Source organism: Phragmites australis, chromosome 15, assembly GCF_958298935.1.
Source record: "Phragmites australis chromosome 15, lpPhrAust1.1, whole genome shotgun sequence".
In the NCBI taxonomy this organism is placed as follows: Eukaryota; Viridiplantae; Streptophyta; class Magnoliopsida; order Poales; family Poaceae; genus Phragmites; species Phragmites australis.
This window is the reverse complement of record NC_084935.1, coordinates 5326561-5467303: the sequence shown is the minus strand read 5'-3', so window position 1 is coordinate 5467303 and position 140743 is coordinate 5326561. Positions and strand designations below refer to the sequence as shown.

The following is a 140743-nucleotide window of genomic DNA, read 5'->3' as shown; positions in this document are numbered from 1 at the left end:
AGTGGATAGCCAAATAGAAATATGACCAGTCATATTTGACTAGTATGCTGGAATTGCTCTAAGGGTGGTAGGTGACATGCTTTTGGAGGGCAACTAGAAAGCTTGTGGCATGACTAAGCCCCTATTTATTTAGGCTTCTACAAATGTGGCTTCTTCAGAAGCTTAAGTCTGCTTCTCGTACAAGCATATATAGATTTGCTTTTGACTTTTTAGACTTCTGTAGTAGTAAAGATTGTTTTTGCTTCTCAAAAATCATATACATAAGCCAGCAGAAGCATGCTATTTATTTAGGCTTTTAGCTTTTGAGAAGTAGAAGCTAGCTAATAGAAACCCAAACAAATAAGGTCTTATTCTGATAAACTATTGGATTGCTCGGGGGCAGCTGGTCTGATAATCTTGGAGCATATATACCAGGTTTTTGCAACTATGATGAAACAATACATTTTTTCTTTGATTGCAATTTTGCTAGATTCATTTGGCATATGATTCAAGTTATTTTGGGTATACAACCTTCTAGTAGTGTTTCTAATTTATTTGGAACTTGGCTACAAGATGTGAAACCAAAACTTAAGAATTATTTTAGATGAGACAAGTGCCATGTATTAGGTGATATGTTTAAGTCGCAATGATATTATTTTTGACAAAGCAATAGTTCACTATCTTACCACCTATGATGCAGCACACAATGGATACGCTTATGGTCCTTGATGTAGAAGGAGGAACAACACCACATAAAGGCTGTGTGTCGCATCTTGAGACAACAGTAATGAAAAATTTCGCAAAACATAGATGAATGTTTAGTGATAGAATTTATTCTAGAAGTTAGAGTTTCCATGTTGTCTTTTGCAAAGATTTTTTTTTTCCTTTGTGGTGTGTGTATGTGGTAATAACTGTGTAATAGTGAACAACTATATGCATATTCTGATGTAGAGACTGGGATAATTCCATTCCGTTATTTTAAAAAAATGGACTAGTTAGAGACTAGGATAATTCCATTATGCAGAGACTGGGATAATTCCGTTCCATTATCTTGAAAAAAAACTGGACTAATCAAGGTAAATTGACAAACTGAAGAACTACTTGGGCTGGGCCAATTGAATGACTTATATTGTGGGCTGAGATTGTGCTGGGCCCAGATAGATATGCACATTGGTCATCCAAGTTAGGATTATTTTCAAAAAGAAAATGCAAGCCAAGTCAGGATTACTGGTTTTACAAGGATGCGATCGTCGGACCATTGCACGATATTTGTTATTCTACCAGGTTTAGACCGTGCAAGATATATGGCTCAAAATGGTTGTACATGACTCAAATGGTGGAGGGAACTAAGGTGCGGGTGATAGCTGCCAACCTAACTAATGAGCGACCTCGGCTCTAGGGATAAGTATGGAGCATCAATAGATATTTATGGATCTACGCTAGTATAACTTTAATAATTAATTAGTTATTTTGATTTAATTAAAATAATTAATTAGTTGATTAAATTGAACTAACATGAATCTACGCATCGCTCCTCACCTATCTCTACTCCTCACTCTGTCCCATCTCTTCTATTAGGGCTCCACTAGATGAAACGAAATCATGAACTCATTCTAAATTTTTTTCAAATGGGTTCATGGGGGACTTTCAACTCTACTTAAAATGATTACATCCAGTTTTGGAAATTTTCAACTCGGATCAAAAGTTTTCAACTCAATTTCCAAGAGTTTCGACTTGAATCAAAAGAAATTCTACTTGAAGGGGAACTGGGGGTAGGGAGAAAATGTGAGCCCAGACATAGAACAGTGTATTCCATGACTTTATTCGGTTCACAAGCGTCCTCAAACTAGTTCTTTTCGCATGAGGCCGTGTATAGTTGATACTTTGTTATGCTAAGTCAAATTTTAGACATGCATCCTCATATAATTTATAATCTGCTCTTCACTTGGTTTGATGCCAATTTTTTTTTGGCCAGATTTAACTAAGCCAAAACGCGGCAGACAACCGCCGTAGAGTCACAAATTGAAAACCATTCGTTTTACCAATGATTGGCGTTGCCTGAGTTTTGACCTCGATAAAAGTTCAGAATGGTTACTTAGGAGCGCAAGCCTAACAACTTATAAGGCTACATATTTATATGGGAAAATATAAAAATCCCGTTAAAAGTCACTTAGATTTTGATTTTCCCTAAAAAATTGTTTTTTTTTTTGCAAAACAACCCAAAGATTCGGCTTTATTGTAAAAACACCTCCAAAAATTAAAAAAATTAAAAAATCACAAAACTAGAGATAATTCTAAGACCTTTTGTGAATTTTTCTTTCAAAATTAATATCATTTGCATCATATTTTATGGAGAGTAAGTTTGAAAAAAAGAAAAACGTGCAGCTCATTTATTAATTCGAGTTAAATGCATAGTTAATTATTTACTAATCCAAAAATCATGAAACCAATTTTTTTAGTCTTCTTATATGATCCTATATCTTCAAAAAATACATAAAATCTTGAAATAGTTATTGTAATGTGCAGGATTGAGTAAATGTGTTGCAGATAGATTAATTCATAACTAATTCATAACACCCCAAAATTAGTGAAACCACTTTTATTAGTTTACTTAATTAATTATTTGTGTAGGAAAAATAATGGTAGACATGATAAAGTTAAAATAACATGAGTTAATAGATGGGCTGCACGTTTTTCTTTTTTTCAAACTTCCTCTCATGAAATATGATGCAAATGATATTATTATTATTATTTAAAAAATTCACAGAATGTCTTAGAATTGTCTCTAGTTTTTTTTAGAGGTTTTTTTTATTTTATTTTATTTATTTTTTGTGGAGTTTTTTTGCAACAAAGCCAAATTTTTAGGGTTTTTTTGGCAACAAAACAATTTTGGAGGGAAAGTCAAAATCCGGGGGGATTTTTGCATTTTCCCTATTTATATCCTATCATTATGCAATGTGCTTATAAGGCTATGCTAGTTTCGTTCCACGCTCGCAATTAGGGAAGAAGAAACACAAAAATTCGAAGCTATCACCGTTTGATCGAAAAATCCATTTCACTATTGATAGCCTTTTATCTTGGAAGTTGGAACCCGACGCCTTACTGTATGTCCTGGAAGTGCTCAAATGTGAATCACGGGCGTTGCAGCCCTTGCAGACCCGGCGTCTCGGTCAGTCGTTTTCCACCGAACTGAATCCCAAGTCCTGTAAAAAATTTCTCAGCGATCGCGATACGCCATGACCACGAGCCACGGCCCACGGCACGGACGGGACCCCGAGAAATCTCGACGGGTGGGTGGCGGGTGACCACGCGCAGCATCGGGGAGGAGCAGGGGCACGGGAATTCGTCACCCGAATCCACAGAGAAATACTCTACTCCTAGTACAGTACAGTACTCAAACTCCCCAACTCTCCGTGCTACCGCGCTGCGGCGTCCGATGCACGTAAACCAATTGATTAATGCCGACGTTCTCCGTTACCCATGGCGATCGTGGTGCCGTGGCGCGCAGCGCTAACCGTGCCAAATCGCGCGATCAGGTGACAAACTATGGCGCCGATCACGTCCTCCTCTGGACACATGGAGGCGGCAACCGGGCCATGGCAAATTGCCAGTGCCGTTCCAATGAGAGGCAAGGTGTCAAGCGGCCATGCCGTCGTGCGAGCAAGGTCCCATGCATCAGAGCTTAAACAGAACGATTCCACAGTTCCGAGTTCAAGCGAGAGTTTCTGGCGTGCGTGCCTGGTGAATGATGGATGAAACCAAGCGTTGAATGAGCGACAGGGACTTGAGCTCTCCTATGGTATTCAGGGCTCCGTTCGTCAATGTGCACGCTCGCTTTATAAAAAAGCGGTACGGAAACACAGCTGTCCAGATTATGCCACTGGGCTGGTACGATTTCGTCTTGAGTTTCTGCGGAGGTTCATCAGGGGATTAGAATAGTAGGAGACGCCGAGTCCTGGAGCAGTTTTAAAGTGAAGAAGGCTGGTTGTTCCCTCCAAGCAACCTCCAAGTCATAATGCTGTGCCAATTGCTTGTTTAGCTTGGACTTTTGTGGCATGTATTCGTAGGATCTATTGGTAATGCAATGACCGTCTTGTCTACACTTCAGAAAGTTAAGCTTTTGGTATGACCAGATGAGCATATGGTCGAGTTTTCTGTGTTTGTTGAGAATGTTGAGCTACTGAACACACCTCGATGTACAGTGGAAACAGCACAAGAACATCCAAGCATTCAGACAGGGTGCAAATCAACATTTTCCAGAAGAGTACTTCTCTCACCCACAAGTGTTTCTCAGGGAAGACTGCACTAGCTCTTTCACTGCTGACTGCTGAGTACAGGCATCCATTTGAGTTCGATCAAAGGCACCCAGTTTCATCGCTGGTCAGTTACTCTAGAGCTTAAAACGATGGAGTCATCGGCGGGGCTGAGCTTAAACAAGTGGTGACCCCCTCGGATCCTTACAAGCCTGCCCCCGTGGGGGCGAGCACCGGCGCGAGGGGCAGCAAATCTACCAGGAAAACGCCGCTGCTTCTACTTTCCTCCCCCGCTGCCGCACGCGCACCCAGGAGATAAGAAAACTTGCACGAGGGGGCGATCCGATTTCCTAGCCTGAAAACTGGGGGTTTTCAACCCCCATTCGTGCGCCCTCAGCATTGTTCCCTTCTGCACGCCTCCCTAGGTTACTTCCTTCAACACTCAACACACTGTATAATACTACATAGCTGCTGCTTATATGTACTGGCAGTACCGCTACCTAACCGGCGGAAGCTTGCAGTTTGCCGGGCCGAGCTGCTCCTCCTGATGAAGCTTGTGATGGAGATGGATATGGAGACGGAGGTGGAGCTGTCGCCGGTTGCGAAAGCCGAGACGGCCGTGTTCAGCCCTTACTCCAGCCCGAGCATGGCCTTGTTGCTGCAGAGGAGAGTTGTGGCATGGTACGGCTGCTTAAGCTTTAGCTTCACCCGTGTGGCCGTGTCCATGGAAGATACTTTGTTTGTCGAGTCACCCCACTGATCAGCTCCTCTTTTGATGCAGGGCGAAGGAGACCGGGTCTCCGGCGACGGTCCGCGTCCGCGTCGGCGACAGAAGCTTCGATCTGCACAAGGTAAGAGCTTACCAGAGCCGGCTGCTCCAGAGAGAAGCTTGCAGACAGCAAAATTTGTGATCTTGTTTGAAATGAGGGGCAAGCTAGCAGGTTTGTGATGCTTAATTTTCGATGCAGGATCCACTGGTGTCCGGGTGCAGGTATTTCAGCCAGGCGTTGCTCCAGTCCGGCGATCTCGAGCTGCCGGCAAGCTTCCCGGGAGGCTGCGAGGCCTTCGAGGTGATCGCGCTGTTCTGCTACGGCGACGCCGTGGCGCTCGACCCGTTCAACGTCGCGGTGGTGCGGTGCGCGGCGGAGTTCCTAGACGTGGGCGGCCTGGGCGCGCGCTGCGACCTCTACATCAACCAGGTGGTGCTGCAGAACTGGGACGACGCCCTCATCGTCCTGCAGCGGTGCCAGCCCCTGCTCCCCGTCGCTGAGGAGCTCCTCATCGTCAGCCGCTGCGTCGAGTCGCTGGCGTTCATGGCCTGCATGGAGATATTTGACCCGGAGCAGCGGCGGGACCAGCCCGGCGCCGCCGCCACGCGCGCGGTGGTCGGGCGCCGGTGGGACGCCGAGCTCGTCAAGGAGCTCGCGGCGCGCGACCTCTGGATCAAGGACCTGATCGCGCTCCCGTTCGAGTTCTTTAAGCGGATCGTGCAGGCGCTTCGGCGGCAGGGCATGAAGGAGAAGTACGTGAGCCCCGTCGTGCTCTTCTACGCGAACAAGTGGGTGCTCTCCAAGAAGACGCACAAGTTCTGGGCGAGCACGGACGAGGCCGTTGACGGCGAGACGGACGCGAACAGGAGGGCCACCGCGATCCTGGAGGGCGTGATCGCGCTGCTCCCGGTCGAGGCAGCGGCGAGCAACGCGATCCCTGTGGCTTTCTACTTTGCTCTGCTGTCGCGGTCCCTCACCCTCGAGCTGAGCGTCGAAAGTCAGACAAGACTGCGGGAACTGGTGGCGTCCAATCTGCAGTTCGCCCGCGTGGACGACCTGCCGCTGCCGGAGCAAGAAACCGACTGGTCCGTCGCCGACAGCCTGGAGGTGAGGACAGTTGAGAGCATCGTCTCAAACCATGTCGCCATGCAAAGAAGAGGTGTGGAGGCCATCGCCGAGCTGTGGGATCGGTACCTCGTGCAAATCGCTGGTGATCCGAAGCTCCGATCGGAGAGGCTAGCAGAGCTGATCGGCGTCATTCCGGCCGGCGACCGGAATACCCACAACCATTTATACGAAGCAATCAACGCATACTTAATGGTAAGACAAGCACCCATACACATGATTATTAGTCTGTTGTAGGTTTGAAGTGTTGCTAACAATGAGAGGGTGCTAATTCTGTCATGTCAGGAGCATCGAGGTTTGTCGGGGGAGGAGAAGGAGACGCTGTGCGGGCACCTCGACTGCCGGAAACTGTCGCACGAGGCGTGCATCCAGGCGGTGCAGAACGATCGGATGCCGCTCCGACTGATCGTGCAGGCGCTGTTGGTGCAGCAGCTGCACACGCACCGCGCCTTCACGGAGTGCTCCGACTCGTTCCGGTGCATGCACTCCGGGGAGCTGGCACCGGGCGCCGCCGCGTACACGCCGAGCCCCGGGTGCCCCGCCATCCCCACCAGCCAGCCCCTCAGCGGCGGCAGCCCGTACGCGGACGCTCACGACAGCCACCACGCCCCGCGCGACGCGAAGCTCCGCGCCCGCGACGACGCGTCGGACTACGAGACGGCCAGCTTCAGGATCCAGGCGCTGGAGCAGGAGATCCTCTCGCTGAAGCAGACCCTGCAGCGGCACAACACCCTGAAGGGCTCGGCGCGCAGGGACGGTACTAAGGAGCCGAGATTCAGGGTCGCATCGGACGCAGGCACGCCAGCTGCGGCGGTCAGGCGGCGAGCCGCGGTGTCCGGCAGCTGCATTGGGTCCATGCGCTGGGTCTCGCAGCGGCGGTGCGCCAGTAGGATCCTGAGCGTTTTCGCGAGACTGGCCTTGTTCGGGAGGGGTCGGTCGAGGGGGAAGCAGAGCAAGCGCAGGGCAGCAACGGAGCAGCTCAGGAGGAAAGGAAACTGAACTTTTACTTGTGGAAAAGGGTGTACAGATGTTACGCTCGACTCGGTGACAGTGGTGAATTTAAAATAAAAATAATTAGATATCTTACTTGTTAAGTTAGAGTTTCGGTATCTTATTTATTAGATTAAAGGGTATTTTATAAGCTTGGTAGACATGATGGATAGAAAATGAAAAATTATCTAGTGTACTGTGCCTCTAGCCTAAAACGTGAGTCCACCCCTGCTGGGTGACCATGTAAGCAGTGTTTTGTTGTGTACATATTGCTAGCGGTATTCAAGATTTGAAGGGTAGTTACTGTTAGCGATTTCAATTTTATTTTATAGTTTTTTGGGTTCACCGACAAAATGACTGAATTCTTGAAAATTCATCAAAATTTTGATAATTTTTTGTCATCTCCTCTGTGGGTCTTATATGTAAGTGAAAGAAAAATTCTAGAATTAGATATTCCATTCATCTATGAAATTCCAAAAAATTGCAAAGTTTTGCTGAAATTTTAATCTCAAGTTGGACATTCAGTAGAGGCAGTCCAATGTGAAGGTACTTGTAGGACTGAGAGTGGCTACTAGAGAGGATGAATAGGTGTCTCATTAATTTCTTACGAAATAGACGATCTTCTCTTATTTTTAATCATCCAACGCACCTCAAACTTTGAGCAGAAGTAAAATACTCAGAGAGACAAAGTAAGATGGAAAGTTTCAAGGTAATATGACTCTACCGATGGAATATGAACCATATGTTCCATTCAAAACCATTTTACGTGTCTTTATACCTAAAAGCTCGTAACTTTGAAAATGGATGAAACAAAGATAAAATCACTGGGCAAGTAAACTCTCCAAGATGATAGTTTAGAGGTAAAAGAATTCAAGACCCCATCACATATGCATGTCTATGTGAATTCTATGCCTCTAGCATCAAGAAAAATAACTTTTTAATGTGTTAAAATTTCAGCTTAAAAAAGAAAAACGAAAATCAACAACAAAACACCAAGAACTTGCAAACTTGCATGGTAACCAATAGAAAGAAACTAAAAGAAGTGGAATTCAAGCATATGCACAAACTTAAACTTCATTACTCAAATAAGTCAACTTTATTTTAGGCGGATTACAAATATTTATCTCTCAAAACTCTCACATATTACATAGGCTAAGCATTCTTCTCCCTCTCATCTAAAACTCTACCACAAGGCTCTCATATGGATGGCTCGAAGGAGACTCTTCCCAACTAGCCATACCCATCTATTTATAACCTAGAAAACTTAACATCTAAGTTTTCTTGACTGTTTATAAAATACCCGTATCTTATAGTACACTCCCACCTACCACTGGGGATATTTTGGTCTATTTTCTCCTCCATCCATTGGACGACCGTGGCGTCTTCACGACTTAGTTTTACCTCGATGAAAGCTTCTTGATGATGACAGTGGACCTCCAGTACTCCCATGGTTTTGAGGTCAAACCACGAAACCCTAGCACGCTTCTCAAAGTGTGACTAGCCGCCACTTGCTTCCACCTGAAGCAAGCGCTCCAATGATGACGTGTGTCCTCCGTCTTACGATCTTGACCGCCGGTAAGTCTCTCCCGCTCTCGATCCCTTGGGCTGCCTTATCACTTGCATCAGCATCCCCTTCGCTTGACTTTATCAACATATCGCCTTCTTCTCTTGCCTTACTTGACCTTCACGTGTACCGCTAGGATCATCCTTGACTTCACCCGTCCTCTTCGATCATCCGGCACCAAGCACCCTGTTTAGCCCTGATCACCCACTATCAACCGCCAAGTTGCATCCATCATCAGCACACCATGAGACCAGTAAACATATATCTCCAGAACCATATAATATCATCACATGTTAGTCCAAATTGAAATCAAGTTAAAAAAGATCATATGTAACAAAAATGTGAACACCAGATGATCTAGCGTTCACACCAGTGCAACACTGTAACATCCGGTGAATACAACTCCACTGGAACCTAGTTTGCATTCCTCTTTGGAAAAATTAGTCCGGCGATCACAAAATCCCAACACCGGACAATCCGGTGAATACCTCAACATTTGCCTCAGAACTGAAAAGCTCTGGTGATACTCTCTGGTGTTCACATGCCCGTCACCGGACCATCAGACGCCTTGAACTTTTTCTCTACGCTAAAAAGGTTCCGGTGCTCAATATTGCACACATCGGACCATCCGGTGATGCCATTTTACCAGACATCACATTTTCAATCTTCTCTAAAAAAAAATAGTCTGGTGCTTACTCTCACCCACACCGAACCTTCCAGTGAATAATTTTTCTCTGCCTCTACGCTGATAAGCTCTGGTGCTTACATCTGTCACACACCAGACTATCCGATAAAGTCAAAAACCTCATACCGGACTATCCGATGAGTGTAAGCTTCATGCATCGAGACAACGATACAAACTCTAATTCTTTCAACTTTGATTAGACAAAATCAACTTTGCAGTATATAACTATGCATATACTAACCAACACAAGCTACACAACATCAATCACTCATCCCACAAGATAAATCAAGACATATCTTAACTTAATTTTTCAATACTTCTGTTAGGTTAACCACTCTGAATACCTGCATATTTTATGGGATGCAAAAGTTTAGGTGCTGTTTGCATCTTGGAATATGGTATTTCTCGTAGACTTGTGCAACTTTGGTTTCTAAAAGTCTATATTGCCCCTAAACTTTAGCTCATGGAACTCAGAGCAATTTGCACCATAGCTATGACTGAAAATTTGCGAGGTTTGCAACTTTGGCCGACAACTTGAGATTTGCTCAAACCGGGTCATAATATGTGTTTAGGTGGTGCATGTCTAGTCAAAATCACATAGCGTGCCATGACACTTTACACTCGGTGCTGACTGTAACATCCTAGTCAGCTCGACATGCGTCTTCCTTTGGCATGATGTGCAATTTTTACCCATCATGAACCAGCCATTTGAATGCGTAGCTAAGTTCTATGTTTTAGTTGTACTTATGTTGCAGGTTGTTGTACTTTTGCTGAAATTTACTATACCTAGAACATTTGAATGATCTTTTTATCTGCTCAGCCTTCCAAACCAACGACCAGGCTTATATCCACGACAGTCCACAAACTATACCCTATGTAATCGTAAACTCTATCTTATTGTTGCGTCATCAGGTTTACAAATTTATTTTATAGTTGAAAATCGGGACCTACCGAATTTTTAAAATTTGTGAATATAAAAAAACCGCATAAAATTCGATGAGATTTTGGTCAAAGTTGTAAAATTCGGTGAGAATTCGACTGAATCGACCATTTGGTAACCGCTCGAATTCAATCGAAGATACACTGAAAACCGACCGCATTATTTGAATTTTCTGCATTGAACACAATTCGAACAAATTCTTCGAAAACCGTTTGATTTTCCTGATTTATTGAGCGCATTCCCTGAATTGCAGTGAAGTTCAATAAAAAAAAAATTCAAAAAATGGCTCAATCTTTTAAAATCAATAACTAATTCATCTGAGCTTCAAATCAAATGAAACAAATTATGTTGGTTTTCTTGTAACATGATATACATGATAAAAGAATTTATACTCATAAAAAGGTTGAATATTTTCTATGATAAAATGTATTTGCTAAACCTAGTTAAATGCATAATTATTTCTTTGATAATAGAAAAAATCATGAAACCAATTTTGTTAGTATTCTTGCATGATTCTATGTCTTTTAAAAATACATAAACTCATTAAATAGTTATTGTAACATGTATGATTATGTAAATGTGTTGCAACTAGATTAATTCGTAACTCACCCATCACACCTCCAAAATTAGTAAAACCATTTTTATTAGTTTTATACTATTCTTTATGTAGGAAAAATAATGGTAGACATGAAAAAGTTGATTAAATGTTGTTTCTTAACATGTTCACTTTATGCTTATGAACTTTAAAAAAATTATGGAGAAATTAATAAAACTCTAAATGAAGTAAAACTAATTTTAAAGATCCTCTTAAGATACGCTCTACGCAAAAAAATATATGTGTTTCCAAGTTAAGATTTTCCATAACATTTGGGCCAAATCATCCTATTCAGACGGTCCATTTCAGTATTTTTTTTCAAACACCCTCTCCATGAAATATGATGTAAACATATTATTTTTGAAAACAATTTCATAGAAGGTCTTATAATTGTCTCTAGTATTTTTAGAATTTTTGTGATTTTTTTATTTTTTGAACTCAATTTCAAAAACCGATCGAATTCAGAATGCAGTGCACACCGAATTAGCCGAATATCATGAATACTGAGCGGTTTTCAACGAATTTTCAAACCCTGGGCGTCACCCTAATCCTAGCTTCCTCGAATAGACCACTCCTCACTTGCTCGATGTAACATACTGAATTTAGTATATTAATTAAATAGCAAAATCTAGTGCAAATTTAAATTTTTTATAGTAAATTAAAACCAAATAAAATCAAAGAAGTATATGTGTGAGTATTGGTACTGGTATTAATTGGCTAAGTATTCTAAAAAGCTCCAAATTTTATACTAAGGTAATCCCTACCTTAAGTTGATTCATTCGCGTTTTAAACTAATTTGTTAGCCCCCAGATAAAGCTTGTTAGCCGGTTTTAAACTAATTAATATCAATAATATGTGATACAATAGAATACCTGCATAAACCGCTTTACACATAAAACTAAATCGTAAAGTCTTATCCTTGAATTACCCATTTATGCATCTATCAACACCTTGAAATAGTATGAGGCTTGCTGAGTGCTTTCCGTGCTCACTCTTGCTGTCATTCAGATAAAGAGACGGATCCCGCTAACGCCAGAGGCGAAGACAGAACTGAGGAGTAGTCTCTAGAGTTGCGTTCGCACCCTAGCTGCCTCTGGTTTGGATTCTGTTTTGCCTAGAGGGGGGGGGGGTGAATAGGCTTTTTGGAAAATTAAAACTAAACAGCGGATTAAAAGCTGCCGGATACTCCGGCGAAGGTCGAATATTCCGGTCAGTACGGAGTATCCGGTCTAGTCCGAAGTCTCCGGTCTATACAGGACATCAAGAATAACTATGAATTAAAGTGAGCAGCTAGAATCTAAAGGTGATACTAAGTCTACTAGATATCACAAAGCTTAAACAATAATAAATACTAGTAAGATGATAACTAAGATAATTTATATGTAAATTCTCAAATCCACACGATTAAGTAAATTGCACAAATAATAACACAAGAGATTATCCCGGAGTTCGGCCACCTCACAAAGAAGTGCCTACGTCTCCGTTGAGGAGCTCACAAAGAGCCGGATCTTTTCCAACCCTATCCTCTTCTAGCGACCACAAAGATCAAGCTAGAATTTCCTTACTCAATTTGAAGTCGATTACAAACTTCCCGTGGCACTCCACAAAGGTTGGGTGCTCTACAGGCGACGTCTTGCCGTTTAGAAGCACAAAGCTTCAAGAGAAAAGATCACAGCGAATGCTCGATGAAGAACTCAATGCTCAAGTGCCTTAATCTCACTTCAAACCCAAACTCACTAAATTTTTGCAAAACTTAGCACTAGAGGTGGTTGGAGGGATTTTGAATGCTCTTGGAATGCTCAAGGAGTGTAGAGTTCAGCAGCAACAACAAGCATTGAATGCCATGAGGTGTGAACGTATATATAGCCCTCTCTCAAAAACTAGCTGTTACTGTTCTGACAGACCTAACCCGGAGTATCCGGTGAACACCGGAGTATCCGGTCTTAATTCCAAAAACGGCATCAGAACGGTCACAGAACTAGCCGTTACAATTCTGTTAAGTTACCAGAGTCTCCGGTGAACACCGGAATCTCCGGTTCTGACAGGACTATCACTCAGACTAAGTCCGGAGACTTGCTGGACTATCCGGCTTCTCCAGGTACCGGAGTATTCGGTGTACACCGGAGACTCCGGTCTTTTATCAAAAGAATAAATATTAACCGAGCCACCTTTGCCGGAGTCTCCCTCGGAGACTCCGGTAAAAACATTTTCTCCTACCGGAGTAAACTTCTGTCTAACATCCCGGTGTCCGTGGGTGAGTGTGTCTCTTAACTTATTGGTTCTAAAGGATATCTGAGCATTGAGACACTAAACAAGCAATCAAATGAAACCCTCTTAATAGAGCAGCTATCCTAGACTCAATTTCAAAAATAGAGAAATTTAAATTCTATTGAGTACTCGTCGTTGCTTCTCCTTTCTTTTCGAAGGGCATCAAACGTCATATGTCTTCTCAATTTAGACTTAGACATGTTCATGACTTAGATAAACATATTAGATCCTTAATCGTTTTGTCATGAATAAATCAAAACCTACTTAGGGGGCCTAGATGCACTTTCAACTCTGTAATCCTAATACTTATGTTCGAGTTTGACTGTGATATTACAACTGTTATACTGTGCGTATCAGCTACTTGATCCAGGGACTGATACAGATGGCACATGAGATCCTGAGATTCAGGTCTTACACTCGAAGTCACATCTCTCTTTTGCGTCTCTCTCTATCTAGACTAAAAAACACTACCGACTACACTTGGCCAACTGGGCCAGACGGGCTGACCGGCACAAGCACGACGAGGAATGGTCCGGTTAGGGCATGGCTCGTCAACCGTCAGACCCGGCTAGTCTTCCGGGACGTGTTGTGCCGGTCCATGTGCTAGAGGCTCAGCTCATGTGTAACACCCTAATTTTTTTTAATTTTAAAAAATAGTAATAAATATTCTTTCTTTAGATTTAGGGTGTTATTTCTTCACCTTAAAACCCTAGGTGGAAATTTACTTTCTAAATCAAATAATTAAATTAGGTTAATATTTATTTTATCTGTTTCACTCATGCTGGTGTAGTAGCATTAGGGTGTTTTGTGTGAAAATTAAGTTTTGGAAACAACGAGGCGCACCATTTAGAATTTGGGAAAAGCCAAAAATTGATTTCATAAAAGAAAAATCTTCTTTACCCTTCAGGCCAAAATCCCTCCATTTCCCTTTTCTTTTTCCTTTTTCTCTCCCGAGTTGAGCCCATTTCTCCCCCGCCATCCGTTTGAGCCACGCGTGCCTCAGCCTAGCTCCACTCGCTCTGCCCGAAGATGCTTGAGCATCTTCCGCTTTCCTCCGCTGCTGGCGCCCGTGCCACACCTTCATCTCCTCGAGTCGCGCTAGCCGTCTCCGCTTCAAACTCGCTCCGTCGCCGCCTCTCTGATTTGAACCCCAACCAAAGAAACGAACTTGATATCCATGCATTTTTTTCTATGCATTTTTTTCCACCCCTATATAAAGCCACACCCTTCTCCCACACCCTTCTCTGCTTTCCCCTAAAATCGAGCGATGTTTCAATCTAAACCGTGCCACTGTCACCATTATTGGCGTTGTACCCGAGCTCACCGCCTGCCACTCATGTCGCCTCCCTGCTGCATCTGAGTGTAGCTCCGACACCGCGTGCTCACGAGGAGTCGATCCCTCTGCCTCTCATCGACTCTCCATGTGAGATAATTTAATGGAAAATTGGTTTGAATGATGAAATTGGCAGAGCAAGGTGATTTAGCATAATGACATTAGGATAATGCTCATGAGTTGCTAAGATATTATTTAGATATGCTTCAATAGCATAGATTGTTTGATGCGCTATCAGTAGTTGGGATTGCTTATGTTAGCGTGTTAGTTTTGCTTGAAGTTTGCGTGGTGTTGTGTGAACGGATCTTGAGTCAAGTCGGAAAGGACTTGTGCTCATACTTATTTGTTGATTCATGTGCAAGTGTTGTTCAAAGGCAAATGTGGTCGATGATGGATCGGTGAACTAAGCTTAGGGAGGAACTGAGGTTTGATGACTAGGTTCAGGAGTAACTAAGGTCGTAGTGATCAAGGATGTCATACGAGATGTTCAGGCTAGAGAACAGTGTACGTGAAGATAAGATTATATGTGTGCGACTAGGTGCGTTGCGGAGAAGAGCAGACATACACAAGGTCGTGGGCAACCAGATTATGTGTTCGGATGATGGAGTCATTCAAGTACATAGCAAGGTCAGGCTGCGGTCTGATTAGTAAAAGAGTCCAGTTCTATAAGGAATCAAGTGCTAGTCTGAGTTAGACTCGAGCATGAATTGGATTCGGTTATGGGTGGATGTGTTTTGGTATGGTTTGTGTACAGGTAGGATATGACCAGGTTGTTTCCAAACCAAGGTCGGTTTGGGAGGCTATATATTGAGAGGGTTTTGGTCAGTGCGATGTGTGTTAGTGCTAAGAACGAGATCAGATTTAGACATTTGATCTAGAGAGTATATCTATCTAGGTTTTGGGTCTAGGTTTTGGGATTTCATTAAATCCTTATTAGATGCTTTGGAGAGGCATCTTGTAAACTCATATATGCAATGAAAATCAAGTTTCATAATTTGATGATTTGTTGATTCAAAATTATCTCTATGTTCTATATTCTGCGTACTTGGTTTTAGTTTTTGATTAATTTTATGTTTCTATCAAGTTTTATCTTGGTTTAATTCATCCAAAACCTTCTTAGAATATTTAATTTTTTGATCTGTGAAAATTTTGAGTGGATTTGGTTTGTTCTCGAGTAGCTTTTTGATCAACTCAACTAGGTTTTTTGTTCTAGTCGACTCTGATTGACACAGTCAGCTTCAACTAGGTATAATTTTTGATCCACATATCCGATTGACTCAATTCTTATTTGGTTAGTTTCGTGTTTCAATCTAGTTTCAGCTATCCAAATTTAAGAGCAATCGGACATGCAGATCTTTCTCTATATTATTTTTACTAGAGCATGAATAATCTGTTTCGAGTGAATACCGAGTTTAAATCAATTTTTGATTTGGTTGAATTAATCTTCTCCCTGTCTTTGAGTGTACCCCTTTGCAACTAACCTGGCTTTGAACTTGTCTATAGTTCCATCAGGTTTCAATTTCTTTTTAAAACTTCACTTGCTGCCTATAGCTTTGGAACCTTGAGGCAAGTGTGTGATTTTCCAAGTGCCATTGGAGAGGATAGAATCCATATCACTTTGTACAACTTCCTTCCAGTATGCAGCTTTAGAAGATGCAAAAGCTTCTGATAGAGTATTGGGCACATCATCAATGAGATATATGATAAAATTTTGAATGTTTTTTCAGTTTGTGATCTCTTGCTCCTCCTTAAAACAAGGGAATCATATGACGAAATGCTAATTCTAGGTTCAATAGAAATAGGTACAGAACTAGAAGAGCTTACCTTCAGCGGAAACATGTCTTTGAAAAAAGGTTGCATCACGAGATTCCATCATCATATTTTCACGAACTTCTGCAATTTCAGATTTAACTACCAGAAAATGATAAGTTGGACTATTCTGGGCATATCCTAAGAATACACAATCAACGGTCTTAGGTCCAAGCTTCCTCTTCTTGACTACATGTATATTTACCTTAGCAAGGCACCCTTGCACTTTCAGAAAATTCAGATTTGGTTTTCAACCTTTCCAAAGTTCATATGGAGTAACTTCTATTCCTTTTACAGGAACACGATTCATCACGTAGCATGTTGTGTACAGCGCTTCACCCCACATATTATTTGGAAGACCATAATTGCTAAGCATTGCATTCACTAAATCAGTGAGAGGACGATTCTTTCGTTCAGCTACCCCGTTTAATTGGGGTGAATGCGGAGGAGTGGTCTCATGGATAATTCCATATTCCTTATAAAATTCAGCAAATTCATTTGATAAGTATTCTCCTCCTCTGTTAGACCTCAAAATTTTAATTTTTAGATCAAGTTGATTTTCAGCTTCTTCTTTGAAGATTTTAAAATGCTCAAAAGCTTCATCTTTAGATCTCAAGAGATAAACACAACAGTATTTAGAGCAATCATTAATAAAGGTAATAAAGTATTGTCTACCTCCTCTAGTCAAAATTCCATTCATCTCACAAATATCAGAGTGCACCAGTTCAAGCATAGAGATGTCTCTATCAACAGATTTAAAGGGTTTATGTAGATGTTTAGCTTGCACACAAATGTCACATTTTACACCTCATGTATCATGCTTAGGAATTAAATCTAGTGACATTGATATAAACTTGAAATTAACATGACATAGATGATTATGCCACAGAAAATTATCACAAGATGAATATTGATACGAAACAGAGAAAGCTTTATTACTAAGACTTGAATAAGGAATCAACAAGGATAATCTAAATAGACCGTGATCTAGATAGCCTTTCCCAACAAAAGAACCTCTAAGAGTTATTACAACTTTATTACTTTCAAAGACAAACTTATGGCTTGACTTTATTAACAAACTTTCACTAATTAGATTTGCTTTTGTTGCTGGTACGTAGAGCACATTATGTAGAGTCAGAATATTTCTTGAAGAAAGCTTCAGATCCACTCTACCACTACCCAGCACCTGGGACTTGCTCTCAAGACCAGTCACAGAATGACCTCCTTGTTGTTCCTGAAAAGTGGAGAATAAAGATCAATCAGAACACACATGAATAGATGCTCCAGCATCAACCCACCAATCTGCAGATTGACACTTCTCAAAACTTTGAGAGAGATGTTCGAAATGCACCTTACAACCTCAGCTTCATCAATCACCATATTGACTTTGACATCGATCTGATCTTCAGGTTTGTCTTTTTGGACCTTCTCATTTATTTTCTTGTAACAACAATTCCCAGTAAAGTGGCCAGGCTTGCCGCACTCAAAGAAACTATTTATACCTTTGCTATTTCTTTTGCTATTGCCTTTGTCGATCTTTCCTCTTGGCTTAAAGCAACTGCTGTATTCTTTTGGGTTCTTCTTGTTCCTTCTCTGATGAGTATCAATGAGATTCACTCTAGAGTTATCATCTTCATTAACCAATGGAACATCCTTTGCACGTGCTTTCTGTTCAACATGGAGGGAAGAAACCATGTCATCCATAGTCATTTCCTCTCTACAATGTTTAAGAGCAGTAGCAAAATTCCTCAACAAGGGTGGGAGCTTTGCAATCACCATTCCCATCTGATACTTGCCAGGGAGAGTAATCTTGATGTGGTTGAGCTCCCCCACTAGATCTGAAGTTCGTGGGTTTGCTCCACCACAGACCTTCCATTGGTCATCAACAAGAAAATCTTATCTCTAAGCCAGAAATCAAACAACCAAAAGGTTAATTCGATGACGTAAAAATCTACAAAGGTAGAGGCTTTATCTTCCACGTAAAGCTCAAACCAAATCAAACATAACAAAGAACCGAAGTCAGAGATAAAGCAAAGTTCAGAGATATCCTAACTGAACAAAACAGAGAAAACTAAGAACAAAGAAATTATCAAAAGAGATAAAACTGAACATATATGAAGCATCGTTTGTAACTTCCATTTAGAAATAAGCACCAGGAAACCACTTGAACTTCAGCAGTTGGTACTTGGTGTTAAGTCATACCCCTCTGGTCATAAATACATATAGTTTTAGATAAGACATAGTCTCTAATGCATATCTTTGATCACTATTTTTTTTATTAGAATATATTTATAAATTAATTAAATTGATGATATTATGAAAGCATTTTTCAAGACATTTACACACATAATTTTAAGATTCCCAAACTAAATATTTTTAAAGCTATTGTTAATAAAAAATTTAAAATTTAATTAAATATTTTTTAAACAACATATATTTTTAATAGGAGGAGCAGAGAGCATATGCTTAATTTCCAGCTGGTTCAACGCAACAACCAGGGAAAAATTCTTACGTGCCTCCACATTCTCACACTGTAACACCCGCTTGCTGCCGGGTGGCCCCCGCACGCCGCCCACTGACTACTTACCCCTCCAGCTGCGCGAAAATTGGGCCCGCCCCGCCCGCCTCGTCGGCTCCACCTCGCTCGCTCGGTCGGGGACTCCTCCTTCCCTTCGCCGCGCGCGCACGCACGCACGCATCAATTCTCCCGGCTTCACAGCCCACCTGCTCCGCTGCGTCGTCTCCTTCCCCGCGCACCGCACACGCAGCAGCCCACCATCTCATCTCACGCTCGAGTCGCCTCCAGCGCGGCAGGCCGACCTGCCCCTTCTATTATTATTTCTGCATTTCCGCCTCCCCCAGCCTCCGCTTTCCCGATCCAGCCGAGCACCGCAATCGCAGGGCAACGGAAGCGATTAAAAAAGGTAGCCTCCCCTCCGCAACCTAAAGGTAAAAACAAACAACCACCGCATCGCGGCAGGCATCGCCAGCCACCGAGCGGAGGGGGGTGAGGGGGGAAGGGAAGGCAGCAAAAGTTCGATAAAAAGGAGAGGAGAAGACGAGGCGTGCCGTCCGACCCCAAGCAACTTCCTCCCCCCACCTCCCTCCTCCTCTTCCTCCCATGCCCGCATCGAGATCTTAGCGGGAGAGCGAGAGGTGAGGCGACGCGGGCCCCCCGATCCCTCCTCGTCGCTGCTGCCGCCGCCGACCGACCGACCGGTAAGTGCTCCGATCCGACCGCTGCGTGTTGTGGGCTGCTCGCCGCGCCGATCGGTGCCGGATCGCGCCGGGGGCGGCCGGATCTGGTACGGATCTCTCGGCGGGCGCGTAATTCCGTGGCCCTGTGAGGGAGTGTTGGCGTTTTGTGTGTGGGCGCGGCCCGATCGCGGCGTTGCTTTCAGCTCGGATCTAGCTGATGCCCCGCGAGCGCAAGCGTTTTTGTGGTGAACGTTGTGGATAAGTCGGGGTTTTGTCTGCATTTGGCGTGGCTGGCTGGTATGAAATTGGGCCTGCGTTGTGGATTGCAGGGGGAGGAGGGGAGGGGAGGACGAGATGGAGGCGGACTCCGGGAAGCTCTTCGTCGGTGGCATCTCCTGGGAGACGGATGAGGAGCGCCTCCGCGAGTACTTCGGCCGCTTCGGGGAGGTCACCGAGGCCGTCATCATGCGGGACCGAAACACCGGCCGCGCCCGCGGGTTTGGCTTCGTCGTATTCTCCGACTCCGGGGTCGCGGAGCGTGTCACCATGGACAAACACATGATCGACGGCCGCATGGTACTTACGTTATGCTCTCGCCTTCTTCTCAGCTAACGCATTAACGTGCATTTTGGTGAGAATTCTGTTGTGAAGCTGTTTCTCACTGTACGTGCTGAATTGCCCATTTGTGATTCAGGTGGAAGCGAAGAAAGCCGTTCCCAGGGACGACCAGAGTATTGCGAGCAAGAACAATGGCAGCAGCATAGGTTCACCCGGACCAGGACGTACTAGAAAGATCTTTGTTGGAGGTCTGGCTTCTAATGTTACCGAGGTCGAGTTCAGAAGGTATTTTGAGCAATTCGGTGTGATAACCGATGTGGTGGTGATGTACGACCACAACACGCAGAGGCCTAGGGGCTTCGGCTTCATCACCTATGATTCAGAAGACGCAGTGGATAAGGCTCTTCATAAGAACTTCCATGAGCTGAATGGTAAAATGGTTGAGGTCAAGAGGGCTGTTCCAAAGGAGCAGTCTCCTGGACCTGTTGCACGTTCACCTGCTGGAGGACAGAACTATGCTATGAACAGGGTTCATAGCTTCCTGAATGGATTCAACCAGGGTTACAACCCGAACCCCATAGGAGGTTATGGCATGAGGGTGGATGGAAGGTTTGGTCTTCTTACTGGTGCACGAAATGGGTTCTCTTCATTTGGTCCAGGCTATGGAATGGGCATGAATATTGAAGGTGGGATGAGTGGAAATTTTGGTGCAAGCTCTGGTTTCATCAATAGCTCCAATGGGCGGCAAATAGGTTCTTACTACAATGGTAGTTCAAACAGATTAGGTAGTCCTATAGGGTATGTTGGCCTTAATGATGATTCAGGATCGGTATTGAGTTCAATGGCTAGAAATGTTTGGGGTGATGGAAGTCTAAACTACACAGGTAGCCCTACAAACACGAATTCTTTTGCTCCACCTGGAGGTAGTGGCGGCATTCCTGGTGACAGTATTAGTTGGGGAGGCCTTACTTCTGCTCATGGGATGGGCAACATTTCAAGCCTTGGGCCGGGAAACCTTGGCCGTGGAACTGGAGATAATAACTTTGGTTTGCCTTCTGGCAGCTATGGGAGGAGCAATTCAACTGGTACCATTGGCGAGCCATTTTCTGCATCAGCCAATGCATATGAGTTGAACAACCCAGGTGCATATGGCAGCAGCTCTATTTATGGTGACTCAACCTGGAGGTTCTCGTCATCTGAGATTGACATGCCTCCTTTTGGTCATGATCTTGGAAATGTTGATGCAGATATCAAATCAGAAATATCAGCAGGTTATATGGGCAACTATACTGTTAATAATAATCAGACAAGCAGAGGTCAGTTGCTATCTCAACATTTTGCTATGATCTACACATAGTTTTTCCTTTCATTAAAAAAAGAAATATACTGCGTAAATAAGTTAGTTATTTCAGGGTTCAGTTCCCTTTACCCAGTTTAGGAAAACAATGTACCTAGTCATTCTGAAAAAGAAAGTTCCATGCCATTTGCTTAAGCTGATTGACATAATAGCATAAGCAATAGGCCTTTCTTGTAAGACTTTTTAAATTCCATAAGCAATGCAACTATTAGTTTGTGTTAATCAAAGCTTGTGTTTCGTCACCCATGATTACAAGTTATGTCAACTACTCGATTATCACTCTCTATACTCTATAATCGCTACCAAATATAAGCAATAAATCATGTAGTTTTGGATTATTAGAACATATCCTATTTCCTATAACCTGGTTTTGTGTGACCATGAAAGGCTGACAACTCATATTCAAAGCTAAGATTTTATCCTGTAGCACAGTGGATTAGTCACTCAACTGTATGCACATTCAAATATGATTAGTTGATTGTAGTCACATGCTGTAGTTTTCTCGATATGATAGGATGCAAATTCTTTGAGCTTTCTCTTTCTTGATTAGTTGAATAAGAACTTACATATAGATGACTGATAGAAGTAGGACATATATCGTATTATATTGCGGGAGTCGCAGGTCACCTAGCCCTCTTATTTAGCATTGAGTTGTGTGCACTGCTTGTGCAGTTCAAATGTACTAGAAGCACTATCAACTTGCAGAAACTTCTAGAGCTGTGAATGATGATGAATACCACATTGGCATTTCCCTCCTACAGATGTGGGGTTTGCCTCAATACAGTTCTTGTGTCTTGCGATTTCAGAGAAAACTGTGCCAAGTAAATCAAGGAAGCGATTTATGCATAATGTTTTTCAACAATCTGGTTTGTTTGTAATCAACGATGTTTGACATACAGTTTGGAGAATTTTCGTGATAAGCTCTTTTCTGCCTAACCACAGCATCGCAAATGCCAATATTTATTTGTGACAAACAGTTTGGAACTTCAGATGTGTTCGATATAATTGTTTACCATTACTCCTGGATTGCATGAGATATAGTTGAATATCAATCAAAACCACAACATCATCATGCTAATAATTTTCTTGCACTTGTAAATTATTACCGTTATTAGTTTAAATAAGCTGTAGGAACCAACCAGATAACAGTCAGATCGATCAATAGCTGAGCTTTGGTGGATCCTTACTGATTCTCATTAGTTTATACTGATTCTGGCAAAGTTACATAGGTATCCAAGCTGAATATGTATATTTTCGGACAACTATCTATCCCTATCAAAAATATGAAAGGGCCGATTAAAAAACAGACCACTAGGCCATAAGACAACGTGCCAACCGTTATGCTTCTTGTTCTTCTAATTTTGTGGACAGCTCCTCTTCTTTTCTGTTTGTTATTTTTTCACATGAGGCAAGCAAGGGGAAACATGTTAGATTTACTTGAGTATATCTCAAGATCCTTTCTTATCTTTTGGATTTGAATTAGACACCTTAATTACGTCCAGTGGTCTGCTGGATGTTTTTTCCCATGTTTGTGAGATATAATTAAGGTTCACTATCTGAGGGTAGGATTATTGTGAGATTTGCTAGCATATTTATCGTTTTGCTTAGCAGCCGTAAAACACCCCTATCCAGTTATTATTATATAACAGAGGTGATTTATTTCTCTATTTTGCATCTTCAAGATGCAGATATTTAGTGCAAGAAGCATCCATTTTTTGACATTTCAAAGGTTACAAATATTGATGGAAAAATAATGTTTAGACAAGTTGGTGTTGCTATTGCTAACCTATGCATTGAAGCTACAGCACAATTTTGGATCATTTGTCTTGAGAAACTTCCACGAAATTCTGATAGCATCTTCATTTCCTATAGTTACTTGATTGATTAAAGTTTTTGACAGTTTGCTTTGTGGTCCCATGTGTTTAACATTCTGACAACAGGTTGATCCTGTTTATAAAATAATAATCTAATATATAAAGTTTGGTAGAAATTCCAAATGTCTTGCATTCACCAAAAAAGAATCAATTAAAATTACTAAAGAACCAATCAATCCATGTCTGAGATACATGCTTCCCTCTTATTCTTGAAACATATAGTGAGGACAGCTATAAATTTTTATCTGACTATGATTTGTTGAATCCTTTTGCAGGTATCACTTCCTAGGGAGAATATTATTATATTCTTATATAACTTGGGATAGGTGAAACACCCACTATATCAGGCTTTCAGGTGCATGACTGTGAATTGGTGATGTCAGATTAATATAGGTTAGTTGCTTGTTTCTAGGTAACCAGAAGTGTGGTTTACGAACACCAAAATGCTAGAGGAGCAGATACAAACATTTTGTGAAGCTTTCAGATTTTAGTTTAATTTCTACGTGTATTAGATCTCTGGTTTTTGAATGAGATGTGCAGTGTTGATTGCGGCACATACTTAGAAGTGTTCCAACATAAGCTGGAATTCTGTCATACGGACAAACTTGTATACCAAATGAATGCTGTATTATCTTGCCCATTTATGGCTACATTAGCTCGCTTGTTTTCATTCTCCATTTGACCATTCCATTTGTATACTAGAGATTTGCTTGGCTTACCATGAAACTATTGGGGTGCCATCTTGATCCCCACTAATAAAGCCACCAAAAGTACATACATGTAATGTTCTCCTTGTTTTTGCCTTATGTATACTTTTGTTTTTTTTGGCAGATTTTTGGACCTGATTATGCATATTTACACATTAGTATCTTTTTTCCATGCTCTTTTGTGAAGTTCAAGGCTGAGTTGAATGTAGTTTTTCATAGTTTTGGAGTCCCATGTGAATGTGGACGAATGCTCTTTTTAAGTAGTTAATGGACAATATCTATATGTAGTTGCTCTGAAAAATAGCAGTTTGTAGATTTCAATCTACATATCCTGTTTTGCTTCCTGAGCACGACCTTCACTAAAGATTTTACATCATGACTTCCCTGCACGTGTTATTTAACCCACCTTACCCAATTGTTTTCTCATTCTCAATTTGCCTTCACAACCATTTGGGAAGGAGTTTCGGTAGGAACATTGGCTCAATTATACTGTTTCTGCCAACATAAATTCCTGGGTTTTAAGCGCTTTCGTATTTTCAATAGTTTAGAAGCTTACGTTGAGTTCACTGCAAAGGTGTACTCCTGATTTGCAATTTTGGACTAGTTTCAGTAATCAACACAATGTGATTCCTCAGTTTACATGCCTTAGTTAAGAAGCGCAGTTTCTGCTCCCATGTTTCTGAAGTTAGAAAAATGGACATCATCTTGTGTTCTCCTAGAGGCATTCTTACGTTCGGTGTTGAAAATTCAAGCTTTAAGTGTTTTTTCTTTCCGTCTGACACAAGCGAAGTGTTGAGTCCGTGAGACTGTTTTGCATGCCAAAGTGGCAAGCCATAGCTTTTGTGTACACAAATTGGTCGCCATACTTGTAGCAAACTTTGCCAAAGATTGAGTTCATGTCATACACAGTAGGCGTCTAAGAAAGTGTGGCGAGCTTGCCATAACTATATCCGTGAACAAAATGCTAGACACAGATTGCCAAACTTGATTAACTTCGATGTAGCAAAGTTTAACGGCCAACCAAACTTACCCTATTTTTTTTATAAAAAAACTGTCATCATTCCTACACATAGGGCTGGAATAAAAATTCAAAGCTCACGAGTTAGCTTAGCTCGTGTCTAGATCGGCTTGGCTCGTTTCAAAAGCTAACGAGCCGAGTTAGAGTTTTAGCTCGTTTAGCTAACAAGCCGATAATGAGCCAATTCACGAGTCGATAACGAGCCAATTCGCGAGCCAAATGAGCTAGGACCATCGTCTATATCATATCACTCCTTTTTTACTGTAGTCATCAGTTTGCTCATTGATCATTTTTATCTTCGATGGAGAGGCTCCTTGTCAGGCTCCTTGGCTTTCTATTGGTCAGCTCCTTGTTACGATGTAGCTATTATCTTTTTTCTTCTCTCATCCATCATTCCTTCAGGCTTTACATATATAGACGGATGTGTAGAGAATGTTGTTTCATATATTTTTCTGATGAATGTTTTGTTCCAGTAGCAGAACATATATAGGTGGATCTGTCTGCTGCTATGCTGCATGTGGGTTTGAAAAACTTTAAGAAGAGATTCAGAGCAATTATACCTCAGATTAAACCATGCAAAGAAGTATTATACTTGTAGATATCATTACTATTATTATATGATTTTATTGCTGTATTTTTTAGTGGATGTTTATATTCTTTTTATCCTAGTAACGAGTTGTTCCCTTAAAAAAATATAGCAAGCCGAGCCGAGCTGGCTTTTCTGCTCGTTATATTAAACGAGCCCAACGAGCCAAGCCCAAACGAGCCGAGCTGGCTCGTTATCTAGCCCTACCTACACTGGAGAGAGCAAGTACAACAAACATGTCAAGAAGCAGCATAACCAAGAATGGCAAAACTTGCTTCGTTTAAATATGGCAAAGTTTAGCAACCACCTGTAATGAAAATGGTCTTATTAGGTCATCCGATTTTGGTGATTAATGACAGTATAGTCATTGGGACTAATATATTTATCAAGAATATATGTTAGTAGGTCTCATGGATACAATATATGAACAAGCTACCGATGTTGAGACAACGTTTGATTGAATTGGAGAAGTCCTAGAGAAATTTTTCTCACCGGATAGTCGAGTGCAAAAGAATTTGTGCTCACTGGAGCATTTTAATATTCTGTGCAGGAGTAAATTAACCTCACCGGATAGTCTGTGAAAGTGCATTTCGTTCTTATATGTGGTTTTAGTAATTAATGACAATACCTATATACTAACAATTGCATCTAGTCCTTATGTGTGGTTTTGGTAAATAATAACAATACCTATGGACTAACAATGTTGTTGAAGAATTGTTAGTAGGTTATTTCATAGGTGATGCATAGAAGAGAGATATGAATCAAGATGAATGAGCTCTAGGTGATGCTCGGAAGGAGAGGCTTAAAGAAGATTGATAATAAATATTAAAGCTAAGTCACTTGTGGAGACTAAGTGACTAAAGATTTCTGAAGAAGGCATGAGCTGAATTAAGATATTCTATATGCCAAAAGTGAAGAACAAGATTAGACTCCATATATGATAAAGTGAATTTATTGAAGATGTCGCATACAAGATAGTTTTATATGGCAAGATGGTGAAGGGCAAGCAAGACTGGGCTACGATGGACCATCCGGTGATGAAGGGCAAACAAATAGCTTGTTGCCGAAGGACCAAAGCAGTGGTGAAGAGTGAGAGAAGGATTTGTGCCAATATCGTGCGAGGTCATGAGAACCTATAGGTGATTTGCATAAATCACATGAAGAATAAAGAAGAGATGGAGTGAATATGATATAGAAGTTGGCAACCCTCAAGGTTTGAAAGAAAGAAGCGGTACTTGAAGATATTCAAAGGCTCAAATTGGTTCAAATGAGTTTTATATTTAAATTTGAGTATAGGTATGCTGCACTATTAATAGGGATGTAACATAGAACTATTTGTCGTATCTCAGTGCTCAAGAGTTTCTAATTAAGCCTAAGTGAGAGTTCACTTTAGGAATTTGGTGCAGAAAGTGTGGAAGGGTCTGAATTGGGTTTCGGAGTATTTCTAGTTTGATCTAATATATTTGGATTATGAATTCAGTTGGGATGTGTAGCCCTCGGAATAAGCTTTCCGTAGAGTCTAAAATCGTCGAAATTGAACTTCGGGATCAAAAGTTATCACTATTTTCAGAGGGTCAGTTGTGCTGAACTCGGACACTCTAGGCTGACCCAGATACTCCGGGTTGCCCGGAGTCTTCGGGTCAACCCGGAGTATCCAGGTGAAACACTTAGACCCTAATAGACCACCCAATTCAGAGCTAAACCCAGAGACTCAAGGTTCTGATAGTTGTCCGAACTCTCCGAGTTGTACTCCGGCCAAGGCTCTCGGTTATGCTTTCTAGTGCAACTCAGAGACTTCGGATTGACCCGGATACTTCGGGTCAATACAAAATGATATGTAACGACTAGTTTTTGAGAGGAAGGGTATAAATAACCCCTCACCCGACCCTTGTTTGTAGCTACTTGGACACGAAAGAAAAACCTTCTAGAGCCAAAAGGATTCCCTCCCACTCCAATCTAGTGTGTGATTTGAGAAAAAAAAAGTGAGTTAGGTTGAGAGATTGAAATATTGAGTGCAAGTGAGCTAAATCCTATCTTAAACACTCGAGTTCATTGCCAAGAAGTTCATCATCACATTTGTTACTCTTGGAGCTTTGAGCTCCTAGGCGGCTAGGCGTCGCCGACGAGCATCCAAGGTTGTGGTGTGTCGCAGGAAGTTTGTGAAGGCTTCGATTTCGCCTTCGGAAGGGAAGCAATCAAGAGTGAAAACTCAATCTCAAGTATGATCGAGCTTGGAGACGAAAAGAATTGAAAGAGACCCGGCTCAAATGTGACTGAGCCCCTCAACGGAGACGTAGGAACCTCTAGAGGAGGTGTCCGAACTTCAGAAAATTAATCTCGTGTCTCCTCTCTTGTTTCCTTGTTCTTGAATTATTGCTCAATATTTATGCATATTGCTCGATCTACTTGCTCGTGTGAAATTGATTGTAGGTTCTCCATGGATCTACATAGAATCATCATTTGGAACACACGACTTCATTCGGTTTGAGCTAGAACTCCTTAGGTATCCTTTAACTTCAGTTTCGAGTTCATTCTATACTGAACCAGGAGGTTTTGGATTTAACCTAGAAACTCCGGATACTGTATAATCATATCAGAATCCGGAGTATCTGGGTCAACCCGGAGCCTCTGGTGAACAGTATTTTTAGGATTTTCAAATAGCATTTTCTTGCATATTTTTTTGCTAGTTTTGAATAATCTTTGTTACCCTATGATTGTAAATTTCACACTTATTTAGGGTGATTGTGCACTAGTTGAGTCTAGCATATTTAGGATTTTTACTTGTGAAAAATCCATTAGTTTATTTTCCACTACAAGTATAGGCCAAGGATAAAAGGCGACGATTTTTTGTAAAAACGCATATCCCCACTCTAGGCAACATCATTGTCCTTTCAATGGTATAAGAGCTAAGTCTCTCTTTTTAGAGCTTTACTGCCTAGAGAGTAAAGATATCGACTAGTGGATTAGCGCACATAGAGCCACTCCTATTAGATAATTCTAATTACTTTGAGTGGAGTACTCGCATACTTAATATCTTTGGGGTCATAGGCCATCAAATAGAGCGAGTTGTAGATGTGAGTATTTCTCCTTCTAATGATAAACTCTTATCAGTTAAAGAGGAAGAGAAATGCGTACATCTCAATGCTCAAGCGACTAATACTTTATTTAATGCTTTAAGTATAGATGTGGTTGAATCCATCTTGCCGCTTGAAGACACTTATCTCATTTGGACTACTCTTAAAGAAAGATATGGCAAGTCCAAATGTGATGAAAAAGAATTTCTTTCAGAGACATTTGTGGAATACTCTACTTCATCATCACAACATGAAAAGTATCAAATGACTTCCTCGTTTGTCCAACAAGAGGATATCTGTCGGAAGATTAACTCTTGTCGCAGGGATCCCGAGAGACCCCTTTTTAGAGATTTGGCCGGGGGGATGATCCTGAATAAGTTCGTCGGAGAAATAAATGGAAGTGGATGTAAATGCAATGGCCGGTGGTGGGGGATGATGGCCTAGTGCGAAAAAGAAGTAAATGCACCGGGATTTAGACAGGTTCGGGCCGCACGGGGGCGTAATACCCTACTCCTGTATGAATGCAATAACTGTCCCGAGGAAGTCCCTTGAGGATGTTGCTGGTTACAAGAATGTTTGTCTAACTAAGAGCTTGATGCTCCTTGTTCTTCGGTAGGGGTTGTTCCTTGCGCCTTATATGTTGTGTTGTTCTGCGTATCCTCTACTATTTTTTCCTTCTCTCACCCCCTCTCCTTTGTGCCACCGGCTCTTTTAAGCACTCGCCGGCTGCGACATGCCCCGAACGGGAAGGAGGGGGGCACAAGTTCCAAGACGCCGCGACTGGGAAAGACGTCATCATTTCTTCTGGGTGAAGCGACCGGGGGGTGGAAAATGCGTCGCACGCCCGGTCACCTATCACCATAAACGCCCTGGCAGCGGGCGCCGTGGAGAGGGCCCACTGGGTAGCCGCAGAGCAACCCGGCGTGCCCGCTCTGTCTTGTTCCTCTGCCACAGCAGGGCGGCAGACGGAACGCGATCCTTGCGATGATACGGGTGACACGGGACGGGACCTGTGCAATTAATAGCCCCACGCGCCTCTGCCAAAGCATGGCAGGAACTGACGCTGCGGCGGGAGCAGTTGGATGTGTCAGGCCACGCACGCTCATTAAATGCGGCCTCGGACCTCTGACTGGCGGACACCTCATCGGTGGGCCCCTCGGGGGCCTTTCTGGGTCGTCGGGGCACCGAGTGCTCGGGGGTACTGTTCACGTCCCCGAACACTTTCTCCCGAGAATGCCTATCCTTGTCCTCGGGGGTACTGTTCACCTCCCCGATCACTCTTATACGAACCTTCGGGGAACCGAGTGCTCGGGGGCTGCCACGTGCAGCCCCGAGCACTCTCTCCCGAGCATTCTTTGCGTGAAACCTCGGGGAACCGAGTGTTCGGGGGCTACTGCCCACAGCCCCGGGCACTCTCTCCAGAACTTTAGCTCTTCTGATCATCGGGGGACTAGGGTGCTCAGGGGTGACCAGGCACCGGTCCGAGCACTTTCTTCCCGGTACTTAGACTCCGCGGATCATTGGGGAACTGGGGTGCTCGGGGACCAGTGATTGTGGCCCCGAGCACCTTCTCCCGGGACTTGAACTCTCCTCACCCCGCAGGAGGGACCTCGCGGGATGGCGCCATGTGGCGGATGGCTGGCTTGGCCTCGGGACTCAGGGACCCCCGGTTCTTGATACACCGACAATATCACTTTATCATCCACCTCACCAATTGATATATCCGAGCAAGGTAATAATATGGTGAGTGTGATTAGTAAGTATTCAATCCCTCCTTTGGACTTTAACAACACTTATGATGAAATTTCTAATCTACTTGTGTTGTTAACTCTTGTATATTATCTAAGTGCAAAAATGGCTATTCATCATGATGATATGGTTACTTGTTTTCGTAGCGATGCATCTATTTCCACTAGTACTTGTGAGGCTAATTTTTTTGAAGAAAATAGAAGTCTATGAGAGACAAAGCCTAGGTGGAGAAGCATCCACCTCTCTAAGATGCATCTCCTCATTCCGACACCCATATGAGCCTTATGGCTAAAGGTAAAAAGAAACCAGTAAGTGAGGATGGTAGTGATAGTGCTATTGACGAACTTGAGTTTGATCATTTGAGCAAAAAGGTTATGTCTAAAATGATAAAGCTCATGATGGCCATGTAAGGCTTAGAAGATAGTCTTGAGAGGCACGAGGAATTCCTCATCAAGAAAATTGAGGAACTTAAAGATTTAAATGTTAAATATGAAGAACTTTAAGAATCTCATAATTCTTTATCTAATATTTATGGAGATCTTAAAGTTAAGCATATTTCTTTGCTTGATAAATTAAATATTATGCCTCTAGTGGATTTAGAAAAATCATATCATAAATGCAATATTTTTATCTAAGGACAAATCCACTATTTCTTCTGTTGATGATGTCTGTATTACTAACTCTATTTCTCATATAGCATCCTTGGAGAAGGAAAATGTTAAGCTAAGGGCTCAAATTGAAAATCTAACTAGCAAGTATGTGAAACTACAAGACAATCATGATGAACTTTTGTGCATTTATGAAAATCTTGTAGCTTCTCATACCATACTAGAAATAGCTTATGAGGTAATGATCACAACGGTAAAATACTATAAACCTCATATAGATAATAGCACATATTCTTTGCATAATGTAGATTTAACTGGGTAGTCATAAAGGTAGTTTTTAGGTTTATCATAAAACATATCGTGGAGTATGAGCGATTAAGATGGAATTTGTCCCTTCTTGATAACGGGAGACCTTGATAACGGGAGAGATATCTCTGGGCTCCTCGAGATAGTTGGATTGAGAAAGTTTTTGGTCATGCCAATATGATTAAAGAGTTAATCATGATGAATCCACTACTTGATTGAGTGAATGGTCGATCTATCACATGGGTGGCACGTATCTCGCCTTGAGCTTGACTGGTATCATGAGGCGAAGGGATCAGTGTATGTGTATATCAAGGTTCAGCCAATATGATCTTTTATGTATACTCAGGAGTCAACATGTTCTGCTAGGGACCGCTATTGATTTTGGTTTGGAAAGGGTTTAGAGTCGTAGCCGTTTGTACATGAACCTAACGGGTCACACACTTGATGGGTTGGAACAAAACATGCGAATTGGATTCGTTATGGGTTTTGATTGGATTGTGATCCATGAGAAGTTAGAGTCCTAAAGGGTTTTCAACATGGGAGCCCATTGGCGAGCTCTATATAAGGAGAGGTGTGGGTAAGGCGTGCTGAGGTTGAGCTACTCTGAAACTCTACCCGCAGTCTTCCACATGATCTCCCAAAACTCTAGCTGCACGTGCGGTGCTAGCACATCAGCGCTCGTTATTTCTGCCCAGTACGTGTGGATACCATAGAGGCACTGTTGCTATTGTAGCGTTGATCTTCTCGGTCGATGAGCATGACCACCTGCTTGGAGTTGGTCGAGAAGCACGACTATCTACTCGGAATTGGTTGAGGAGCGTGACCACCTGCGCGGGGCTGTTCGCGGATCTAGTTGAGAAGCTGCTTGAGGAGTTTGATGCGCACGATGTTGGATCGGTCTACGCCAACTCTTCCTTTGCTGTACTGCACGTCGAGCAGTAACGATCTATGATCTCCTACTAGCATGATTTTCTGGGTGAATGCAGTAGAAATTTTTTGTTTTAGGCTAGCGTAGCCTGCCCGTTCCCAATAGTTAATGGTGGTCACATGACATCTAATTTTGATATGATCTAAGGTGTTGCCATTGGGCTGTTACGATGTGATATTGAGGATGGATTGTCTAGAGGATCACAGCCCGATAGCATAAGTTGTTGTCCTTTGAGCATTTGGGGAGATGGGTAACCTTGCGGGGTGATCAGGCAGAAGAAGTTAACCTCCAAGCTATCTCATCAGTAGAGTTGCAGTAGATGCTTGGTTGAGGGGTGGTCGCCAGTGTGGTGCATCTGTTTCTAAACGAAACGGAGCAAGAGGAGGACAGCTGCGACTAACTATGGTTGAATTGTTGTGGGAGTTTGAACACATGTTCTCTAAACCAAAGGGGTTGCCACCTCTGAGGTCATACGACCATGCTATTCCCTTGGTTCCTGGAGCTTGGTCTACCAACCTTTGTCTGTATTGTTACAGTCCTGCCCAGAAGAATGAGATTGGGAAGCAAGTGGCCTCTATGCTTGAATAAGGAGTGATTCAGCTTGGCCAAAGCCTTTTTGCATCTCTTGTTCTTTTGGTATAGAAAAAAGACGGACAGTGGAGGTTTTGTGTGGTCTATCAGAGACTAAACGAGATTACTATCTAGAACAGGTTCCCTCTTCCGGTGATTGATGAGTTGCTAGATGAGCTTGCGGGTGCCAAGGTATTCTTAAGTCTCGACATGCTTGCTGGGTATCACCAGTTTTGGATGGTACCTGATAATGAGCACAAGACTGCTTTCCGGACGCATCACAGGCATTACGAATTTAAGGTAATGGCCTACAGGCTTACTGGCTCTCCGACCACCTTTTAGAGTAGTATGAATCATATCTTGGCTCCTTTGCTACGTAAGGGTGTGCTGGTTTTCATTAACGACATATTGATCTATATTGCTTCATTGCATACACATGTGGGTTTCATGAGTCAGGTGTTTCAATTGTTGTCTGAGCATGAGCTGAAGCTTAAACGAACTAAGTGTTTCTTTGTCAAGAGTAGCATCTCTTACTTGGGTCATATCATCAATGAGAAGGGTGTGGGGACAAATGGTAAAAACATCCAGTCTGTTGTGAATTGGCCAACACCCAAGATAGTAAATGAATTAAGGGGATTTCTTGATTTGGCAGGCTATTATCAAAAATTCGTGAAGAATTTTGGAGTAATTTGTTGCCCACTCACTAAACTTCTAAGGAAGAACACCCCATTTGAATGGTCCAAAGATAGAGTAGCAACATTTCAAGAACTGAAAAAGGCATTGGTTCCTACCCAATCTTGGCCTTGTCGGATTTTAACAAGGCGTTCACAGTGGAAACGGATGCGTCCCCATGGAATTCCTGAGTAATGAACTGGGACCAAGAAACCATAGCCTGTCAACGTATGAAAAAGAAGGTTTAGCCATTCTGATGGTTGTGGAATAGTGGAGGCAATATCTGCAGGGAAGCGAATTTGTGAGAAAGATGGACCAAAGGAACTTAGTACACCTGGATGATCAACGGTTAGCTACTGCATGGCAATAGAAAATTATGATGAGGCTATTGGGTTTACAATTTAGGTTGATCTAAAAAAAGGGTCCGACAATAGTGACGTAGATGTTTTGTCCATACAATCTGAGCCGGAAGAGCCACAATTATTTGCAGTATCCAAAGCAGTGCAATGTTGATGGATGATATTTCCAAGGGCTATCATAAGACAAGGAAGCTCAAGAGTTAGTGGCTCAGCTTAGCGTATTAGGCACGTCCGGCAAAAACTTCACTCTTCAGAATGAGCTCTTGAGGTACAAAGGTAGGATATGGGTGGGTAACAATCCTAGCCTACAAACCACCATACTTACAGCTCTGCATAGCAGTCCCATAGGAGGTCATTCAGGTTATGAAGTCACTTATGCTCAGGTCAAGAAATTATTTGCTTGGTCGGGCCTAAAAAAGGGGGGTGAAGCAGTTTGTAACAGAATGTCATGTCTGTCTTCAGACAAAGACTAACATGCACAGTACCCCGGACTTCTCCAACCCCTGCCGGTGCCGAATCAAGCCTGGCAAATGGTGTCCCTAGACTTCATTGAAGGCCTTCCAGTTTCAAAGGGTTCAACTTTGTGCTAGTGGTGGTTGACAAATTTACAACATATGCTCATTTTTTGCCCCTTCGACATCCTTTCACTGCATTGCAGGTGGCTCAAGTATACCTTGACAACGTGTATAAGTTGTATGGTCTACCCACTGAGCTGATATTAGATCGACATAAATTCTTCACCGGTGCTTTGGGGAAGGAGATGTTTAGGTTGGTAGGCACCTAACTATGCATGAGCTTGGCCTATCATCCTCAGACGGACGGCCAGACGGAGAGGGTCAATCAATGCTTGGAAGGGTATCTTCGTTGCTTCGTGCACACATGTCTGAAGAAATGGACTGATTGGTTGGCGCTTGCTGAGTTTTGGTGATATGCCCCTTATATGAGGTTAGGTGTCCCGATCTTTTGATGATAAACACTCATCGGTTTGGTGAGATGACTTTGATGATCTGGTTACACTCATACAGCAATTGAGCACCTGGGAGATCACTAAACCAACTCCTGGAGGTTACTGGCCTTGCAGTAGACACGATCAGCTTGAACACGAATTTCTTACCCCTGCAAGCAACTGAAGAACAAGCAAGAATAAAGGCAATCTAAAATTGCAAATCTAGATGAAGAGCAATGTATTGATAAATGTAGAGTTCTGCAAAGTAGTCAATCTAGTTGGTCCTAAGACACAAGTAGAAACAATGTTGTTTGGCCCTAGGCGAAAACAATGCTTAAAAAAACTCAAACTATTTTGGTCACAGCTAGCCGCTTGTGCAAGCCCCTCTAGACGCTACAAAACAAACTAGGAAACAAAATTCAACTCTAATTCTATCTGTTACAATATTGACTCATTTTGAGGTTTCCAAATCGCTCACGAGGAATCTGTTGATGGGGTTGGATCTACTGGAAAGATCACAACGTAATCTTTCCAACCTGTGGCTAAACACTTTCATTGGATTCCGTATGACAGAGATATATATATTTTGTAGCACGGTTGTTTGTTGAATTCGAGACGAATTTAGAGTCCGAGTAGGAATTACCTTGGAACCCGACTAGCTTGTTCCTAGTCGGGATTCCATCCTTCCCACGAGTAGAAACTCGTCTTGAAGTCCGATAAGATCCAACATGCTCCCAACAAGCACCGACAATCCCCAACAAAGGATTAACTCAAGCTGTCTTCTCCTATATTTCTGCAGTGCATATATTCGCAGGTGTGATGTCCTCATCATTTGGTATAACACCACTCTCCACTCATGTTTGAAGTGTTCTCCATTTGAAGCTCTTTATGGGTATCCTCCTCAGCATTTTGGTTTGGATGAATCGAGCATGTGTGGGGTGCCGAAATTGGCATAATGGCTAAAGGACATAAACTTGCAAACCAATCTGTTAAAAATGCACCTGGACGTGCTAGGCAGAGGATGAAGAGTCAAGTTGACTAGCACCGCTCAGAGCGTTCTTTCCAAGTTGGAGATTGGGTGTATCTCAGAGTTCAGCCGTATGTGCAAACGTCGATCTCTAATTGAGCTAACAACAAACTGTCGTTCCGCTATTTTGGTCCGTTTCATGTGGAGGCACGCATCAGCGAGGTGGCTTACAAGCTTTCGTCTTTCTGACACTAGCAAGATACACCTGCTCGTGCACGTGTCCCAACTGAAGAATGGCGTGCCACCGTCTACATCAGTGCAGCCGATGTTGCCGGACTTCGCTGAAGATTCTGAAGAGGACCCGACAACACTGGAGTACATACTGCAACACCGGATGTATCAGAAGGGGGCCAATGCGTTGACTTAAGTCTTGGCGAAGTGGGTCGGCCTACCAGAAGCACTTGCTACGTGGAAAGATGAAGCCAAGATTCGCCATCGCTACCCGAAGCTGACGGCTTGGGGTCAAGCCATGGCGGGGAATGTCACCACCTCGGCGAGCCATGGCGGGAAGAAGGTCGGGAAGACAAGGAGCGGGCCTGGTGTGATGGATCGAGTAGCCTGAGATCGTCAGCCCAGCACACGTTACCCATCATCGATTTGGGCCCGTTGAGCCCATGTGTGTGGCGTTGAGTATTTAGCGTAGGTCTGCCTTGCTGGGGGGGGGGGGGGGGGTAAGAAACCTGCAGACAACTACTCTCTTCCTGTCCTAAGAAACTGAACTCGTCTTCCCTGCCACTATCTTTGTTCTCTGATCTTCCCATTCCTCTCCCCGATCGTCGATCCTCGCCGGGCCTGTGACACATACCACGGCGGCACGGCTCGGATATCGCCTGCCACCCCACGGCTCGCCTGCCGTCCGGCGTGAGAAAGTACTCAGGGAATAGGGAGTTGGCTGCACGTCCCTTGACGTCAATTTCACGTATATATAGCCGGCAACAACCGTGCCGGACTTCCATATTTGTTAACAGGGCGCACTTCCGTTACGCAACCCAGCCGAAGGTTTTCCCCCAGGCCTTCCACCAAACCCAGCCCACTCCCCGGCCGTGCGGAACTCTAAGCAAACCGTCCGTCCCATGGCACGAACGATGCCACCGGAGTCGCGCGCGCGCGGGTGCACCGCTGCAGCTGCGCCGTGGCAGCCTGGCAGGATCGTCGGTTTGCCTCCGTTTTGTTAACCTGGCACGGGCCAGAACGGAACAACGAACGAACGGAAAGCGATTCCTTCCTTGGCCGCTTCCCCTCAGCCCACGCGGCCACGCCTACCCATCATGTCATCATGGTCCGCCGGCCGGCCACCAAAAGTAAACTGGTGGTAGTGGTGGTGGCATTGATCAGTTCACTGAGCCACTGACCCTTTCCGCAGCTGAAAACTCTCGCGCACACAAGTTTCCCGCACCTCCACTCCGGCCACTGACATCTCGGCACAGAGCTTTCTTAGCCCCGCATGTCATGAGTCCGACTCTCAACCAAGGAGTGGGCTAGGCATCTACTCTAATTCGGAGTACCAGCAGGCATGGCTACAGAGACACCTGTCTGTCGTCAACCCGGATCACATTCCCGTCTCTCTCCACGGAGCAAAAGCGGCTACAAAGATCCACACCGCACTCGCATCTCATTCCGTTCGGTTGCGGAGCGTTTGCTGTGCACGGACATACTACACAGTAACAACGTATACGTGTACACACTAGTACAGCGCCCAACCACCCCCGCCTCCCCCGAACCCCTCATCCCATCATCACTCGCTCCCTCGCCCGCCCCCACCCTCCCTCCCGCCTCCGCCCGCCCGCCCGTCATGGTCTCGCTCGCCGGCTCCCAGATGCCCTCGCCCTCGCCCGGGCAGAGCCCCTGCTCGTCGGCGCGGCCGCAGCGCCGTCCGGGCCATTCCATGCGCACCATCCGCTCAGCGCTGCTGCTGCCGGATTCCTCCCCGGGGTCCCCGGGTGGCGCCGGCGACGCGGGGGGTGCCGACTCGGACATTGAGAACCTCACCGACTCCGTCATCGACTTCCACCTCAGCGAGCTGGCGGCCACCGCGGGGCCCGCGCACCCGGCTGCCGTCGCCAAGTCGTCCTCTGCCATCAACGCGGCGGCCACGGAGCTGCTCGAGCTGTCGCGGGACTTCTCCGACTACTCGAGCTTCAACTCGGACATATCAGGGGAGCTCGAGCGGCTCGCGGCGGCGGCGGTGGCGACGCCGGCCAGATCCGACGCCGCGCCGGATACGGGCGCCGCCGTGGATCTGAACGACCCGGAGCCGATGGATCTGTCGGTGGACGCGGCGCCGCTCGAGCGCGTGGAGCCGTTCGTGCTGGCGTGCGTGCAGGCGCTGGGCCCGGACGCCGCGCCGGACGCGCGGCGCACGGCGGCGGCGAGGATACGGCTTCTGGCGAAGCACCGGTCGGACATCCGCGAGCTGATCGGCGTGTCGGGCGCCATCCCGGCCCTGGTGCCGCTGCTGCGGAGCACTGACCCCGTGGCGCAGGAGAGCGCGGTCACGGCGCTGCTCAACCTCTCGCTGGAGGAGCGGAACCGGTCAGCCATCACGGTGGCGGGGGCCATCAAGCCGCTCGTGTACGCGCTGCGGACGGGCACCGCGGCGGCCAAGCAGAACGCCGCGTGCGCGTTGCTCAGCCTCTCGGGCATCGAGGAGAACCGCGCCACCATCGGGGCCTCCGGCGCCATCCCGCCGCTCGTCGCGCTGCTCTCCGCGGGCTCCACCCGGGGCAAGAAGGACGCGCTCACCACGCTCTACCGGCTCTGCTCCGCGCGCCGTAACAAGGAGCGCGCGGTGAGCGCCGGTGCCGTCGTGCCGCTCGTGCACCTCATCGGCGAGCGCGGCAGTGGGACGTCGGAGAAGGCAATGGTGGTCCTCGGGAGCCTTGCCGGCATCGCTGAGGGCCGTGACGCTGTGGTGGAGGCTGGCGGGATCCCTGCGTTGGTTGAGGCAATCGAGGACGGCCCTGCCAAGGAGAAGGAGTTCGCCGTGGTGGCGCTGCTGCAGCTGTGCTCCGACTGCCCCCATAACCGTGCGCTTCTTGTACGAGAGGGCGCCATCCCGCCGCTTGTCGCACTATCACAGTCCGGCTCTGCCCGTGCTAAGCACAAGGTACGCAACACCACATCACTTTCTTTAACTTTACTTACATTTTATGCACCGCCGTCATGTTGGAATCAGATTCGATTTGCTATTTTTTCAAATAACATAACAATGTGTAACTGGATCAATGTTGAATTGGTTTGAGGGTTTGATGTGACAAGTCATTTTGCCTGTCAGTTTACAAGTGATTGTACTAAAACATTATGCAACAAATTCATCAGTTAGAATTTAATTGAAGTATGTTTGACACCAAGTACTGAAAAGTACACTAAACCTAGACGAAGGAAAGTGAACTGTACATGTACTTGTGGTTTAGGTTTAGATTTCTACCTGTTCGTAGAAAATGCTCAGTGTTGCCCATGTATATATTAAAAGGCATATATATCAAGTCAGGTGACTCAGGTGTTGACCTCCAGGTTCTTTTCACATCGCGTAGATACGACTTGTTTATTTTTCACATTTCTCAAGTGCAGTCGAGGATCTGCTAAATCTTCTGAGTACAGCTGGTCAAAACTGCAGTACTTTTGATCCTAGTTTGGTCCTTCGACGAAACAACATATAAATTGAGGGATTCTTAATTTCTTGTCAAAACATTTGAGGTGTTCATTAAAATGAGAAGGCTCCAGATATCTTGTTGAAGGCCTAGCTTGGAACAAAACTCACCCTCGTGTGTCTGGATTACCATGCGCGTCCTGATTTGTTGAATCTGAAAAGTTCTTCCAAAATTGTGTAAATCGTTAATCACTAAGGTTTTGTTGTATGATTTGCAGGCTGAGACTTTGCTTGGTTACCTGCGCGAGCAGCGGCAAGGGGGTGGCTCTGGAGCTGGTCCATTGGCAGCTACTAGCTTGGCTAGGTAACGCAGGAGTTATGTGGTTGAAGCATGCTTCGCGTGTCTTGGACCTCGTTTGCTCCATTCTCTGGTTGAGTCTTGAGAATGGAGCAGCTCTGTAAGGAGGAGACGTGACGCGATGATCATCTGTAAATAACAGCTGGTTTTGGTTTGATGATGTGAATACAAATGTGGTTTGCGAGTGATGGATGGTTGGTAAGTTTGCTACTAACATCAGCTGAGAGGATGATTCAGGATTTCAAGGGATGTTAGCAGAGGATTAGGGTGGTAAGGTCGGTGATGTTGAATTGTAGCTGTGTACATGTTGTTATGGTGATAATTGGTGGTATGCTTGCTTGATCTGGTCAGGTATGAGGGGAATGTTGGAACGTCAACCATGTCTTTTTTGCTTGAGGTTTGGAGTCCGAATTCCCCTGTTCCCCTTTATCTATTGTGACTTATTTTTGCAAATATTTCGTGATTCCTTTTTGCTCTGCGTCGTTTCTTTCCAGTTGAATCTGAGGTGACGAACTGACGATGAATACCTCGAAGCTCATGTCGAGCATGCGGCAGCCGTGAATGTCATTTTTGTAACTTAGATGTCTGGACCTTCTAGGCCTTCTGCTCATGTATCTCGGGGATCCTCCTTAGTAACTGGGTCACTGACAGCTGAAAATATTCGAAGTTTGAGTACCATCTTGCACTGCTAAAATGGATGATGGAAATGATGTTCAGCAATGTGCTTGCCATGGTGGTAGCATACCATGAGAACTTCAATGCCTTACAGATTGACCTCACAGATTACAGATGGTGGTAGCATACCATGAGAACTTCAATACTCTTGACGGGATATGAATACCACCAGTGAGATATCCTGGTTAAGATATCAGCCGAAAATTTGTCTCGGCCGGCTGCCTTGAGCAGTGACTCCTTTTAACGACTGCTCTGGGCACGCTACTGGATCCTAGATGCAACACATGGACAAAAAATTAGTAAATTCTAGTTCAATCTCAAGAGCAAGGCTGAATCTTCTGCTGTTGATAGTTGCCAACTCCGTGTGAAAAGATAGGCACCTCCATTGCATTGCACAGTTCGGATAATCTCAAGTCACTGTCCTGGCTAGTTGGCCGAGACAGGAGCTGAGGACCCATGTCCCGATGCTCTGTTCCTTGGTCAATGATTGGTGCCGTTTAGGAGAGAAATTTGCTCCGTCATCTTGTTATAGCATCAGAATATGACCTGTCTGACGAAGCAGGAGGATATCAAATTAATTCGATGCTGATCCGTGGATGCAATCCAGTTGGACACTGCGTCATCAGGATATGACCTGTCTGACGAAGCAGGAGGCCTCTGCAGCTGACCTAGATGCCTCTGTTGTTGAGTACCAAGTGCTAGTACATGCCAGGGATGTGAAAACGGCGTCGATTCGGTCGATTTTCAACCATAGTGCAAAGATTTGACCAACCCGATCGAAATGACGAGAGGGACCAGGGGCGTTAACTGAACCCAGAAGCGAAATTTGCATATGATTTGTTCCTGTCTCTGTATATCGCGTATAACAAACAGCTCGCAACAGCGAGTCTGCAAATATTCAGCAATATCTTAAGGAGTGCAGTGTTGTATAACCGTTCCTGCTATAATCAAAACCAGATGCATGAACAGGCGCCGTCTGGACCGAGCAAACCATTTGGAGCTTGCTGCACCAACACTCAAATTAGACGGTCAGTGTTCTAAAAAATAAAAATGGATGGTCACCATATAGAAAATTTTCAAACTTGGTGAGCTATCCTACCGCCGACGGCGAAAAAAGATCGTACTCTACACACGAAGCCAAATGTGGGAGGCCGGGCCATTGATTCAACCAAGAAGCCAAATTTCCATCTGATTTGGCCCTGTCTCTGTATCTTGAGTGTGAAGTGTGAACAGCTTGCAACAGCAAGTCTTCAAATATTCAGCAATATCTTAAGAAGCGCAGTATCATGTTCATATACCACTCGTGCAAGAATAAAAAACGAGAGACGGGAACTAACTCCGTCTGAACAAAGACCATACTCGACGCAGCCGTTGTTGTCCGGCAACTTGCACTGTTCTTTTTCTACTGGATCCGTGCGTCCCCTTCGTTCGCTCGCTCGTGTCCCCATCCCGTTACAGACTGTACAGCACTCGTACGTGTGCGTGTGTGATTAGGCGAGGTCCGGGTGCAACACGAAACCTGAAGAACGACGTCCTGCCCTCAAGAACGAATTCTATTTCTGTACTTGAAAATCTCCGCAACCGTCGCCGTCGATCAACTGGGTCACCGGGACGTGCCAGCCTACTTTGTTCCGTGCAGTGAAGCCGAAAGCAAGCGAGGAGAGATGCAGCATGTGTTCCGGTGACGCAGGTGCCCATGCTGATTCTGGCCCGTAACGGCACGGCCATGTGCGCCGGCCGCGAGGAGAGATGCAGCCGTGCTGTACCATCACCGCACTGCGTGCGACAGCTTCTCTCTTCTTTGGAGCAAGCTACTGAAGCTAGTGCCTTGTGGAGTACTAGGGTGAGGGATATGTCGAAGGACCCGGTCGTGCAACCAAGAGATGGAACCACGAGTCCTCGCTTTTCAGGCAGAGGCAGATATGGTTCCGTAGAAGTGCCTTTCTCCTCCAGCAGTTGAACCCGTGACATAGATGTCTACACAGAGACAGCTTCAGAAAAGACATGCCTGTGCGTTCCAATTTCATGAACTACAATCCCGGTCCAATCAAGAATAAAGTGGCTACAAGCCAAACAAGCCCTTCTTCAGTTGCACTGTCAGCATTTGTTGTCACTCGACTATATCAAACTGTCAATCACGACGGCTCAAATCAAATGGTTGGGCATGGAGACTAGTACTACTAGCATATCACATAACGTATTTTACGATGACCACGGGAGAATTATCGTATTCGGTCACCCAGAGTTTTCTGTAATTTTAAAGGCTTATCTCTAAAAAAAAAATCTATGTATAAAAGAAAATACCCGCATCTAGGGTGTCTTATAAATAGAAAAGTTTATTTCTAAGAATGAGAAATAAGACTCACGAGTGAAAGAATATGAGGATTGATTAATATGATCGATGTATTGCATTACGTCTCTAAATATGGATGGTTTGGATATCAAGCAACTCGGAAGATAAGATAGAATCTAATCATATCTTATTATAATAATTAGATATTTGTGTATCACATTTCATATACTTTAATATTCTCACAGTCACGGCAGGAGCATCGCAAACAATGAGACTGCATAAGAAGACAAATGGCATCCCCTTACTCGAAACAGCATGATGCATATGCTATGACTAGAGAAACCGACGAGTTGCTCATGTAGATGGTAGCGTTTGTGCCTAATGTTGATGTAGCCGAGAGCGAGTGAGTAGTCGTAGTCGAGGATGTAGTGCGTGAGGTAGCTGTGATCGACGTAGCTGTAGTCGGGGTCGCCGTGGTCGAGGAAGTCACACATAAAGCCACGGACACAAGAAGGTGTCATGGTGATGGGCGCATGTAGGTCAAAGGGAAGAAGACGATGAAACAGATGAGCAATTGTCGAAGAAGAGGTTGATGCCGAAGTCGATGCAGTCGAGGCCGTTGAGAACGAGGCATGTACCAGGTTTGCCAGGCCTAGGAATGTATCGGGAATGAAGGCACATACCGGTGTTGCTAGGACCAGATGTGCGAAGGAAGGAAGGGTTCAATTTATCGACGATTACCGAACGAAATTTGCGGTTACCGACCATACCGGGTCGCACCGGTAATACAAACTATTCGGTAAACGAATTTGTATTAAAAAAATAAAAAAAATCAAAAACAATAAAAAAAATAAAATCTAAAAAATCTAGAGACAATTCTAATATCTTTTGTGAAAAAATTGAAAAATAATATCATTTGCATCATATTCTAAGGCATGAAGTTTGAAAAAAAAAGTTGAAACACGCAGCTCATTTATTAACTTATGTTAAGAAAAAATTTAACATATAAACACATATTTTTTATGTTTGACGTATCTTAAGAGGATCTTTAAAATTGGCTTCACTTCATTTAGAATTTTATTAATTTCTTCATAATTTTTACAAAGTTCACAAGCATAAAATAAATATGTTAATAAACAACATTGTAATTAAAATTTTCATATCTACCATTATTTTTCCTATATAAAGCATAGCATAAGTAAAGTAATAAAAGTAGTTTCACTAATTTTAAAGGTGTGATGTGTTAATTATGAATTAATCTAGTTACAACATATTTACATAATCCTGTATGTAACAATAACTATTTCATGAGTAAATCGGATCTAATCTAACCTAGGGCTAAAGTCGTCGAGTTCCTCCTACGCTAAGTTCCTGATGCATGCCTACAATAGCCTAGCAAAAAGAAAGAAGTCCTCCCGAGGGGTCTGGATCCCTGCCTTATATAGAGGTGATGTACCACCTCCTGTCTAACTGTAGTCGATAGAGAGTCACTTTCCTTATAGTCTAAGTAGATAGATATGTCCTGGGTACTAGTCTTCTCGAGTTGAGTAAACAATCGAGAATTTACTAGTGTACATCATCTGGATTCCGGGCATATCAGATATTGCGGATTCAGTTCCATAATATCCAGTGTTGTTAAGTATACACATGGTATATCCTATCCGTATATAGCATACTCTTTATATGTATATACCCTATAGTTAGATATTCGATACTTGCATTAATTATTCTTAGGATCACAAAGTATAAAGAGGTTTGTATATGAATCTAACCCTAAGAACTAGTGAATTGCTTCATGTTCCTACTGCTAAGATCTAGCCGAATGATGGATGATTCTGCCATGAATCTTCAATGGGTGCAAGTGTTCTATCCGACTAGACCCGCTTTAGGGTTCGCAACTTCAGAGATCTGAAGACATGAGTTACTTTTGTTGTATTGTTGTTGAAAAAGATTGTTTTGGACGTACCTCTCTTCCATCCTTTTATAGTAGAGAGTACTTGGACGTGACCTATTCAAACTACTCCGAACCTATTCTTTCTAGGTCGATAAACTCCGATCAAATATCAGGTAGCTTCTCTATTTGATATGATTATCTTGTCTATTATCTCTATACCTTAACTCTATGACAACCACAACTAGCACCCAAGATAAAAGTAGAATACGTACTATCGTCATATATTCTTTAAAGATATATATAATATTTATAAAATATATAATAATAATTATATATACTTGTCAGCATTCAAGCATTCACTGATCCAGATAACCCAATCCTTAGAAGAGTACGTGCCCGTGTTAAGTCATCGATCTCGCATCGTACGGTTGCACAGTGAGACAGATGCACAAGCTTTCCCTACACAGGATAAGAGAGATCGATGCTACATCGCCTTCACCCTACCTGCCAAACATGGCAGATTATTAGCCCTTAAAGTCACTGTAAAAGCATAGCGGCGGCTGAGCCGTATCTGCGTTGGACCTAACGGCGATTGCTTATCGAAGAAGAGTACTCGAAAGCTATGCAAGTCTCTTTTCCCTTCGTTGAGCAGAATATTTCCGGGCCATCAGACTCTTCTAAGTGGAAATTTAACAGGAGAGCAACAGCCGAGCGCGGCTTTCATTGGGCCAAGCCCAATTGATTGCTAATGCTTCTGCCTTCTATAAAGCTTGACCTTCGCTTCTGCCTTTTCTTTGAACACTATGCTGTAGATAACTTGTTTCACATTTCAGATTGTGATGTTTTTGAATAAACGATCGATACGCCAATGCCAGGTCGTAGCATCACATGGCCCACGGGTTAACATATGGATTACTGATTCACAACTTATATCATATTGTTGTCACGAGTGATTGTTACTTATCTGACATTCGAATTTTGAAACCTCAAAAATAAAAGAGTTACGAATTATTTTGGTTAGTTTTTCGAGCCTTGGTTGGGTTTTGGCTTCTAGATTCAGGAAATATTGCCAGTATCACTATAAATCTACAACCCGCTAAGCCATGCTAACCAGAATTTAAAGGTTTGTTTGTTTCAGCTGGTTTTTGGGTTTTTGCTGAAAGTTGCTTTTTAGCTTTTGACTTTCGGCTATTGGTTTTTACGAGAATTTTTTGGCTTCTCAGCACACCAAAAATCAAAAAAGCCTCTCTCGACCAGGTTCTTAGCTTTTAGTTAATTTCATCAGAAACTAGCTTTTCAGCTTTTTAAAAATTAGCTTTTTAGCTAAAAGCTAAAACAAACATGAGTAAAAATGGAGAATTCCATTTCCTATAGGAATGAGCATTGTTCATCCCTTTGGAATGGTGGATTTGAGCACAAGAAAATTGGAGGGAATTTTTCTTGATTGCCCATTTCATAGGAAAACCACAAGGAAAGAAACATTCACTTTGATCTCTTTTTTTCTTCCCTTTCGTAGGATGAGGCAAGGTGGAAGGAGATGCTGCGTTAGGTGGGGGGGGGGGATAATAAATGGGTTAGGGCTGTTGGGCCCACTGCAAGTGTAACATGTGATGGTTTTAATACTGTTATATGTTGCTAGTTAAATCTTTCTTCTCAAATTCACGTGTTTTTCTTGTGCTCCATCCAAACAGTTATTTCTATGATTTTTTTTTGTTTTACAATACTCTGTTTTGCAACTACATTTCTACCGAAATCATGTATTTTTCCTATTCATATGTTTTATCATTCCTATGTTCCAAAAGTGCACTAAGAATATCCTTTCCCTGCAACAGCTACCGGATGTAAATGCAAGATACTTACACTCAAGTACACATTTTTCTAAGTACAAGTTGGACTCATTTACACATGCACACTACACTTACACCCACACCCATACATATGGGTTTGTTTAAACAAACATTTAAATAAGATTGGAGAAATAACATCCGTAGTGTAGGCACACGCTTTGACTACTTAACACATTCATGCATATATGTATTATTCTTCGTAAGATTTAGTCTTAAAAAATACGAACACATATACCGAGTTATCATTCAAAATCAAGTGGACATATTTCAGCGTGATAATCCTAACCAGCTGAACTATGCTAAGCGCATACAATCAAGTACACGTTGATGGATGCACCATCGATTCACTTTCTTTCGGTCAATTTGTTACATCCATATGCATGTGTGACTTCAACACTATGATGGAAGTTACATAGGAGCTTTGCTCCGGTAGTTCAGAGAAAGAAAAAAGAATATTACTCAGGTATACCGCCGATTAAACAGTGCAGAAACACAGCTAACCTTGTATACTTCTAGTCTCTTACCCACTCGATGGCTCCTTTCATCCACCATGAACATGCTTTGCAACCGACGCCTGTCGACGGTTGCAGGATCATTTGCAAGGAAGAAACGGTCTAAAAAGCTCGGCTCATGGGCGCCACTACCACCTCCCCACCCCACGCCATGGGATCCATGCCATCTCGTGGAGGCGTCAACTGTCACATGGGTCAGATTCGGTTTTTCCTTCAGCTTCTAGCTAGCCCAGCGCCGCCGCCGCCGCACGCGTGCCAGCACGCCAGGCATCCGATGGCCACCACTACCGCTCCTGTCGCAGACAGCCGGGCGTCCGCCTCACCGCAGGCGCACGCTTCTCCTTTTCCCCGTCCCGCGACCGTGCAAACCGCAAGTGCAGCGATCCGGCCCCGCGAGCTAGTCCGCGCCGATCCTCTCGCCGCTAGTCCAAGATGATGGCGGCCGCGGAAAAGGGCCGAGATGATATCCGCTTTGAAAACTCTGCGCGAGCGTGCGAGCGGCCAGCGCGCGGGGCCCCGAACCCACGGGACATGCTATTCCACGCGCGCCTCAGGAAGCAAACCAGCAATTTTTCCGACAGCCCTTCAACTTTCTGTTTTTTTAAAAAATTCCTCCCGCGTCTTTTTATTTTTTAAAAAGTTTTCCGAATAATTTTCTAAATAATTTTTTGAAAAAAATAACAAGAAAAGTTTTTAAAAAATATCGAGAAAAAATATTGAGAAAAGTTTTTTAAAAAAATCCAAAATTAGAAAGTTTGGACCTGTTAGAGGGAGCGCGAGCAACGGAGCGAGCGAGCGCCTGCTAATCAAGATTTGCAGCCCCACGGGTGGACAACGACACTGCCCACAAGATTTTTTTATTTCAAAAATCATAAAATTGCAAACTAGACATCTAATTGAAAAAATTGCAAAAAATACACTACTACCACCAGTTGAAAAGGTGAAAACGAAAAATACAGTGCATTCCATTGTTCTTAAAATTCAAAACACTATCAAAATAGTCATGAATTTTTTTAAAAAAATTATAATATAGAGAATACAATGATCTAGCTCTTAAAAAAAATCAGACAAAAAAAATATGATTTGCACCCTATGTACAATGAAATTTATTTTTTTTGTTTCTTATTGTAAAAGTATTTATTTAAGTTAATTTTTTTGAGAGATAGATTATAACAACATCTACAACATACTTTTTTCAAGATTTTTTATGACTATTTCGATAGTATTTTAAATTTTGAAGCATTGAAACACAGTATTTTTTAAATTTTTAATCTGCCAACCGTTGGAAAGATGGCATCTTTATTTTTTTAAAAGATGTTGCTCATTGAAAAGGTCATAATAGCCTATTTTTTAATCTTTATTTTTTTTAAATGTCACTAGTTGGAAAGATGATAGTAATCTGTTTTTCCAAATTTTTTGGAACAAACGCCTAATTTTATAATTCTTTGCTTTCCGAAATATAAAAATAAAAAAAGCTCCCGCCGGCGGCACGCGCCCACCCACCCCCACCGGACGCAGGCCGCAGCACCGCCCAGCCGGTTCGTTCGTTCCCCTCCGATTAAAAAACGCGGCCGAAAGGACCAGCCCCCGCCCCCGCCCCCGCCCCCACCCCCACCCCCACCCCAAACGCCCCGCAGGTGGGCGCACGCCATTGGCTTTCCCCGTCACGCGCTGCCACCGCAAGCGCCAAGCCGAGCGCGGCCCGCGGCAGCGGCACGACGGAAGAAAAACCGCGCAAAGTGCCCCCCGACGGAGCTCACGGCCACGGACTTTCCGCGATCCTTTTCGCGTCCTTTCCGCGACGCTCCCTTCCGTATGTATGTGCGCCTCCTGCCCCTTTAAGCCTATTTTTAAAACCATTTCTTTACTTGTATAGTAGACTAATTGCTAGACCACTTTCAATAAGACATTACAAACTAATGTTTAAAAATTACCATATCATATAGATATAAGGTAGATATAAACTATTTAATACATTGTTTCTAAAATAGAATTTACATAATTAATACACATTCTCTTCTCTCATCTCATAGTATATAAGACATAAGCTACCCAGTGCATATTTATGTTACGTTCAATCTCTTAAATTTTGAGCTAAGCTAATATTTTATGAAAGACAATAGCTTATTCTTTTTTCATTTAATTCTTACCACATCAACTTTTATTCTAAGTGGTTATCTAATTAATGCTGATATGGTACACCATGAGCATTAGGAGTGGCCTAACTGCAGTCGCGATAGGATTGGGGGCTTCCTTTGGATACTGCTCTACTAAGCATGGGCTCCTACGGTACGGTCAGGCCAAACAAGGCAATAAAAGCAATTTTAGTTTGGTAACGGGGTGGAAAAAAAGGGTCAAAGGCAGCTTAAAAAATCTACCCCTGCGACCCTAATCCCCTTTGGCGTTATATCCTCAAGCGCCCCCCCCCCCCCCCCCACCAGGCTGCCGCTCGCTCTCCTCTGCTTGATTCCAGTGGCTCTGCTTCGTTCGTCCCTGGCTATCGAGCAGCACGGACAGCAGGGTAAGTGGCATCAAGAACTCTCCCCTGCTTTGAGTTTGAGATGAGATCTCCCTGCTTGCCTTTTTCTTGCTCTGCTTTGCTGGGATTTGAGCTCTCTTTGTTGTGCGGCGCTTTCCCTTAATTGGGATGGAAACCTACGCATCGCTGGTCGGCTTTCTCTGGCGCATGCAGCAACTAGTTGCAAGTCTCTTTGGCCGAAGGTGCTTCACTGGGTTCTGCTAGTATTTTAGTTCGTGTGGTTTGAGTAGTTGCGTGGTTGAAGCAAGTAGGAGTAGGAGGAATCAGTCCATCACCAGGTTGTTCAAGAACCTTGTGGAGCTGGTGTGCAGTTCCGGCTTGGCTCGGCGCACTGTAGTAAGCATCTGCCGACAGTTTCTCTTCACCTACCTCTCAGATTTTGACTATGCAGCTGCTGCTCCCACCGGTTCTGATTTCCGTGGAAGAGAATTGACTCGATCTTGTAATATGGATTTCGTCTGATTTGTTGCTTCCTCTCGGTTGCGTTGCAGTTGCAGAGTTGGGAGTAGAGGTGTGTTCTTGTCATGGAGCCGCAGCAGCAGCAGCAGGAGGGTGCGGTTTCTGCTCCGGCGGCGGCTGCGAACGGGAGCGGGAGCGGGGAGCTGATTGGGTACGTCGATGTGCACGTGGGGAGCGCGCGGGATATCCAGAACATCTGCATCTACCACAAGCAGGACGTGTACGCGCGGGTCTCGCTGCCGGGGGAGGGCGCGGCGGTGGCTTCCACGCAGGTCGTCAACGGCGGCGGCCGCAACCCGGTGTTCGACCAGTCGCTGCGCCTCGGCGTGCGCCCCGGGGACGTGGACGCCGCGCTCCGGTGCGAGGTGTGGATGTTGAGCCGGGTCAAGAACTACATGCAGGACCAGCTGCTTGGGTTCGCGCTCGTGCCGCTCCCGGAGGTCGTCGCCGCCGACGGCGGCACGCTCGCCCGCGAGTTCCCGCTCACCACCAGCGACCTCTTCCAAACCCCCTCGGGGTTCTTGCAACTCGAGCTCTCCTACATCGGGGTCGTGCCTGAGGTCGTGCCCATCTCGCCGACGCCGAAGCCGGCGCTGGCCGACCCGGAGGAGGAGCCGGAGAACGCCGGCGCTGGGAACGGGAAGGAGTACGAGAAGATCGAGTTCCCCGACCTGAATCTCGTGGAGGAGAACCAGATCATGGTCTCGGAATACACAGGGCTGCCGTGCACGGCCGTGGAGGCTCAGAGCTCCGAGAGCCTGCTGACCTCGGAGGACGGGGACGGCGCCACAACTGTGAACCACGACGCCGGCGTGCGCCTCGTGGAGAGCTTCTCGACGGACAACAGCACCGCCGACTCGGTGGGCGCCTTCCGGAGCGACACGCCGGTCAGCAGCGTCTCCACCACGGAGTCCCCTGCCGCGGCGGCGGTCCCGGCCACCCCTCAGTCCAACTCGGAGCCGTCCGGGAACGCCCACTCGTCAGCAGAGCACAAAGAGAAGGCGGCGTCGGAAGCCGCAGACACAGAGGTCGACTCGTCCCCCACCTTCCAGGAGAGCCTGGCGGTGAACTCCCCCGGCGTCGTGTCGGAGAACGCGGTGGACAAGCCGGTGATCAGCGTCAACATCGAGCAGGAGGTGAAGGTGGACCAGAACCAGATCATGGACATGTACATGAAGAGCATGCAGCAGTTCACGGAGTCGCTGGCCAAGATGAAGCTTCCCTTGGACATGGACAACGGCAGCGAGAAGAGCGGCGGCACCGCGGCCGCCTCCGACGCTGCTTCTAGTGGTGCCGACTCGAGCGCGGTGAAGAAACCGACGGCCGGGCAGCAGGAGAAACCGTCTCCCAAGGTGTTCTACGGCAGCCGGGCATTCTTCTAATCTTGATCGGCCGGATCACCAGAAGTACCAGCAACCGGAAATGAAGCAAAGAGATGGCATTTGCAGCCGTCTCAACTGAATCTTAGTAGTGCACTAGTAAAGAGGAATAACACGTTCTCATGCTCTTGTTCTAGGTTTCTCATCAGATCGGAAATTAGTTGCTCTGTATTAAGGTATCAGTCAGGACTTGTGAAAAATGGTTTGGTTTCTTTGTTTCAGTAACGAGTTCTAGCTTCTCGATCTTCTTAAAAATGTTCATCGGTAATCTATTTGCCTACCATGCGATACAGTGCCGGCAGGAAGATTGGTGGACTTCTGAATTCTGATTGGTGCAACACAGGTACAGTCTGCCAGATTCATGACTGCAACAGACTGATGGTGGGAGAATTGAATTCCTCTTGAACCATTAGATCCGGAATGTATGTACCGGGTTATCTGTTACAGTAACTTTTATGAACAGTAGAAACGCTACAGTAAATAATGGCATGGTACTGTTTACCAGCCTTAGATTACTGTATATTTCGGTGAATTTGCTTTATAACATCAGAGGATACGAATCCGATAGAAGTGTTATGACTAGGGGAATGAAACCAATCTACACTGCCAACAGGAACCAGTGCACGTGATTTGGTAGTCTTACTCGTGTGGTATGACTCAAGAGTCCTATTTAAAAAGTCGGCACTTGAAGAAAATATTTATACAGACGGTTCGAAAACTTCGTACGAGACACCTTTTTAACCGTCTGTGAAAAAGAGTATGTACAAATATTGGGTTTTGAACCGTCTGTATAAATGATTTGTACAGACGACTCGTTATTGGAGCCGTCTGTATTAGAAAGAGTACAGATGGTCTGTAACTTCGAGGCGTCTGTGAACTAGGAATAGTACAGACGTTTCGTAGTTTAGAACCATATGTACTAACTCAGAAATACCAAAAAATAAAATCAGCGCCCACCGTGACTGCTTGCTGCGTCGGTGGGTGCTCATCACCTCGACTCTGCTCAGGATAATTCTTACAAGACCACTACCTAAGAAACCAACGCCCAACACCATCCATAACATCCAAATCTCCAAACTACAACCAGAATAATATAGCACAGACGGCTCGCATACTATACACCAGAATGATATTAAAGGATATATTATTACATCAAGAAAGCTTACATCCATCGAAAGATATCATCATGACTCAGATGTAAGTGGATCCGAACCCTTCATCCCCGCGCACGGTGGCGTCATGGTCCTCCACATCTGCGACTTTGGGTGTCGCAATCACCTCGATGATCACCTGCGCGATGCGGTCACTGGGCTTAACGGCGAAGTCCACGTCCGAGTGGTTGAAGAGGATGGCCCCCACGGGGCCGCGGTAGTTCGCGTCTACCACGCCGATGCCCACGTCGACGGAGTGCTTCAGCACCAGCCTCGACCTCTTTGTTGCAACGACCAGATTGGATAGGCATTTTGACAAACATCTAAAGTGCAAAGCAAGAAAGGGCGCGAAAGAAGAAAAGAGAAACAGGTCGCTCACCGATGCATGAGTAGGTGCCCTCTGGGATGGCAATGCTAAGGTCCGTGGGCACCAACGCCTCCCCCTCGCCAGCACCACCATCTCCGCCGCACTAGCAAACAAGAAGAGCATCAGACAATCCGTGAAAGTGTATACCTTGAGAGGTCGTAGCCAGCGGTGAGGGCAGATCCGCGGGATGGCAGGATGACCCTCTTGGAGAGATTCTTGACCTTGAGCAGGGGCGAGATCTTGGAGATCTTCTAGGGAGGCTCATGGACGGAGTCAGCGGCGGCGGCGCCGTTGGAAGCGACCATGGCCATGGTGGAGAGGGTTCTTGCGCGGAGGCGGTGGGAGAGTGGGAGAAGGGTAGGAATCGATCAGCGGGAGGGTCCAACAGGAGCCCGACGTACAGGTGGAGGAAGGGGAGGGAGTGGGCTGGAGATATGAGGGGCTGTCGGTGAATCAGGAACCAGGGGTCCCTGAATCCCGAGGCCAGGCCAGCAGTCCGCCACGTGGCGCCCTCCCGCGGGGTCATCTCCGCGAGGTAAAAAAGACTAAGTCCCGGGAGAGGGCGCTCGGGGCCACAGTCAGTGGCCCCTGAGCACCCAGGTTCCCTGATGATCTGCAGAGACTAAGTGACCGGGAAGAAAGTGCTCGGGGAGGTAAACAGTGACCCCCGAGCACCCAAGTCCCCGGACGACCAGGAGAACCGAGTACCGAGAGGGGTGTGCCCGGGGCTGCGACCAGTGGCCCCCCGGGCACCCGAGTGCCCCGAGGACCCAAGGAAGGTAGTTCCGGGAGAGAGTGCTTGGGGCTACGAGCAGCGGCCTCCGAGCACTCGGTTCCCCGAGGATCCGTACAGCCAAGCCCGGGAGAGAGTGCTCGGCCATGAACAGTGGCCCCCGAGCACTCGGTTCCCCGAGGACCAAGAAAAGAGCGTTTTCGGGAGAGAGTGCCCGGGGAGGTGAACAATGACCCCGAAGCACTCAGTTTCCCGACGACCCAGGAAGCCCCCCGTCAGTGGCCCCCACAGGGGTCCAGCGATGAGGTGTCAGCCAGTGAAAGGCCCGATGCCGCATTTAAGAGCGCGCGTGGCCTATCACCTCCAACTGCTCCCGCCACGCTCGGTGTCAGTCCCTGTCATATTCTGGCAGAAGGGCGTGGGGACATTTAATGCACGGGTCCCATCCCGTGCCATCCAGCGCGCCTCGGGATAGCATCGCGAGGCTCGAGGCGTTCCGTCTGCCACGCTGCTGTGGCAGGCGAACAAGACCGGGTGGGCACGCCGGGCCGCTCTGCGGCTGCCCGGTGGGCCCTCTCCACAGCGCCCGTTGCCAGTGCCATCATGACGACTGAAGACCGGGCGCGTTTTCAACCCCCTTCACTTCGCGCAGAGGCCATGATGATGCTCTTTCCATTTATGGCGTCTTGGAAGTCGTGCCCTTCCTTTCGGGGCACGCTACCGCCGGCAAGTATTTAAGGAGCCGGCAGACACGGACAGAGGCAGATCGAACACAGTCTATGACAAATCCAAGCTCAGACAAGCGCACACAGAGCCAACTGAGTCCAACAGAGATCGAAGAACACCTTCGTACGAGCATAGAAACCGAACAACAAGGAACCTAAGGCTCTAGAATAGACATACATTCTTGTAACTAGCACATTCCTGAGAGACATTCTCATGGCATTTATAGCATTCACACAGGAGTAGGGTGTTACGCGCAGTGCGGCCCGAACCTATCTAAAAATCCCCCCAGCGCATTTACTCTTTTCTGCGTTAGATCATTCCACCCCACCTGTCATCGCATTTACATCCATTTATTTCTCCAGCAAACTTATTCAGAATCATCTCTCCGGCTGAATCTCTAAAAAGGGGTCCCTCAGGATCCCTGCAATAGGAGCTAACCCTCTGACAGGGGCGCTCTAGGAAGATGTGGGAGGATAATATTTCGTGAGAGAAGGTTCTGGGAACGTAGTGAACGCGTGGGGAGAACGAAAGCGGGACGCTCGATTGTATTTTGAACCGTCTGAACTATTTACGTGTGAGAGAACATGTAGGGAGATGAAAGTGGGACGCTCGGTTGTATTTGGAACCGTCTGAACATCTACGCGCGGGGAGATACAAAGCGGGATGCTTTGGGGTGTATCGGAACCGTTTGAACTATATCATTTATATCGACGGTTTTATGTAGGAGCTGTTTGTATTACTAGTACAAACAGTTCTTAAATGAGAACTGTCTGTACTAAAGTGTTTCACTTTGTAGGAACTACTCCTCGTTATTTTTTAGACGGTTCTAGTTTAAAATCGTCTGTGATACATTTTGTACAGATAGCTCCGAATAAACATCTGTACATGAATTTTTCATTAAATTATTTTTTAGACGGTTCTAGTTTAAAATCGTATGTGATATTCAGAGTTGTTGTATGTCTTTTTTCGAGATTCGAGAATACGCAGGAGCATTGGGGTTGTCAGTTTCCTCTGTCGAGCAAATGTTGGCACACTTCATCCCCATCGTATGTTTTGTCTCTGCCTCCTGCTCTCCACAATCATCTGCCTGGCGATCGCCTCCCTCTTTCGTCGGTGAACCACCGCCTGAGTTGCCAGTTTGCCACTTTCTCTTCGCCACACTCCTCCTGCTGCCTTGCCAGCCTAACTGGTTGAGCTCCTCGTCGGCAGCCCACCGGCGTAACCCATGGCATGCTCGCAAAACTATGGCTCACTGTCTACCATTGGTCATACTTCCACCCAAAGCTATGATTTAGAGCTTTAGAGTGAACCCAAAATCTAACCCTTACTTGATTCGCCATCACTGTTCATCATCGCCAAATTGCGAAGTATTCATAGTAAGGATTAGAAGTTTGCTTGATAGCAAATGCACCGACCTTGACAAATGGATCAGGATCCTCTTACTTTGAGAAGTAAAGTCACAGCGTGACTTCGGTCCACCACATCTGACGCTCCTTGTTCCGTGTCCCTATTGTGCAGCTCCTTCCAATGTCATCTTTTTCTTTTTTAAAAGTAAATTTCATAAAACTATAGATATTTTAATAAAATTATCGTAAAACTACATATCTAAATAATAGTTTTACAAAACTACATATTAATATCAATTTTATCGTAAAACTATAAATATATTAGTAAAATTATCGTAAACCTAAATATTTAAACAATAATTTCATAAAACTACATATTTAGCGTTGATTTTATCGCAAAACTATATATTCTTGAAGAGATATTACCAGCTCCGTTACCAGCTCATGAAACGGACCATTCGAGAGCTTATGTGACTGCAAGCGAGACCTATTTGTCAGGTTAATAGTTTGCGATAGAATATATAGTTTTACGATAAAATCGATGCTAAATTTATAGTTTTATGAAACTATTGTTTAAATTTGTAAGTTTATAATTTGCGATAAGTTTATCAAAGTATCTGTAGTTTCATGTGCTCTGGATAGTTTGTTTTATGAGCTGACAGCTGTTGTGGGACTGCAAGTGGATATGTCTATTTTGCGATAATTTTATCAAATATTGATAATTTTGCGATAAAATTGACACTAAATTTATAGTTTTATAAAACTATTGATTAAATATGTAGTTTTACGATAATTTATCAAAGTATATGTAGTTTTGTAAAATTTGTTTTTTTTTAAGTTCATGCTCTTTTCTTGGTTCCTCGTATTCTGATTTGTAGTCCTCAAAACAGATTTCGGCCTAGTTTTTGAAGACCTGAGAAAGTTGCCAATCCCGTTCGGAAGCTAGATTTTTGGAGGAAACGAACAACACACACCCTAATATTATGCATAATTGAACCGTATGCCACAAAATTCGTGTAAAATTATTCTTTTCCAAGCATACCCTAATATTGGGTAATGCATGTAATAACACGATAGCTCCTGAATCTTATACTTACTAATTAGAGGTTCCTTTTAGTACCTTCACGTTAATTCTAAAAAAATCTTAAAAATTCTAAAAAAATAAAATATTCAACCGTCGAACTGATTGATTGACTAACTGTAACCACGGATCAATAACCAGACGAAACAACGTAAAAGAATAAAAAACAAATCATAGAGTCCAGTCACAAGACTACTTCTTACCTTCCCTTTTCTTCTTTTTTCTTTAGATACCCTTTGTTCAACAAGGTTATGTTAGCAAACTCTAATTTAATTACGTTAGCAATCAACATACTTTTCCAAATCAATTAAAATATGCCAATTAAATATGCGTGTAATCAAACATTACAGAATTATAACAACAGAACACAAACATATTACGGATTATCACATAAAAATAATATCAAAGAATTTATAATGTATTTCAAAAAAATAATATGAGATACAATGACGACATTAAAAATAATAATAATTTCAAAAAAATTAAGAAACAAATAAAATCAATTTGCATAACGCATAAAATGAAAATTATAAATTAGATCTATTCACGAATAATAAACATGATTCCAATATTATGAACAAAAAATACATTTATATTTTACATTCCAATATATAAATATAAATAGCTGATGTATCTTAGTATTCAACCATTATTAACATAAATATCTACAATTTAACCGTAAATTAAATTTCTAGCATGTACAGTCGCACAAGTTGATATGCTAGTTTAGCTAAGAGCCATGAAGGTTGGTTTCTTAGAAGTTCATAAACACCATGATGCCTTCTTTCCTCCAGCCCCAACTAACACTAAACTCAAAAGCAGAAGCGGAAAAACATGGAATAATTTGGATCTGTGAATCATTGTACTGTTTCCTCTTTTACTTTTGTTCCGTTTCTGAGCCACACTCTTTTCTATCACTACACTTGACTTCACTCGATTATCATAGTCCATGCTTGCTCATGCAAAAATCAACTCAAGGTACTACCCTCACAGCCCCACACACTCTGGACCGCTCATCTTGCAGGACATGAACGTACCTTCCCGGCCCAACTGCCTCGTCATTATCTATTGCCCAGGACTAGCAAAATAACATGGATCAAGTGACACCTTACTGCGAACGGTTATCGATCCGGTGGTAGTTCGCTCGAGCTTTACAGAGGCAATTTGGATTGGCGTATAGTGGCAGCACACCATCCGCCGTGGGATCGAGTTTTAAAAATCCCAGGTGTGTACAATTTAGATGGTATAATATGCGTGTATGTTTGTACTTAAAAAAATGACACCTTACTGGCTAGGGCCATATATTCATCGGTGCAAAAAGGTAGGTCAAGGTCGACTTAAGTCTACAAGAGACTGGTGTATATGCTCGAACTAAACTTTCGTATCCAAGGATGTGTCGGCTTTTGAGTCACTACTCCATCTACGAAGAATGGTCCCGGATTCATCGTCGAATTCAAAATCCGGAAGAAATCGAGCTTCAAAATCTTTCATACATCGCACAAGTAATTGACCGATCCTTCAAACTTGAACGCATCCAGTGGGTATTCTCTTGCATCTCCTGTTGCTCTCGGGTGTGCGACTGTAGCAGGGCACTTGGCAATGACACCGATCAAATTCCGTGGGGGTTAACGATCGGATTACTCGTGGAAGCCGAAAAAGGCATCTTAGTTATCTTAAGTAAATATTTTAAAAATTTATCATCTATAATACTATTATAATATTTATAATATTATTATAGTATCTTTTTTTATCTCCAACGGTTAATCTATTTTATATATTATAGGACTCTCCCTTTCCTTTTAGATTCACTTACATCCTCTGTAAACAGTGTTAGAGTCTTCTTTTTCATCTGTAAATTTATTACCGAAAGGACTCCGCATTACTGTACCGCCTTTTTGCCGATCCCGCTGTAGGCTCGCCCCATCCTACCAATTGGCATCCGCTGCACAGCACAGGGATACAGATCGGCTTTGCCGATCTTGCTGGAGACGAATCCCAAACAGTGAAAAGCTGAATCACATTTCCGTACGTTTCCAAATGACTAAATCACCGAGTTAAATACGATTTGACACGAACGAAAACCTAGTCCAAAATGGTAAATCGCATTCGGGTTCAGGTGCGAGGCCGATGAGCCGTGGATTTCCGCAGAGCCGTCCCAGGAAGGATCGTAGGGTCGTCACTGAATCCAAAGCGGATCACAAAGTTAGTGCGCGCAGAAAGGCGGGTAGCAAGTCGTGAGCGAAGGCGGAGCAGAGAACGAGACAGCGACAAGCGACGTTGCGTCACAGCGACAGGCAGACAGGAGGAAGCGTCGCGAAACGCGACCCCGGTCACGTCCTCTCCGGTGGATAGGGATCTCCGGCCTCGTGCTCCTGCCCAGCACCCCACCCCACCCCCGCCCCACCGCAGCGCGCGCATTACGAGCCGGATCCGGAGCTCCCAAACCCTCGCCCTCCTCGCTCGCTCGCCGCGCTCCGATCGCGCCCCGGCCCCGCGGGGAGGAGAGAGAGAGAGCAGGGGCCCCAGGGCCCTGTCGCGCGGCGACCCCGTGGCGTTCCTGCGGGGCTGCTTCTCGTTCGGGTCGGCGGGGCGGAGGAGGCCCAAGGCCTCGCCCCTTCCCTCCCCGCCGCGCTTGTCCCCCGCGGCGGCTGCAGCGGCAGCGGACGACGCGGGCAAGATGAAGGGCCTCTTCAAGTCGAAGCCGCGGACGCCAGCCGACGTCGTGCGGCTGACGCGCGAGCTCCTCATCTTCGTCGACCTCCACTCCGGCTCCCGGGGCGCTGACGCCAAGCGCGAGGAGAAGGTGAGATCGAATATGGCCCTTTGTTTAAGGGTTTCGTGGCTTCGATTCCCCATCCCTGCCTGTGAGTTCGGCCCTGATTGTGCGTGAATGGGCGAGCTGTTTGGTTAATTTGTGATCCATAACCTCGAATTCGGTTAATTTCGTCACAGTCGGAAATGATGCTGGCAGCTAGAGCAGTGATACGATCGAGGCTACTTGCTTTTGCTTCGCAATTCCTCACTCCTCAGTAGTATGTAGTACAACTGCACTAGTTTACTCGGATGTGATTCATGATTGCATTGTAGCAAAGAGAAAGGGGATAGCTTATGGAACTCCGCGAGATACATTTTTCAGCATGACCGAGTTACTTAATGATGATAATATTTGGTGCAAATATGAGCATTGATAGGTTATCAAGCTTGCAACTTGTCATCATGCTCACTGCAGAGTTACTACTTACTAGTGACTATGAACGTCTGTAAGCAAAAGTATGACTTTATTTTACTAAGATTATTCTGAACTAAATAATACTGAAGTTGCCACCAGCCAACCACCACACCCTGCACTATGTACAAAAACAGCTTTATGCTCAGTTTTATATTGCTATAGAAACCTTTAGATATTTATTGAGGCTATGGTCTTCTATAAGAAAAAGAAAGTGTATTCTAACTGTGCACTGTCACCTATCCATTAAAATGAGTTGCACTAAGTTTTATGCAGATGGCAGAGTTAGGCAAGAATATCAGGGAACTGAAATCTATTCTTTATGGGAACGGTGAATCAGAGCCTGTAACTGAAGCTTGTGTGCAACTGACCCAAGAATTCTTCAGGGAGAACACTTTACGACTGTTAATTATATGTCTTCCAAAACTGAATTTGGAGGTATGTAACTTGAATTTTGTTTTCTGATGTACGTAGGTTGAAAGTACCAAATGGAAAAACATGGTAAATTATTTTATGGACGTATCTGTACTGTGGATTGTTGCAGACCAGGAAAGATGCTACTCAAGTTGTTGCAAACTTGCAAAGACAGCAAGTATCCTCAAAGATAGTTGCATCTGAGTACCTTGAGTCAAATAAAGATCTCTTGGACATCTTAATTTCTGGGTAAGACTAATGTCCAATTGAAAATAACTACTGATGACCAGTTCTCTATTTTTACTGCCGCCCATGTGACCAAATGACCATGTGTTATCTCTCCACCTGGCTCTTATGTACTAGTTTGAATCCTAAAGTAAAACTTGGTGTCCAATTGTAGTCACCAAAACATTTTTCCATTTTTAAACTACACAACTGGATGCATTTTCATTTCTGGTGTTTGTGTGATCCAATATTTTAATTGATTTGGTTCGAAAAGTGTGCGTTCTTAGTTCTTATGTGGTTTGTGTCATACACAATTTGTCTCTCACCTGGCGGCCATGTCCATGTACCAGCTACAGTATGGTGATGATTATTAAAGTATGTTGTAGTTTAAAATTGTTTTTTATCACTAAATCAACGGTTAGTGGATATATGTTCTATTTTCGTGTTTGCAGATTGTTTTTTGAGATGATGCGTGGCCTTTCACCCCCCCCCCCCCCCAAAAAAAGATACTTCCTTGATGCTTTAGTTTCTGTATTTAAATGATGCTTTTGCTTTTACCCTTCCACTGAACACTATCCAATTCTCATCATTTGAGGTATTATATTACTAGAGTATGCCCATGTATTCAAGTTTACACACGAATTTGACAATACATGTGCTGAGGAAAAAAATTCAATATATATCATGGCAGCACAGCAAATGTGGTTAGCTTTATAAGCTTCCATTATCTTCATCTGGAATTAGTTGTGTTATGTTGATAATCTGGGACCAGTTTTGTTTAGTTTGCTCATTATTTGCACTTCACAATATATTTCTTCACCTTACAGGTATGAGAATATGGACATTGCTTTACATTATGGTGCTATGTTAAGGGAATGTATTCGCCACCAAAGCATTGCAAGGTGACACTACTGAATTGAAATTCTGATACATACTTTAACACACGGTATACATTTTTATCACAATTAGCAGATGAATCAAACGTCATGTCATCCGTCACAGTAAACTGTCATGCCCATGAAATGCTCAGGGAGGAAGTCTTTCATTTCAGAGTCGCAATAAGTCAGATACACATTTTTCATTAGCCATAATGAAAATTCCATTTTTTAGAGTCATTGAGCAGTAGAGCACATTAAAATTGTTGATTCATGAGTGAATAACTGAAAATATATGTTGTAGTACGCTGTACGAAATGCTTGCATGGCAAACTTCAAAGATTATTTCTGAGTTGTCCTTTCTTGTACCAAATCCTTTTTTTTTTCAAGTTTTTACTTAATCAGTTATAGGTCTGCTTGCATCCATTTCAAAGGCGCACATATTAGCACTTAGGTCCTGTATCATTTGGATGATTTTTGTATATTTTTAAAATTGCTACAAATGGTTTTGCAAGCTTCAATAATGTGCTTTCAGTGAGCTCCATTCCTACCTAGAAAATTATAGGATATCAAAACAAAATAATACCTTCAACGATGATCTAGGTCCAAGCTAGATATCCATTTGAAGTACTCAAATGTTGTAGAAATGGAAGCTCCTGTAGGATTGGTGCTGGTTTTTCATAGTATTTGTTCATCGACAGATATGTTCTAGAGTCTGAACACATGAAGAAGTTCTTCGACTATATACAGCTTCCAAATTTTGACATAGCTTCTGATGCTTCTGCTACCTTTAAGGTGAGTTTCTTCACTCTCTTTCCTTAAAGAAAACTGAGTCAAGTGATGCTTATGTTCTGCTCAAACGTTGAACTGTGTATACAACATATTTAGCCTGTTTTGCTACTCATGGAAATAGAGATTTTTTTTTACTTCAATCAATTATTTATTGTCATAACTTCGACAATTACGCAAAAGATATATAAAGTAATGCTGTTGGTTATTTGATGTTCCTTGACTGCTCTGTTAAGAAGCCTGCTTTGTGGTAAGATCATTGAGTTTTCTTGCTTTATACTTCGTAATTCTGTACTTGAGACTCACCTAAGTACTAAGACCTAAGTACTAAGACTATCACATCAGTTCTGCATTACGTGCTCATTGCATCACCTTTTTTTGGGCCAAGAGTGATGTTGGCAACGACAAGATCAACCCAGGTATTCCCACTGAAATTTGATTCAGGGCATAATAAGTACAAGCTGAAAGACTTAATTGATGACTTTGGTGTCGTGAAATGTAGGAATGAACATGCTTGCTCGTCTAATGTTTGCATTTTATTCAATCCTGTTCCTGTTCCTTTTCGTATATACATACTCTTATGTTGTGTTATCATATTATGCAACTGTAAACAGGAACTACTGACGAGGCATAAAGCAACCGTGGCTGAATTTCTTTCCAATAATTTTGATTGGGTCAGTATTTTTAGCTCGGGGCCATTATTGCTAAATTATGTCATTTTACAAATGATGTTGTATCCTTCCTTGTGCTGTATGTGTTCAATCTATTTATGATCCCTCATGATCTTATTAGTCAAGTTGTGGCACATCATTAAATTCTGTGGTTAAACGAGCACAGTTCACATTCATGTTTCAAGCTCTGCTTGATTTACATACTGTCTTGAGTTGGGGAGACCTGATTGGATTGGTCAGATGAACAAATTGTTGACAAGGTTCATTCTGTGTATTTGTCTTTAGGCTTAAATCTTAGTTATGAGCCATTAGAAATCTTGCATAGATGACCCTTTGAACCATTGATTAATTCGATCCCTAGTTTGGCTGGTGTTATAACCTGTTCTGTCTACTTTATATGGCTTTAACACCATGTTTTTTGCATGCTATTTTATTTTCTAATATTAATCCGTTTTCTTCCCCATTTCCTTAGTTCTTTGAAGAATTCAACTCTGGGTTGTTATCATCACCCAACTACATAACAAAAAGGCAAGCTATCAAGGTATACTGTTCTATTATGATTGATTTTATTTGTGCTTTGATTTTACAGACAATTGAATGAGAACCTCAGTACACTTAATGCTTATTATATCTTGTGTTTTTTGTAATATAAAAATTATTTTCCATATCTCATCCACTTCACGGGCTTTATTATGTGTCAGTAGAACTTTCAATCAAACAGCTCTCTGTAGCTTGTGTAATTTGATGTTTGAATGGTCTTGCCACTGAACTTTCCTGAGGCTTCTCTTTTTGTTCTGATTGAAGCAGACACCTATTCATAATTCATAAATGGATAAATTTGCTTGCTTCAGTGCTATTTTCTTTTGATTTGATATAACAAGATCCTGTATAAATTTTTTATTTATCATGTTAATATGCTTTTCCTTTCAGCTGTTGGGAGACATGCTGCTGGATAGATCAAATTCTGCAGTCATGATGCGCTATGTTAGTTCAAAGGATAATCTTATGATTCTGATGAATCTATTAAGGGTCAGTATGCTTCACTTGTAACGACCTGAGCTTGCAGTTTACATGTTATCCATGCTTGAAGTAATGATACTGCAGTTTGCTAGCATGTTCACGCCAACGTGAGACAATGTCAGTAATATAACTTTCTTAAAAGTTAAAACGATGATTTCAAAGCTAGCTAGGATCGTGAAGAATTGCATTTCTACTCCAGTCGAGCAGTATGTGGCCCTTGCTTGGTGTTCTGGGAACTGTAACATCATCTAGCGTAGATACTGTAGGTTCTTCTGTGATTCCAACATGAAGGATAAAATTTTAAAGGATACAGGTAGGTTTCTTTTGTTTCCTCAGATGAACTAATTTTTATCTTTTGGCGATGGGTTCTCTACCTTTCTAACTGGCTGTTAGAAAGGATAGGGTCACACTAGGACCTTTTGGGTTATAGTTGCAAATTGAACTGTTTCTTTGCGATTTTGTTTTACTTGACTAATATCAACGAGGCATAATTATAAGGCTATTAGTATAGAAGTAGTGCTAGTTCTGATTTATTTTGGTAATCCTTGTTGCGTATGCTATCCCTTCAACATTTGCTCGCATACTCTTTTCAGATCATAGTTGAAGTGCTCCACCCTTCTCCTGACTCTTCTTGTAGTATTGCTGTTAATGTTATTTTCTCCTTTGAACTTTTTATTGTTTTTCTTAAATTTTCAGGATTCAAGTAAAAATATTCAAATTGAGGCGTTTCACGTGTTTAAGGTAAGCATGGCAGCGGTAACAAACTTTTCCCAACAAAAGTTCGCTTAAACTCATTTGGTTTTTGTATTGCAGCTGTTTGCTGCGAATAAAAACAAATCGGCTGAGGTTGTAAACATACTAGTCACAAATAGAAGCAAGCTTCTTCGGTTTTTTGCTGGATTCAAGATTGACAAAGGTACAATGCCCACTTTAACCTCTCCGCTTGTACTTGCGGTTATACTTGCTTGCTAATCTACTGACAAGGCCTTAGCTGCGGTTCAGTTATATTTTCAGCGCATGAACTGTTTGTTAATGTTGATCGAATTTCATCACTGTAGTCGTTTACTATTTGGATTTAATTTGCCACTAACAGTTTGGCATTAACTAAGACTGTTATTATGGTTTATATCAGAGGATGAGCAGTTTGAGGCAGACAAGGAGCAGGTCATAAAAGAAATATCGGCACTTTGAGTATCTGTGAGGATGTAATTAGTCACTGATGATTTTTCTTTTGTTAAGAAAGTGCATGTGTAATAATAAACCTCTGTGTGTTATTTTGTTGGATTTAGCGCAACAATATGACTCAGGTTGGATGCTGCCATGGAGATGTGATAATTTCTATAGGTTGTATGGTTCTTACCCTTTCGTATGGGTGTGTTTCAGCGACCATACAAATTATTAAAGAATTCAGAAGCAAATATGAGATGAGGGTATCATATCTAACGTCGACCAAACGGAATTAGTGCATGACCCGATGACCGTACTTACCACTCGCTTATGTACTACACATGACTTCCTAAACAATGCATCATACGTTGCTATCAAATTTGTCTAGGTTTGCATGATAAGCCAATGTTTAAGGGGAAACAGTCCAATTTCGTTACAGCAAACATTAAATTCTACATATTGATGCAAACAACATTTTAACTGAGTGGCTCTTAATTCCCATTCATGAATCGAGGAACGCCATATCTCTATAATTGTAAAACTGAGGCTCTTAATTTCGGTCGGTACACTATTTTGTGAAATCTCTGGAAACTTTGCCTTATGATTGTAAAACTGAACCGCACAGTGTCGATCGGCAGTACGACTAGATAACTTTCAGAATAAGCTTGCAATCAGCTTGGCATGATTGGTTCACAGGGCCAGGCAGTAATAATCTCACGTTGAAATACGGTTCCGATCATACAACACATACCCAAGATACGAACGATTTCTTATTTGCCATTGGAAATGTCCCGTATCTCTGATATGCCATTGAAAGCACGCATGTCCCGTCAATGCCACTATCCTCAAATTCTATGCTCCTAAATGCCACTGCTATCAGTTCTGTTTGCTTATATAGAAGAGCGGAGGTGGTCGAGGGAGGCGGGCCTCTGCCCGGCGGCTGAGGCGTGGAGAGCCATGGCTCGACACCAGGGACGGGGAGCCAGAGCTGTAGCGGCACTGTTCTCAATGCTAAAGTTTTATCACGGTATTTTATATTGCTACGTCAGTTAACACAATAGAATTTTTTTTCACATAATATATTATTTTTACAGCTGATTCATCTAATACATACTATCTCACAATCTACATATTATATCATACTAGAGCTGTATCTTTTATAAGATACTGTTATCTTTTTTCTCTTTTTTAATTACTTAACACATCGTAAAAAATCCTACGAAGTACCTTATTTACGTGCATGATACTCTGCAGTAGCCTAAGGTGGAGTGGATGCCAACGTTCGACGAGATGGGGCTGCAGGGCGGAGTGAGGCGCACGGTGGAATTGGAGTGTGTTCGGGTACTCGGGTGCGCGTGCGCGGTGGTGAGTCCGGTGGTATTCGATGCACCTGCACTGACGCCCAGGTCAAGGCGATGGGCTCGAGCTCGAGCTCGAGCTAGGAGGCAGGGATTGGGATTTGGGAGCCTCAGAGTGCAGCAACTGATTCGTCTGCGAGCGAATGAAGGCAGTAAAATTGTCTTTTCGCATGTCCGTCACGGCAAGACTGCCAGAAGTGGTCAACAGCTGCATCGACGGGCATAGAGTTTTAGGAGATGGCACTGACAGAATAAGGAAGTTTTCAATGATATATCTTGGATTGGGCAAATTTTGAATGGCAAAAGGGCTCGCACATTTGCCATTACTCTGAACCCGAACTGCAGATTCGCTATTATAAAAATTCGAATTGCAAATTTGCCATTGAAACCGAGCGTCCTCCCTTACGTTTGCCACTATTTGGTCCTTCAGTTTAGAATCGTCAAATTTGAGGCACAAAATAAATCACGAAATTAATAAGAAAAATCAGTCACATGCAATGACTGGATTGCCTATACCCGTATGTGCTGTTTGGGTAGGGGGAAATAGAGGGTGGGAATGATATATGAGGGGTGGGATGGATTTAAACTCTTGTTTGGATGAAGGGAATGGGAAAAGTGGCCGGTTTTGGTTTGGGAAATCGGCTCCTCTTTTTCCACCATTTCAAACGGTGGGTGGGTTTTGGGCGGAATAGCACGGGATGAGATGCGAAATTACAAAATTGTTCCCGAGTGTTTGCCCTAGATATGCTCTCGATCCCCTATCCCACTCTGTTGTGTGCGTCATTTGAAGCGGCGGTGCCTGCGTTTGGCGATGGCAACAAGCAGCGCACGACGCCGAGTGAGCAAGGTCCACGGCAGCAGGAGCGCGGCCTCGCAGCGGCAAGCAGGAGCGTGGCCGCGAGCGGCGGCAAGCAGCGCGCGGCCTCGAGCGGCTTCAAGCAACGCGCGGCCTCACGGCAGCCCAAGCCTCAGCTCGTGAACTTCTCTTGTGTCCTGCTGCCTGGCTGTTTGGCTCCAACCGGCAGGTGCTTTCTTGCTTTCTTTACTGAATGATCTTGGTTGGTTGAATAGTGAGTGCTTGGCTTACTAAAATTAGTCGAAAGCTCCTTTCTTTATCTTATACTTGTTCCTTTCACTATTTCTTGCTCCTTGTGCACTCATCTTTGGGTAAAATAAATCTGAATCTTATCTTTAGTGAGGGATCAGGTTTACCTTGCTTCATCCTTGTTGGGGAAAATTAGGCTATGCTTCTGTATTTTAATTTAGATAGGCATTCTTGGGCATGTATTGAACTAAATCTTCCTATGTACAAATTGACTGATGATTGGACAGATTAAGAACATCTCTTTTCCTTGCACAGAGAATGGCTCCAGGGTGAATCAATATTTTAATGCACCATGGGGGTACTTTTTCAAAGCATGGTGACCTAATTTATGAGGGAGGTGAAGTCTCCCTTTTTAAAAACATTGATAAGGAAGAAACGTGCTACTTCTGCATATTAGGCCTTGCTAAAAGCGTAGGATTCAAAGATGGCGGTAATCTGTTTTATACCACTGGTGGTACTAATCTTGAAGCTGGCATAGACCATCTAAAAGATGATGCATCTGTATCTAAAATGATGAAGCTTGCAAACCAAAGCAGCTTTATAGATGTTTACATTCAGCACAATGAACATGATGCTATGAGCTATCCAACGGTTGTTGAAGCCGTCCAACATGACAACATTGATGAGGTACAATTTATGTTGCATTATAATGTTAGTCACATTAAGCAATGCATTTTTTGTGTTAATAATTTTGCACTTGTCTTGAGCATCTTTTTCCTTTAAATAATTGTGTTGTGCACCTAAGAAAGCTTTTTGCTGGCCTTTTAAGTGTTTGTAGCAAAGATGCCTTTTTTAATATCCTAATTGATTGATTACTTTGTTTGGAGCCACTAATTTTTTTTATGAATTACCTCCTTAAATTTTAATCTTGAACTTGCCAAATTTTATTTCACAGAAATGGCCCGACCTCCTGCCAGGAGCGATATGCTAATCTTGTGCCATGCAATGAGGTGACGTAGAATAAAATTTTTGCTGGCATTACATGTCCTTTTCCTGCATTGGGCAGTATTGGTTAGGAGGCGTCGATATATGCTGACTAGAGAGCCTTGTAGATTTGACCCAGCTAGTTGAAAAAAGAATTTGAATGATATGATATTCGAAAGTGATATCCTGTGTATTGAGCAGCTTCGGATGGATAGGCGTTGTTTTTGGGTTCTAACTGGGTTGGTGAGAGATATAGGCGGGCTGCAGGATACTAAGAGTGTGACTGTAGAAATGGTTGCAACGTTTCTACTTTCTACACATACTAGCATGTGACTAGAAGAGCTGCTTTATGAGGACAGATTATCAATGATCTCAAGAGACTATAAGTCGGCATTTCTATGTGTTAGGAGCAATTCTAAAGCTTTGGAGTGTGCTTCTTAAGAGTCCTGAACCAATCCCTGAAAATTGCAAGGATGAAAGGTGGAAGTGGTTTAAGCTAAAAGTAAATGAAAGCATATAGAGCCAAACATATGTTTTAAATGCAGTGGCTTTGGTTGGGATGACAAGAGAAAAATGGTTGTTGGAGACAAAGAGCTATTTATGGGCTGGGCAAAGGTATAATAATTTAAGATTTTTTATGTACTTTTTTTGTTAAATTATTTGCTTATAGATTTATAATATATATTGTAGTCTCGTCCTGGAGCACCTGCCTTGTACGGGAAGCCTTTTGTGAACTATGATAAGCTCTGTGAAATCTATGCAAATGATTTGGCTAAAGGAGGAAAGGCCAAAGGTCCAGGGGATCATCTTGAAGTGAATGAAGAGCAATCTACTGCAGACATTACTGAAACAACCAACCAAATTAAAACTGCAGATGAGTCAAATTATCATGCACCAAACCATAGCAGTAACCCCTCGAGTGGAATAAAATCTGGAGTTGGTCGTAAGAGAATCATGCTGGAAGATGATCTTGTCGCTACTGAATTGACAAATGTGTCAAAATCAATTAGAAGCCTCGTGGAAGTTGAAACAGGAAATACTGCTACTTTAAATGCTACGCAGGCTGCTTTTTTTGCAGGAAATTGAAGTTCAAAAGAAGCTTGATGAGAGGAATAAGCTGTTCCCTGAGCTGAAGAAAATATCCACCTTCAGTCAGCAACAGATCGTGAAGGCTGCACTTATCATTGGTCAGGATGCATCAAAGTTAAATCTTTTCTTTGACAGCCCAGCTGACTGTAAGCTTGAGTTTGTTCGCCAAGTTCTAGATAGTGCTAACTAAGTGGTTCATGTAGGACTTATCAAAGAATAAGATAGTAGCATAAGAAGGTAGTACCATCATAGTAACTGAACTACTCCTTAAATTAGTAGTTACAAATGGAAACTGAACAAATTACATTTATTAAGTATAAAAGCAACACAGACTACTCCTAACTTCTACCCTGACCCCTACCCTGGGCCCTGCCTCTGGCACGTTTTCGCTTACGTGCTGATGCTGGAACATCGGCCTTCTCCTTCTAAGGATGCTCGTAGGTGGAAGGTGTGTATCAATCAGGCATGTGGCGCTCATGCCTGGGCAACTGGAGACCATATGTGCCTTTCGCCTCCTCCTGCATAATCTGAGTGGATGGAGGTGAACTATACAACTGTGATGAGTCCATCACTTCTAAGGCCCCTACGTAGTCAAAGAACTAGTTCCCGCTAGAGTGCGGTGAACTCTCGAAAACCTGTGTGGTTGTATCGATGCAGATCAAACATGCGTTTATATCGTGCAGAAACAATTGAGTATTGTCATAGAATTCATAATAAATCAAACATTATGGAATAAACAGTCATGACATACCTGGCGTAGGAATACACACAGGCCTGACAAAACTAGAGCCTCCTGCATGGACATGTTGCGGCGGCTAAGGAGTATTGTGGCTATGCCCGGTCCATCCAGAATCTCTTATGAATTGGTGTGTGGCCCATCCAGAGCCTCCTACCTGCAAAATTGCTTAAATTGACAATGGATGGACCATTATAGATTTGAACATTTGCATAGAAAACTCTAAAATTGTGGCATAAAATAAATATATCAAACAAAATACCTAGTTAAAGTTACATAGATCTATAAGGACAAATTGCTAAGATTATGTAAATCTAAAACAATATTAAAAAAAATTACCTACGAAATACTTCTTTTACTCTAAGACTTCTTAGACTAAATAAAAAATTCTCAGACTAAAAAAATTACCTGGTCACGAAGCGGAGGCTGAGGACTAGTGTAGTACTGGTGGCCGAAGGCGGAGGAAGGTCGTGGGGGCCTCTGCGTGGAATGCGTGGCTAACGGCTCACCTACAACAACGTTAGGCTGTCGGCACGATGTGCATTCCACGATACGTCAGCCCTTGGTGGCTAAATGGGAGAACGCTTCAATGATATCATCAATCATCATACCACACGTGTCATCCTCACGCAGTCTAGTAGCTGAACTCGTTACCTCCTTGTGAATCTCTCTCCCAAAGTTGGACCGCTGTAGACAAGAAATCGTTAGCACTAGTAGTTATGTAAATGTAAAAATCATAAGAATTTGAATATTTCACGTACCGTAAGGTGTAGTGCCACTCCCGCATGTCCTAGGTAAAGGGCAGCAGTGCTAGCATATGATCGACATGGTGGGTCCACGAGACGAAGGAGACGTGTGCGAGTTTGTGTAGTGTACCACTGCAGGCAAGGTTCGGCTTACCGACCGAAGCTTGGTTACCGAGCTTCAGTGGTAATCGAGTTATCGCGGTTACCGTGGTTACTGGGTAAAAATTCAAAAAAATTCGGACAAAATTCATTTGGCAAAATTTGAAATTTGGGGGAAAAAATCGTAATTTTGCCCGCTCGGTAATCGGTCGAGTTGGACTGGTTACCGAGCGGTTTGCTCGGTAAATCGAGTGGTTTGGTTGGTAACCGAGGGATCAAAAACCGTCCGAATTGCTACGATAACCGAACGATTTTGAGCGATTACCGAGCGGTATGGACGCATTATCAATAATTATGTAGGAAAATAATAAGAAATAAAAATTCACCAATAAATCATGGCAAAAATAGTATAGTACCATAGTATATTTTGTAATATCTCCACACATGTTCAAATCGCTAGTCAACTCAATTAAACAAAAATTATCAATGGTTAGCCAATTAATAAACTTATTTGAACAAATATTAGCACCATTTGCACCTAAAATTGATAGTAAATGGTCGATTGTCTAGCACGAATATTACTAACATTTGCATGTACACGGACAATTCAATGTAATAAGGTCCATAACCCAATGAATCAACCGCTACATGTTCCTAATCAACTACATGACGAACTGTTGCCCTTGTAACACCGCTTAGCGAGCATTTTACAGAAAAAAGCTACTAAACAGTCCACAACCGAACATATCACGCAGTGCATTGTTGAAATACCACGCAATCTACAACTACCGACCATATAACCTCGATTACCGACCGATAAACATTATAAATTGAAGCGGTTGCGGCGGTTACCGAACCTGGACCGACGGTTACCGAGGTGCAGTGATAGCTGGCGATGCGCTGGGTGCAGCCCATCGGTTACCGCTTGAATGCGATCGGTAACCGACCACCCTCACTCGATTACCGAACCTGCCTCACCGGAGAACACCGGAATAGGTCGGGCGGTCGCCGGCGCCGCGCCTGGTGCTGCGGGAGGTGGGGGTGGAGAAAGTCTGCAGTGCACAGATAGCTCCAAACCGACGCATTCTTATCCACTGACCGTGGGCCGAAAACAGGCCTGTCTCTACTGTACATTCTACCCAGTACACAAAACAGCCCATTTAAAAGATATCCGAACTTTGCCCGTCAGTTTGGATGTCCAAACGATATTTGTTTAAAATTTGGTTTTCATAGATACTCTTGAAATTATCTCAGTTTTTTATCGGATATTTTTTTTGGATTTTTTGATTTTTTTCAAAATCGGTTTGAATTTTTTGAATTCAAATTCGGTAACCGCTCAACTTTTGAAACCGAACCGCACCGAGAAGGTCGGTAACCGCGTTTTTTCGTCGGTAATCGTCGCATTTTTGAACCCTGACTGCAGGTACTGTTGGTAACAGTAGTCGTCGTATGACACACTAAACTCGATCACGTGCACAAGAGCGTTGGCCCACTGTTGCACCCAGGTTTGCATCCTGATGGTCAGGTTAGCCATGGTCCTTGATGGCCCTTTCGTCAACAACCTACAATGGAGTGTCAATTAGAGAAATGCAATATACATAATACAACGAGGTATGTGACATTAGAACTTACGAGTGTACGGTAGCAGGAACACGGTCTCCTAGCGGTATCGGGACCTCCTGGCGCCGTCCAAACTGGTGCATCACTCGGTGGATGGCATAGTCCTCGACGAATACCGTGGGTGGAGGTGAACATCACCCAACAGAACAACCATAGCAGGTAAGACTCCAGGTGTCGAGCAAGCTGGTACTCTGTTGGATCCTCGGCCATCCTATCCACTTGCATAATTTGATTGATTGTTATTACCGATAATAAATGGACAAAGCACGTGCAATATGAAATTAAAGAAGCAACAAAAAATATTACTAACCCTGAATTGTCCAACCATTACTTCTGATGCACCGCAATAGGCAAGACATTTAGTGGCCCAAGTATGACTCCCTGAAACTTCTCAAACAAGTCCTGCTGCCAACCAGCTGTAGTGATCGAGGGGCCAATCGGTTCACCATAAATTGGTAACCCAGTCAGCATGGAGACGTCTTGTAATGTGACTGCCATCTCCCTAAATGGCATGTGGAACGTGTATGTCTCCGGCTTCTATCATTCCACCAAAGCCAAAATAAGGGAATGGTCAAATGGGAACCGACGTGACTGCTCCAACTAACCCTCGTCCTTGTGACCCTCAGCCACCTGATGCAGACCCGCATCCTCATCTGTTGCCTGAATCATCCATGCAAGCGGAAGAAGTCCTGCGCGACCCAACCTGCAAATACATGAGCTGATTAGTTACGACAAGTTAAATATCCCTCCATGCAAATTGAACCATGTGTACAACCTGCTGAACCAGTGGAGATGCAGTCGTCAAACCATCTTTGGCGCACAGATCCGAAACACAAGCATACTTGAAGGGCCACGCGTGGCCTGTAAGAAGCCACGGAGACGCTCATCCGGAGACTCTCATCCATAGAACGATCGAGAAGCTCATACGACAGCTCCATCCCTGCAAAAAAAAAGAATAACATATAACACATAGTTCTTTTAAATTGATGACCACATAATTCATACGTCAACAACATAAATCATACACAAACAACTTCATATGACAAAGAGAATATAAATAATACACAAATAATACCACATAGTTTTTACATCAATAACATAAAAATATACAAACAACTATAGAATCACATAGTTCCTAAGTAGTATATCCGTCATGGTCTGCCCTAATCCCATGCACTGTTTGTCCTCTACGTACAACTCTCCCACATCGACTACCGATGGATGGCCCTGCTCCATCATCGCCGTGGTTAGATAGTGGGCAATACTTTGCCTTGTGACCATACTCATCATACTCACTGCACCTCCTCACAGGCCCACCAAATTCAGCTTAATCCATATCGTTATGAATACGCTTAGTCTGCTGTCGACCACATTTTCCATAGGAATATCAAAGCAACATCATAGGAGGCAGACATATCGGCATATCTCTACCGTAAACTGTGAAGTCATCATGTGCATTGAATCCACGGAAGGCTCCAGTCCATGTCACCAATACATTTTCCTTCAAGTAAAATTGTGACACATATACTGAGTTTCTCACACCCACTTGTGATAATGCAGCTATCAAATAAGAACATGAGACATGTAAAAGCTTCGGTTTGTTGCAAGAACATTCACACCATTCATTGAAAACTTGTCTTAGGTTCACCTCATGAGTGACAATTCTTGTATCGCTCCTCACTCCTCCTTTTGAGCTCAGGGTTATCTCGAAGTGGTGCTCATTGACGTCCATGCTATGAACCATATGTTCTACTGCCTTCTTGTTCTTCTTTTTAAGGTACTTCATCATATGTTGGGCATACAGTGTACGCATTGTTGTACAGTAAATAACAGCAGCAACATACCTCTTCTGGTAGTAACCAATCATGTCGTGCAACATTCCTTCAACAATTGCAACAATTAGGAGTCCATGCAGCCCTCTAATGACTTAATTATAAACCTCTGCTATATTTATAGTCATGATGCCATACCTACCAAAAAACATCAAAATAAATAGGTATCAACTTTCAAACATACTGATTCATACTACACATAGTCATAAAGAGATAGCCCAGTACACGAATCGAGCACTTCGGTGTCATAGAGTAAGGACCACTTCTCCTTTGGCTCTGTCTCAATCTAGTGCGAGAAACATTTGATGCTTCTTGTCGACCTTCTTCTCATATTAGGAGGATCAATGCCTTCTCCAAGAGACGGCAGTGCCTCCGGTACTGAGATATCATTAGTAGCTAGCTTCTTATTTCTTTCGTGCACGTCCGTCCCTGTATTCTTATCCAACTCCTTCCACAGAGCATCAAACTTACGATTTTGGTTCTAACTGCACAACCTCTTGAACATGTCCATCAGTGCTTTGCTCTTGAATTGCTTATAGAAATTTGCTCCCACGTGACACATGCACCACCTGTTCTACAGGTCAGTCCATGAGAACGGTTCACTTGAATCCTCTTGCGGTGTCTTTATAGCAGATAAGATCCTAGCATGTCGATAATATATGATGCAAACATTAGGGTAATCATTTATAACCCCATAAGATGCCTAAAAAATCAGAGCCAGCTCAACCTGCTCTCATCCTCTACAAACGTAAATGTCAAAAGAAATATTAGGTTATTTGCATCAACACCAATTACAGTAAGAATCTAGCCTTTGTACTTCCCAGTCAAGAATGTATCATCCACACAAAGCAAAGTACGACACTGCTGGAAGGACTAAATACACTAACCTGAAGCAAAAAAAAAAGCACATTGGAAAATCCTAGGCTGGTTTTCATCAAGTTCAGTCTCCTTGAAAGAGGTGTATGTGTCGGGATTTCTGTCCTTTAGAATTTAAAGCACACGTGGTAGGTTGCAATAAGGGGCCTCATATGTACCCTACCGTTTTTTCAAGGCTTTCTGCTTCGCACGTCAACCATTTTGATAAGTAATCTCATATTTGAACTATCATAATTTTGCTCATTGAATGAACGAGCATTCTATGTCCTGCTTCTGAATAATCTCAATGAACAATTCATTTGTAATTGGTGCAGCAGTGAGGTTGCGGTGCTTCCGACCAACATTTTCCAGCATACAATTGTGTTGAACTACTCTAGAGGCTACCCAATGGGTTGAATGCTTTGCCTTGTATGCATAAACAAAGAAGCTACATCCAGGAGTTCTGCACTTGACACTGTACTTTTCTGAGCTTGATACAGCAACAAATAGCTCTCTGTGTGATGTCACTGCCCATCGTGCTACTGCATCCTTCATTTTAAATCGATTGGGGGAACACCTGATTTAGGTGAACCATATTCCCAATGGGAGTCACGGTTCTCCATAACTTGCATCCTCGCTTTGTCAGGAATGCTCTATTCTTCTGGGATGACAATATTAGAGCACTTATTGTCTTCATCATCATCTACATTTACACATTCCAATAAAGCTTCTTCCTCATGAATTGCATTAAGGTCTATGTTCTCGAGCTCAACAATAATTTCTTCAATTCCCTCCCCTGCATCGGCCTGACCCTCAACCTCTGCCGCCTGCTTATGCACAACAACTTCAGCCTCAGTCGTCTGCTTTTGCTCAACTTCCTCTGTCGACATTGCATACCCTCGTACATCCTCTTCTTCTACCGATGCCGTTGCATTGCTACTATCATATGCTTCTCTTGGATATGGTTGCACTAGGATATTAAACTCAGTCCGACGCCGTTTGCATCACTCCAACCATTTCAACCACTCGTCTGTCTGATACACCGGCTTAACTCCCAAAAACTAGATTTAACATACGAGTCAACATGCACTGCATGGTAACAGAATAAATCTAGAGGTCAAACTGAAAATATTGAGTGAACCACATTTTCATCTTCTTCATCCTTGTACCCTCATAGTTTGGGTGCTCAAGGATGGTAAATGAAAAATTACTCAAATCAACACCAGATAGACCGTTACGAATTTCACCATCTCCATAGAATACTCTAAGATATATAGAGTTCAACATAACTATGACCTAAAAAAATATATGAATTAAAATATCAACTTATATTGTATTCATACAATATGACTAACTTAAAATTAACATAATGATCAATTATTTTCCCTAAAATGTGAATTATTTATAGTCTTTGTTGCCAAAATATAATCAATATTACAGTCCTAAATCTAAATCAGAGATAACATAATTAAATAAATATATTACAAGTAACAACAAATTGCATATATTTAATTCTAAAGAACTTACTAATTAATACCATTGAATTTAAAACTTTAACAGAAATACTTTGGTGTTGTATTAGTTTTTTATGCTCTCTTTGTTTTATTGTTTTCTGTTGCAAACTATATGAAATAATTGCAATGTCAACTTCGTTATTTTTCCGGAGCACTCTGGACCCATTAGTTGTAACCAGTCCTTTCATGCCAAAGAAAATTAATCTTTTTTTTTGCGAGGAAAAGAAAAGGAAAAAATAAAGTTAATCTTTGGTTCATCATTCGTGCAAACACAAACAACTTAAGAGGCAACAAACATTAGAATACATTAGAAGAGACTCGTTGGTTGGCTGTGCAAAACAAAAACAAAAATGCAGTACCCCTCTGCCTTGGCCGGGATGAGCGATCCGCTCCTTGGTTCACACGGTGCTGTGTAAGTGAGTCCTCGGGATTGGTGGCTTTGAATTTTGAAGTAAATGTATTTTTTTTTACATCGTGTGTCCATTTTGAATACCATTTGAATCATGATAGTTTTAGATTTAATGCACAAAATGTGATCCTATTGATATTTTTTACTTTATAGAAAAATTCAACGATTTGAATCGTAATAGAGTAGCAGTAGTTGCGCTTGACGTGTACTATTTAAATCCATGTTGGCTTGTTAGAGTTAGTTTCCTGCTAGCTGGAACATGCTAGTTGAGGCGTGCATGGAGAGTTGGGAGGGTAATTTATTCTGATTATTTGTTTATCTTTTGAAAAATATCCGTATATGGTAGGTTGTGAGTAGTATTTAAGTATCAATAGGTAGTGAAAAATACTATCCGGTAGGTAGATGTACCCATATCTGTAAAATTCATGTACCTATATAGTTCTCTGATGATATCCTTATTTTAGTGTTCACATGTTCATTTGAGCCTTTTAAGTGCTCATTTGTTCAAATATTCATTTGATTTGAAATTAAGCTGTGCTTCAGAATAGATGATCATACTAAAGTTCAATATACGTCTTGCTAAAATCATATTGAAATAATACGTCTTGTTGAAATTATTTGAGCTAAAATCATATTAAAATTATTTATTTATATATCTTGCTAAAATTATTTATATATCTTATTGCAACCATTACACTATCTTCGTATAGAATGAACAAATGATGCATGAAACTTATGATAATATTTGGCACATTTATTATGACAAGTGGGTAAACAAGTGTACCCGTGGATGATGGGTACCGTGAGTGATGAGTTTGGAGGCCGCTCTTCGCCCGTGGGTATTCACGGATATACCTATGGGTGGATAAAATTAACGAATACAGATATAAGTAAGCACTTAACTATATCTACCGTATCCGATTGTTATCTCTAACTGAGAGTGAAGTAGTTCCAGCAGTTCTTGCATAATGTGCGTGTGATTTTTGGTAATTAGATGTTGGCCTGACTATTGTAGCATTGCTCAATGGGTGTAAATATATAGTATTATCTTAGCCTAGGAGTGAAACTCGAGCTTCACTCTGTGACCTGATTCGATAGATGTAAGCTCTGTATCTGCTCATACAGATAGATCTATTTATTAATATCACAAAATCTTCTTTATATAAGTAAACAATCATAATTTTAACTCTTATATCTATTTATGCAGCCTCAGATTTAATCAATCAAATAGAAATATTATCTCAAACTATTCTGAAAGATATAAATAATCAAATACTCTTCTTTTAAATAAATATCACTCCGCTCAACTCGTCTCCGCTAAGCATACTTATATAATGCAGTGTTATGAAATTTCCTCTGAAAAACTAAACACACTCTAAGTGGCGTTGTAGTGCTTTTGAGTTGAGCCGAGAGGCAGTATAGAAACCAGTGCTAAACAGTTGCAACATCGATCAGCAATCCTCTTGTGTTTATCTTCTCCATCGTCGAGTGTGTCAGTGCGTGTTTACCGCCATGAGCGAGTTCTCCCTTGGGCTTGTTCCAATTATATCTAGTTCTTTTCTTTTATTCAATCTCACCGTATGTCAATCCCATCGATGCTCAAGCGTGTATAGTTAAGTGTAGTTGTTGATGTCGCCGTTCAGCCCGTGGCAGAGGCAGAAAAGTGAGCTGTTGTTGACGACGGACCTAAAGCCGTCGCAGCATCTGCGCTGCGGAGCCGGAGGTGGTGTCGATGAGTCAGCGCGTGGCCGTTGCCCGCTGGAGCCGCGGCCGCAGCGTTGGTGAAGGCGAGGAGCAAGATCACGAAGGAAGCAGACAACTTTCCCATCTTCATGTTCTTGGCACTAAGCTTCCGATGTTATACTTAAATTATTTTTCTTTATAGGAGAAGTGTGCCACGTAACACTTACTAGCAATAGCAAATGTATTTCACACACGTGAAATTAATTGAAGATATAGTAATATATAAAATATAAATATTAGATGGGTATATATGAAAGATAAATAATAAAAAATCAAATATATTTTTGAATGTATAGAAGATAAATATTTAATGTCTAAATATGAAATACAATTAATATAGAGATAGTTTGTTTTTGCTTTAACTCGTGTATTATAGAGTATAGATGACTATACTAATGTGTTTAACGTGACTCATCAAGAATATGTTTGGTTGTTCGAATGAGATTTTGTAAAGTTATATGTATAAGCAGTTTGAAGAAAGTAGATTGAGTAGAGTTATATGTATTGAAAAAAAAAAGTGTTCGGTTGGTTATATCTAAAGCCGCATGAGCTGATGTAATGAGCTAATTTTCTGTTTGGTTGACTAAATTTGAGCCACATGAACAAATAAAAAATTAAGATTGTGATTAGTTACTCGTACGAAGATAATTTTGTGATACTAAAATGTGGGCCCGTCTGTATGCGCTCAGCTAGAATCAAGTTATATATTTGCATCTACTCATACAAATGAAAACAGTAGATACAATAATTAAACACGCTTATTTTTGAGACTATACGTATTTATTTATACATATTAAGAAAAATTCAGGAACCAAGCAGACCCGAGGTATATTATTTGGACATTCAAATATAGCACACGCTGATATCAAGTGATGGAAATTGTGAGGCATGCAAAAAAATGAGAAGAAAGAAGGAAATGAGCTTAATGCTATTAGTCATTAATTTTCTCTTGCACAAACCAGTCCGTAAGAAAATTAATCTTTGATTCATGATTCGTACCAAAAAAAACAAAGAAACACGCAGAGCATCCAAATACATTAGAAGATTTGTTGGTGGGCTATGCTGTTAGAACATTCGAGCTTGACCTATTATATTTATATAATTTTAATAAATTTTAAAAACTCATATGTGAAAAGAGGTCGCTGTCCTTTTAGTCCTACTTTACTAAGTAGAGATAGAAAAATAACAAGTTAATAAGAATTGTCTTATTCACTCACTTAGCATGTATGAATAAAAATATTAGGAGAACATACTTGTACACACACAATGGGCCGAGCTGTGACCTGGGCAAAGGACATAAGTGTGCGACACATGCGTAGCTAGTTCACCAAAATTGAGTCTAATTACTTGCGCAGTGCTACATCCTTTTACAATTATATATATATATATATATCAGTTGTGTGTATATATATCAATTGCGGCCACCACATAAGGATACAACATGTTAAGGTTTTGTCTCACTCTGTGCTGCACCATCACACAAAGTCTACTCTATCCTGCTGTTTTGGCGTGTATTGACAAACGAGAGAGCAGATTTTCAGAACCCGTCGCTCTTGAGATCCTGTACCGAAAGAAGTTGAATAAGATTTTTAGGAGCGTTCGTCGCGATTGCTCATAATTTGTTTCATCTACATCATCATGGCCTGAATACTCTACGATATCTTCGTCATTGTCTGTTGCATCATTATTATAGAGATATTTACATCTCACACTACCGACGGGAATATTCACTGTGATCTGTTATGTTCATCATACATAGCTAGCCTATCCTAAAATATATTAAAGAGAAATATATCTAAGATAAACTCTTACAGTATAATCATAGTAGCCAAACGGTTCTGGTTCATATTATATTTAAGAATTAAATTAAATTTAAAAGTACGTTTTTATCCAACATATGCAAAAGCAAAAAGCTGCGCTAGTCACGAATCTCTTGTGTACCAATGCTTAGAGCCTTTTATTTTGTTTTAGTGGACTGTCTGTTCTCCGTCTCCACGCGGCCTCGCGGTGGTCCGGCGATGTGCTGAGGTGGCTGGGATCCACATCAGACTTGTAGAGCCAATCTATATACGCTTGCGTGGTGAAGCGCAGCTATAAGACCATTTTTAACTTTTTTATTTTATTTTTTTCTGATTCTTTTATCTGTTTTTTTAATTTATTTTTCATCATCTCCATCAGCTTCTTTTCGAAGAAATTTATAAAGAAAAAGGAGAGAAAATTATGTCCAAAAGAGAATGATTTTAAGAATTTCTTTCTAAATAGAACCGTAAAATGAAACTATTAAAACGATTAAAAAACAAAAATATTTTTACAAAAGATTCTAAGTGACGAAGGAAATCCGCTACACATATCTAACAAGTCCACGCCGTCTAACCACGAGGCCGCACACGGGCCTTTTGGCGCGGGTAGAGCACTCGAACGACCACCACCCCGCGCAGGGCACGTCCATCTCCCGAGCGGCATCTCCCGAGCGGCATAGTAGTGAATGCAGAGGGTAGTCTTAAGTAAGTCGAGACTATTTTAAGATCTAGCTTAATTTAATTTAGTATACAGCTTAGCTTACAGTTCATAAAAAAATAAAAAATAAAAGTCTAATTGAATGGCTACCTAACGCTCTCACTCTGACTCTGATCCGCCACTGCAGCGGCAGGCAGCTAGCCGGCCGGCCGGCCAGTTCGAGCCGAGTGCTCCGATCCACCGCGGCGCCGTGGCCTGTCGCGCGGCCGCACCAGGCGATCGATGCGCGCGGCACGGCAACGGCGGGACGAGCACGTACAGGTACGCGCGCCGCGCGCGTGGCGAGCCAACTGAACGAAGGTGCCCGGCTGCAGGCTTGGCTCGTTTACCAGGTGCGACGATGATTTGAGCCCAAATTTGTCGCGCCCCGGCCATACGGTACCTTGCCATGTAAAACTGCCGGTCGTGCGAGTGCAAGTTGACGGCCTATGCAACTTCAGTGGCTTGCTGCCGCGTCAGCATGGGAAAGTTCCTTCCAGAAGCAAATTGCACCGGTCGTTTTCGCGGAGTACCCGCCGGAGTTGGGCGTGTTGACGACGGCCCTTGCACGAGTAGTCCCAAGTGCGCGGCGCTAGGGTATTTTAATGGATGAGGAACGTTCTCGCTGCTGCGGCTGGCGGCTGGGACGTCGTCACGTCAATCCATCAAAGCCGACGACGCGGCGAAGGAATTCAGAAACGGCAGCATGGCCAGCTGAGTCTGGTCTCCGCTGGGACCGAGGCAGGCGCCTACCAGCCAGGGTCCACGGGTCCGGGTTGAGCTGCCCCCCTTCATAATTTTAGCGGAATAGAATTTCTGACTTCACCAACTAATAAAGTTAGATAATTTTAAATTGACGCAAACCGTTTTGGATTTGAAGTGGATACATTAGATCTGATACTATAATATATTTTATTATAGTGTTTGAAGTCACGGTACTGTTTATTCGTGATTTTGCTATGCTAGAGTTAGAGAATTTCGACCCAATTTTAGCATATCTTAGGAGACTCAAACCTCTGGTCAGATGCGTTTTCAGTAACCTGGTCAGGTACATCATCTCTGCTGCTCATTGCGTCCCTTGGTTTTGTTACGTGAACTCCATATCCAAAGTAAACAACCTGCACGTCATCGCCGAAGTTCGCGTGGCGTTGGCGTTAACCACCTAGGAAAACAAAACCCCGTGCCCACCCCTCGGGACACGCTGCTTTTCGCCAAACTCTCGTGGCCGAGGCCGGCACGCAACGCAGGCAAACGGTAACCGGGGTCAACCCCGGACGCCGGAGGCGAGTTACAAGACGGCCCACCCCACCAGCGACCAGGGCGGGGCCACGTTCCCGACGCGGTTGTGGAAGCGGTGAAGGACCCAGAGGCACGCGCATTCCCGTCTATAAAAACCACCCGACCCGACCGACCCATCCGTCCATCCCGTCTCGCCCAAATCCCCCAACCCGACGCAGCCAAGGCTCCCCTGCTCCGCCTCCGGTCGCAAGGGAGGAGGAGAAGATGAGCTACTACGGCCAGCAGCCCCCCGTCGGCGTCCCGCCGCAGCAAGGTGCGGCGGCCGGCTTCTCTTTCATTTTCTTTTTGTGTATTTCTTTGCTTCCTTTTTGTGATTTGTAAGGCTAAAATATTTGGCGTATGGATCTTGATTTCTTCAGGCTACCCGGGGAAGGACGGCTACCCACCGCCGGGGTACCCTCCGGCCGGCTACCCCCCGCCGGCGCAGGGCTACCCACCTGCGGGGTACCCGCAGCAGGGCTACCCGCAGCAGGGCTACCCGCCGCCGTACGCGCAGCAGCCGCCGCCCCGGCAGCAGCAGAGCAGCGGGCCTTCCTTCATGGAGGGATGGTGCGTTCGTCCTCCTCTCATCTCCTCCTCCACTTTCCCTGTACAGGTTTATATGTTGTTAGATTGGATGTTTCTGAAATCTGTTGCTAGATTAGATCAAAAGCATATGACTTGGGTTAGCAGCTTCGTTAGGATCACCGGTCAGATCTATCTGCCGGCGAGCGCTTCTGAGTTCTGGCCGGTTTGGGCTGGGGGCGGCGCCCGTCGCGCTCGTGCGCACGTGGTGGGGCCCCGTGACTTGACTCGTCAACCACCCAGCCTTGGGAAAGGATTCACAGCACTCCGCCGTTGGAGCGGAAAGGGACGAACCAGATTTAGCGCTACCGTACCTTCACGCCTGTCAGGGGTCCGGATCTGGAAAGGGGGCCGCCAGCCTAGTGGTCTTGACGGTCGCTACACGCAAACGCGCACACGTATCCCCCACCGCGAGCGGCTGTCTCATCCCTCCTAGGGGCTAAAGCTGGTCAAATGGACCAGGCCAAATGGCCAGCACGAGGCATGATTATTTTCGCCCGGTCAAGGACGGCAACGCACGATGATAAACGGGTTGGACCGGCGGCACGATGGTCTGGGCCATGCCCGTGCTGTAGCTACCGCACGTCGGCAACACATTCGTTTAAGTTTTTCTATTTTTTTAAATATATTATATATTTTGTTTAGTTTTGATATTAACACAACTCTGAAGCATAATGTAGTGCGCCTAGCCTAAATGCATGAAATCTCCTCTTCGATTCCCAGTGACCTCAATTTTTTGCGGTACGGCCTGTTTGGCAAACTGACCTAAACGGGTAGTGCTTAGCTGGGCCTGGGCCGTGCCATGCTAGGCGGCCCAATTGGCCATGTCTGGCTAGGGCCGTCCGATCTAACACAGGCGGTTGGGATTTCGAGTCACATTTTTTTGCGATCGTTGTGATCTGCACTAGTCGCTGGAGAAAAATATCCAAGGAGTTGCTGTCAAGTGTGAAAGCCCCAGACTTTCAGATTCCTTCAGCGAGAAAGAGACAGGTCACCAGGATAATATATTCTCCTCTTTTGTTCAAAAAGGATATTATTTCATTTGGTCATAAATGCATTTTGAATAAGACATGATCTTTGATATATAGGTTTGATCATTATTTTTTATTAGAATATATTTATAAAATCTATTGAATTTATGATATTATGAAAATATTTTTCAAGATAAATTTACACATAATTTTAAGGTTTTTCAAACTAAATATTTTAAAAGCTATTGTTAGTCAGTTTTGATCGAATCTTTTCCAAAACAACATGCATTTATGACCATGGAGGGAGTATATTTCATTGACGCACTGATACCAAAGAGATAGAGTAGTATCTGGTTGATGTTGTAGTAGTGTTGTGCTTACATTATCGCAATTGGAGATTGGAATATGTCGATGGATAGCTGGGCATTGTGAAGAAGCATATTACATCATGTTAAAGCTATGCATCAATGCTATCTTTACATTTGAATAAAGCATATTTCATAACGGGCTATGCTTTCCATCGTTTGACCTTATCTGATGATCATCATACTTGTGCTCGAACAGCTTGGCTGCCCTCTGCTGCTGCTGCCTCCTGGACGCCTGCTTCTGAGAGGGACGACGCCGGATCCAACAAGGCGGCAAGGAAGAAGTGGAACTCATACTGTGCTTGAAATGCTAGTGCGCTGCTAGCTTTCTTGCTCTGCATTATGGATCTTTTTTTTCTCTCCTTTTATGAACCCCCTGCAATGGGACTATTAGTACTCGGTTGGTGCTGATGAGTCACTAGGTTCGTGTGTATTCTGTTGATTTATATGCTTCTGGTGGAATTCAACCCGGGATTGTGGAGTGCAACTTGGCGTTTTCTATCTGCTGTTTTGGTTGGTTTCTTCGCCGTTACTCAGCACTGTTGGTAGGATCACGTTTGCGTGCTTTGAAATATCTGCTGCGCGTTAGCCGCCGGGTCTCGCTCGCCCGTGATCTTTCACCGTGTGGCGCGCTTTATTTGAATGGTTGTATTCAGCTGCGGACATAGCGAAGTTATAGAGAGGTCTGATCTTCCTTCATCTCATCTCACTCTTCGCTTGGAAAAAATAGAAGGGGCAGCCCCGGTAGGGGGTTGAGCTCCTCCCGTCTCTCTCGAGGATCCGACCTGATCTTATCTGACCTGTGACATTGGCGCAGGAGGTGGATGCGCAGCATGAACCCACGGTGAGTTGTTAAAATCAGAGCGTCACTGTAAAACGCAACCTGGGTAGCTGCTTCCTGCTCGACTTGCGGGGTCAGCGTAGCTGCAGCAGCAGTCCGTTGTTTGCTCGTGCATACGTGAGACGTTCAGCTTTGCGATGTTTTGGGATGAGCCTGTTTCCCCAGGCCCGAACCATCGGAAACGTTCATACGGTAGATTAGTGACCACGCATCTTCTGTAAGAGGGAGAGAGGGATAGTTGTGTTGGTACGTGCTCCAATCACCCAACTGCAGATGCAATGCACACGGCACGCCTTGTCACCTGGTAGTCCGGCACACGCCAACGACTCCACGCACGGGGAAATGGTATTAAGAAAAAAAAATAGTCGTGGAACAAAGAAATTGGACTCACGAGTCACTGCCTCACCGTGTCACGCTCCAATCATCCAACTGGATGTGTAAGCGCGTACACCACGCATTTCTAGCATTAGCAGGCACTTCTCCTTTTTAAGGAGACCTTACCAAGAAGCCATGAACTCAAATGTCTTTCTTTCATGATAAGAGTACATCTTGGGTAAGCACTTATCGTGTGTCAGCTCTCACCCTAAATTTTTGAGTATGCAATAGTAGTGCAGGAAACCATGTGACCCTAGATATGCGATCAAGACCTCCTTTGGTGTTTCTAGTGGACCCAGCTTTCAACACTTGGCGTTGATTCTACAAGTGCAGGTCTCCATCTAACAGAAATCCTACACGAATCAGGTCTACAAGCCAAAACATGCAAGGGGCTCAGTAATTGTTTGGCAGTAGCAAGTGACAAACTTGCCATACTTGCCTTTCATCAGGACGGCGTTACGCAGCGCAATGCACCTTCTACTCAGAGCTGTGGTTGAGAAAGTCTGGCGTTCCACCATGTGGTACTATACTTCTATGGAACATTCACCCATGAATGCTATTTGTATCCAACTTCTTGCCGGCTCGGGAACGTCGCGTGCTCATACCTTGACATCCATGTGCATCAGCGTTTCGTGTGTACAAAACCTGACGCAAAACACACTAACTTCGCCATGAATGTTCAATCCATACCAACTTCTCGTCATTATATAAAGAAATATCAGCATCAGATTCTCGTCGAAAATGCCTTGCCTCTGATCTTAGCAGATGAAAAGCCTTGCCCAATGATCCGAGCATCTCGTACACGGTAACTAATATTCTCCTTGATTTGCTCCCTGTACCAGGAAAGGTAGAAAAGCCTTTCCTCTGATCGGAACAAGCATTTCCACTTTTCAAGCGTAAAAATATCAATTCTTAGTTGGAAACAATACAAGAAAACTGGCAAACTAGATGGCAGATAGCAAATATGCACTCTCTTTACAGAACATTCCCCACCCACTTATAAAAAAAACATATCTTCCTAAGTACAATGAGTGATCAGCCAGAAATAATGCTTCGCGTTACATTCTCGAGAGTACCTCTGACATCTATGGATAAAGCCCATGGTTTCACTAGTTTTATTAAGAAAAACCGAAATGGTAGTCACTTCAGACGCCATGCATACCTCCCTAATAAGCTATTTGTTTTCTGCCTCAATTCTGTTGTGAAACGAAAACCCTTTACACACGTAAACATAAAGACAACTATCACTCAAAGGCACTGTCAGGAAAAGTTGTTCTGTTTCTTTATGAAATTATACCTTCGGTCAAGGTGCAAAATGATGTAACCAAGTAGATTTTTTGTTATGTTGCACCAAGTTTCATGAGTGTTGACAATTGTTCTCGGTGACTCCAGCATGCTTTGTCTGGAGCTGCTTTATATAATACTTTGATCCACGTGTCAGATTGATACGCTTTCTCCTCTGCTCAGGAACAGATTCAATTGAGCACTCTGAAAAGCCACGCCGCACAAACCTGCAACATTTCAAAACTAAGCACAAGGTTGCAGCACACCAAAAGCCGAAAATCAAAGCATTGCTACTATCTTATCTGCACATAATTTGTTAGGGCATCAATGTCGTTTTCCCCATGTGATGATTGTACTTCTGTATTCAACAATTGCAACAGGTGCTATCTACTGTTGAGGACATCAGACGGACAGTACACGACCAAATCTGCGTATCTCATGCTACATCAGGGCTCTGTGTTCTTTCATAGGGCGAATTTGATCTAGAGGAGCTGGGCACCACTTAAGGTTAAATTCTTCATCTGGTTGGCTTTTCGGACCGCGAACCGTCGGTTGAGACATGGTCTTGATGCACAGGCTACTTGCGCCTTGTGCGACCAAGAGCCGGAATCTAGCGACCACATCTTCGTCTCCTGTCCCTACACCAAGCAAGTGTGGTGGGTGATATACTCCGCTCTCAGCATTAACATGCCAGATGCACAGGTGGTCATATTGCAGGATTGGTGGCTTCAATCTCGTGTTCATCTCCCGTGGCTGAAGAAGAAAGGCGTCGACACTTTGATCATGTTAATCGTATGGTACATATGGAAAAAGCGAAACACCAGGGTCTTCAATCGGCAAACATTGCCTGTAAATATGCACTCTCTTTACAGGATTGTTTCGGCCCTCAGTTATCTATATCCGGAGTAGTACGGTTCCTATTCTGTGGGTTGTTTCGTCTCGTGTAAATTCGTTTGTGAGGTGTGTGCGTGAGTGCGGCGACACTCCGTGTTGTAATATTTCAAACTCTTTACTTCTCTAATACAAAGATACGCAGTTCTTCTGCGTATTAAAAAAAATAGGTGTTAACAAAGCCAGGTGAATGCAGCATTCCAGACGCTCAAGTAGATTGTCAAAAAAAGGTAAAAAAATGAGAGCTCAAGTGGATTAAAGGGTACACAGAGCATACCAACCTAGATATTACACTCAACGCACACTACAGCCATGACCCTAAGGTTGTTATCGCGGCATGGCGAGGCGCGGCAACCCACCACCTTCACACCTTCGCAGCGCCATACGTGTGGTGTGGTGACACCATACACACGTGGCGAATACACACATTATAGTCTAAGATATTAGCAAGTGGCAATATAGATGTAGCTCAACAATTATAGTCTAGGATATTAGGAAATGTAAATGTAGCACAAAAGATAAATAGCAATATAAATGTAGCACAAAAGACATAGAACTCGATGTCACTGTTGACGCAATACACAATAAAGATGCCTCAGTGTCACTATTACGCGCTGATTCATAGATACCTCAATGTCAATGTCATAGATACGTAATATATGTAAAATGTAGAAATATACAATAGTTTTTTGCAATTATTAATACCCTAAGGGGCTTAAATACAAAAATTTGTAATATAATTGAGGTTATATTGAATCAGTGCATAATATATTGAAAAACTAGGGAGTTTTTGCAAAATTTGCACTACCCACTAGACCTTTCAGCCCATGCCAACCCGCAAGCCCATCCCGGCCCACCCAGTCCAACTCTGGCGATGGCGCCGCCCCACGCCTCTTGCCCTAGGTCGCTCTGCCCCGCGCCGCCACATCCCTTGTGCCTCTCCCACTCCAAGCAGATGCCATACACTCTGTCGTCGTGGCAAGGAGAAAAATACTACCATGCCGCCATATCGTCGATATGGCGACGCCATGATAACTATGCATCACCCTCTACTAAATTTTGAAGTGAGAAAACCCAGATACTAACAAAGAACTACGGTAATTCAACACAAACTAAGGAAACAGAAAACTGAATCATTTAGTCATTAATAATCAAGGCTTCGGCCCTCAATGTAACGAGCCGAAAGAAGAATAAAGGTAAATACCAGTCTGCTGTCCGTGTAGTAAGCAAGAATAATTTCTCAAGGCCAAGGGATAACGCCATCTTCTCAACATAATCTGAAGCATAACCATAATCATGAGGCAAATAAAAATAGGTGAGTATAGTATGTTATAGTAGAAATATCTGAAAATTGAAACTCTTTTAAGAGAGGACACGCTAACTGCAACATTAAGGAAAAGAACAAAGCAGCTTCGCATGAATTTTTGCTCAGTAACCGTTAGACCAGCAGTTATGAAGAAGAGAGCAGGAATGCCCTCTTTAACACAACTTTCTTGGTCGGTGGATTCTTCTCTTGTTTTAGTCTTTAGGGATTGTGTGTGCACGTGAGCAAGTGGGCACATGAACATGTGTTGGGGAAATGGTTCTGGCAACTTGGAAGAGGGGTTACAATGGCCAATCAGGAAATAACAGATTCTGTTTGTCCATGTGGCAATGAACATACCGAGCAACTTGTCCCCCTGACCTCTTCCTCGGCATTCTTCAGATACAGCAATTGCAGCAACTTCTCCAGACTTTTCGTCAGGAAATGGAAACAGAGCAGCGCAAGCAATGATTGAACCATCTCTTTCAACAACGTAGAATGACTCCAGTGCTTCAAGAAGCTGAAGAGAATAGAAAGATCCCTTTTAGCAGTAGTAAGCATGAAGAGAAAACTAAAGTAAAGCGTAGCTCAAGGACTCAGTATAAAAGTAAAAGATCATTAGAATAAAAAATATTTTAGCAGTTAGCACACCTCTTTATCTGTTCTCCGCGCCAAAACACCTGAATCCTCCAGCGGCCGAATAATTTTTATTATGCCAGGAAGATCTTCCTCTGTAGCCACCCTTGTTCCTTCATAAACATCCCTGTGAACATATGGTAGGGAATAAATCAAGCTATCCATGATAGATTGGAGATGCAAGTTCCGGAAGGTGTTTATTTCTACACAAAAATGATACGATGAACATTTGTTGCACAAGCACAGTTCCAGCCAAGGATATCTCCAGGGTCGCATATATCACGACGAGCAGTTATTAAAGGCATTTTATTTCTTATATTCAAATGCTTCTTCTAGCAATTATGGACCACAAAAAGCAGTTACAGCACGGCATAATATGTCTAGGAGATGTATCTAAGTTAATAAATAAAAATAAAGCAGGCACTGGAGCATTGGCATGAACATTAAAGCAATAAGTTTGAGCAAAAACTGGTAAAAGAAGAGCTTTAGAATACCTAGCTATCATTGTTCCAGCACCATCTCTTGTAAACAATTCTAGTAGCAGTGATCCATCAACAGTTCCATCTATGATATGAACTCTTTGAACACCACCCTGGCATTTAGAAGAAATAAATGTATAGCCAAGCTCAAGAAATAGAGAGTTTTACGCAATTGCAAGCTTACACTTTCTTAAACAATACAGATGTAGCGAGCATGGTCCTTTGAGGGCATGTAATGTGATTTTGGTGATTTATGATAACATAGTCAATGGAACTATCATGTTTGTCAAGTATACATCTTAGCAGGTCTTATAGATACAATACATGAAGAAATCACCGTAGCTGAGACAAAAATTGATTGAATTGGACAAATCCTAGGAAAAATACACACACCGGATGGTCCGGCGTTCGTGAGTTTGTACACGTCGGAGTATTTTTCAGCTCAGAAGAGAAAAAGAAGAAGAGTATACTGGATGGTCCGGTGCTCATCAAGTGTGAACACCGGAGCATTGTCTTAGAGGAACGTTCTGCAATTCAACACACTGGATGGTTTGGTATTAAGGAGTGCACACCGGAGGCTTCATCGGAGCATTTTCCAAAAGTTTTTTAGATGTGTGAGAAGTTGTACACACCGGATGGTCTGGTGATCAGAAGATTATACACATCGATGGCTCAAGTTTGTTGACCCTCTGACTTGGTATGGAACGGTCACAAGACTTTTGTACGAGAACACAGAGACCCTTGTCTTGGTGACTCAAGCTCCGAAGTGAAGACGACAACAAGCGATCGGAAAAAAAGCTTGGTGTGAGCCTTGCCTTTGTGGCTTGATGACTTAAAGAGCCGTGACCGAAAGAGCCTTGCCGACCGGGAGCATATTTGGTGGAGCTCCAACGTAAACTAAGGATAACATTTATATCATCGATACCACATGATAAAAATCCCTTGTACCGTATTTGCACTCTCTATCTTATTTATGTTTCCGTATTTACATACTTGCAATCTACCTTAACATGCTTACCTTTTTAAAGTAGTTTGCTAGAGTTAGCTATAGGTTGCGAACCGTTTTGAACGGTAGGGTAGCCACACTAGATAAATCTAAAGCACATTTCGATAGAAATCGTATAGATTTATCATGTGAAGTTTTTAGAGTTGAATAGTTTTAAGTGTCATAATTCACCTCATCCCCCTCTTAGGACGTCACCGATCATTACAGCAGATTAACTGTTCATTAAAGGAATATTGTTTGGTTTGTGGATAGAGCAATGCAAAGATAGAAGCTCTAATCTCTAGCCGAACTTCATATATATGCTATCGTAGTGTAAGAAGCTGCATATGTACTCTAACATGGCACCTTTCTTGCATAAGAAAACACTGCAGGTAACATTGTTGGTGTTTGATCTCGGCTCTATCATGGATGATCAGAGACCGAGTCCTAAGGAGGAGCCCGTTCCTCACGTACCCGCCCTGATTGAGGGCGCAACCAACACGTTGGTTGCAAACCCACCCTATGCAGCACCATATAAATAGACGAGAGGGGGTCCGACGGGATTACGATAAACTCACGCAAGTTTAAGCCGCCTCTCCCATCCTAAAAACCCTAACCAATCCTTATGGGTGATATTAACCAAGTGAAAACCACCGCTACCGTGCCCACACGTCTACACCGAGCAATCCATCGCCGACGATCACCGTCGACAACTAAGGCTAGTGACATCTTCACTGACATGTACACCCGTCTGCACTGCTAATCTACCCGAGGGACCTTCACGCCATGGCATCGTCAAGCTCAGGTATGGGTTATCGCTTCCGCTAATTAGATGGGGTGTTCATCGATTAGAGCTAGAAATCATGCAATTAGATCACATTTAGATTCAACAAACATGAGCATTGCATGATCGATTTGTACCAGCACTTCGAACATGCATACAGGTCCAACATGGCAGAGCACATGACCAGACTATACTAACTAATAACCCGAAACAAAGGTAGCGAATTGAGAAGACAATTTTGAAAAGGACAGTTTTGCTGCTTGTAGATGATAACATTTACAAAAGAAAGAATACACATGTAATGCTAGAAAATTATTGATCTTGAACCAGAACCATAGAATTGAACAGAATAAAGAATGCCGTGAAAGATGAAACACTTACATGACAGACATATGCTGCTGCAGCCAACTCAGAAAGATAGCCATTTGATCTGCTTAACCTCTCTTCACCACCAATGGCAAACCCTTGCTCACCAAAATAAATACCATTTCCATTGTTGAAACCCAAGCCATTTTGAAAAGAAGCAGCATATCCATTAACAAGAGCTCTATCAATCAATGTTGTTTCATGGTCCGCCTTGAGCAAAGGATTGATACCCTCCTCATCCACAACCTTGACATAATTTGCAGCAATATCACTTTGCTTAGCACGCTTTCTGATCAACACATCAGCTTCCTCAATAGACATGAAATGAATTACTCGTCCGTGCTCATCGAATATCTGACCGTCTACAATGCAGATAAGTTTATCTGCCTCCATGGCTAAAGCACATGCGGTAGCTACCTCGTAAGTGCTGGATGTTTCCAAACAATGCAAAACAATTTTGTTTAGTACGCTAGCTGCAATACACAAAAATGAGTGCGTGGTGCTGTAATTCTTAGGGTAGGACATTTACGCATACTTTCATATCAAATTCATGCATAATTTAGTGGTAAGAAAAACATAATACATATGTGGACATATAATCGTAGACATGGGAATTAGTAAGCAATACAGAAAAATAACATACTTGCAATTTAACAATTAACATACTTGCAATTTAACACTTCTCCTGAGCTCGAGTATCCCATATTGCTCACAACAACTATGCTATCACTATCAAGCCTTTCTCTTATCCGTGAAACATCTATTTTCTTAACTTCACCGGTGAATCCGTAATCAATACCATTGACTACTCCTCTTCTCTGTCAAAATCAGATAATCACATAAAATCAGTATTACAGGACCACCCCAACCAAGTTCAGCAGAACTTGATAACGATAAAACAAAGCGAGGAAATGAACATAAATAGCATGTGTGCTCTTATCCATAAAACATCTATTTTTCCAGCTTTGCCAGTGAATCCATAGTCAATGCCATTAACTACTCTTTATTCTCTGCCAAAGGAAGATAGTCACATAAACTCAGCATTGTGGGACCTCCAGCCCCCTAATGTCCACCATCACTTACGAAGGACAGAAGAATGTGAATAAGCATAGGGTGCTCCAGTTCAAGGCCATAACTGACATTCCAATTCAATATTTTAGTTCTGAAACAACATGTGGAACATTTGCTCGCAGTTCAAGGCCATTACTGTTGATCCTAGAATTACCCATGGTGTTCTAGAGACTTCAGTGTAGAGTGGCAGGAAATTCCAATCCACCCAACAGCTCAAAATGTCCACCAACAATAGATTCTTCGAATGATAGTTGAAGTGTATTCTCATAGGCATGAAACATTAGTCCTTAACTGGGAAGTTAGATCATAGCGTAACTACGGTAGCATAAAAATCTATAAAAAGGTGATGCTTAAAAGTTTCAAGTTACTCAAACATGGTACTACTGTTAGCAGGAAATGATTAATAGTGCACGACCAAACAAATATTGTATTGTTCACTTGTCGTTCCAACCAAAACCCTCATGTGCTTAAATATCTGTCTGACTGCAGCCATAATCTTAAGAGCATAACACGAAGCAAAACAGTGCAAAATAATCGGGAAAAGTTGAAATGGAACATTTAAAATAAGCCTAGCAAAAATGATAAAAACAATGTTTCTTTAATAAAAAAGAATCCGCTCTATTTCAAAGTGCATGTAGTGACATATACGTTATTGAAATAAACCAAGTTAATTACTTCTTTAGTACGAAATTATTGTGAAAGTCTCCAGTTTGCTAAATTATGTTCATCAGAAAAATGAATTAGATGAAGAGTGTAGAGTACTGTTCACTAATGATTTTCACTTTGAATTCGACTTCCTTCTTAACTTCTAAACTTCAACAAGAATTTCCAGTAATCAAGTGACTGGCTAAGCAGGTATCACCAATTAAACCATAATTCAAGGAGCTTACCATCTCCTCTAACAAGGTTCTTTTGTAATGATATGCTGCATCAAATTTATAAATAATCAGTTGAAAACTAGATATTTGCAAGCGCAGATAATTATAGTCACCTTAGCACCAAGGAAGTTGCCACTTGCAACGTTATCCACAAGACCATGCCAACGTCCAATAACACCATGTCTACGGAGATCTAACATTGGAGGACCAGGAGAAAGTTTTGCTTCTATTGTTAACCTTATTCTACCAGCTGCCTCCATTGCAGCCTCTAATGAATCAGAATCAGTAACTCGGTACTGACCAACATACTTGGCCTTCCTTCCTACAGGAAATTTCGTAAATTGATCAGAGGCACTACCAGGACAGTGCTAAAAATAGAGTTGCAGTAAAAAAAAAACAAACCAACCAAAGTTAACAAGAGCAAAGGACGGAGTAGTACAGAAATATTTCCTTAGAAAAGAGTATGTCACACCCCAAAAACCCTAGCCTAGTCACCGAGCACGCATATGCATCGTTACATCATGCATAATGCTTATGGTTTTGTGTTAAGTGTTTCAAAAACTTTTTGAAAGGTTACGTCGATAACCGACTCGCGTTTCCACCATATGTATGTATGAGTGAGAATTGTTTAGAAATGGTTAGGAAGCCCCAAAACCATCTAGGATGGATAGGGAAAATCAATTGGAAGAAATGGGGAAAAGAAAGAGGATTTTCAGCATGTGGGCTTAGCTCGTGATCTGACCCACACTTTCGGTGGTCTGATCGTTAAAGCTCAAAACCCCACTTAAATCCCAATCAACCAACTCTCACTCTCTCTCCCTCACTCATTTCTTCCTCCGCCCCAAAAACCGAGAGAAAGGAGAGGAGACCACCTCGACCACCACAACCGCTGGAGATCGACAGAGAAGGTTTTCCCTGAGCTTCCATGAGGTCCTCTCCGCCGTCTTCTTCGTTGGAGATGTTTCTCCATGTCTTTTTCCACCTCAAGGCCAACCACCACCCCAGAGCCCGATCTTCAAATCAGAAATTCCCCGGAGTCGGCCAACCCGTTAGAAAGCTTCCTCACACCGAGGTAAGACTTCCCCAACTGTTTTTCCCATCATTCCCGAGCTCGAATCGATCCCACTTAGTGTAGACCCGAGCTCCACCATTACCCATGGATTTCATCCATGGGGTCCTCGAGTTTGGTCCTGTGCATATCACCCAAACCTCCCAAAATACACTTCTCTAGTCTTGTAGAGTGTTTTAGTACCTTTCTTGGTCGAAGGCATCGCCAGAGCCTTCGTCGGCGACCTCGTTGAGGTGCCGTCAGCCAGGCCCAGTGGTCTGACCGCCACCTGGGCCGGTCTGACCTTCGGGACCTAACTTAGCCAGTTAGACTTCAATCAGACTCCACAATCAGGAGTCAGACCGGCCCCACCTATTTAGGTCTGACCGACAGATCTACTCAGTATTGATTTCTTCTCTATTCGACCCCCACGGTCTGACCGCCACCTATCTCGGTCTGACCGCCAGTTACTCAGTACCCATTGAACTTAGGTTACCTCATGCGAATTTCAACTTTTTCTATCTCAATCGATTAACGTTCTTTTGCACATGTTTTCATAATATATCATATTGCATCTCGTTGATGATCATGCATCATAAAGCATATATCTTCGCTCATTCTTTTATTTATTCAATGTGTATTCCTTTGATTAGATAGTGGCGTGTCGACGGTTCAAGAAGTCGAGAACGACAACGAACCGAAGTTATACGTGAACGAAACACCAGAAAACCAAGGCAAGCATCTATCATATTGCACTCTTACTTTACAATGATCATGTCTTAACTTGCTCCTATTGTATGGGTTAGTTCCATTAAGTGAGTTGTACAAGTCAAGTGGGTAGATCATATATTGTTGCATTGCCTTCCTTGTGATTGATGTTACCGTATCCTTGTAACCATGGATAACGAATAGAATCAAGTCTAGTGTTTGATAAATACTTAGCTCTGCTTAGCGTATCGGTAGAAGTCGAGAGGTGGACATGACCATCGTTCGCGAGTTATAAGACATGTATTACAAACTCTACGATAATGGTTAAGTTACTATAGTAAGTATGTTGGTTACGAGACTTGAGCGAATGGTGGGAACAGATGAGAAAGGAGTCTTGGATGTCGTAGCCTCACTTGAGTTGATTAAGGGTCATACCGATGTTTGCTTGTGTCCAACACTTACCGTACTTACCACATGTCTATGCATGGGACAGATGATATGAATATCGTATGTTATGTGCATCGACTAATTGTGGCATTGCGGTGTCGTGAAAAATGATGAGATGGAGAAGTTTATATTGGGGGCGGCGAGGACCCTAGGGGTGTCCAATACGGAAGAGTCACGGCGGAAACTGGGTATTTGACAGCGTAGGCATGGGCCTGTCTGATGCAACATATATGAGAAAGGTTGTCACGAGGGCCGAGAGGATGGATTCGTGTCATGTGGGTAAAGATGTACCCCCTGCAGGGTTGTAAGAACAATTTAAATTATCGCGCTCTCAGTCATGACCATGCTTTGTGTCCTGATAGTTCGTCGTAGAGTCACGTGTTGTTCTTGAGATGATGGTCATGTTCATCGGGGATGAATATGAGAAGAAAAGGTCGATGTGATTCCTTCGGGTTGATCACTTGTATTAGGTTACTTATTAAGCTATTTGGAAAAAAGTGGGTCATGCCAGTTGAATCATCTAAGTCTTCATACTTAGGTGCGTACACATTAAGATTAAGATGATTAAAATTGCATTTAAGCAAATGTGTCAGCTTATGGCTTAGTTTTTTTGCCACAACTAAATGCATCATCCTTCAAGTTGGGAATATATATACCTATATGTGTAAGTCTTGCGAGTATCTTCGTACTCACGATGCTATTGTTGAGTTTTTGTTGCAGGTGAGGACAAGTCGATGTTTGGTTACTTTTACCCTGCCGATGCTGGCAATGGGCAAGAGTAAATCCAAGTGACGCGAGACTAAACCCAGTGATGCTTAAGGGCAAAAGCATCATCAGCCTCTTTTGTTATTTTGTTGTACATGTTTTCGATTGCGTATCTAGATGAATGATGCACTAGAACAAACCGATGTAATATAGTTTCTAGTCTTCGTTTTTGGTCAAGTTTATGGATAACTTGACCCTAGTTGCTTTTACTCTGATAATTTTTGTTGAACCATGTTGTAATATAATTTTACACTTGTTGTCCCTTGTCGCGATAAACGTATGTAAAGGTACATGCATGATCCTAGCAAGCATGTACCGGGAATACCGAAATTGCGTTCGTTTTAATCAAATGTTGGTGCGATGGACGGTTTAGATGTGTGTTAGCACATGGCACGTTGGTGGACGGGCAAGTGCTAGCTCTCATCTTTATAGCCAGTCGGCACGTTCGATTAAACCGAATGCGATTTGGACGGCTATCGCAGAGTAGTACAGAAAAAGAATCATTCTGCACGTCGCCATAATGTTCTTCACCAAGTTCTAATTACAGAGCTCAAAGTTATGGCCAAGATAGTCTGCAAATCATACAGGATATGATTTCCTGGAAGCTTTGTGGGTGAAGTGGAGCAGTCAATGATGAGCTAAAAGGTGCACTTCCTAAACAGAAGAAAGTCAGTAACAAGGTCCCATAGTGCTTTTGCAGAATTATTCCATCTGTACTTCTTGTCAAGTTTCATGCAGCACAGCTGCCACATAAACTAAATGATTGTCTAAGATTCATTATTGCAGATTTTGCACATACGCTGAATAGCCCTCCTATATGGTGTGCTTTTAAGTCTGGTAGACATAGAAATCTATACATGAGGATCAAGAATCAAATTCCAAACTTCTTCAGTGGCATAGCCGCTTCTATCACACAAACATGTGTAAATAAAGAGTGCAGGATCAAGAATGAATAGTGAAGATACCCAATAAGGATGTTGCACAGAACTGACCTCTCTCTGACAAAAGCTTATCAATTTGAGCATGTGTCCCCGGAACAAGAACAAATTTAATCCCTAGACCATGGAGTAGTGAGATATCCTGCATATCAGCATGTCTCAGAAAATATAATGCAGTTGATGATGAGGAATCCATAGCAACTGTAAATTTGGATGACAACAAAAGAAGATAAATCTCTGTGGCATGACCCTAAGTCCATAACATCTTAAGCCTCGGAGTACCACAATCATTGTAGTAATTCCTCACAATTTTTTTTGATAATACTGAGGTCACCAATTCAAATTTTTACTGTTCCCCGATTGCCATCCCAAATTCCCAATTAATCAAGCCCACTAAAGCATATGGCCTAGCCAGCGCAACATAGTGTTTTATAGTTCTTCTATCTTTTTGCGAGAATGTTTTATAGTTTCTTGATGGCCATTGCCTAGAAACTTTGGTTAGTATTTTTCACCAAGTAAAAAGAAAGAAAGAAGCTAAGATGGACATTAGTATAAAGCAGATAAATCAAATTCGACGCTCCACCTCCAAGGACCCAACAGGAGGTCAAATGTACTTTCCTCTGAACAAATCATCGTATGAATGCCAAATACGCCAAACATCCCAATACCTGCAGAACGCGGTCCAAGTGCGGCCCAGACACGACCTCGCTAGAGATGACGACCACGAAGGTGCTCCCCCGGTGGCCCCGAATGTACGGCCACGCCTCCCGGAAGAACCCCACGAACTCCTCCCGCGGGGCCACGCCGCCGCCGGGACTCCCAACCGCGCAGCACCGGACGCCGCGCCCGCGCCGCCGGCTCCGGCGCGACAGGGGTAGCCGCAGCAGGCTCCCGGAGGGAAGTGCCCCGGAAGCAGCGGACGCCCGGGCCGCGGGCCGCGAGACCTCGCCGGCGAGGCCCGCCGCGGCAGCCGACGCGGCCATGTAGAAGCTTCGAGCCCTTGGCCCTAGGGATCGGTTGGAAAGGGACTGGGATCTCTTTACAGAGCAAAGTCACCGGCAGATTTGTGACGGCCACGCCGTTGTTTTGGGAAGCGGATTGGCGCGTGATCGCTGTCCCGCGGTGACCGGCAGAGAATTTTTTAAATAATATTATTTAATAGAAAAATACAAAAAATATTATGTGTTTTTGAAATTTTTTAAAAATAATAACCCTATCGACAAATCAATTGTGGTCACCCGTCAATAGACCAATTGTCGATACGTGACCTGTCCCCAATTGCTGACCAGTACTATTTTTACATATTCTAAAAATCCGTAGTATTTTTATAATTTTTTATTAAAGTAATATTACTTTAAAAAAACTCTTCCGAACCGACGGGGAAGACCAAGTATTGGGCTGGACTTGGGCCTAAATTATGTGGACACTACATTTGGGCTCATAGTTAATTGGGCCTCCACTGAAAAAGATCTTTTGGGCCCAGTTTTTTTGCCAGTAGGGTGCCCATCCGAATTACGCTTAAAAAAAGTTCATCCGAATTGGCCCAAAATTCCTTTCCGTTTCTTCTTCCTAGCCGCAGCAAATTGATCAGAGTTTGAACTGCCACGCAGCTAGCAAACAGTTCCCACAAGCTGGTCCAAGTCTATGCCGATACAAACCTTATGTTCCGAAAAAAATCGCATTTGAATGAATGAACTGCAGCAGCTAGCAAGCTCGCATTAACTGTAGCGTCGCTCACTCGTCTAACAGCTGTAGCGCAGCGCGGGCAGGCAGCAGCACTGCAGCAGCGCCGGATCACGCTCGCGTCTTCTGCCACGAGCCTCGCGACGCGCGTCGTGCGTGCCCTGACCCACCGCCACTCGACGGGCGGGAGATACATGCATCGACCAAGCGCTGCCGCTGCGCTCACACCCCGCGAGAGCGCGGCCGCCAATCGCAGCGCGGCCACTCGTCGTGCCGCCTTCCTGTCCTCTCGCCACGGCGCACAGTACATGCCGCGCATGCACGAAAACGATTAAAAAAGGCGGATGCTTGTCGGGATGATATCTAACAATAAATTTGGCGTATACCGTTGGCGGATGGATTGATCTTCTTTTTTTAAAGGTATATATAGAATTAGACTCAAGAATATTAGTATTTATCTAAGTTCAAATTTTCTACGTAATAATAGTCCTACATCCTATATATTATCTTATGAATTAGATAAAATTATTATAGAGTGTTATTTTTCTCTCTACAAGTCGAGTATTCACCCTACCAAGGAAGAAGACGTTCATACAAAAGTACCATGTCAAAACAACTGACAGATATATGTATGACGAAACCTAGCTATTTCTAACTCAATATGATGGTGGGTAAGCACGTCCACCCAACTCTACTCATCATGCACGTGCTGTATCATCACCAAATGTCATCATGCTCACTCGCTAGGCCATCACGTAATATTAAATGCTACGGGACGGGATACTGCAACACCACATCATCCCACGACCATGCTTCACCGAAAGAGAGCACCTAGGGAAGAGAAATACTCAAGTGGACAACATTAAATGAGAAGACTAGTTAGGAGCCTTGTCGTATTAGCCCCGCCCTGGTCGCAAGATGAGATCACGATCTTGACAACACCTACCGTCGGCTGACATTTGGCGGTGTGAGGCCTGTCTCATGAGTCACCCCCTTATCTATTACACTGACAGTAGCCCCAAGCTTCCTCGTGGATGTGGTGGACTGAGTGGTTCGACACAGGGGTTTGTGGTCGCTGCACGCCATGTGGTTGTGGTTAGGGTCGGGTCTGGTCATACCACTTAGGCCTCAAGCGATCATAAGTTTGCACAGGGAGCGGTCATTGACGCAGCTCACCTTAGCGGTCACTCAGAAAACCATATCGTGAGGGGAGGTTAAACGTCAAGACAAATGGAAACGTGGTAGAGAGAAACATTAATTGTCACAGAACCTGAGAGGATTTCAGTTCCTCACGCGCGGCTTTCTGAATTTCACGCGGATCAGACCTCGTGAAGATTGAGATACCAAGGCGGCCCTTTAAATTGGAGTACACGGTTCCACATGAATCATTCATCACCTCCCTTAGCCTCTAAGCTTTCGCACTCAGAGCCCTTCATCTTCATCTCCTTTCATTTCGTCTGATGGTGCGCACTGGCAGCAAGCCCGCCTTCCCCAGATCCAAGTGCGACGGGGCAAGGTTGAATGCGATGTACGACACTGGTCTGCTCACCTGCCACCTTTACTCGAGGTACGCTCCGGGGAGAGCGTGCCCGCTCCCCGCCAGGGGGAGATCGTGTTGTTCGTCTCATTCTTCTTAACGGGTTCGTGCCACCCTTCTCTGAGTTCTTCACCACCGTCATCTCCTTCTACAACATTTTCCACCTCTATCATAACCCTAACTCCATTCTCATGCTGAGCATTTTTGCTCATCTCTGTAAGAACTTCGTCAGGATCTAGTTATGCCTTAACCTCTTTTGGTTCTTCTACACTTGTTGATCGGTGACCGGGCTAGCCACCGAAAGCTGCGGGTTCCCCCTTCACGATGATGCCACAGACTCCTACATCGAGGTGGGCCTCAACTCATCACGGTTGGGCTGAAGAGGGGATCGGTTCTACCTTATGACCGATAGTTCCTTGGACAACCTCCATGTGCCGAGCACACTGACACATGTTACAAACAACTAGGGGAATTCACCCACAACTACCATAGAGCTACTAACCTTGGCCAAGCGAGTTGGCCATCTTCGAGAAGCCAGGTTGACGGGGTCGGACGTCGTCCGTGACTTCATCAAGTGCTGGTTGTGCCCCTTGCGGAAGTGAGCTCATCTAGCGTTTCTGTACTCCGAGCTGAATGATGTCACCCGAGAGAGCGGCACATGTAACCCTGCCACCGTTTCCTTGGTGTCGCCTTTTTGTATAGGTGTACGACCTCACACGTCTCTTCTGTTATCCAAATCTTACTCACGATGTCGTCGACTCACGGGTCCAAATTCTAATGTTGGCTTCCCCGAGGAAAGACGATCCTCTGGCCGATGCACTTCTGTTGTGTGATCTCACCCCATCAGAGAGAGCGCGGCAAAAGATGGTAAGTTTGGCATTTCCCAAATTCCCGCTCCTGAACCTTTTCAGGAGTTAGATTTATTGGCGCCATTACAAGGTCTCCTTGAGGTCGACGTTATGCATCCAATCATCAATGAGGTTCTGGTGGTCTTCGATAAGGCCGTCCCAGAGAAAAGAGATCTACCGTGACCTCCACCCTGGCACCCAACCGAGCACAACCCTCCCTCCTCCTAATCCATCTGGTCGCGCCTCTGAACCGTCTGGTCACGGTGACAACCAAACTGCTCGAGACAGAACATTGACCCCTGGCAGAGGTCTTACAAGCAGTGCTGGTCATTAAGGGAGCAACCAGACTCGTCCTGAGCCAGCCATGGGTGACCAGACTGCTCGTAGTCAAATGTCGAACCCAAACAGAGGTCCGGCTAGCGGTGCTGGCCCATAGGGAAGCGACCAGTCTCGACCTAGGCTAGTCAAGGGTGCCTAGACTGCCCGCCAAGCCTCAACGCAAGGGGAGAAAAGACCAATGGAGGATTCAGCTTCCACAGAGGCACCCAAGCCACCCATGGGACACCGACCGGTCCCAGCTCGAAAGCAGATAGGACATCCCCCTCGCCTGGTCAACTCAACAGCTTTGTAAGGTCGAGAGTTGTACTCACCCCTCTGACCTTACGGTAAGTCCACCTGCTAGGCATGGGTACTTTCGAGTTCTTTCTTGACTTCGCAATTTGTTGTCGCTGCAGGTCTTCTATCCTAGTCATAACTCCTCCTCCAACTCCCGGCTAGCTACCGCATATGCCTCCGTGGATATCAAAGAGCAGCGTGCTCCCCTCTTCCTGAGTGATGCACTTCAGTCAAAGGCCATTGCTTCGCAACGGTAAAGACGCCCCTCTACCAGGGAGTATATGCGGGCTTTCCACGTGACCTTTTCTGCTAACGCATCATCATCAGGGATCGCTTGATTATGAAGGTATACCAAGATCTAATCCATCCATATCATACCTGAATTAATCTGGGCGACCACATGATGGCCGCCTAAGGACTGCACCAAAGGAAGTGTCGCCTCTAAAGACGTTACCTCAGGTGCTATGTCTCCAAGTGAAACATCCCCTTCACCTTGGTCCAAGACCATGGTGGATGGTCGTGTGAATCTTTCTTCAAAGGCTCCGACCGTGACATGTGCGCGAGAATTAGCTAGATGTGCCAGCTCATCGGTGAGGAAGTGTCCCTGCGCAGGACATGCTTAACCTCAAAATCAATAAAATGTCATCTCAGCTTTCTCACTTTAGCGGGGTATACCATCATTATCGGGTCAGGGCACTGTAAATCCTTTTGCACTTGGTTTACGACTAGTAGTGAGTCCCCTTTAGGTAGCCAGCATTCTATACCAAGTGCGGAGACTACTCTCATTCCTAACAAAAAGCCCTTATATTCTACAATATTGTTAGTAGCATGAAAATATAATTGAACTACGTACCTGAGGGTGTTGCTGGTAGGTGAGGTCAAGACCACTCCAGCCCCCGCTTCATTCAACGTGAACGACCCATCGAAGGGTATGGTCTAGTGCTCTTTCGCCTCTGGTTGATGTTTTTGCTCGGGCTCAAAGGACGACCACTCGGCCACAAAATCGACTAGCGGCTGGGACTTGATAGCCGTTCGGGGGAAAAACAGAATATCAAACTCTCCAAGCTCTACTGTCCACTTTGATGTTCTTCCTGCTGCATCCCTACTGTGGAGGATTTCCCTAATTGGAAGCGAGAAAATTACCTTGATTTTGTGTGCCTGGAAGTACTGTCTAAGCTTGTGAGAGGCCATTAGCATGGCGTACAACAGCTTCTGTGTCTGCGAGTACCTTGCCTTCGCATCACTGACGTAGTACACTGGTCACTAAAGACCTTCACTATAAGACCCCATTCCACGAGTTCTCCTGTGCCTCCAGCATTAGTCTCTGGATTAAGTAGCTGATACGTACAATATAACAGTTGTAGTATCACAGTCAAACTTCGTTCACAATTAATAAGGTTACAAAGTACAAAAGGTTACAAACCATAGCGTATACATTACAAACCTGGCCGAACGGCCAACTAAAACACAGCGGAGAGTAGAGACCCAAGCCATAAGTAGCTAAGGTGCGAACGCAACTTCTAGGACTACTCTTCATCCTCACCTTCACCTCTGGTGAAGTCAACATCTATTTCTTCATCTAAATGACAACAAGAGTGAGTATAGAAGCACTCAGCAAGTCCTATGCTACTTCAAGTGTTTGATAGATGCATAAGGGATTAATCAAGGACAAGACTTTACGATTTAGTTTTAAGCGTAAAGCAGTTTTAAGCAAGTATTCCATTGTATTATCTAGATTGACTTGAAAACAATTTGAATAGTTCAAATCAGGTAACAGACTATATCTGGGGTGTTTCGGTCCTGGGAGGGGCTACACCTCGCTCCGCAGTCCCTATTATCACATCTAGTGTACCTCTGGTACCACACAACTTCTAGCGGATTGAGCCAGAAATCTCATCACACGAATATCTAGTCCACACACTCATTCATCAAGACACGCACCCAGAGTCTAGCCAAAATTGTTACTGTTGTCGCATGTTCATGACCGTGGACACGACTATTCGAATAGGTTTACACTCTACAGATATTGCACACTATACCCACGTGATATGCTCAGCCTTCAACCGTTGCAAGCGAAGGAGCGAATCATTTCGAGACACTCCAATCACCTTTCCTGCCATGCTTTTCTATAAGATTTACCCCCAAGTACTAGTGGTCTTGTGTTAAATGCTAGGTTCCCTTTTTACGTATTTGTCGATCTCTGCACGCTCAAACAGAGGGCCACAAAGTCACTTGACTGCTCGCTGCTCTCAGCCTCCTAGTAGGATGCCCAACTCAGTCCGGTGAAGGAGAAGTCAAGTCCTGCCCATTCAAGACGCATGGTTGCACGGAGGTGGCTAATCATGAAGGCGCAATGACTCAGTCCTTAAACGCCCGAAGCAAGTATCTTCTAGCAATGAACACCACAGAGGTGACTAAAGCCCCTAGGATCATCCTCATCCAAAGTACATCCAAAGTACTACTCCACCTGCCCTTGCCAATCAGTTTTCACCCATTTTTACACATCACCCACCATATCCCACAGGACATCAAGGATTTCACAATCATCACAGAATTCACAATCATTAAGGATTCATGGTATATGAGTTATCATTGATAACATTAAATCTTATCTCCGAGGAGAGGTGTTTTTAAAAGCGACGTCTCCGAGGAGATGTATTCAATCCTAAGCACGCTAGATACTAAGACATCATCTATCATTAATATAGATAACAATATGTAATCCTAGGGTGATATGTATTTTGGATGATAACATTTATGGCATGACAAGTGTTAATAGGATTAACTACTACAAGCAGTTTATAAGAGCGCAATATATAGCACATGCGATATAAGTCAAGTTTTAAGTTGATCATGTAGATTAATTGAAAACATAGGTTCAATATGATCAAGGAGATAGAACTTGCCTTCTTTGAGGTTTTCTTCAAAGTCTTGGTTGTAGTCAGGATCTTCTTCGCTCCTGACACTTGCTGTGCAACACTCATAGAACTCTAGCAGTTCTATAATTACGACCACAATCAGTAACAAGGTATACTAGAGAAGAACCAAATTTAACACCAATGGAAATCCAAATGAGTCATAATGGATATCACACAGTGATAGATAGGTAGATCACGAATTTAGATGAATTTCAATTAAAGAATCACCGAAATCAGAGCCAGAACGGAGAAGTTATGACTTGTGAAGATTTAATCAAAAATTAAATTGAGAAAATATGAAATTGCACTATTTATAGATGGGGCCCACGGGTGGGACCCACATGAACAGTAAGTGGCTAGGCTGAATTGGGCCTGGATGGGGTGGGTTTGGGCCTAGATGGCCTGCATAGTACCGGGCCGCACAGTACTAGCCCACTTGGGTTTGGTCTGGGTGGCTTAACAGGTGAAGAGCTAGGTCGGCCCACAGGACGCGTGGCCTTTGGTGGCTAGGCCAAGCGTGCGTGTGCACGCGCAGGCACACCGTTCGGGGCAAAGCGGTGAACGAAGGGGAAAGATAGGTGGTGGCGTGACGTCGGAGAGCTCGCTGGAGTTGCGATTCCGCCAGGGCTTCACAATGACGAGCGGACGTGGGGCTTCTACACGCTACGGCGGATGCAGCGGGAGGCTTATCAATGGCGGCCGGCGATGGGAGCAACACCAGATGGCAGCCGGAGAGGGGGCAACGGCGAAGGAAAAATGGGCAGCACCTCCACTACACTGGGAGGTGCCAACCTGCAGAGAAAAGGGGCCTGAGGCATCCTGAACATCACGGTACAAAGGCCGGCCTCACACACAAGGCATACGCATGTCGGCGATGAGCGATTTTCCCAGTGGCAGAAACAAGAGCATGACGGTTCATGGCTATGTGCTAAGAGATAGAGTTTGGGTGGCTATACGCTACCTAGGCAGACATGCGAGGGGACTGGGAGGCTCATCGAGCGCAAGAATGGCGACGGGTAGGGCAGTGGACGACGATTCGTCAAAGAGGCGGTGGTGGCGCTGCTCGGCTACTGGCTCGGGCAGGCTCCCGTTGGGCTTTCAGCGAACGGGCGACAACACAGAGACGACGGCAAGGTCCTGAGGCTCCTCGACTGCACGCTGTCGGTGGATCGATGGCGGCAAGCTGCGGTGGAGTGCAATGCCGGCGGTGGCGGTGAAATGGGGGAAAAGGGGAAGAAGAGAGGGCGGGTTTGCGCTATTTATAGTGAGGGAGGGAGGTGCAGAGAGGCGGTGCACGCGCGTGACGTTGGGCGGACGTCAGTGGGCAGTGCAACAGTGAGGTGCCGGGGTGGCACCCACCGAGTTTCCCGCGACGTGGGCGCTTTGTGCTGTCCACGCGCAGGCGGGGGACGAAAGTCAAGTGGCATGGGCGGAGAGAGATAGGAGAGAGTGGGAGAAGTGGAGGTCGATTGGGGGGCACGAAGATATTTCCCGGATGAGGCGTCTTCCACAGTGGCAAGCGACGCGGCCGCTAGAGGAGGAATAAGGAGAGGGCACGTCGAGCGGCGGTTGGATGCAACACGTGGACGACCGAGCGTGCATGGGCATAGGCAAGCTTGTGGGAGCAGTCCAGCACGAGGCGAGCTGGGCTGAGGGGCGCGATGGTGGCCCAACGCAGGAAAGAAGGAGGAGGGGAGGAAAGAAGAAGGTCAGGCTGGCTGGATGGGCTGAGGAAGAGAGGGAGAGGAGGAAATCCAACCCGGGGAGAAATGGAAGAAAAGAAGGAAAAGAAAAGGAAAAAAATGAAGTTTGGAATAAATTCAAATGGAGTATTTGAAATTATTTTGACCTTGGATTAGGATGAACTCATTTGAACATATTTGAACTATGATTTGGACTTGGACCTTGATATCCTGAAGATGATTTAAATTAAAGGATTTGAATTTGAATTGGATTTGAGCTGAATAGAATCTAAGAGTTGATTTGAAATGGAGAAACATTCAATTTCAAACCTCCACACAAAGAACCATAAAGATCTCAAACCAATGCATGTGAACTAATTTAATGCAGGGATTATTTTGAAATTGATTTTAGTGTACTTAATATATATGAATGTATACATACTGGTATATATACATTCATATACTTATTTCCTTAATCTTAGTTAGCCTAACTAATCATAAAAAACTTTAATTTGGAGTCAAATTTGCAATTAATGTAACATATTTAAACTCAAGATGTAACATTCATGCTCAACGACCAGGATCGCGCTCGCAAACTATGGGGTAGCTGCAACATAGAGCAATAACTCCTCGTCCGGTTAGGGAGCGATTAGTATAGATGGGAAGAGAGGTATCTTTTGAGATTGTCAAAGGTCGCCTTTGCTTCTAGCGTCCACTAAAAGTGGTTTCTTTTCTTCAGGAGATCAAAAAGCGACAACCCCTTCTCCCCCATCCTCGAGTTGAACCTGCTCAAAGCTGCCACACACCCCATTAGTTTCTAGACCTCCTTTAACTAGGTCGAGGATCCCATCTGGTCGATGACTCCGATGTTGTCTATGTTTGGTTTTATTTCCCGACTAGACGTGAGGAAACCAAGCAACTTCCCTAACGGGACTCCGAACATGCACTTCTCCGGGTTCAACTTAATGCGGTACATTCGAATGTTGTTGAACGTTTCTTGGAGGTCTGCGTCCAGGTCATCCTTGGTCCTGCTCTTTCTGACCATGTCATCAACATATGCATCGATATTTCTACTGAGTTGTGGTCAAAAGATGAGCTGAATACATCGCTGGTAAGTGGCACCGGTGCTTTTCAAACCAAAGGGCATTTTTGCATAGCAAAAAACCCCAAAGTGTGTTACAAAATCAGTTTTCTCCTCATCTACCATATTCATACTAATCTGATTATACCCCGAATGGACATCTAAAAAGCTTAGCAGATCTTTACCGACAGTTGAGTCAACAAGATGGTCGATCCGGGGTAGAGGGAGGAGATCCTTCAGGCACGTCTTATCGAGGTCGGTGAAGTCGACATACATCCTCTACTTACCATTAGGCTTTTGGGCCATGGAGGGATTAGTCAGCCATTCTGACACCTTCACCTCTCGGATGAAGCCTGCTTCCAAGAGCTTGTCGATCTCCTCACGAAGTGCTTGCTTTCAGTTGGGTGCAAACCGACGTGCCTTTTTCTTGAATGGTCGCGTGTTAGGTCGCATGGACAACTTGTGTTCGATTACATCCCTAAGGAGTCTAGACATATCATACGAAATCCGAGAAAAGATATATGTGTTTGTCCGGAGGAAAGTGATGAGTGAGAGTACCTATTTGGGGTCCAGGACAACCCATATCTGGACCTTCCTGGATGGGTCAACGTCGTCTAGGCAAACTGCCTTGAGTCAATCGTCGGGTGGCGACGACGTGGACCTTCCCCGAGCGACCACTGGGTCCGGTGTTCTCGAGCTGCAACTGGAGTTAGCTCGACCATATTGAGGCTCCTCTTGTCCCAGTGCAGGGTCATCTTTGGATTGCCCAAAATAGTGATGGTTCCCTTAGGAACAGGGATCTTGATCTCCTGGTATGCATAATGGGCAACATCCATGAATTAGGCCATCACTAGTCGTCCCAGGATCACATTGTAAGGGGTCTCAAAGTCCACCACATTGAACATGACATTCTCACTCTCAAAGTTACTCGGCGAACCAAAGGTGACAGATGCTCAATCTGCCCTAACAGCTTGGCTGAAGAACCGGGGTGATTTCCAAAGAATGGAGGAAATGGTTTCAACGCACTCCTCGGGATTTTGCAACGTGTACAATGCATCAGCGAAGAGGAGGTTGATGGAGCTCCCTCCATCGACCAGTATGCGCCCCATTTAGAGATTATGCACCGTGGGCTCAACCACGATGGGGTAACGACTAGGGCGCTTGACGCATGCGGGGTGGTCCGCTTGGCCGAAGGTGTGGGGTACCTCCGACCAATTTAGGTGCGGACTCGAGCCCAGTATGGTCGCACATACCTCGCAGACCACCGACTTGTACTCCCTATTTGAGGAATATAATGCGATGCCCCCAAAGATATGGTGGATTATGTGCTCGGCCTGTTGGAAGCTTAGAGTCGATTGGTCGGGGTTGGCCCTATCGTCACCATTGTTGTTGCACCTGGTCTTGCGTTCCTCAAGCTCTTGGTCGATGATGCCTCGCACGATCTTGCATTCGATCAAGTCGTGGGTGTCGGTACGGTGGATCGGGCAGTAGCCTCTGCCCTTCTTTCGATCCTTCTTATCAAAGCAACGACACAGTTGGCCAGTTTGCTCAACAACCATGACGTCGGGTGGTTCAGCCGTGCACTTGTTTTTCTTTTTCTCCTTTCGGCTAACCCCTTTGGAAGAAGTGGACTGATAGTAGGTCGATTGTGGATTCATACTGATCTGGCACTCTCGGGCCTCGATAGCTTGCGCACATTTTTCTATGAGCTTGAAGAGCTCGGTGGTGCTCCATACTTGGTGGCCAGCTTTTCGACCATCTTCTGGTATCTGACCCCCCTCCAGAACGCGACCATGGACTCACTCGTGATCTTTGGAATGGTATTCCGGCATTCGGTGAAACGTCAAATGTAGTATCGCAGCGGCTCACCACGCCGTTGTCTGACCTGATACATGTCATCCTTGACCCTGGTTGGGCGTAGGTGCCCTGAAAGTTGGTGATGAACTGGTCGCCCAAATCTTCCCACGACCAAATTGACCAGTGGGGATGTTCATCAGCTAGGACCATATTGAACCGGCCAGGGCGATCAGGTAATAGTTTTATATGACCTTCCCATAACCTCCCATGGCATGCACCATGATGGTGTAGATCTACATGAATTCCTCTAGGTTGGTCAAGCTGTTTTATTTTTTTACTAGGACTGGCCAGAACTTGTCTGGCCAGTGCACCTCTCGCAGCCAAGCAAAAAAAAGCGTTACACCCCATCTCTTAACAGGGGGCCGCTCATCGTTGGATAGATGCACGTGAGCCAACGGTCTCATGGCCCCCTCGAGGGAAAGGTGAGTGATAGGGTTGCTTGCCCTTTTCTTGCTCTCTCCGGGTGCGATCCTCCTGTTTTTGGGTGACCCTCTGGCCCCGGATTACGTTACGGAGGTCACTGTGGTGAAGCGAGTCGTGTAGGCAAGCAGGTGGACTGCCCCGACATGGTGGGGGTCTCCTCGTAGTCCCTGCCCCTGAAGGAGCCTAGGTTTTCTCCAGCTATGGAGCCCACTATGATCCCTGCCAGCCACCATCCCAACAGTCCCTTATGGTGGACGGGCCACCATCCCAACGATCCTTGCAGCTGCCATGATCTGGCGTTGGGCGGTTTCTACCAAGAGTGCGAGATCACACAGCTATGGTGCTACCGATGAACCCTCCGATACCGCCACCAGTGGGTGGCTAAGAAGTACTCGAGCAAAATGCAAGTTATGTGTGGGGGTCATGGCCTCATAGCTGAGCCACTGACTGTGGAGCAGTGAGACATTGTGAGGAGGAGCCCTCAGTGCTGGCGTTTCGCGTGCGATGCAATGTCCTTGAAGAAGACGCGGCTGTCGGTGTATCAGGAACCGGGGATCCCTGAGTCCCGAGGCCAGGCCAGCCGTCCGCCACGTGTCACCATCCTACGAGGTCCCTCCTGCGGGATGAGGAAAATCTAAGTTCCGGGAAGAAAGTGCTCGGGGAGGTTCCCGGTCGCCCCCGAGAACCCCAGTCCCCCGATGATCAGAAGAGCTAAGTTCCGGGAGAGAGCGCTCGGGGGGCTGCGTGCGGCAGCCCCCGAGCGCTCGGTTCCCCGAGGGTCAGTGCAAAAGTGCTCGGGAGAGAGTGCCCGGGGTTGCACGTGGCAGCCCCCGAGCACTTGGTTCCCCGAAGGTTCGAGCGAAAGCGCTCGGGAGAGAGTGCCCAGGTTTGCACGTGGCAGCCCCCGAGCACTTGGTTCCCTGAAAGGTCAGTGCAAAAGCGCTCAGGAGAGAGTGCTCGGGGCTGCACGTGGCAGCCCCCGAGCACTCGGTTCCCCGAAGGTTCGTGCGAAAGTGCCCGGGAGAGAGTGCTCGGGGAGGTGAACAGTACCCCCCGAGCACTCGGTGCCCCGACGACCCAGAAGGGCCCCCGAGGGGCCCGTCGACCAGGTGTCAACCAGTCAGAGGTCCAAGGCCGCATTTAATGGGCGTTCGCGGCCTGACATCCTGGTATCCCCAACTGCTCCCGCCGCAGTGTCAGTCCCTGCCATGCTTTGGCAGAGAGGCGTGGGGCCATTAATTGCACGGGTCCCGTCCCGTATCATCCGGTGTATCTCGGGATAACGTTGCCAGGATCAAGGCGTTCCGCCTGCCACCCTGCCGTGGCAGAGGAACAAGACAGGGTGGGCATACCGGGTGCCTCTGTGGCTGCTCGGTGGGCCCTCTCAACGGCGCCCGGCGCCAGGGCGTCCACAGTGACGAGTGACCGGACGCGCGCCGCATTTTTCCACCGCCCTGTCACTTCGCCCAGAGGAAATGATGATGTCTTTCTCAGTCGTGGCGTCTGGGAACTTGTGCCCCTTCTTTCCCGTTCGGGGTATGTCGTGGCCGGAGAGTGCATAAAAGGATGGACACACTGGAGGAGAAGAAGGACGAAGAAAACAGAAGAAGAGAGTCAACCAAGCCAATAGACGAAGTCATCACAAGCAAGCTTGAGCAGAGCTCCGGCCGAAGAACAAGGAGCCTCAAGCTCTTAGCTAGACAATAGACTCTTGTAACCAGACATATTCCTTGAGGGATCCCCTCAGGGAAAGTTATTGCATCCATACAGGAGTAGGGTATTACGCCCCTGTACGGCCCGAACCTGTCTAAACTCTGGTGCATTTACTTCCCTTTGCACTAGGACGATCCTCCCCCACCACCGGCCGTTGCATTTATTTCCGCTTCCATTTATTTCTCCGACGAACTTATTCAGGATCATCCCCCCGGCCGAATCTCTAAAAAAGGGTCTCTCGGGATCCCTGCGACAGGAGTTCACCCTCCGACAGCGGCTAAGGACTCAATTTCATGCACGCATTTCTCTAGGTGGCGTTGCTGTTGCTAGGGCAATATAGGATCATCTCCATGTATGACTCCAGACTGGTTTCCCTCTTGGCCTACGGCCTGGGGCTCACCTTCGGTTTCCATAGAACGAGCGTCGATGTTGCCCCACGCTGCATAGGTCACCATGCAAACTTCACATTCGGTCTCGGAGTCGTCGAACTCTAGCTCAATGTCCCACGCTTGGAGCGCACTAGGCTCATTTAGGTCGTACCCTATGACGAAAACTTCGCGACAACCAGGGTCCTCAGAATAGGACTCCGCAGTCGTCATGGATCTGGATGTTGGCAGCCCAACCATAGTCTCCAAATCTAAAGAAATGCAAAAGGCACGCCCCTACCTAGCGCACCAACTATCGGGAGATAATCCCTAACAATGAATCCGGGGTATACCGGATGACAAGCGTGTTGATACACATTTCTAGTGAGTGTATATCCAACTGGACTTAAGAACACAAGAATTTATCCAAGTTTATGCCTCCTGTGAGATAACAACCCTGCGTCATATGTATTGTCTTATGGATTAGATCAACTTGTTACAGAGTGTCATTTTTTCTACAAGTCGGGTCTTCACCCCTTTATATACAAGGCAAAAGATTTTCATATAAACAGACCATCAAAACAGATGATAGACATACGCCCAACGAAGCCTAATTATTCCGACCTCAACATGACTATGGGTAGGAACACTCACCCCGCTCTGGTCGTCCTGCACGCCCTGTACCATCACCGAGCGTCATCACACTTACTCGTCAGGACATCCTGCAGCATTAAATGCTACAGGACGGGACACTGCAACAACACGCCGCTCCACGACTATGCTTCACCAAAAGAGAGCGCCTAGGGAAGGAAAATACTCGAGTGAACATCATTAGATGAGACTTGACTAGTTAGAAGAGTACATGCCCTGCGACCAGGGGCTAGTTGCACGAGCCTCGCTCTGATCGCACGATGAGGTCGCGGTCTTGACAACACCTACTATCGACTGATATTTAGCGGTGTGGGGCCCGCCTCGTGGGACACCTTCTTATCTATTACACCGACAATACTATTTATCAGACGATTGAAATCGGCCCTTTTCTCAGTCAATGACCGCAATCGTACAATTTTCATCCAACAATTGTCCTCTTTCTTCTTCCTTCCGACGTCTTCTTTTTCCTCCCGCCCACCTCACCCCGCTCTTCCACCTCCCGCCCACTTCTAGCCATCTTCGATGGCGTTTTCGTCGCCAAATCTACGCCCACCTCATTATCACGCTAACCACTCTATTTTCACACTCTCCGACCATCAACCCCGCTCAACGCCCACCCATAGCACCAGCACCACCACCCACCACTGGTCCAGCCACTACTACTGCTCCTAACCTCTCTCTAAATCCAGCACCTAAACCATCCATCCGACTAAAAATGTAAGAAGCGTGATTAAAAAAACGTGTCAATAACTTCCGAACGTTCGCTTCTCGGGTGGAGAGAGAGAGAGGCGCCCCGACCGGGCCTCGTGCGGCCGCTCAGAGGGCAAGGTAGCCCGTGGTTGGATTCCACTCGGACATGCGACATGCACGTTCCACGTGTAGAGCATCGTATGTTGCTTCCTGTACGAGGAGTGTGCGTGTATCGAGCTTAGGTGTACGCGAACGTGATACCAGCAGATGCGTAGCCAGCTCCCTAGAAGGGGTAATGTAAGTTACTGCTCCATCGTGGTATTGGCTTCTGTACATTTGAACTTGGCCTTGGATAGCTACTCCAGTACACACTCCTCCCATTTCCCGAGAAAACAGTAAAGTCGAGCTTGGCTAGAGGAAGGAAAATGCATGCAATCCGACGACGTCTGCAAGCGTTCCTATTTATGTAGTCAAGACTGTTCGTCACCACCTCTTCTAAATCCGCGTTTGTCATTGCAGCTAGATCATCGGAATTCTCTCGAAAATTTGTATGTACATGCAAATTCTTTGCGCTATGATAACCAGCACGTGCCGATATATCAACCTTAGGCGCTGTGTGTTTGGTAGTTGTTTTTCAAGGTTAGTCTACCAAGGATTGGTGGTGAAAACGGGCTTGTTTTGGTTCAAAGATTCAAGCAAGTTCCTGAATATAATCCCTAGTCCATTTTAGCACAAGTCTCATATGGAGAAGAGAAAAGTGCTTACACTTACTGCCTTACTGGAGTGTACACGTCGCTGGTTGGTGGGCAATGCCGCAATATCTACCAATGAGACCAAACAACGCCCACACGAGGTCACGCCCCATCAATGGCGCGCGCCAGCCAGCCAGTGACCGTAGCCCAGCCGGCGGAACGCGCCACGAGGGACGAGGCGCCCGAGGCAGCGCGGCATGGCGAACGCGAGGGGCGAGCCGAAGCAGCCAAGCGACCCGCATGCGGCGCCTCACCCCGGCCGTCACACGCCCCGCCCGCCTCCCTCTTACTGGGACCCACCCAACCCGCCACCTCCAAAGCGCTCGCCCGACGACTCGGCTCCACCTACGTGTCGGCCGCGTCCCCGCCCGGTCGCCCACGTACCCCGCCCCGCCCTCCCACGTGTCCCTCCCTCTGCGCGCGTCCGATTGGCCGCCACCGCCTTCTTAAGCCGCACGGCCCTGGGCCCCAACGCCGTGCTCCGGTCCGCCGTCTCACTCGAGTGATCTAGTCCGATGACCACAGACCTGACTCCGAGCCTCGTGAGCCCGGCTGCTCAGCTCGCCATGGCCATGGTGCAGCCGGCGGACATGACCGTCAAGGCCGACGAGATCCTGGCGCGGTTCAGGCCCATCGCGCCCAAGCCCATACTGTCGCTGGCGCAGGCGCCCGAGGACATGGTGGCCGCGAAACGCCTGCTGTGCCAGCTGCAGAGCAGGCCGTGCCGGGCGCGGAAGCGCGGCCGTCCGACCGTCGTGCCGGTGTCCCCGTCGGCGGCGGCGGCGCCGTACCTACCGCTCCGGTGCGCGGCGGCCACAGACGCGGTGGCCACGGCGACGAGGGCGCATGTGTTCATGGTTGTCCCGGGAAGTCCACGCATTCCGCTGGCGTCGCTCCCGCCTGCGACCACGGGTGCCGAGGACCCGGCGAGAGTCTCGCCAAAGGTGGCGGCGGAGGCCGAGAGAGACGTCCCCGTGGAGCGCGACCTGCTGCGGAAGCTGCTGGAGCCGAAGGTCATCTCGCCACGGGCGGTGCGTCCCGTGTGCTCAATCATCCATGTCGAGTCCATCCATCTCACCGACGCGACCTGCACCGCCATCGTCTCGAAAACGGCGGCGGAGGTGGAAATGGAGCTTGAGGCCGACGCGCTCCCGGCGTTGGTCTCGGACTCGAGCAACCGGGTCCGACTGGTGAATGACGCGTACAAGGAGATGGTGGGGCAGCCCGAGTGCCCGTGGCTCGACGCCGTGGCCGCCGCGTCGAGGATCAGCGGCGAGGTGGTGCTGGTGGTGGCCGAGCCGGCGTCGCTGCCGGAGTCCCGCGAGGTGTTCACATGCACGGCGAAGATCGAGTGGGAGTACGACGGTAAGTGCACCTCCATCTCTGCACCGTGCGACGTCAGCCAGCTGCAGTGCGAGTCCAGAGACTACCTCTTCACCTGGAGGTTTCACACCGCCGACGCCGATGCATCCGTCAGCCGCCGCTCCGGCGAGACGAGTGTGAGTTAGGAGAAGTTTGTACCACATCTTGTGTGACACACTGCAGTGTGCGAAACCAAGTGCACAAGCAGCTGCATGTTAAACTAGATCAGCTTCCTCTTTTGCGAAGTCCATAGAATGTAGACCCAGTTCTGAAATATGTAGCAGCACATAAGATGTTGACTGGAGAATGCAAGGGAAAAATATAACTTGTACTTTAATGAAACTACCCGTGTTAATTTCTCCCTGGTCTTTCTTTTAAAAATGTTTGTTCACAACCTGATAACGACAGGTTGCGCATAGACATGCGGGATTGGTGATGCGTGTAAGTTCATGCGAACTGGGCTAAAGCAAGTAGACATAAAGCATGGCATGCTTTACATTGGTTCAGCTGAAATATCATTCAACAGAGAAACGGCATACTGTCTTCGTTCGAGTACAAACCACACAGGATAGAAAAATTAGAAATACAAAGGCATCCATGGGCAAACACTTTGGAGGAACATGTATTTTGTTTGACTGCAGCTCATGCTTATTACAAGTTCGATGTAGAAACAAGTTCTAGCTCATACTTTCACAATGGGTACTGATGAAAGCAAAAGCAGTACAGGAGGAAAACGACATCTCATGAATGTCGGCTCACAGACTAGAGCTCATGCTTGCTGCCTTGCTCCGTCTTCGGGGGACCTCTCCACTTGAAGTTTTCTGCGTAAGCCTTGGGCTGCATGGTCGAAAAAAATCCGGTTATTAATCACAAACAAGCCAGTACCTTCGACACCACCGCTCCGGACGGCATATAGTAATTCGAAACTTGCGCTAACAAAGTTATTCCATTAGAACAGAAGAACATGCGTGTGACAGTCTAACAGAAGACCCACCAAACACACAAAAAAATGCAATGGATAGACAGTAATGCAAGGTATCACCTGAGAAATCAATGGGCATAGGAATTTTCAGAAAATGAAACATAGAACAAAATCAAGCTGATGTCTTCTCCAGTTCAAGCAATTCAAATGGTAATATTTCGTCAAAAGGTACTAGCTTAACTATGGCCACTAGACTGCCTTGAACTAGCAGCTGCTTCTAGGATTACGAAAGTGAGTTGATGGAGCTAAAGTCCAGCTCGCTCCTCGCCGCCGTACCAAAAGTACAGTCACGTAAAGACTACTGGTAACGAGCCAGTTCCATCACCTGATTGGACCTGTACCAGTACGAACACTACGAACCAATGGCATGCACGTTCCATCAAATTATTGGATTCGACGAGCCTAGCAAGGATAGGGATAGCAAAACGGCTTTTAGCCAAAGATCGATCTATAAGGAGAACGCGAAAAGCGGTATCTTCTATCTTTTTATATCCGGAATTTTTTAAGATCAGTGCAGAAGAGCGAGAGCCATGAAGAAGAATTAGGTCCTAATGTCCAACTTCAAGGAGATTCTAGAAACATGCAAATGTTTATCTAGGCATAAGCACAGATGCAAACGTATTTGTGTTCTGTTGTAGCAATCCATTCACTCCATGTCATTCGAGATCCTTGCATAACTGAGTGACCAACATATACCTCGTATACTGGTTCGGGATAACAAGCCTAATTCTTAGCAGGATATATGTAAGAATGCATGCACCCGTGAAAAAACATGCCGAAACAGTGGTCACACTGCATCAACAGATGCACAGATTCAACCAATATGGCAGCTAGCAGTGAGCAGCTTGTCCTTATCCATATCCTGCTAACAAAAGATAGGACTAAGGAGTCGATGGGGATGTAGAAGTCTGGCAATTATTCATAGATCATACACATTCAACGTACCTCCAGCGTTGATGCCAAATTTGACTTTTCTTTGCCAAGCTCTGACTTCTCGGTTCTGACAAACGTTCAAGGACTCGAACTACTTAACGGGGTCATACACAGCGAACATGCAAAATGTGAACGTCAAGAAATAGATCAGGTGCTACCATCATCAGCAGGCTACCCGTTTCAAGTGGCCCCCCTCTCCTTCCAGTTGATCCTTTAGCAGTGCCAGAGCTTGACCATCATCTCGAGGTGCGGTGACTACCACCTTCGCACCTTTACAACACTTATGGCGCATGACGCAGCGACGCCATACACACATCGACGTGACAAATACACACATCATAGTATAAGATAGTACAAAATTATATTAGCAAATGAGAGTGTAAATGTAGCTTAACAGCGATAGTCTAGGATTTAGGGCAAATGACAGTGTAAATGTAGCTTAAAAGTGATAGTCTAGGATTTAGTAAATCAAAATAGCAATGTAATAGCTTATTTGCTTTTTTTTCAATGAGTTTTTCAGTGAGCAATTGACCATCTTACATGTGGGACCCATGGTCCATGGACTCAAAAGCTTAACACAGCATGACACGGCACCACAGCTTCATTCTTATCCTCTCTCTCTCTCTCTGGGGGGGTGGGCGCGAAGCTCGGGCGGGTGGGTGGATCTGAGCACGACAGGTAGAATGGGGGATGGATCTAAGCATGCCGAGCGGATCTGAGCACAGGCGGCGAATGCCACACGCTAGCGCCGTGGCGAGGTCCAGTTCACCACCACTATGTTGACCATGGATTTTGTGGTGTCGCCTAGGCGACAAGTCAGACTAAGGCCCTTGGGCGTCGCGCTCGCCTTGCCGTGCTTGATAAGGTGTCCGCCTTGGTACATAAGGCGTTGCCTAGGCGCGGAAGGCGTCCGATTGTGCGCCCAGTGGCCTGAGGCAGATGCTCAATCGAGGGGAGAGGCGCAGGAAATGGAGCAGGTGTGTGTGAATCGAGCAGGTCCAACACTGAACGAGGGAAAGAGAGAAGAGAGAGGGAAAGGGGAGAGGGCGGTCCAACGCTGAACAAGAGAGGGAAACATAGAAGAGAGAGGGAAAGAGGAGAGGGCGGCCGACGGTGAACCTAGATCCCTAGGCGGTGACGTAGCTCCTGCACTGCCGCTCCCACCCTAAGCTGCGCCTGTTCCCGCTCTGGTTGTCATCGCATGTTCCCGCCCTGCTCGTCGTCGCTCCTTCTGCTTCTCCGCCGCTCCCACCATGCCCGTCATCGCCCATCGCCTAGCTATGCCCAGGAGGCCAGACCCTGGTGCCTTTCTTTCCCCTCCTTGTCCTCCCCCTTCCTCTTCCTCTGTTATGAGACCATGTGCTCCAAGCTACTTGCTGGTGTGTGCTCTGCTCTGGATTGGTGTGTGCTCTCTGCTCTGTGCTGCGTTCTTTGTTTACAGAACACAAAGCACAAGCTGATGAGTATAAAAATGTGTATGGTTCGTGCCTCTGTGCTGCTATGATTAGTATAATCTCTGTTCTCAATTGTTAGTGGCAGTTAGATACTTTGATTAATATAATGCTTGCTGATTAATACAAAGAGAAGGAACCGGTTGCTGCACAAGAGATTGAATGATATTGTCTTTGTTTCGTACAACCGGAAGATGAAGACAAAGGTTTCAGATTATGCATGAGCAAGCAGGCAAGAAGTATGACCCTTTGGTCATTGAGGAGTTTGATTGGGACAATAAATGGGCTGATTCATTGCATGTGCCCACTCCGAGTGCTCGAGGGTCTGATACTATCAATGACCTCACATGGCAGCTTGTTGATGATGCCATTGGCGCATCACACTTGCTTTAGGGTCGTAATGTTCCTAGGAGAGCTCATAAGAATAGCCGTTCAAGAAAATCTGCAACAGTGGTGGTTGAAGAACAAGACTCAGATGGAGAAGATCAACACTTGGGTTCGGGCAATGAAGAAGAGGAAGAAGACCCACATGATGATGTGGACATGAGAGATCATGAAGATGCTCCCAATGTATCAAATGCTACTGAAGAAAACAGGGCTGCTGCTCCTGATGAGTTCGACGATGGATTTTGAGTGCCGAGAGATTTGCGCTTAGTCTACTTTTGTGTAGTCCTGTTGTACCACTTGTGTGTTGTCCTGCTGTATGGTTGTGGTGTAGTAGTTATTATACTTCAGACTTCAAGTTTGTGGACTATGATGTCATATTGCCATGCACTCATACTTGCTAATTTGTTATCTTGCATCTTGTTCCCTATTTCATTCTCAGCACTTGCCTGCATGCTCACTGATTTTTGTCATAGTTATGGATTTGTGTTGCTGAGTTGTTATCATTGTTCATGTAGTTTGCTGCAAGCGGGAGGGGTGCTACATGGGAGAAGAGCTTTTGGAAAGGAGAGAAAGGATCCTGGGCTCAAGAACTGGCAGCAAACAAGGTATGTATGTGCTGCACTGCTCCTAAAAATTCTACCTTACCCAGCCCCTTCATGACGCCCAGAATGTGTGTATGGCGTCGCCTAGGTGTTATGAGGGGGGTAGGTCACCGCGCCTCGCCTCAACGCCACAAAAACCATGATGTTGACCATAAATTGAGAAGGGGCCAGCACTTAAGAGTTTGGATTGCATAGGAAAGGGGTGGCCATTTTCATGCTTAAGCTGTCATTTAGCCTATTGCCAACATTTTATCTAAAGGTTACCAATATTGAGGGAGGGAGGGAGAGAGGGGGGCATGACCCCTATTTAGCCCTCACTAAGCTCCGCCCCTGTTCTTTAGCTTTCTTTCCACCCTTCTCCATGCTGGTGCTCACCGTTCCTCGGACTGGTGATTCACGCACTCCCCACCCCCCCCCCCCCCAAAACAAAAAAGGCTACAGTAGCGTCTCTAGTTAGTCCCACCGCATTTCCATATCCTTCATTTTAACCAGCACCACTATCCTCCCACTACCAGGCGACACCATCCAACTCCCTCGCTAGGTTCAACACCACCCTCTTCTCAACCTCTCCGTTTCCAAGTTCATTAAAGATACATTCTACCATTTGACAAGTGCTATACTGATACATTCCTAAGGCGGATCATATTGTGTCTGGCAAACATGCTGAGACACGCCAACACAAAAGTAACACTATTTATTTGCGGAATGGAACAAATGTAAAGTAGTTGAGGAAATAAGCTCTGTAGTAGTTAGGAACCCAGTATCAAAATAAGAAAGGATTTCTAGAAGGGGAAAAACAAGGTAATTGTAAGCTACAAATCTCCAATAAACAAAGTAACTAAATTCCCATCACTATTTGGTTGCTGAATGTTCATGTTCAAACTGATTTTTCATCATACAGTTCAACCAAAGCAAATTAAGCATACACCTATTCAACTTGCTAGCCTTGAACATAGTTATTGTAGCAAGGCCAGCAATTGAACTGGTCAGGCCCTCGGTTGACGGTTCTTTGGTCTAACCAGGTTGGACCGCCGGTTCGACAATGTATATGAGAAGCAGTCAGTCAAGTGGCTTGGTGGAACTAGTAGGTGGCTTGATAGGAGCAAACAGGGCATCACGTTTTCATCAAAAGTAATACTAGCGTTTCATAAACACACTCTTTTATTGCAAGGTTACTCCCATTACCGGCATCTTTTACTTAACAGTTCTTACTTGAAACTTACTGTTAACTGCTTCCTATGACTATATCGTGTCCACTGAAACATGCACAAACATACTGGAAAATTATATATTCTATAGTCCGAATATGAAATATTACTTCATGCAAACATTTGACATGCATCGAATAAGTAAAAAAACGCATGCACTGTTAACAATATCATGGAGCTGCAAGACAAACATTATAAGAACAAGCACAACTCAAACTTGTGAAAGTTGCATGCATGGTTTCAAAAATGTTAATGAAGTCAAATGAGGATATGAAAGGAGAAATGCATACCTTCAAAAGAGGTGTATGGCGTTTCCGAACCTGCAGAAAATTAAAAGATGTAAGTATAGAGTTCCGATATCTAAGAAACTTGGGGAGAAACATTCCAACACAGGATTAAGAGTTATTGGATACTTCAACAGTAGCTAAAAGGGGATCATACTTAACAGTAAGTTTTATTCCAGAAATGTGGAATCACAGATGTCTGAAAGGGCTTCAGTTTAGTTCAGAAATAAAATGTAAGCTTCATAACATCAAAACTACAAGTGCCAGATATTTGCAAGCAGTACACTAGTACAGTGAGTTTTTCAGATAGTAATATCTCAAATGATTTTTAATGTTCACAAGTTGAAAAGATAAAATGTTAAGGCGAGGAACAGATCACAAGGAAAAATGTTTGCAAGATAATTTGCACAAAAAAGGGTGAATTAGATCCATGCCATTACAATTTTGCCTATTTTGAAAAATGCCACTACAAAGGTCGAAATCGGGCCGATGCCATTACAATTTGTCTCGGGTTCGAAACATGCCATTATGTAAAAATTTGGACAACATTGCCCTCGTATCCTTCTCCAGCACACCGATCTCCTCAATTCCTTCCCCATCCTCCATGGCTGCCACCAGCCGAGCTCCTCCTTCAGCGATCCCTTCGCCAGATGGCTTGACCTCCTGGTCGGACAGTCCAACCATCCATGCCCGACACCCTACCATCTTGTGGCTGCTGCTTATCGGACAGATCCAGCAAGGGGTTGACAGGGGTGCGGGGCAAGGGAGTACCTGAGGGACTCGAACAGGTCGGCCATGTCCGGGGCTCTGCGAGGCGATGCCGATGCGCGCCTTGAAGGCAGCCACGCCCATGAACAGCACGACCTCGTTGGCATCGGACCAGAGTTTCTGGGTGGCATCATGGCCCCTGTTGCGCCAGCCGGAGGAGGGGAGGCGGGCGCTGCGACCGCGGCTGCCGCCATGTCCGTGGCGAGCGTGGCAGAGTCTGGGAGAAGCCGAGGATGAGGGGCCACCGAAGTGGAGGCAGAGGGGCAGCCGGGAGGTGGGGGCACGGGGAGGCGGTGACGGATGGACGGGAGGCAGATGGTGAGGAGACGAGGCAAAGGGGTAGTCGGAGGTGAGGTAGAGGCCAGCCGACAGGTGGACCGGGCGAGAGGAGAAGGCAAGGTTGAGGATGAGGCATTTTTGTCCATCACGTGCTGAATTCATGCAAAATATGTATGCTAGTGGCACCGTTTAGAAATACAAACAATGAGCAATGGCATGGTTCCAATATCGACCTTTGTAATGGTATTTTTCAAAACTGACAAAATACCGATGGCATGGATCTAATTAACCAAAAAAAAGAATCTTAGTGGAGACTAAACTAAGCTTTGGACAAAATGCAACCTCAGATTAGATATTGCAATCAACCATAAGCTTTTGTCCTTAGGCCAATATCAATATGTGAAGATGCTATTGCGAACATACAACATAGTATATATAGTATATAACAGCTGAGCAGTAACTAATATTTGGAAATTAACTATCACCAAAACAAAAAAAAAGATTGCTATAACTGGAAATTTGAACTATATACAAGACCACCTTGAAGTCCATCTCCATTTGTACTTTGATAGACGAATAAATCTAATTTGTCTACCACCACTACTAAGTTTAGAAACTTAAGCATCTGAATACTACAAGGACTTTCCCTATAACTTTTAAGATAAAACAATGACAAGTCAAAACATCCTAAATGTTCAGAAGATTATGCAATTTACTTCCTGCCTCAATCTTACGAAATAGTCATGAATAGAGCATCTAATTTGCCAACTCAATGCCAGGTACCAGAACGAGAAAAAGAAGACCCACCACATAATTCCATCCATGTTTTTCAGCAAATGCCTTTGCTGACTCCGCACTGTCAAATGTAAGTCCCGCTTCACCAACATTAGCATATGGATCCCCAGTAGATGTCCATCCCATTAACGGGTTCTCCCACCTATCATACATTCACACGCTAACAATTCTCAGAAGAGAGGGGCCAAAGAAATTCAATAAGCAGTAGCAGCAGAAGTAATCATATCTGATTGTATACTAGTTTACTAACCAAAAATCTATGGTACAATAATCAACGGCAACACGAAATATCCAGCGCACATGATATGAGTACATATTGCATCATTAATGATTCTCAATTTGTTACACCAATAATAACCAACAGAGAACAATAAGAAACGTACTTTTGGGTTGATACAAAGTTGATTTTCCACCTCCCTACTTTGCCTGAACCTTGCTGGGATGCAGTCCTAGCTGGTGAATAAATTACAACCTGCTAATTAACAAGGATAAGCTAACCATTTGTGAAGAAAAAAGAAAGCTTCCCAAGTAGCTAGCTATGACGCATAAACTAAAACAACGATAGATCATATATATCAACAGTTCATATACCCTCAGTAACCTTTTGTTTCAAACTAAGTTTCCTAATCACTGGGAAACTTTAGCATAAATGAACCCGGCAAAAATGGTGGTACATATCGAATGCTGGAAGATAACAGTGCTTATAACCAAATGTCCCATTACTTTATTATAAAACATTAGGTCAAAGGCCAACCAAACCATAGTGCTTATTCAGTGAAACTTCTTCCCATAAAATCTAACTCTGGATTCTGAGATTTTATCTCATCCTTGATTTCACAAGTTCACATGTTTCATCTTAATGTAACTAACCTTGCAGGTATTTAGAACCAATCCTAATAAAAATGGACAATTAATATCCATGCCAGCATACTCTAAGCTCTGAAGATGTTTAGTTTCTTAACCTAGAACTGTCAAATTTCATTAGCAACACTTCTAGAAGCAAGCATACAGTGGACAATCCTCTTTGTCACTAGAAGGCCCTGAATCGAACTGGGTCGACATCATCTATGCGCGAAAACCCCATCTTCCACACGTTCCTCTAGGTCACAGTTCGAACTTCAAACCAACCAATAGCAAGATATTTAAGAAATTTCGCATCACTATCCAGTATCCATTCCAAACTCCAACCACAACCGACACATCGATCCCGCCCCAGGGGCCCCCATCGTGAATCCAGAGCATCTATCAATATGCCCACAAGGATCCACGAGAACTGGCATCTCCCAGATAAAAACACGAGAGGGGACGAATGCGGGACGTTACCTTGCGGCGGAGGTGCTCCTCGGGGATCCCAGCGACCATCCCGATCTCCCCGGGCTTGATCTCGACGAGGGCGTCGGAGGCCCCCGCCGAGAGCATCCGCGCGGGAGCCGGCGAGAGGAGCGCGCGGCCGAGGGAGGGGAGGCGCCGCCGGAGCGAGGCCGCCATCTCGTCGTAGGGGCCGTACACCGGAGAGGTGGAGGGGAAAGGAGGAGAGATCGGGGAGCACGCGAGCAGGCGGCCTGCGAGTCTGCAGCCGAACGATCTGGTTGGACCGAGAATATGACGGAGGGCGTCTTCGTCTTGGGCCTTTTGGCCCAGTTAGGTTTTAGTCTGGGCCTATCAAAGTGGGCTAAGCCTTATAGACGAGGTTCTTTGTCAGTCTATCTCGTGGAAGGCAGTGATAAGCCGAGTGGGCAATCTTTGAGTCCTTATAGTAAGTTTCCAAAAACATTCTAGAAGTTGTTATCTCACCGGAAATTGCTAGTTAGCCTCTACATGAGTTGTTAGGATATGTTCATTGAAGTGTGTTCTCATCTAAAGTTGCGACCAAATTTTCGCTGGAGTTTCCTATCAAACATTTACTATAAGTTGCTATAACATACTTACCAAAGTTGCTATCAACCTTGCACTAAAAACGTAACGTAGTCTCAATATAAGATGCTACCAATCATTCACTCAAGTTGCTACAAAACATTCATGAAGTGTCTACGCAGTCTCATTTCAGTAAAATATTTGCTGAAAAGTTGCTACCTCATCTTAAATTCTATACAATGAAGTTGCTAACTTATCTGAAGTGCTACATAATTTTCACACAAGCATTACCTAATATTCACATAAGTTGCTATCAAACATGCACCGAAGCTTTTACTATCTCCACATAAGTTGCCATTGCAAGTCTACGCACAATGTTCTTGCTCCGATTTATTAGCAATTTGCTCATTTAGGTGTAGCAACTTTAGTAAAAATAATAGTAGCAAGTTCGTACGTAACTTGCTAGTACAATCATATCACCTAGCATTTGTGCGGACAATGCTAGATAATTTTTATAGGTGTACCATAGTCCCTTGGATGGTTTTCTGCAATCTGAGCAAGCTAGTTCACATCCGATTGCCAACTCCCTGGAATTTCAATTGTGTCTATATTCATCACTGTAGGACTTGGTTCAAGTTTTCCCCAGCCCCTTTTCATCAATGAACTCCTAACGCCTATGAAGGAGTGTCTCTTTTGGGAGCAGAGATGAAAAAGAATTGAAATGCAAACATTGATTTTGGGTTTAGTTATTAGTTGTTCCCAAAGGTAGAGCACTTTGCTCTGACTGCCAATTGTCGAACTTAGTAAGGATGATGGTCCATCTGCCAATCTTCCTGTAAGCATTGGTGTTTTCATGAGATATTTAAGTGAGTCAACTTTGGAGATGAGGCTGACCTGGGTCTCATGTTTTAACCTGTGAGGAAGGCCATAGGTGGCCGGAAACAAGTGTTTGTGCTAAGATTTTTTGAAGGGGATAGAGAGGGTTATTTTTGTGATTTGATCATTGAGTCTGGGTGCTGGCGAATGAACCCTCTGGACCTGAGGAAAAGATGCGCAGCTTTCGTAGGGGCTGTCTTGAAAACATATGTAACTAGGTGAATTCCTAGTGCGTTGCTGCGGGATAATTAAAAAAGGGAATGATATTTTCTCTGTCGATAGATTTTGTGGATGGGAAACCGTTTAAATTTTTGACCTTCAGATTGGCGACGTTATTCGTGCTGGTCATCTCCATCTTCAGCAAACTCCAAATCTCTATATTTGACGAGCTCTCCTCTAGTTTAGAGATTAGGGTTAGGGTTTGGAGTTTGAGGGGATTTACTAACTTGGGGCTGCATAGGGATGAAAAGGGCAGTCATTGATCCAACAGTTGTGGAGGGCGATAGGTGAGGCGGCGAGGTGTCAGAGGCGTCGCCCACCGCTGTGGTGGACCGCCGACTGGGTGGGAATGGTGGCGAGGTGACATTTTGTCGGAGTAGTTAGTGAGGGAGTGGGTTGCGGGTAAGGAACCAGTAGCAGAAGTTACCGGAGATAGAGGAGGGTGGCGTAGGGACGTCTTGCTGGAGACAAAGAAGAAGAGGAGAGGAGGAGGCCGACGTGGGAAAGAAGGGATGAAGACGGCGGAAGAGGGAGGGAAAGGGAGACCGACGGTCCTAGTCATGATGCTGGTGAGACGATAAGTGGGATGGAGACCGGACGATAGAACATGAAGATGACGGATGAAGTCGGGTGCGAGATTAAAGACAAGAAGTACTAGAAGAAGTGTGGTTAGATCAACTATTCAATCAAACAGCTAAAAGAAAAGACAAATTTGGGTAACAAATTATTCAACAGATAACTAGCAAGTCCCAGGGAAAAAAATATTATGAATGCTACTTCATTCGTTGCCGCTCCATTCCGATAATGATCATCCTACGGCGGTATGGGTCAAGAAACGACAGCAATCTTTGTCTGCAATAACTCTGCACTCGCGATGACACCATCCATCCAGAAGGTTTGAAATCTGCTCTCAACAGAAAAATCCAAGAGCAGCCTCATGCTGATCAGTTCCAGCAACCGGCTAACAAAATTCCATTGATCAATCGGTAAGAGCCTCATGTTAATCGAGATCCTTACCAGTAGCAGATGCAAGCTGATGTGAGAGGCTTGTCAACACGATTGCCCAGTGAATTTTCTGTCCGTGTTGCATACCTGCACAACGCTCTCTTTAGCCGCCATAGATCATTCTTCGGTAACTGTCAGCGCTTTCATGCGAGATTTCCGATATCTCTTGAGATAGACAATCTATTACATATATTAAAGGATTAAGAATTCGAGACCAACCAGAGTTAATGTAGCTACTGTTTTATGTGGGTCCCGCATAGCACCCATATATTCGGATATATATACGTATATATATATAAGTATACATATGTATAATATGAGTTTTATTTTTCGGAAAGTTCTAGAAAAATGTCAAAATAAATATTAGTTAATTAATAAATCGGCTGAAATAATTAAAATACAAAAAATATCTAAAACTAAAAAAATATAAAACAAATTTTGTTAGATTTATATTACTATCGTCTACTTATCATGCTATGTGAAAAAAATAGACGCAAACTAGTCGCGCTAATCCGCTTAGTTTCCCTTCATCCTTCTACTGATCTAATCGAATGGATCAGCGCAGAAAATGACATAATTCGTTACCTAACCACACGGAAAATCTACAGCTAGCATTCAAGATGGGCAGCCTTCCAGTGTAAAAAAATAGAAATGGAGACCGGGAAGGATGGCAGGTTACTCAATTTTTTTCATTTGACTTTGGCGCCAAATAATATACTGGTGCATTGCATGGAAGAATCACAGCATTTGATCCGTTCAAGCACAAACGTATTTACGAGCCACGATGAGCTTAAGGCTCCAGAAGTCCAGAGTCCACGCCTTGCCCATCAATCAAACCTGGCTAGCTGCAGGTCAACAGCCGATCGCGAGGGCTGCAGACGCGACGTCCTAATTCTGAACAGAAAAGTAGGTAATCAGTATTCAGCACGGAAACCATGAAAACGATGCTGAGATCTCGTGCCGCTCGTGAATCAAACCGGTGCAACCAATCAGTGGCCACTTCTGCGAGCTCCCCTTGATTACCATGTGAGATGAGATCATCGGTTGGGTGTTTTTTTTTTTTTTTTTTTTTGAGATCGATCATCGGTTGGGTGTTAGAGCGTCGAATTTTACCAGCACAGCAGGCAGGCCCGCGTCAGCAAGAGATCGTCTGGTACGGCGAGGTCGATGGGTAACCGAAGCGGACGAGTTTAATGTCGCAAGAACCCAGAATACAATTGCACACGTCATCGAGAACTCGAAAGCAAATTTTATAGGACTCTATTCAGAGACTCTTGTGAGATTTCATCTATATTATTTGTCTCGTGATTTAATGGTTGAACTGAAGATGAGAGATAAAGAGCGGACACGTGTTATTATATAGAAGAGAGTTTTTTTAGATAGGATCTTGTAGAATTTACTTCGCTTGCACTCTTCCTCAGTTCCGGCATCACGAAAAATTTTACCAGGTCAAACGTGGCAAACAAGGCATGAAGTTGAACTGAATAGTGATTGGCCCCTCCATACTTGACCAAGCACGAGCTGGCCTGCGGCCTTCATCATATGCCCTGGTCGTCACGGAGACCTGACTCACTCAAATCGATAGCAGGGCAGGACCAGCTTGATGAGCTAGCAGAGTGCACCAGGCAGCTCCACTCTATAAAAAGTCTTTGGTCCCGAACGGAAAGTCGTAAACGGTATGCGAGAAATGATGTTCTGCGGCACGGGCAGCTTCAAGGACGTCGACAAGGAGGAGGCCGGCGGTGGTGCCGGCGCGAAGGCGAAGCCGGCGAAGAGCAAGAAGGGGAAGGGCAACCCCTACGCGTCGCGGGGGCTCGACAAGTTCTCCACCGTGCTCTCCGAGCTCGAGTCCCGGCGGGAGAAGATCCTGCGGCGCGTTGGCTCGGACGTCGACGCCGACCACCTCATGGTCCGGTTCGTGCAGTCCGAGGCCAAGGGATGGGTGTCCATCGTCGTCAAGCTCCCACAGGAGGAGCAGCAGGCTACGGATGCCAAGAGCGAGGCCAAGAAGAGCAAGCAGGCGACCAAGCCGACAACGCGGCCGATGACACCGCCCACGGAGCCTGGCAGCCCCAAGGAGGACGCTGCTAAGCTTGTGCCTCCGGCGGCGAAGGCAGCGCCAGCAAAGAAGAGTAAGGCCGGCGGCGAGAGGTGGTCGTGGTCCTGGGGGAGGAAGGTGAGGCCGCACCGCTACTGGCTGCTGGCCATGGCGCTGCTGCTGCTGAGCCTGGTCGTGTTCGGGAGGGTGTTCGCCATCTGCTGCACCTCCATTTGGTGGTACCTCTTGCCGATCTTGAAAAGCGAGGAAGGGCAGGTCGCGACGAGAACACCGGCAGCGAAGGCCTGCAAGGATCTTGGCAAGGCGGGTGACAAGCTCGCTGCCGTGGCACCGCCGCTGCCTCCTTCGCATGGCAAGAAGAGCAGCTCCGGTGCTGCTCATGAGGTGGTTTCACCGAGGAGCCATGCACATCGAAAGAAAGGGTGAATCGCAAGGATTCACCACACTCTGCAGGATATCTTGTGCTGTAGTCTGTAAATTTTTTGTATAGTTGGGTGGCCAGAAAGATCAAAATTTCCAGGTTATCTTTCCTTCTTTTTTTACATTTGATTTTTCTTTCGTGCCTGTAAATGTGCATCGGCCCCTTTTATGCGAGGCTACCCTAAAAGTGTTTATAAAGCATAGATTGTTCGACATAAATTATCGAATTACTCCCGACACTGGTACAATGGAAATGTGCACAAAGTTCATAGTTTGCTTTTATTTCATCACCCTTCCTAAAATTTAGGTAGGAGCAACGATCCAGCGAAAGTCATCGTGTACGCTATGGCCGGTGAGATTTAGGTTCGGGGAAGAGGTTTTCGAGATCCCAAGCTTAAAGGAATGACGGGGAAGCAGGTAGACCCACACGGAGAAGGCGGCCGTGGGGGCGAGACAGTGAGGTGACGGGGGCGCCATTGGCCGCAACCAGTAGAAGATGCACAGTGGACCAGTGCCAACGGCGAGGGAGGTAAGGATACGACCTGACGGAGCCAAATTAGCGTAGCAACATGTATAGATATGGATCCGACAACGGGAGAGCCGTCAGAGACAACCGGGGTGGCACGCTGAAGGAGCGATTGTGTGAACTGGAGGAAGAAGATAGACAAACGCAGTCCGACCACAAATGGATTTGTCACATGAGGTACGCCCAATTCCCAGTCGTCTGACAAATAGCAACCGCCATGTCATCTTTTCTGAATTCTGGTTAGTTTCAGATGATGTTGATAGCAACCGCCAGGTTCCTTTGTCCACGCATTCGCCTGTGGTTTGCGCATGATTCATCCAAAAAGAACTTCTAGATCCAGGCATGTGAATCAATACACCAGCGTCATCAAGCGCACATGAAACAAAAGTCAGGCATGTGTACTTCTAGACGCTTGAAAATGCACTTGGTTGGCACTCTAGACGAGAAGATCCAATGCAAGGTTGATGCATATCCACCTGCCAACCGTCATTTCACAATAAACGATTTTAAACCCAATATAGGAGCAACAAGTTACAAACTTATCCATATCCACTACCCTTATTTTCATTCTCGATCGTAGCCTGGGTCAGAACACATCTCATACGCTACAAAAAAGCAGAAAGACTGCAGTTCTGGTCTCCAGAAACATCCACCTGCACGGCTGCACCCTATTTGCCGTCAAGCTTGGCACGTGTAGGCTTATAAATCCCTATTCTCATTTCTGATCGTTAAATAGTTTGAACTCAGATGCAACTGTGACTAATCGATGAGTACGGGCTGCGGTGCCAAACTGCCAGTGCTCAATGGTAAAAGTTCTTTGATAAGAAAACCAGTTTCGTTTTTGTCCTGCTCTCCGGGTACCAACCAGAACAGCGCTAATAGTGATGACTACAAAAGTACAAATCAGTAACTATCGGAATGATTTTTCTGTTAGGCTAATTGAGGAGGAGAAAGGTAACTTGAAATCTGAGACGGATACAATACAATGGTACAACGCAGCATTTCCCCTCTCCTCAGAACATAGCAATATCTCGCACCATGCGCTTGTGTCATCAATCCTGAATCACAACGAAGGCATGCTATATGTTAGAAGCTTTCAAGAACATATATACAGAAGGAAGAAATCCATCATGCTTGTAAATGGAACTCAATGAAGTTGGCAAGATAAACCCCATGGCAATGCCTAGTATCCACATATACTGACTGGAATACGGAAGGAAAAAAAATTACAGAAAAATAACAAAATGGATCAAGGAAAAGCAAAAATTTAAGTATCCCATTATCCTGAAAAGTTTATTCGATGCCATGGTGGTGATCTTACTAGAATCAGGAAAAGTTAAATCTGCTGATAAATTTGACAGCTACCATGCACGAATGTTTCACTGAAGCAGAAGCTTACACACAACACATAGAAGAGTAAACACTTTTATAGAAATCTTGATACGGTAACTTACCCTAAATCTCTTCCTATGATCCGAATCGATTCTTGAAGTGTAATGTTTCTTCCGGCCATGAACCGATGCTAACACAGCCCTTTCCTCTAAATTTCTTCGAGCAGGCTCATATTGAGCATTGCGAAAGAAACCTTCACGGTCCCAAGTCACTTCATAGTCTACTTTCAACAGTGATCCTTCCTTCAAAAACAAAATAAAGTCAGATTTCGTTATGTTTTACAAAATATAAAATGCAAACAATAATTAGATGAACTGAACCAATTCTGAAACGAAAAGGTATTGCAAACATGTGTCCATCGAAATGTTAAAAAAAGTGAAGTTGTCACTTCAAATGTGTTTTAAGGTGGGACACAAGGTGCATCTTGAGAAGGATTTGCAAGGAAATGAGCAATTCCTTATAACTGTTGCGGCCGTCAATCATCATACAAGTTATGCTCTTGAGCACTACTAATAAAAGGTTTATAATATGTACGAGCATTTTGAGCTTCTTGCAATTTTGTTGTCCTTCGCTAATTTATGATATCTGTCCAATCAGTACATGCTACTATGGCTCACTAGGTTCTCAGTTCATGCACTGAACCTACTCATTTTCAAGACCATGAAATGGTTCTCCGCAGGGTTTGCCAGACGAGACAGCAACAAGGTAGCCATAAATGTCTCATAAAGTAACAAAGGTAGATAATATTTAGCGCTCTTAGACATGGTTATGCGATTATGTCGTGCATGACAAGGGCACATGAAGGACACGTGCTATGCAACGTCCATACAAAACCACTGCAGGTAGGCAATACTAAATGTAAACTGCAATGTTCAATCCTGAAGGAAGAAAATGATTTAGATATCATATATATAGTGGCGAAGCAAATATTGTCAATTTGCCACGTTGCTACAGTATATGTTCTAATAAGAGTGAACAATTGAGAAACACTAGGTAACTGAAGAAAATCTTACCTTCTCTAATGAGCGTCCACATAACGCCTTCATTGCATTGTAGAAGTCATCGTAGCTCTCAAATTTCACCCAAACTTTGCAATTGAGTCCAGATATGAGCTCCTTATTGGCTCCATCTTCTTTTGCTTCTAACTCATCATCATTGGAAATATTTAGGTTCCTGTCATTTGGAAGGAAGAATGTTGCAAGAAAGTATTAGGTAAACAAAGTATTAATAGAGTAAAAGGCAGTGCAGAAGTTAGCATCAAAAGAGCACAACTCATCATATTACTTGACAGGCTAGTAAGAGAAAAAAAAAAAGGTAGAGCGATATGGATACCAACAAAAAGATGAAAGGATATGTGAATCACAGCTTCAGCAAAGCCTATTCACAGAGCATCAAATTGGAAAGGCAAGCGCGTGAGTTTCTTGAGAAACAATATAAGAATTAAGATGGATTTTTGGAATTTCTTTTTCTAATTTTGATTCAAAAGATTCTTTATTATGAATTATAAACATCACAAACATATTCACTAATGTATAATAAAATAGAAAGCAATATGAGAGAACAATGAGCTAATACTAATATGGGTCAAGAAAAGGCCTCTCTCTTGGCAGGGGTCTTTGGATGTGCTGTGGGCTCTTTTCCTTTCACCTATCTTGGTTTACCCCTGGGCACAACTAGGTCAAAGGTGGAGGAACATGCTCCTCTGATGAACAAGATTGAAAGGAGGCTATCCGCCATCTCTAACCTCCTCACCATGGCGGGAAGATTAGAAATGATTAACTCAGTTCTCTCAGCTTTGCCCACTTACACTATGTGCACTCTTTGTCTTCCTTCAACAGTTATCCAAACAATAGATAGAGCAAGGAAACAATGTCTTTGGAGGGGTGCTGAAATTAATTCTTCTAAAAAGGCTTTGGTGGCTTGGGATAAAGTCTGTAGGCCCAAAATGAAAGGTGGCTTGGGTGTTATCAATCTCAAAATTCAGAATGAAGCCCTCCTTCTTAAGCACTTGCATAAGTTCTACAACAAGCATGATCCTTCTTGGGTAAAGTTGATCTGGAATGTTCACTACTCAAATGGACAAGTTCCTCATCTGGACATTACTAAGGGCTCTTTCTGGTGAAAGGACATTTTAAAATCTATCGATCACTACAGAGGCATTGCCTGTTGCTCAGTAGGGAATGGTGACTCTATTCTTCTCTGGAATGATGTATGGAATAATTCTATCCTTAGAATCCGCCTCCCAAGGCTGTTCTCTTACGTTAAGAATGAAAACATTTCTATAGCAGGTTTCAGACAAGATATGTCAGTGCACAAGCATTTCTACACCCCTTATCTCAGAGCAAGCTTTCCAGGAATTCACAACTCTTATTTCAATCATGAATTCTATACAAAGTAACCACAACAATACAGATGTTTGGCATTATATATGGGGCTCTGGAGATTACACTGCGAACAAGTTCTATAACTTGACTTTCAAGGGGATTCAACCACCTGCGCCTTTTAGTTGAATCTGGAAATCCAAACGCAGCAGAAAATTGAAAGTCTTCACCTAGCTACTGTTCATGGATAGATTAAATACTAGAAACCTTCTGAAAAGGAAAAGGCTTAAAATTGAAGGAAATAACTACAATTGTGTGCTCTGCATTGGTAGAGTGGAAGAAACAGTCTTCCATCTCTTCTTTGAGTGCCCTTTTGCCACTAGGTGCTGGACTCATGTCAACATGGCTTGGGACAAACAGCTTCAATTCTTCATATGTTGATCAACGCCCTGAGACTTCCTTCATCCGTTCTTCATGGAGATCTTTATTATCACAGCTTGGTCTATTTGGAAAGCGAGAAATGATGTCATTTTTAGAAACTCGGTTGTTTCCTTTTCTAGCTAGAAAGTGTCCTTTGTAAATGAGGTGTCTGTTCAATCCTTTAGGTTGTCTTTGACCTTGAGACCCCTGGTTTCTGCCTGGCTCTCCTCGCTCCCCTAGCCCCCCTCTTTTTCTCCCTCTCCCTTTGTACAGTCCCTACCTTTTGGCTTGTCCTCCTTTATTTTTTTAAATATAATATATACCACATTAGGGGTTTTTTCCCTACTGTTTCCCCTAAAAAAAATGAGCTAATACTAACACATACTGAGGAAGCTAGCTGCAAAATTGTGATATTGATTTATATCTATGCATATCAATTTCAGTAAAAACGTACACTTTTCAAGATTAAGTAGGGGACGTGAGAACAAATATTACTAGGCGGATTGGCGCGCCTACGTCACGCCCATTTTTATTGTACAGAACATGACAAAAGAAGACTAAAAAATTAGGTTCACCAATTTTGAGCGTCTCAATATTTATTTATGAATTTATTAATATTTAACACATTCATTTAATTATGAGGAAAACAATATTATTTTTATGCATGCACATAATTTTAATATGTAGATGATAGTAATACGAATCTAACCAAAATTGGTTCATATTTTTTTGAGTTTTAGATATTTTTTCTGTGCATTTTAGATTATTTCAGCCGATTTATCAGTATAACTATTATACTTTTCGCTATTTTTCTGGAATTTCAAAAAAATTATATTATACATGTAAATATATGTATATGTATATACATACATATAGTATATGTATACATATACGTATATGTATACATATATACATACATAGAACCTACATAAACAGTAGCTACAGTGTCTTGACCTCTAGAATCGCTCCGATTCTTGGAGCTTTAATATATAGTATTGATTCCACAAACAAACCAGAAGCTGCTGCGATGAAAAAAGTTGAATCAAACAAAGATGTTCCGGATTTCTATAAAAGGTCGAAGGTAGTTCATGTCCAGTTAGTTTGGATGTCTTTAGGCTTCGGCAGCTTCCATTTCTTGTAGCACTAATTCTTTTATGTTGTAGGCCATTGGAACAAAAGCACGTAATAGACAATGAGCCAAAGAAACTCCAAGAACACCAAAGTGCACCTTATTTTACCAAGCGCCGAGAAGATAGTGTGCGTGACCAGCGTGGATGGCTTGGACGATATCCTCGTCTCTGCAAACCACCTGGACGGCACACCACGGACAATAATTGTGTCTGGCCCTTTCGCTATCTTCCTCACCGGATTCCCTGAAACCAGCAAAATCAATCCAAACTCTGCCTAGCAAGCAGTGAATGCGACAAGGGCATACGACACAAGAACCAATTCATACTGCTATTCAGTAGCTCGGAGGAGTAGAAATTCTCCCACGACTTCTTGATCGCTTTGAAGTCGTCGGACGGCGGAATCTCGATGCTCATCCGGAACTTGACCCCCTCGAGGTTGAGCTCGATGCCGGCGAGCCTCTCGACCAAGGAGCTCCGCCACTCGAAGTACTTCTCCTCCTCCTGTTCCCGAGTCACCTCCTCGGCCTCGCCGTCACCCTTGCGGGTTTGGGGGCGGAGTAAGGAGATGTCGCGAACGTGGAGGACCCCAGAAGCGACGGGCTCCTCGCGGCGACGCTTCTGGAGGTCGGGGAGGCGGCGCACGGAGAGGTCGGAGTCGGGGAGGAGCGGGAGGGAGAGGGGTGGGTCGCGGAGGAAGGCGAGGAGCGCGGACTTGAGCTGCCACTCGTCGAAGGGGCGGACGGTGAGGTCGCCGCGGAAGAAGGTGAGGAGGAGCTTGAGGCGCGGCGAGAGGGAGAGCCCGCTCGGGAGGGGGAGCGGCTCGGTCGGTCGGGGCGCCGCGGCGGCGGCGGACATGGTGGGGCGGTGGGTCGGGGGTGGTGCCTGGCGGCCTGGGGTTTTGGGTGCGGCTGCCGGGTAGACGGGGGAGGGGGAGGACGAGGAGAACTATCGGAGGAGTTCGAAGGGATGGCCAGGTCTAAAATCAACGCTCGTGATTAGCCCTGGCTACATTGCTGGATTTCTTTGTCCATTTGAACCACAGATTTATTTCTCTGAATGCAGGCCCTTTTAAGAAATACAGATTCATTTTATGAATCTGTATTTCTTGTACATGACTGACACAGCTGATTAGGGAGTTTTTTTAACCGGTTTAAATGATAGTTTAGACTTTATATCTAAGTCTAAGCAGAATAACATAGCCTGAGGAGATGTGTTTCCATCTTGTTAGAATTTTTATTATGTGTCTCATGTAACCCTCTTGTTTTTTATATTGTGGTTATGTGCATCTTGGTAATACAGAATTTAGAGATAACTCTTGTATGGTTATATCATCTTGATATAATGATAAGATTTAATAAGTCTTTTTTTAATTCAATATTTGAAAATATGCCATTATAAATCTGTTAGAATTTGGTCCAAATCAACAAATCTTCTAAAAATTATATTTATGCAATTACAAATCCCCTAAAACTTGACTTCATGTCATTACAAATCTCATGAAATTGGATCCATACCATTAAAAAATGTGTCTGATTTGTAATGGTAATGGTATGGATATAATTTTAAGAGATTTGTAATGGTATATTTCCAAATATCATATTTGTAATGATATATTTTAAAACCACAATATTTATAATGACCTGAATATAAATAACCCTTACATTTGCCTTTTGCTTTAAAATTATTCTTCAATATAGCAGCCAGAATATATCCTTGTGAATGTGGACCTGAGTTTGACATTGACACGGCCGAAAGGCTAGCGCTGATGGATTGCTGCCTTCCAGGATAGTTGACAAGTATGATTTTTATTATTTTTTAAATCAAAAAATTATAAATATATGAGTTTATTTTGAAAAAAATGTAAATATAGACTCATACCACCCATTGAAAGGGTGACAAGCCACCTGTTGCCGTTCTAATAGGCGACAAGTCATGTCAGCGTTCTTCCAATGGTTGACGAGTCCACATTTGCATCCGCGTGAAATGTCACTAACATGTCGTCCTTACAACAAATAACAAGTTAAGCTATAAAACAATACGACCGGCCATAGGGGTACTATGCTCATTTGTTCCTTTCACCAGTGTGCGTAGAGAGAGAGGAGGGAAGTGGAGAGGGGAGGGAGAGGTGAGTAGAGCGACGAAGCCCTGTCAAAATCTTTCAGTATTGGAGGTAAATATTCTAACCTTAGTAATTTCTTTTACAAACCAAGTAGATTAGCCATTAAATCTAGTTGTGGACATAAGTTAGGTATTAGATGTATTATTTACTAATATTAGACCTAGGTTTTTTAGGGATAGTTGGAAATATTGGATGTAGTTTTTATAGGTATAGTTGTACTATTATTGGATATAGTTTTTTTAAGCGATGTAGAGTAATTGTTAGATCTAGGTTTTTACAGATAGTTGTAATGTTATTAGATATAATTTTTACATCAACGATCATAGACAGGTATGGCTAATGACCACCTAGAGCTGCTTGACCCACACGTGGATAAAAGGCACTACTCGTACCTAATCGTTGTTAAGGCGACTGAGCTCCTGGTACTCCGACTGTGGGATTTGGCAAGTTCATGAGACTGGATGAGTGGATTCTCAGGTTTGCAATGCATTCCCTTCACACGCCTCTGATGTTTGTGAGGTACTCCAACTTATATTATATTTTCTTTGCATATTGCATGGGGTTGGGTTTCTCTTGCTTTTCAAGTTTGTCAAGGCAGATGTAGGGCTTGGATGATTAGAGTCTGTGCGGTGGTTCTGTTTTGACCAGGCCCTACTCGCTGTGTTGGTGGAACAGGTGGAGGCCGGAGACGCACATTTTTCATCTTTCGTGCGGGGATATGGCACCTACACTTAAGGATATCTTGCTCCTACTTAGCCTACCCTACGCAGACCAAGCGGTGGGTCTAAGGGACATATGTCCCACTAGGCACGATGATATGCTGGCACAGTTTGGTGTTGTTGTCCAGAGGGACCCCCCCCCCCGGTACAGGATGATACCCGAGACCGAGAAATACAGACCTACCAAGACATTTCTACTTTAGTTCGTGGTATTTTTACTTATCTGACGTTTCTTCACATGCTTATTGGTCCGCCTCGACGTGCTTAATGTTTTTCATTTTATAACTGACAAACGAATTACATCTACCCGAGGTAGATGACAACGTTGGTTCTAGGCACTTTGAGGCCTACTGTTATGGTTGTTCGGGTGAATTATGTTCACCGTCGCTCATGGAAACTGTGACATCCTAAATTTAGCATATTAATTAAATAGCAAAATTTAGTGCAAAATTAAAAAATTTATAGTAAATTAAAACCAAATAAAATCAAGGAAGTATGTGTGTGAATATTTATACTATTATTAATTGGCTAAGTATTCCAAAATGCTCTAAATTTATTTTAAGGTAATCCCTGCCTTAAGTTGATTCATACGCATTTGGTTTATGGTTTTTATGCATCTTTGAGTGGAGATTTGAATTGAATGTCTCTCAAATTCAAATCTTTTTTAAAATTCTTTCCAACTCAAGTCCAAATTCAATTTAAATCCTTTGATTCAAATCATATTCCCAAATCTCGGAGCTTTACTTCTATCTCATAATTCAAATATTTCCAATTGAATTGGTCCTAATACAAAGTCAAATTCAAATTCAAATTCAAATCTCTCTTTTAAATTTAATTCCATATCCATTTTCTTTTTTCCTTTTCACCTCGGGCCGAATCTCTTCTCTCTCTCTCTTTTCAGCCCGCCAGCCGGCCCATTCCTTTTTCTCTTCTTCCTCGCTTTTCTCCCGCGCACAGCCCACCAACGCGCTGAGCCGGCCCAACCGAATAGTCGCACACGCCAGCGTTCGCCCGTGCCCCGCTCGCGTTGCGCCGTCCATGTGTCGCACATCCACCCAGCCTGCCCCCGCGCGATCTCCTTCCTCCTCCAGCGCGACGCCACGCTTCGC

At 44.4% G+C, this 140743-nt stretch overlaps 13 protein-coding genes and 1 pseudogene across 21 annotated transcripts; 9 read left to right on the top strand and 5 right to left on the bottom strand.

The window, feature by feature from the left end:
• Nucleotides 1-4476: 4476 nt before the first annotated feature.
• LOC133892019 (BTB/POZ domain-containing protein At5g48130-like) lies at nt 4477-7465 on the top strand. Its single transcript, XM_062332762.1, has 4 exons — nt 4477-4913; nt 5014-5083; nt 5201-6322; nt 6413-7465. Exons 1-4 carry the CDS (start codon nt 4780-4782, stop codon nt 7124-7126), a joined length of 2040 nt encoding a protein of 679 aa, XP_062188746.1. The 5' UTR covers nt 4477-4779; the 3' UTR covers nt 7127-7465.
• A 9859-nt stretch (nt 7466-17324) lies between these two features.
• Nucleotides 17325-18024, bottom strand: LOC133891950 (uncharacterized). Its single transcript, XM_062332671.1, has 2 exons — nt 17663-18024; nt 17325-17545 (listed from the first exon to the last, which is right to left on the bottom strand). The coding sequence occupies exons 1-2, from the start codon at nt 18019-18021 to the stop codon at nt 17521-17523; spliced, it is 384 nt and encodes a 127-aa protein (XP_062188655.1). The 5' UTR covers nt 18022-18024; the 3' UTR covers nt 17325-17520.
• A 912-nt stretch (nt 18025-18936) lies between these two features.
• LOC133892333 (heterogeneous nuclear ribonucleoprotein 1-like) lies at nt 18937-23975 on the top strand. 4 transcript variants are annotated; one of them, XR_009904370.1, is made up of 5 exons: nt 18938-19530; nt 19839-20085; nt 20204-21383; nt 22097-22187; nt 23574-23975. XR_009904370.1 is itself a non-coding variant. In XM_062333034.1 (4 exons), the coding sequence occupies exons 2-4, from the start codon at nt 19864-19866 to the stop codon at nt 23585-23587; spliced, it is 1416 nt and encodes a 471-aa protein (XP_062189018.1). In that variant the 5' UTR covers nt 18939-19530; nt 19839-19863; the 3' UTR covers nt 23588-23975. The 4 variants fall into 4 exon arrangements, 2 of the variants coding, with proteins under 2 accessions (XP_062189017.1, XP_062189018.1); XR_009904369.1 differs by having other exon boundaries at nt 22097-22192; XM_062333034.1 differs by lacking the exon at nt 22097-22187 and having other exon boundaries at nt 18939-19530.
• A 13371-nt stretch (nt 23976-37346) lies between these two features.
• On the top strand, nt 37347-40271 carry LOC133892744 (U-box domain-containing protein 4-like). Its single transcript, XM_062333686.1, has 2 exons — nt 37347-38954; nt 39716-40271. Exons 1-2 carry the CDS (start codon nt 37362-37364, stop codon nt 39803-39805), a joined length of 1683 nt encoding a protein of 560 aa, XP_062189670.1. The 5' UTR covers nt 37347-37361; the 3' UTR covers nt 39806-40271.
• Nucleotides 40272-49405: 9134 nt separating this feature from the next.
• LOC133892410 (uncharacterized) lies at nt 49406-51614 on the top strand. 2 transcript variants are annotated; one of them, XM_062333168.1, is made up of 2 exons: nt 49406-49537; nt 50047-51614. In XM_062333168.1, the coding sequence occupies exon 2, from the start codon at nt 50080-50082 to the stop codon at nt 51394-51396; it is 1317 nt and encodes a 438-aa protein (XP_062189152.1). In that variant the 5' UTR covers nt 49406-49537; nt 50047-50079; the 3' UTR covers nt 51397-51614. The 2 variants fall into 2 exon arrangements, with proteins under 2 accessions (XP_062189152.1, XP_062189153.1); XM_062333169.1 differs by having other exon boundaries at nt 49444-49891.
• Nucleotides 51615-52498: 884 nt separating this feature from the next.
• LOC133891927 (deoxyuridine 5'-triphosphate nucleotidohydrolase-like) lies at nt 52499-53228 on the bottom strand (annotated as a pseudogene).
• Nucleotides 53229-59025: 5797 nt separating this feature from the next.
• LOC133892481 (putative MO25-like protein At5g47540) lies at nt 59026-65382 on the top strand. 2 transcript variants are annotated; one of them, XM_062333292.1, is made up of 11 exons: nt 59026-59600; nt 60300-60461; nt 60568-60686; nt 61490-61564; nt 62239-62332; nt 62941-63000; nt 63470-63538; nt 63928-64026; nt 64714-64758; nt 64831-64933; nt 65150-65382. In XM_062333292.1, exons 1-11 carry the CDS (start codon nt 59475-59477, stop codon nt 65206-65208), a joined length of 1011 nt encoding a protein of 336 aa, XP_062189276.1. In that variant the 5' UTR covers nt 59026-59474; the 3' UTR covers nt 65209-65382. The 2 variants fall into 2 exon arrangements, with proteins under 2 accessions (XP_062189276.1, XP_062189277.1); XM_062333293.1 differs by having other exon boundaries at nt 59461-59600; nt 60290-60461.
• A 1813-nt stretch (nt 65383-67195) lies between these two features.
• LOC133893706 (uncharacterized) lies at nt 67196-69985 on the top strand. Of its 3 annotated transcripts, none has more exons than XR_009904551.1 (3): nt 67196-67567; nt 67903-69186; nt 69262-69985. XR_009904551.1 is itself a non-coding variant. In XM_062334799.1 (3 exons), exons 2-3 carry the CDS (start codon nt 69145-69147, stop codon nt 69655-69657), a joined length of 438 nt encoding a protein of 145 aa, XP_062190783.1. In that variant the 5' UTR covers nt 67204-67567; nt 68543-69144; the 3' UTR covers nt 69658-69985. The 3 variants fall into 3 exon arrangements, 2 of the variants coding, with proteins under 2 accessions (XP_062190783.1, XP_062190782.1); XM_062334799.1 differs by having other exon boundaries at nt 67204-67567; nt 68543-69186; XM_062334798.1 differs by having other exon boundaries at nt 67204-69186.
• Nucleotides 69986-83037: 13052 nt separating this feature from the next.
• Nucleotides 83038-85396, top strand: LOC133892313 (cysteine-rich and transmembrane domain-containing protein WIH2-like). The gene is made up of 3 exons (XM_062332997.1): nt 83038-83262; nt 83369-83558; nt 85109-85396. The coding sequence occupies exons 1-3, from the start codon at nt 83214-83216 to the stop codon at nt 85152-85154; spliced, it is 285 nt and encodes a 94-aa protein (XP_062188981.1). The 5' UTR covers nt 83038-83213; the 3' UTR covers nt 85155-85396.
• A 1655-nt stretch (nt 85397-87051) lies between these two features.
• On the bottom strand, nt 87052-99810 carry LOC133892312 (probable amino-acid acetyltransferase NAGS2, chloroplastic). The gene is made up of 10 exons (XM_062332996.1): nt 99377-99810; nt 98763-98850; nt 94916-95124; nt 93520-93671; nt 92869-93280; nt 90734-90831; nt 90255-90366; nt 89964-90123; nt 89505-89577; nt 87052-87636 (listed from the first exon to the last, which is right to left on the bottom strand). The coding sequence occupies exons 1-10, from the start codon at nt 99689-99691 to the stop codon at nt 87483-87485; spliced, it is 1773 nt and encodes a 590-aa protein (XP_062188980.1). The 5' UTR covers nt 99692-99810; the 3' UTR covers nt 87052-87482.
• A 16203-nt stretch (nt 99811-116013) lies between these two features.
• On the top strand, nt 116014-117194 carry LOC133892565 (uncharacterized). Its single transcript, XM_062333418.1, has one exon. The coding sequence runs from the start codon at nt 116039-116041 to the stop codon at nt 117029-117031; it is 993 nt and encodes a 330-aa protein (XP_062189402.1). The 5' UTR covers nt 116014-116038; the 3' UTR covers nt 117032-117194.
• Nucleotides 117195-117356: 162 nt separating this feature from the next.
• Nucleotides 117357-126160, bottom strand: LOC133892566 (NADH dehydrogenase [ubiquinone] iron-sulfur protein 4, mitochondrial-like). Its single transcript, XM_062333419.1, has 5 exons — nt 125898-126160; nt 124958-125046; nt 124587-124716; nt 122739-122768; nt 117357-117722 (listed from the first exon to the last, which is right to left on the bottom strand). Exons 1-5 carry the CDS (start codon nt 126060-126062, stop codon nt 117648-117650), a joined length of 489 nt encoding a protein of 162 aa, XP_062189403.1. The 5' UTR covers nt 126063-126160; the 3' UTR covers nt 117357-117647.
• Nucleotides 126161-130087: 3927 nt separating this feature from the next.
• On the top strand, nt 130088-131234 carry LOC133891937 (uncharacterized). The gene has a single exon (XM_062332654.1). The coding sequence runs from the start codon at nt 130207-130209 to the stop codon at nt 131011-131013; it is 807 nt and encodes a 268-aa protein (XP_062188638.1). The 5' UTR covers nt 130088-130206; the 3' UTR covers nt 131014-131234.
• A 1096-nt stretch (nt 131235-132330) lies between these two features.
• LOC133893404 (uncharacterized) lies at nt 132331-137808 on the bottom strand. Of its 2 annotated transcripts, XM_062334414.1 has the most exons (5): nt 137123-137802; nt 136895-137039; nt 133939-134098; nt 132988-133167; nt 132331-132591 (listed from the first exon to the last, which is right to left on the bottom strand). In XM_062334414.1, the coding sequence occupies exons 1-5, from the start codon at nt 137649-137651 to the stop codon at nt 132586-132588; spliced, it is 1020 nt and encodes a 339-aa protein (XP_062190398.1). In that variant the 5' UTR covers nt 137652-137802; the 3' UTR covers nt 132331-132585. The 2 variants fall into 2 exon arrangements, with proteins under 2 accessions (XP_062190398.1, XP_062190399.1); XM_062334415.1 differs by lacking the exon at nt 132331-132591 and having other exon boundaries at nt 133001-133163; nt 137123-137808.
• Nucleotides 137809-140743: the final 2935 nt, after the last annotated feature.

Excerpts from the sequence above, each read along its gene's own strand:
- LOC133892565 (XM_062333418.1), top strand. The coding sequence starts at position 116,039 with ATGACCACAGACCTGACTCCGAGCCTCGTGAGCCCGGCTGCTCAGCTC.
- LOC133892744 (XM_062333686.1), top strand. The coding sequence starts at position 37,362 with ATGGCTACAGAGACACCTGTCTGTCGTCAACCCGGATCACATTCCCGT. Across the intron at positions 38,955-39,715 it reads CTGCCCGTGCTAAGCACAAG|GCTGAGACTTTGCTTGGTTA; the intron begins GTACGCAACACC and ends TATGATTTGCAG.
- LOC133892019 (XM_062332762.1), top strand. The coding sequence starts at position 4,780 with ATGAAGCTTGTGATGGAGATGGATATGGAGACGGAGGTGGAGCTGTCG. Across the intron at positions 4,914-5,013 it reads CAGAGGAGAGTTGTGGCATG|GGCGAAGGAGACCGGGTCTC; the intron begins GTACGGCTGCTT and ends CTTTTGATGCAG. Across the intron at positions 6,323-6,412 it reads CAATCAACGCATACTTAATG|GAGCATCGAGGTTTGTCGGG; the intron begins GTAAGACAAGCA and ends CTGTCATGTCAG.
- LOC133892410 (XM_062333168.1), top strand. The coding sequence starts at position 50,080 with ATGGAGCCGCAGCAGCAGCAGCAGGAGGGTGCGGTTTCTGCTCCGGCG.
- LOC133892313 (XM_062332997.1), top strand. The coding sequence starts at position 83,214 with ATGAGCTACTACGGCCAGCAGCCCCCCGTCGGCGTCCCGCCGCAGCAA. Across the intron at positions 83,263-83,368 it reads CGGCGTCCCGCCGCAGCAAG|GCTACCCGGGGAAGGACGGC; the intron begins GTGCGGCGGCCG and ends TGATTTCTTCAG. Across the intron at positions 83,559-85,108 it reads CCTTCCTTCATGGAGGGATG|CTTGGCTGCCCTCTGCTGCT; the intron begins GTGCGTTCGTCC and ends GTGCTCGAACAG.
- LOC133891950 (XM_062332671.1), bottom strand. The coding sequence starts at position 18,021 with ATGACTATGGATGACATGGTTTCTTCCCTCCATGTTGAACAGAAAGCA. Across the intron at positions 17,546-17,662 it reads GATGAAGCTGAGGTTGTAAG|GAACAACAAGGAGGTCATTC; the intron begins GTGCATTTCGAA and ends TCCACTTTTCAG.
- LOC133893706 (XM_062334799.1), top strand. The coding sequence starts at position 69,145 with ATGGTTGTTGGAGACAAAGAGCTATTTATGGGCTGGGCAAAG. Across the intron at positions 69,187-69,261 it reads TATTTATGGGCTGGGCAAAG|TCTCGTCCTGGAGCACCTGC; the intron begins GTATAATAATTT and ends TATATATTGTAG.
- LOC133892566 (XM_062333419.1), bottom strand. The coding sequence starts at position 126,062 with ATGGCGGCCTCGCTCCGGCGGCGCCTCCCCTCCCTCGGCCGCGCGCTC. Across the intron at positions 125,047-125,897 it reads AGGAGCACCTCCGCCGCAAG|GTTGTAATTTATTCACCAGC; the intron begins GTAACGTCCCGC and ends GTTAATTAGCAG. Across the intron at positions 122,769-124,586 it reads AACATGGATGGAATTATGTG|GTTCGGAAACGCCATACACC; the intron begins GTGGGTCTTCTT and ends AATTTTCTGCAG.
- LOC133891937 (XM_062332654.1), top strand. The coding sequence starts at position 130,207 with ATGCGAGAAATGATGTTCTGCGGCACGGGCAGCTTCAAGGACGTCGAC.
- LOC133893404 (XM_062334414.1), bottom strand. The coding sequence starts at position 137,651 with ATGTCCGCCGCCGCCGCGGCGCCCCGACCGACCGAGCCGCTCCCCCTC. Across the intron at positions 134,099-136,894 it reads TCGGCGCTTGGTAAAATAAG|GAACCTAAATATTTCCAATG; the intron begins GTGCACTTTGGT and ends TCCAAATGACAG. Across the intron at positions 133,168-133,938 it reads GTGGACGCTCATTAGAGAAG|GAAGGATCACTGTTGAAAGT; the intron begins GTAAGATTTTCT and ends TTGTTTTTGAAG.
- LOC133892481 (XM_062333292.1), top strand. The coding sequence starts at position 59,475 with ATGAAGGGCCTCTTCAAGTCGAAGCCGCGGACGCCAGCCGACGTCGTG. Across the intron at positions 59,601-60,299 it reads ACGCCAAGCGCGAGGAGAAG|ATGGCAGAGTTAGGCAAGAA; the intron begins GTGAGATCGAAT and ends AGTTTTATGCAG. Across the intron at positions 60,687-61,489 it reads TTGGACATCTTAATTTCTGG|GTATGAGAATATGGACATTG; the intron begins GTAAGACTAATG and ends TTCACCTTACAG.
- LOC133892333 (XM_062333033.1), top strand. The coding sequence starts at position 19,864 with ATGGAGGCGGACTCCGGGAAGCTCTTCGTCGGTGGCATCTCCTGGGAG. Across the intron at positions 20,086-20,203 it reads ACATGATCGACGGCCGCATG|GTGGAAGCGAAGAAAGCCGT; the intron begins GTACTTACGTTA and ends TTTGTGATTCAG.
- LOC133892312 (XM_062332996.1), bottom strand. The coding sequence starts at position 99,691 with ATGGCCGCGTCGGCTGCCGCGGCGGGCCTCGCCGGCGAGGTCTCGCGG. Across the intron at positions 90,124-90,254 it reads CGCGGAGAACAGATAAAGAG|CTTCTTGAAGCACTGGAGTC; the intron begins GTGTGCTAACTG and ends TATTCTCTTCAG. Across the intron at positions 89,578-89,963 it reads TCAGGGGGACAAGTTGCTCG|ATTATGTTGAGAAGATGGCG; the intron begins GTATGTTCATTG and ends GTTATGCTTCAG.